This window comes from Giraffa tippelskirchi, chromosome X (genome assembly GCF_054371585.1).
Source record: "Giraffa tippelskirchi isolate mGirTip1 chromosome X, T2T-mGirTip1v1.2.pri, whole genome shotgun sequence".
NCBI classification, from domain to species: domain Eukaryota; kingdom Metazoa; phylum Chordata; class Mammalia; order Artiodactyla; family Giraffidae; genus Giraffa; species Giraffa tippelskirchi.
In genome coordinates, this window is record NC_137289.1 from 112,515,510 (window position 1) to 112,659,688 (window position 144,179).

The 144,179-nt window shown below is 40.7% G+C and overlaps 1 protein-coding gene and 1 pseudogene across 38 annotated transcripts; both read left to right on the top strand.

Moving 5' to 3' along the window:
* Window positions 1–2,010: 2,010 nt before the first annotated feature.
* LOC145536231 (X-linked retinitis pigmentosa GTPase regulator-like) lies at window positions 2,011–81,772 on the top strand. Of its 38 annotated transcripts, none has more exons than XM_081565145.1 (18): window positions 2,011–2,191; window positions 4,220–4,349; window positions 4,775–4,867; window positions 6,783–6,845; window positions 8,310–8,468; window positions 9,812–9,961; window positions 12,827–12,985; window positions 17,871–18,026; window positions 22,805–22,929; window positions 25,419–25,604; window positions 26,528–26,699; window positions 31,411–31,508; window positions 31,901–31,963; window positions 34,244–35,203; window positions 47,234–47,368; window positions 48,798–48,855; window positions 50,120–50,208; window positions 81,612–81,772. In XM_081565145.1, the coding sequence occupies exons 1-18, from the start codon at window positions 2,177–2,179 to the stop codon at window positions 81,630–81,632; spliced, it is 2,832 nt and encodes a 943-aa protein (XP_081421271.1). In that variant the 5' UTR covers window positions 2,011–2,176; the 3' UTR covers window positions 81,633–81,772. The 38 variants fall into 38 exon arrangements, with proteins under 38 accessions (XP_081421271.1, XP_081421269.1, XP_081421270.1 ...); XM_081565143.1 differs by having other exon boundaries at window positions 4,220–4,345; XM_081565144.1 differs by having other exon boundaries at window positions 4,220–4,345; window positions 26,531–26,699.
* Window positions 81,773–93,010: 11,238 nt separating this feature from the next.
* Window positions 93,011–98,253, top strand: LOC145535729 (prostaglandin E synthase 3 pseudogene; annotated as a pseudogene).
* The last annotated feature ends 45,926 nt before the right edge of the window (window positions 98,254–144,179 follow it).

The window sequence follows — 144,179 nt, forward strand, 5'->3', positions numbered from 1 at the left end:
AGTGGCTTCCCATTGTCCTCAGGATACAATCTCAGATTTGCAACAGGCCCAAGATCCTGCCACTTTGCCATGGGCCAGTGTCACCTCTTTGAGCTCCTGGAAAGAGCCAAGCTCCTTATACATCTTTGTAGCTGATTTACTCTTTGCTCCGCAGCTCTCTCACCCCTCCCAGCTTCTCCTGCCTCAGTTCTTAGATTCAATGTCCTTTCCTCAGATAAGTTTTTCTTAACCTCTTACTCCAGGTCAGTGTTCCTGGTTTAAACACTTTCTTAGTAACCCCTACTTTGCTTTGTAAGTAAACAATTATTTGTATATTGAATAGTTTAATCTCCCCTCCTAATCTACAAACTTTAGAAAACTCAGGCAAACTCCCTGAGAAAGTCAGTACTCACTGTAGTACACACAGGAATTCCAGGATCCTTGAATCCAACTTTGTCTGATTTTAGAGCTCATGCCTAAAAGTTGAGAATTAGGCTTTATTTGGTGGACAAACCTGAGGACTTAAGCCCAGAAGACAGCCTCTCAGCTCTGAGGGACTATTCCAAAGAGGTAAGGGAGGAGCCAGGATTATATAGGAGTTTTATAACAAAAACCAGATAGTCAAAAGTTTACTGTTAGATAGCTCAAATTAATGTGTGCGTGTGCTTAATCCCTCAGTCATGTCCGACTCTCTGCAGCCCCATGGACTGTAACCCACCAGGCTCCTCTGTCCATGGGATTCTCCAGGCAAGAATGCTGGAGCAGGTTCCCATTTCCTCCTCCAGGGGATCTTCCCAACCCAGGGATCGAACCTGCACATTGGCAGGTGGATTCTTTACCACTAGAGCCAACCTGGGAAACCCAAGTTTGCCAATTTAGCTCTTTTCTATGTTTGGGTAGATGCATGAGTCTGTGCTCAGGGAAATGATTCCTTTGGTATGCACCTTAGCTCTCTAGGGCTAATATCCTGTTCTTTCCCGTCCTAAGGCCCCTTAGGGTGCACCTTTGGGGGTGGCTGCAGTGGGGGAGGGCTTAGCTCTGGGCAGCTCCTTTGTCGCCATCCTAAATTCCCTCAGGGCTCACCACTGGGGGCTCTGGTAAGTGCCTGACAGCTTGATGGCCATCCTTTTTTGTTAATATGACTGGCAACATTTCTCCTTCACAGGAGAAACTGGAGAAAAATGTTAACATCTCTGGCTAATACTAGAACAGTGGTGTCTAGTGTGGGTGAATTTCTTTGTGCAAGTTCAAGTCAGTTGTAGATTTCAGGAAACCTCAGCTTTCTGTGTGTGTGGGGGGGTGGTGGGGGTTGGGTGAGGTGTTCAGCTTACCAGCAGGACTAGCCAAACTGGACCCCAGTTCTCCCACCGTATAAACATCTCTAAACGGGGGTAACATTAACCAGCTTGCAGGGCTGTGGTAGGACTGATTCATCGAATACGTATTTAATGAGCATCTGGTATATACCAGGTTTGGGGTTAGATGCTGCTGCTGCTGCTAAGTCGCTTTAGTGGTGTCCGACTCTGTGCGACCCCACAGATGGCAGTCCACCAGGCTCCCCCGTCCCTGGGATTATCCAGGCAAGAACACTGGAGTGGGTTGCCATTTCCTTCTCCAGGGGGTTAGATGATGGGGATACAAATATGATTTAGGATGTTGGGCAGAGTGCCTATCTCATTTAGCTAGACATGGTCACAGGTAGTAACACAACTGTGTGTTGACATCTGCCTGTGTCACGTAGCTTGAGACGGGGTGTGACATTTGTGACGCTGGTCACTATCCGGACGCGGGCCTAGAGGACCTGGGTCTCCACCAACGTCAGTGCTCACTCTCCAGGACATTACCGCGCGGCGCGACCACACCTCCGCTCCGGCCACCAGAGGGCGCGCGGCCTCTACCTTAACAGTCCGCTGCTTCTGCGCCTGCGCCGCGCTGGCTGCCCACCCTCCACTCCCCTCCCCCCGGCGCCCACTCCGCCTCGCGCCGGAACGCCCCGCCCCCGTTGCCCCTAGCGGCCGTTTGTTGACTTCCGGGAACGCGGGCGTCGCGGATCCCGGAGTGTCGCCATGGGGGCCCAAGGGGCTCCCGGCGCCCGCCTCGGAGCTGAGGCACTGCCTTAGGCCCAGCCGAGTCGACCCCGCCGACTTTCTGGCCGAGGAGCAGGCTTTCCATAGTGCCATTACCATGGGGGAACCCGATGAGATGGTGCCCGGTGAGTGGCTCCCGCGGCGGTGGCGGCGGGCCGGCAGGGAGGGTCAGCGGGCGGGCGGACGGCCAGGCCCCGCCTCTGGGCCGGCCCCGTCGGGGAACAGGCCTGGGCCGCGGCCACCCGACTAAGCTCGGAGTCTGGCCGCGCCCCTGCGGTTGACCGAGAGGAGAAAGAAAGGAGGGACAGGAGAGGGACTGCGGGGAAAGGGGGTGCCGGTCTTTCTTTTTAATTCTTTTAAAATAAGTTTTCGACGCGTTTCTCGAAGGCAAGGGCAGTTTTCACCTCCCTATGACCTTCCCAAAGTACTTCCTTTGAGGTCCTCAGAACCCGGTTGTGTGTTGAACGCAGTAAAGAGTGGCCGACCGGGGGACGTGCGGTAAAAGAGGATGGGGAACCGAGTTGGAGAAAGGAGGGAGCCATTAGCGAGTGGTTTTTTGAGACTTTACCCCTGAGCTCCAGAAATAATCTTTGGCGTTGTGACCGGGTACCACGTAGGTTCTGTGTAACAGAAATAGACGTTTCATGAAGCAGTACTTATTCTAGCCACTTGGGATGTGCTCAGATCTTTCCTGTAATACTTTGATTGTTCTAAATGGTCATTATGACCCACTAAGTTGATTTGCTGACCCACTCCTCATAACTCAGTTGGTAAAGAATCCGCCTGCAATGCAGGAGACTCCGGTTGGATTCCTGGGCTCGGGAAGATCTGGAGAAGGGATAGGCTCCCTACTCTAGTATTCTTGGGCCTCCCTTGTGGCTGAGCTGGTGAAGAATCCGCCCGCAATGCAGGAGACCTGGATTCGATTCTTGGGTTGGGAAGATGCCCTGGAGAAGGGAAAGGCTACCCACTCCAGTGTTCTGGCTTGGAGAATTCCATGGACTGTATAGTCCATAGGGTCGGCAAACAGTTGGACACCACTGAGCGACTTTCACTTGCACGGGTCACGACCAACAGTTTGAAAACAACACTAGAGCAGAATCGTTGTGTTTCTGCCAGGCCCTTGGGTTCAAACGTGATTCAGTTTCTGCCTTGAGTTCACAAGGTAGTGAGAGACACAAGAAACTAAACAAAATGACAGTATCAATTGACAGAAGATGCCACCAGGCCAGCACAGAGCCACTGGCCCCCTGGCTTGGGGTGAGGGTAGCTGGGGCAAGGCTTCTTGGGGAGCCAGAGCAGGACAAAACAGTTGTAATTATTCATTCTATTAAAAACTCAGGGCCCGTTCTAGAACCTGGCCTCCTAAATCTATCGTTATCACTTTGAACTCGCACACCTCACAATTGTTCTCAAAAGGTTTTTCCACAGTGGCAAGTCTCTTGAGCATGAGTATTTATTATTAATACTTAGGTTTGCTATGTCTTTCTTTCTGATACCTGTGTAGTTTTTTTGTGTGTAGTCATCCTCCTTGAGGTTTCCTCAAAAGCTGAATCTGGTCTCGTGTGTGTGTGTTTAGATAGTGTCTGTGTGTTTAGATATTAAACACACAGCTTTGGGATCTCATAGAAGTTTTTGGTCTCTCTCCAAAATGGTACTGGAGTAAACCAGTTTGTGACTACTCCTCTTATCAGGTAGTATTTAATGACTTCATTTAAGAATGTCCAAATCTCAACATCCTGCGTCCTCACGATGTTCCTGGTGAAACTCAATGCTGTCCTGTTTCTGTGTGTGGAGAAAAGCCTTCAGTCAGAGGCTGGACTATGCGACGTTCACCAGTGTGAGTGGGGCATTGAGGGTATCAGCTTATTTCCAAGCAGTGGACGGTCCACCTCATGGCAGCAGGACTCTTAGTCATTGTGACAGTATATTTCTTACTTTATACCAGTAAACAGATAATACATAATTGATTTATTAGATCTTATACATAAAACTAGAATGAAGTCTGAGGAGTAAGACTGAGTTAAGTTGGAAGAAGGAGGGTGTAGGCCGTGTGGAGCAGATAAAGTACTGGAAAAATCTTTTAGTTAACAGGCAACATAATAAAACTTGTGTAATCAAAACTCTCATATATATGTCTCATTTATTTGTAGATTCGGGTGCTGTGTTTGCATTTGGAAAAACTAAATTTGCTGAAAATATTCCCAGCAAATTCTGGTTTAAAAATGATATACCTATATCTCTTTCATGTGGAGATGAACATAGCGCTGTTATTACAGGTTAGTATTAAAATCTTAAATGAAGATAGTAACACTTAGGGAATTCTACGTATCATAGATGTGTTGTTTGAAACAAGTTGAAGAGATACAGAAAGTGAATTTTTGTTTTTGTTTTTTTACTTTGCCAGAGAATTCTTGACAAATTGATTTGTCAGGGAAGACTTTTAAGTTCCCTTAGTATAGTGACACGTGATTTTCTATGCATATTGCTTTCTTAGAATAAATCTATTTGAATATATTCATAACATCAAAAAACTGTTACTGTACAATCTTAGAAACTCTTCACAACTAACAGAATATAGCTATAGGTAGATGGGCAAGGTAACCTGTAAAACCGGTGACATTGTTTAAGTACAGCTTTTTTATTGTTTATGATGACTTCATTATGTTGAAGATGCTTCAGTTTATTATTTGTTTCTTTCCCACCAGGAAATAATAAGCTTTTCACGTTTGGCAGTAACAACTGGGGACAGTTAGGATTAGGATCAAAAGCCACTGTGAACAAGCCAACATGTGTCAAAGGTTTGGGGTCTTTTCTTCTTTATCACTTTAAATACTTAAATATATAAAGTACTTTTCTGTTGATTGTGTAATTCTTTAATATAAATAATAAAGCCTTTAGTTCTTTATTCACTGAGATTTATTTGAATATTATTGGCATTTAACTTTATTTTTCATGTGATATTCAGAACTACTTCGATATGTTAGGATTTAAAAATCACATTGATTTTAAACCCAGAGCCCACGAAGGAAATAATGATTTTATAGTACTGTGTACTTGAACATCGTTTTTTTTTTTTTTTGCCTGTTTTGTAAACCTACTTAAATATTACTGTTATTGTATATACAGAGAACAAACAATATGATAGGATTTTGAGCTCTGTCTCTCTTGTTAGAGTTGTGAACATCATGGTTCTATGTAGTTGTGGGTTTTAGGAAACACACTTTACCCTGCTCTATGTAGTTAGCAGATATGCTGAAGAAAACATCAGGCCTAGGAGTTGATTAGCACTAGTGTTCTTACAAGAACAACAGGACAAAATGTTTCAAATCAGGATTGTCCCAGAAAATATAATACCTTTACAAAGCTTTCTCGCCATTATGTGCAAAAGCTTCTGTTTGGTTCTAACCCATGAATGTCAGCTTTACTTGAATGGTGATAGAGACTCCTTGGGATATGACAGGAGCAGGATTCTTTATCTTTGTGGCCAGATTTTTACTTTGAGCTCAGAATTTCAGTGTAATTTATCATATCTATGCTTCCGTGGTGGCTTAGATGGTAAAGAATCTGCCTGCAATGCAGGAGCCCCAGGTTCAGTCCCTGGATCAGGAAGATCCCCTGGAGAAGGGAATGGCAACCCATTCCAGTATTCCTGCCTGGAGAATTCCATGGACAGAGGAGCCTGGCAGGTTCCATGGGGTTGCAAAGAGTCGGACACGACTGGGTGACCAACACACACATACACACACGTGCTATTTGTAGATATTGTTGTGGAACTTTTGAAGTATTCCACTTAGTCAAAAAGTATTTATTGAGCACAGGCTACTAAAACCCGTACGTTTACTTACAGTGCCTCCTATGCTTACTGTTCAAAATCTAATGAAAGTGAACGTGTTAGTCGCTCAGTTGTGTCCAACTCTTTGTGAGCCCATGGACTGTAGCCCAGCAGGCTCTTCTGTCCATGGGATTCTCCAGGCAAGATGACTGGCGTGAGTTGCCATTTCCTTCTCCAGGGGATCTTCCCAACCAGGGAGCAAACCCGGGTCTCCTGCATTGAAGGCAGATTCTTTACCATCTGAGCCACCAGGGAAGTCCAATATCTAATAGACAAGCTAACAAGATTGTCTAAACTATGAGATCTTTGAGCCAGGGACTCGTGTCTTAGTGATATTTGCAGCCCCTATGCTGAGCACTTAGGAGATGTTCTGTAAATGTATTTAATATGTAAATGAATGAATGAAGAACTTTACCGTAGGTGTATGACTAAACAACAACAACAAATGCCTGTGAATGTTGAACTTAGTGTTTTGTTGTGTGAGACAGAAAGTAAACTTGATGATGGTAATGCCAGATTAGGGAATAGATCAGGTTGGAGAAAAGGCAGCATAACAATGCGGTGGATCTCAGCACATACTAATTGCTTGTGGAGTTTTAAATAATATATAGATGCCTAGGTCCTACCTCAGACCTACTGACTCAGATTCTCCAGGGGTCAGGCTAAGCTATCTGTATTTTTTTTTTTCAGAACACCATTGGTTATTATGATGCACAACTACCTCCAAAAACTTTTGATTTATTAGTTATGGAAATCAACTTAGAAGTCAGACAGGCCTGGGTTTAAATCTGTTCTACAACTTGCTCATGATTTGACCTGGACTATTTATCATTTCCATACAATCATAAAATATCTTACTTGTCATATTTTTGTATTTTTAGCTCTAAAACCGGAAAAAGTGAAATTTGTTGCTTGCGGAAGGAACCACACCCTAGTTTTAACAGGTATAGTATTCAGTCTGTGGGCTTCCCTGGTGACTCAGCTGGTAAAGAATCCGACTGCAATGCAGGAGATCTGGGTTTGATCCCTGGGTTGGGAAGATCCCCTGGAGAAGGGAAGGGCTACCCACTCCAGTGTTCTGGTCTGGAGAATTTCATGGACTGTATAGTCCATGGGGTCACAAAGAGTCGGACACAGCTGAGCAACTTTCACTTCACTTCATCCAATCTGTATGACTTCCTGTCCAATCTGAGGACCGAGGTCTCACTCCAGTAACATTTGTGACTTTGTAAAATTAATAGAAATGGTACCTTGGCAACAGTAAGATTAGGATTTTTTAAAAATGTAAATGGATAGTACATTTGTTTGCCTATGAAAATGTGCAGATAAATGTTAAGTGGATGAAGAAAAAGCTTCTTTTCTTGGATGATATCAAGGGGCAGCATCTCCTTACCTGTGTGCACACCTTCAGGGGCCACTTGCTCCTGATCTTGCTCTTCGCACTTCTTTTCAGAGGGTGAGTGGAAGCCCTCCCTAAAAGGCTTTTGATGTGAGTTAGCACAATTCCAATCAAAATCCAAACAGGCCATGTGTGTGTGTGGAAATTCACAAGGTTATTCTAAAGTTTATATGGAAAAGCCAAGGAACTTGAATAGTCAAAACAGTTTTGAAAAGATCAGAATGGAGGACTAACACTACCTGATTTTAAGACCTACTGTAAAGCTACAGTGGGGCTTCCCTGGTGGCTCCGATGGTAAGGAATCTGCCTGCAGTGTGGGAGACCCAGGTTCAGTCCCTGGGTTGGGAAGATCCCCTGGAGAAGGGCATGGCAACCCACTCCAGTATTCTTGCCTGGAGAATTCCGTGGACAGTGGAGCCTGGTGGGCTACAGTCCACGGGGTCACAGAGAGTCAGACACAGCTAAGCGACTAACACACAAAACTACAATGATCACGACAGTGTGCTGTTAGTAAGTAGATAGACAAAGATTAATGGAGTGGAGTCCAGCGATAAAGCCACATGTTTATGCTCAACTGATATTTGACAAAGGTGCCAAGGCAATTCCGTGAGGAAAGGTAGTCTTCCAACAAATCCTGCTGGAGCAATTAGATATCCAGGACCTGACCACCCAGCAGTCTTTCCCACCTCCGCTCTCCACACACAGCTTCTTCTGTCTTCAGGCTGCTCGCACTGCTTCAGCCCCACCTCACCTCTCTGCCCTCACTCAGTACTTTCCCTTTGCTAAAGTGTCTTTTTTTTATTATTATTATTATTATTTTATTTTCATAGAAAAGTAGAGCCTTGCTTGTTTTGCTGTATTTTTGACACCAAAAGGAAACTGTTCACCAAATTGTAGGATAATGCCAGCTTTCAACTTTCTTTGCTGATAATAGTGAGACTAGTATACACTGGACTGTCTCCTAAAGATGGCGACTGTGGTATACTGATGTTCTCTTTTCCGTGTGTAGGAGAAGGCAAAGTATATGCCACCGGAGGAAATAATGAAGGGCAGCTTGGACTTGGCGATACTGATGAAAGAAGTGCCTTCCATCTGGTTGATTTCTTTACATCCCAGCATAAGATTAAACAACTGTCTGCTGGGTCTAACACTTCAGCTGCACTGACTGGTAAGACTCTTTTTCCATTTCAAACTGGGACAGAGCCCTTTTTTCTCAGACCAGGATATACAAAAATCAGTAAACTGAAGACAGCAATCCTGTTTCATTTTCTTTCATTGCCCATGTGTTTTCAGAAGACATTTAAAATAGAACTGAAAATCACGACAAATATTACTTAATGCTTACATACATGTAGAAGGTAATTGTTAAGTAACTTCTAAGCTGTACTACCCATCTGTTTCTTTAGATATTCTTAAATAGTACCTTCGTTGCATGTTTTGAAAGTTCTATTTCAGCTTTAGTGAAGTTGCTGTCAGAAACATCCCAGAAATCTGCAGGATATATGTTACTAAACTACAGTTTGTAATGGTCGTTGTGTCGCTCTGCCCTGCCTATCAAAAGCCCATATGAGAAATTTCTTTAAAATTTGGAGCCGAGATTGACATGTCTCACTGAAGAAGCTGCCGGTGTACTTCTCTGTTCCAGTCTAGAGAGAGAGGTGTGTGAGGTGTGCTATCGGTCTGGCCGGCAGGAGAGCCAGAGTCGGATCTGCAGTTCCATCCCTTCAGTTCTCTGACCCACACAGTTGGCATTGAGACCTCCTCCTTTTGGTTCTTATTTTCATATTTCCTTTTATTTGCTTTATCATTAGACACTTCAGATTTTAAAACTTTTCATTAAAAGGTACAAGTAAGTAAGTCTTGATCATTCTTTTCCAGAATATTTCTCTTAGTTTTTTTTTTCTCCCTGACAACACAACCTTTATGAGAAAGCACAGAAGTTAGCCTGGTTTTGAGATGTTAGGTATGCTAATGCATCTCCTAGTCTCTGAAGTTAGATGATGTATTTTCCACTGTAAAAAAAAAAGTTAGCAAAATAAATTTATTTAATTTTTTTCTTCCTCTAAAGCATCATTCCTACAGTGTTCTCGGTCCCAGTCCTTCTGACCCGAGGCTTGTCTGGGAGATGTCTAGTGTGACTCATGCTGGCATTCAGTTCAGTTACAGGTAGACTGCTTGAAAGGAGGGAACCATCTTCTGTTTAGAGACTTTAAAATAAGGAAAGGTTATTATAGGAAAGGACATTCTGTCTTTGCTATCGAGGTAGAAATATGGGCGTGACTAAAGTGATATACTTTAGGTTATTGTCTATCCTTTATCATTATAGAAACATTTCATAATAGAAATAGTACTATTAAGTAGTTCCCTGGTATAACTATCTTTAGTACTTTTCTTTCAAGATACATCATTTTTCTAAATTAAAAAATAAATGTTCTGTTGGGAATATAATAACTTGCCATCCCTGCTACCTCTTCAAATGTTTTTTTTTTCCTCTTCATGTTTTATCTATAGAGGATGGCGAGCTTTTCATGTGGGGTGACAATTCCGAAGGGCAAATTGGTTTACAAAATATAACTAATATATGTGTCCCACATCAAGTGATGGTTGGAAAACCTATCTCCTGGATCTCTTGCGGATATTACCATTCAGCTTTTGTAACAAGTAAGACAGAACAGTTGAATTTCTTATGTTATCTCCCATGTCTAAGTTATTACTAAATTAATCATACAATGACATAACATTCTACATTTCTATAGAACTACGGCCATGGTACTCCATGTAATGAAATTATTTTGGTCTGTTTTAGGTCCCAGTGTTTCTTCATTTTCATAATGAGTATTTATAATTTCAAACTATCTGACATGTTAACTGATTTTAATGAATTAGGTCTATTAGGAAAACAAATTTTATATATAAAAAACCCTTCTAAATGTTGGTTCTCAAATTCCTTTGGCATTAAAAACAAGACCTATGAGCCTCTTTTCTCTGGATCTGCTTGGTTCTGTACTTTGACCTACTCTGATCTTGTCCTGATAATTTGCTTTTATCATTTCCGCACATAAGTCATAGATGTTCATTGTAAGAATAGGGTTGAAGATTTGATGGAAAAGGAGGAGAGTTCAGTATGGGATATGCTTTCCTTCAGTGGAACTTTTCTCGGGATCCCCAGTTTCTCCTTTTCCTGGCCTCATTGGCAACCTTCTCTACCTTAATTAAAATATTTTAAATGCTGGACTCTATTATAGCCTACATCTACTCTAGTAGTAACAGCAAAAGTATGATCTTGGTTTTCCATCCTATTTATGGTTTTTCTAACAATAAAAACACCTAGCAGAAAACAGTTTTATGGACCCTCTTAGATATCTCTCTAAGTATTTGTTATACATTTACTTCTTATTCTGTGTACCTCAGATTCAGGTTTAGAAAATGCTTATTGTCCCATCTTAGTGCCCCCCTGTTTACCAATGACTTGGTAGTAGTTTGGTTCTAAGAAAGGGCAAACTCTGACTTGGCTAGTTTTGTTCACTACTGTGTCAGTTTGTGTCTGGAAGAAACTGACAAGCAATAAATCTTGTTGATGAGGAGGTAAGGGAATGAATGATAAATTGTTTTCCTTGGGCCAATAACACATACCAACTTATTTCCAACTTTAGGGCTCCTGGGGTTGGTATAGTCTGTGCTCACTTTGTTTACGAAACGAAAAATAGAAAAAAAACACATGGAAAAACAAATAAAGCGTTGTCTTAGATTTAGGCCTTAATAAAATTGCCAGTATCAGTTTTTATTTACTACTGCTTTAGCCAGTTGAGAAACAAGTGCAATTAATCGTTTTAACTGATAGGCATTACATTGAATTTTTTTGTTTTGTTTTCTGTTTCATGCCTTTAAAAAAAATAGCTATATTGATGTATAGTTCACATAGCATGCAATTCATCCATTGAAGGTGTGGGGAGCAGCAGGAATTTACAGACAGTTATAGAAAGAGACTTGTCTGGACTTAGAAATTCCTTTCATATGAGAAGCAAGAAGCATGGGGAAAGGGGGGAGGAAGTGTGCTGACTTACTGAGCACTTCCATGCTGAGTACTTCAGAAAAAAATGTGGTACAGAAAACTTCACTTTTGTGCAAATCAATCTAGAAAATGAGTTTGGCTGTGTTTGCAGTATTTGACCAAGTTTTAAGTGGCACCTACCTCGTGTGTTAGATGTCACACAACTTCCCTATGTTCTGATGTGCTAGAAGGGCTCTGTCTTCAACAGCTGGTTATACTCATGGCTAAGATTTAGTACAGCAAAGGAAAGATCTGTATCCTTCAGAGAGGTCCCGTATGCACTTCCCAGTCCTTCCTCTTCCAGGGCCACACGAGATGTGTTTTCTCTTTGGCACTGAACGACAGGGATGTGTATGTGATGTCTCTGCCCAGGGAAGCCCTGTTCTATTCTCAGGGTCTGAGGCTTTTCTATGGGTGGCTGGTCATGTAGGCACATCCTACTAGCCACTCATCATGGCACCTGCAACTCAGGCCCTTCAACAGTGAAACCAGGTGTGCATCATCAGTGTTGATGTTTGTGCAGAGCAAGGCTTTCTTAGCTTCTGGCTAAGCTGGCATAATTAATTTCTCCAGGTGTGCATAACAGAATCACCAATCACCAGCTCAAAGAACACTCCCAAGGGCCGCATTCCCAGGGGTTAGTCAGCAGTCAGTCGTGGTGTGGTTCTCTTGGAAACATGCGAGTAATACAACCAGACGTGCTGTGTTACCTCTTCTACATGAGTGTTGTAGAAGCTTACGATTAGATTATGTATTTACCACAGTTTTTAAATTCCTGCTCTATAGGACTCACTTCAGTTCATAGAAACGAACAAAACAGTCCCTGATTTCATGAAGCTCATAGTATAGTGTGCTAAGTGTGATAACAGAAGCAAATCAATAGTATTGGTATGGACAAGGCAGCAATTAAATGACGTGAGTTCCTTAGTAAGAGCGTTTGTCTGGAAAAAGTGCCATCTGAGTAAAACCTGCCATCCTTAGGCTCACTCACCATATTTGCTTCACATGTAAATGAGTGTTCTACAGAAAGTGTCATGAAAAGCAATTATTTATGCAATAAGTATTCTATTTAATGTACTAGACACACTGCTAGGTTCTTGCAAATACCATAGTGAGCAAGACAAAATCCATGTCCTTTTGGGGGTTTAATGTCTAGTCATTTTGCTTTATTAAAAGTCGGTGGAAGAAGTAAGATCATCTTGTCTATGTATTGTGAAACAGATAAAATAATTTTCTGGTTGTTACTGGTAGTGATAGTTATGAATTCTTCATGAAGATTTTGGGTTAGAATAATCAAGAGGAAGGGAAAATCTACCTTTATTCCTTACTATTCAGTACAAGTATCTCAAGAAAGGTCAGATTTATTAAGTTGATATTTTCTAAATTTTTTATCAAACGTAAGAACATGTACCAAAAAGACCAGTATTTTGTTCATGTCTCTGTCATCATCGATCCCTCTTTTTTTCCTTCAATAGCTGAGGGAGAACTGTACACCTTTGGAGAACCGGAGAGTGGGAAGCTAGGTCTTCCCGAAAAACTCCTGGTCAATCACAAAGTACCCCAGCTGGTGCCTGGAATTTCTGAGAAGGTGATCCAAGTTGCTTGTGGTGGAGGACACACAGTCGTTCTTACAGGTACGGGTGCGACTCCATTCCCTGCTTTCTGTTGTGCCTAAGGAAAACCTTTTTTAACATTCGCTTCTTTTTATTGTGGTAAGAACACTTAACATCTGATCCACCACCTTAACAGAATTTTAAGTGTGTAATACAGTAATGTTATCTATAGGCGCAATCTGGTATGACAGGTCTGTAGAACTTTCACCTTTGCATAGCTGAAATCCATTTATTAGCAGCTCCCCTCTCCACCACTCTAGTCCGTGGCAACTACCATTCAAGTCTCTGCTCCAGTGAGTTTGTATGTTTCAGATACTTCACGTAAGTTGACTTTGCATCTTTTTCCATTAAGATCTCTACCTTTTGTTCCTATAGTTAGGAAACGTTTCTGGCCTATGGAAGATACTGTTAAGTAGGAAAAAAATGAATCTTGTTGACTCGTTTTTGCTTACATAATTGACATTTTCATGACCTTTACAACTTTAATGGCAGGAAATAAATTTTGTAGCTCATTTTCAAGAACACATTGTTTTCCTCATGTATATGTATTACATATTTATTTAAAATTGACATTAATTTCTCTAAAATACTTTATTTTGAAGAAATAATAATAATACCTTGTTAATAATCTTTTCTACTTGTCATTGGTAATTCTTTTCTTTGATATTCACAACATCTAACTTGGTGGTTTCTTTGTGATTTTTATGTCTGTTATAGTAATTCGTTAAAGGGGTTAAGATTTTAAATTACAGATAAAAATACAGAATAAGAACCTTAATGATAATGTCTCTTCTGGCTTCTGAATTTTGTTTTTGGTATGACATGTGACTCCTTAGGATGCTAGTCAATATAATTAAAATATACTACCTATTAATATGCTTACATTGATACTCCCAGATTTGTTCAGCATTAGGTTTATTTTAGATGAGTAGTAGAGAGGTAATGCGGTTAGGTAGTGAATGATTAGGATAGTTTTTAGTCAAAAGAAGCAATTTTTGAAGTCTCCACTTAATCTTCAGTAACCCAAAGCTAGAAGTGTTCTAGACAAATTTTTAAATAATATCCAATTCTTAGATGATAATGCTTAAATGTTGCAAGGTGATTCAGTAGTATATTATCTTTAGATTTTCCTTTCTTACATCACTTTTCCTTGACTTCCTATTCTAGTCCTAGTCATGCTTATAAAGCTGTGGTTTCCCAGAATTGCAGTTTCCAGATGGAATATTTTCAAAGTGAGAAATATTTTTTTCCAGGTCTTCCACTCTAAATTTGGAAATAATTCTGAAGTTTAAGATTTTTTTTAAACTTCTGCTGATAAAATGAATTTTTATATAATTTCTGAAAGATTTATTCTAGGAATTAAACTTTAATCTTTATTACTTATCTGAAAATTTATTTTTTAGGCAGAAATGCAATTTATTGTGTCATATATTTTTGCTGGTTTATACAAAGATTATAGAAAGAATTAATTTATTAGGTGATTGAACGTTATTCTGAAGGGCGCAATGTTGACTATATAATACTGTGTCATTAAACCATATAGTATAAAATATTTTCATATAAAATATTTTCAAGGTAATCTTTTAATTATACTTAAAAATTTAAAAGTGCACATAAGTGCACATAAGTGTGATATTTTCTTATAGTGTAATAGACATTTAGCTTTCTATGAACTTTGTTTTGAAGTTAAAAACCATCTTGGCAGAAACTGATTGTCTTCTCCAGATTTTTGGAGACTTTCGAATCTCACAGACCAGTCAAGTTTTTATAATTTTAAGTTTTTTATTTTGTAAGAGAATATGAGGACCTACAGAAGATTGCCAACTTCCAGTTTGTATTTGGCTAAATATGGACATTGCAAGAAAAATGCAATCTGTTTTCACCATTATATCATAAAATAAGGGTCATTTTCAAAACAAAAATTTAAAAGCTCTTAATTTTATAATAAAAGACATCCCCTTAAGTCGTATAAACTTATCTGTATGGAAAATTCACTACTTTGCCTATTTTTAAAAATTTATCCATGGACCTTTGAAGGCTTTATTATGAGCCAGTCCTGGTGTTCTGAAGCAGTATGGATAGAAACATTAAATATTTAGTCCTAATTGATAAAGAAATGGACCTAAAGAGTGTATGATCATCAGTTTGAGTAAGTACTAAGTTAAATACCTAAGAGTTATCGAATACTTTGCAGGACCATAAAGCCAAGATAGCTAATCATCTATTCTAAATGGTTCCCTTAACTAAAAGAAAGGGCTTGGGTTAGATGATTCTCTGGGGGCCCTCCCCAGCTTTGTTTTTTCTTGTGTCTGTAATTCTGATCTTAAAGTCTATTTAGGTATTGCTCAATAAAATACTTTAAAGATAATTTTAATTAGTTCATTGTTGATAAATTTATTTAAAACTTGATATTTTGATATGACTATGATAGATTACACAATACAGCTACTGGTTGTAGCGATAGTCAGGGAAATGATGGACTGCTGTTGAGAAAGTATCAGACTGGAACTGGGACAAACTAAGTGAGACTGAGTGATCCATGTCATTTTGTATGTCATCCACAGCAGTTATCAGAAGACAAGAAAGGCTTGGTTATTAGATTGGGTCCACAATGAAGTCTGGGCCCCAAAGAAAATAAGAACTTACCTTCTCCCGATTATATTTAGACAAACTTAAGATCTCTACAGGGCTATACAAGTATCTAGTTGTGAAATGAAATGTATTCTGTGAAATTAGAGTAATATTTATCTGAAGCCAACTAATCAAATCTGTTTTCCTAAGATGGTATTATTTATTAACATTGAATTACATTGTTAAAAATGTTACAAAGGTGGGATGACTAAAAATTATATTGATTTTTGTATATAATGTCCTTAGGCAAGAGTCTTCAGGCATTTAAAAATAATAGAAACTATTGTCATTGCTAATCATTCCAGCACACAAGGGAACAGAATGAGGACAAAACTTTTGTAACTTGATTCAGGCCGCCTGAACGGCCTAATCTCACAGGCTGCTGTCAGACGGCCCAAGAAACTTGGAGTAATTGTTGGCCAGCTCGAGATAGACAGTTTTTTCACTTACCCAACATCCTCCTATTAAGCTGAACATTCAGAATTGGAGATATGCTGTGTGATTATTAGTTTTACTAGAGATAGTGTTTTTTTACACTAAAAATAAAGGCTGGATGGCATCACCGACTCGATGGACATGGGTTTGGGTAGACTCCAGGAGTTGGTGATGGACAGGGAGGCCTGGCGTGCTGCGGTCCATGGGGTCGCAAAGAGTCGGACACAACTGAGCAATTGAACTGAACTGAACTGAAAGGTCTGTTTGCTGTTGCCTCAGTGTGGCTTCATATCCTTGACACACTGTGTTGTCTTTAACAAATAATATCTTTCTGTCTTATTCATGAAGGAAACATTAGAAAGAAAAATGTAAAACTATGTGACAATAGTTATGTGTTCATCAGTATCTTGTGTTGTCACAATAAGGTGAGTTGATTAGATAATTACTTTTGAGAAAAATGTCCTTTTACGACTGACTGTCCCATTGTGTTTTTAAACCTTCCTGTATGTTTTCTCATTTAATCTTTGCAGCAGCTCTTTTAGATAGGGATTATAGCATTAGGGAATTTAAGTAGCTTGTCTGCTTGCCACAGCTAGTAGTAATGAAGGTTTGGGCTTCTACGTGAATCTGAAGCTCTGGCTCCTATAACTGCAGCAGGAGAGGCAATGTGTTGCACTGCGGAGAGGCACACAAATGCAGTAGACACTGTGCTTCCTGAGGCAGGGGCCCGGAAGCATTGTGTGTCTAAAAGGACACTTACATCACCACTTGTTTATCCTGTTCTTGTGCTTTTCCATTTCTCAAGACTATATGAGCTCTAAATTATTGGAGTTCATTTGGAATCACTTCAAAACTACTAATATCGCATAGGATGGATAAACAGCAAGGTCGTATTTTATATTCAGTATCCTATAATAAACCATAATGGAAAATAATATGAAAAGAATATATGTATATGTATAATTGAGTCACTTTGCTGTATAGCAGTAATTAGCACAACATTGTAAATCAACTATACTTCAATAAAATTTTTTTTAATTTAAATAATATAGAGGAAAGGCTTTTCCCCTCCTCTGGTTATTATTGCACTTCCTGATAAATGAGCTTTGTGCTGTGCTGTGCTGTGCTTAGTAGCTCAGTTGTGTCCAAGTCTTTGCAACCCCATGGAGTGTAGCCCACCAGGCTTCTCTGTCCATGGGGATTTTCCAGGCAAGAATACTGGAGTGGGTGGTGATGCCCTCCTCCAGGGGATCTTCCCAACCCAGGAATCAAACCAGGGTCTCCTGCATTACAGGTGGATTCTTTACCAGCTGAGCTACCAGGGAAGAACTAAATGAGCTTTACTTGTGAATAAATGTAGCATATCTGCTGTAAGTTTTAATTCTCATGCAAATTCTCCTCTGAGATTACTTTCTAAAATAGGTTATTCCATTAAACTACTGTTAAAAGTAAGGACTTTTTCTGTGGGAAACACTATTGGTTTATTTAAGTCAGTGAAAGGAATTAGCTTAATGACAATTGGTGCTTTTTGACTGAGTGGGAATTATAGGGACTTTTTCGGTTTCTCTGACTTTTGTGTATTTAGCAGTTCCTTCTATCATTCTATGTAAGAGATAGAATTAGGCCCATGACATAATTGTTACAACTGTGTGCCTTGTCATTTTTCTCATCCTTTATCGAATGTATAGGTAAGTATTAGGTATTCTTACATGAGTGTTTCTTTGAGAGACCCTTAACATACTTTATAGAAGAGGGAATATCACCATTTTTCCAGATATAATGACGACAGTATCTGTATCTCTGAAATCCTTTTCTTGTATTTTTTCCTCTCCCCTTTCAGAGAAAGCCGTGTACACCTTTGGGCTGGGACAGTTTGGCCAACTGGGTCTTGGCACTTTCACTTTTGAAACTTCAGACCCCAAAGTCATTGAGAGTGTTAAGAATAAGAAAATAAGTCATGTTTGCTGTGGAGAAAATCACACAGCTCTGATAACAGGTACAGATCAAAGTTCTGTTAATATACTTAATGGAACTGGGTATATTTTATTACAAAATAAATAGTATATAGAATGAATGTATCTAACTCAAGCAAAGGAATTAATAAGTGAGAAAAGGTAATTCCTTGTTTAATATGCCAACGTATAAAGTTGTAAACTCCTTTCTCATATTTTAGTTCAGTTTAAAATCAGTGTAAATGATCCAAAGGTTTAGAGCCTGAAAATACGTCGGTTCTCTCAGAGGTGAGACCATAGTGTTATACTTTGGCAGAAAGCTGGAGTCGTTTTGAAACTGTTGATTTGAAGGCTCTGAACTCTGCTCTGCCAAGGGGAAAAATCTCCTAAGAAGGAACTTATTTTATTTTATTTTATTTTTAAATAAATTTATTTATTTTAGTTGGGGGCTAATTACTTTACAATATTGTAGTAGTTTTTGCCATACATTGACATGAATCAGCCATGGGTTTACATGTGTTCCCCTTCCTGGACCCCCCACCCACCTCCCTCCCCATCCCATCCCTCTGGGTCATCCCATTGCCCCGGCCCTGAGCATTTGTCTCATGCATCGAACATGGAATGGTGTTCTGTTTCACATATGATAATATACATGTTTCAGTGCTATTCTCCCAGAACGTCCCACCCTCACCTTCTCCCTCAGAGTCCATAAGACTGTTCTATGCATCTGTGTCTCTTATTCTGTCTCGTATATAGGGTTATCGTTACCTTCTTTCAAATTCCATATATATGCATTAGTATACTGTATTGGTGTTTTTCTTTCTGGCTTACTTCACTCTGTACAATGGGTTCCAGTTTCATCCATCTCAATAGAACCGATTCAAATGTATTTTTTTAATGGCTGAGTAATATTCCATTGTGTATATGTACCACAGCTTCCTCATCCATTCGTCTGCTGATGGACATCTAGGTTGCTTCCATGTCCTGGCTATTGTAAACAGTGCTGCGATGAACATTGGGGTACACGTGTCTCTTTCAATTCTGGTTTCCTCGGTGTGTATGCCCAGCAGTGGGATTGCTGGGTCATATGGCAGTTCTATTCCCAGTTTTTGAAGGAATCTCCACACTGTTCTCCATAGTGGCTGTACTAGTTTGCATTCCCACCAACAGTGTAAGAGGGTTCCCTTTTCTCCACACCCTCTCCAGCATTTATTGCTTGTAGACTTTTGGATAGCAGCCATTCTGACTGGTGTGAAATGGTACCTCATTGTGCTTTTGATTTGCATTTCTCTAATAATGAGTGATGTTGAGCATCTTTTCATGTGTTTGTTAGCCATCGGTATGTCTTCTTTGGAAAAATGTCTGTTTAGTTCTTTGGCCCATTTTTTGATTGGGTCGTTTATTTTTCTGGAATTCAGCTGCAGGAGTTGCTTGTGCAATCTATAGATTCAATGCAATCCCTATCAAGCTACCAATGGTATTTTTCACAGAACTAGAACAAATCATTTCACAATTTGTTTGGAAATATAAGAAACCTCGAATAGCCAAAGCAATCTTGAGAAAGAAGAATGGAACTGGAGGAATCAACCTGCCTGACTTCAGGCTCTACTACAAAGCCACAGTCATCAAGACAGTATGGTACTGGCACAAAGATAGAAATATAGATCAATGGAACAAAATAGAAAGCCCAGAGATAAACCCACGCACCTATGGACACCTTATCTTCGACAAAGGAGGCAAGAATATACAGTGGAGAAAAGACAATCTCTTTAACAAGTGGTGCTGGGAAAACTGGTCAACCACTTCTAAAAGAATGAAACTAAAACACTTCCTAACACCATACACAAAAATAAACTCAAAATGGATTAAAGATCTAAACGTAAGACCAGAAACTATAAAACTCCTAGAGGAAAACATAGGCAAAACACTCTCCGACATAAATCACAGCAGGATCCTCCATGACCCACCTCCCAGAATATTGGAAATAAAAGCAAAAATAAACAAATGGGACCTAATTAAAATTAAAAGCTTTTGCACAACAAAGGAAACTATAAGCAAGGTGAAAAGACAGCCTTCAGAATGGGAGAAAATAATAGCAAATGAAGCAACAGAAGGAACTTATTTTAAAACATTCTCCGTGTTCAATCTGACAGAACCATTCAGGCTGAGTAAATTCTTGGAATGCTTCTGCCACTAGGAGGTGTTTTCAGGAGTAACTTTCATACTTTCTCCAAGGTGCTAGCAGTGCTCGCTCTTCTGCTCTGTGAAAGGAAAGGAAAGTGAAAGGAAAAGTCGCTCAGTCGTGTCCCACTCTTTGCGACCCCATGGACTGTACAGTGCATGGAATTCTCCAGGCCAGAATACTGGAGTGCGTAGCCTTTCCCTTCTCCAGGGGATCTTCCCAGCCCAGGGATCAAACCCAGGTCTCTCTCATTGCAGGCAGCGTCTTTACCAGCTGAGCCACAAGGTGCTCTGTAGTTTCTCCTTTTATCTGGGAAGATGCTGCTTTGGGCCTATTTCTCAACCTCCAAAAGTAGGTGCTGCCATGTAGGACTCAGTAAGGGTGTTTCCCTAAAATGACTGACTCACCCATAGATAATTAATACACTGCACAGTTTTAATTGCTTTGGAACAAAAGGCTCTGTAATTTTTGTTTTTGCCATATGACCCAGCAATCCCACTGCTGGGCATACACACTGAGGAAACCAGAATTGAAAGAGACACGTGTACCCCAGCGTTCATCACAGCACTGTTTATAATAGCCAGGAGACGGAAGCAGCCTAGATGCCCGTCAACAGCCGAATGGATAAGGAAGCTGTGGTACATATACACAATGGAATATTACTCAGGCATTCAAAAGAATACATTCGAATCAGTTCTAATGAGGTGGATGAAACTGGAGCCTATTATACAGAGTGAAGTAAGCCAGAAAGAAAAACACCAATAGAGTATACTAACACATATATATGGTATTTAGTTAATTGGTAAAGATAACCCTGTATGCGAGACATCAAAAGAGACACAGATAAATAGAACAGTATTATGGACTCTATGGGAGAGGGCAAGGGCGGGAGGATATGGGAGAATGGCATTGAAGCATGTAAATTATCATATGTGAAAAGAATCACCAGTCCAGGTACCATGCAGGATACAGGGTGCTCGGGGCTGGTGCACCGGGATGACCCGGAGGGATGGGATGGGGAGGGAGGTGGGAGGGGGGTTCTGGAAGTGGAAAACATGTACACCCATGGTGGATTCATGTCAATGTATGGCAAAACAAATACAATATTGTAAAGTTAAAAAAGAGATAAATAATCTAATTAAAAAAAACCCATTCATTTAGGATATTGGTGTTCTTAATATCTGCCTTAGAATCCACCTGCAATGCAGGAGACCCCAGTTCGATTCCTGGGTTAGGAAGATCCCCTGGAGAAGGTATAGGCTACCCACTCCAGTGTTCTTGGGCTTCCCTGGTGGCTCAGATGGTAAAGCATCCACCTGCAATGCAGGAGACCTGGGTTCGATCCCTGGGTTGGGAAGATCCCCTGGAGACGGGAAAGGCTACCCACTCCAGTATTCTGGCCTGGAGAATTCCACGGACTGTATAGTCCACGGGGTCACAAAGAGTTGGACACGAGTGAGCGACTTTCATTTGTTCTTAATATAAAGTTCAAAAATGCTTAATATGAGCTAATAAGATACTCTGCGGTGTGGCTCCTTCTTACCTCTTCAGACTCATCTCATACCACTCTCCCCTTTGTGCTTCAGACACATTGATTGCCTCTCGGCTTCTTGACTGTGTTATGCTTTCTCTGCTTGATACGTACTGCTGGCTTCTGCCTGAAAAATTCTTTGCTCCCTCCTTCTTGTAGCTAAACCCAAATCCTTTCAGCTTCAGTTTGAAAGCCTTTCCTAATCACTGGATTAGAGGGAGAGCCCCTCCTCTGTACCTGTACTGGCACCATTTCCTTTAATTCTGCTTCCATGGCGCTTATCTCACTTGAGATGGAGAGTATGAAGGAAAGGCTTGAGGAGTGAAGGTTCAGACTAGCTGCTATGGCCACAGACAAAAAGATTACCTGGCGAGGTGACAAAATTACTCATCATTATGTTGGGTCCGGCTGTACAGGGGACCCCCCACCAATATTGGTATCCCCAACAAGCAGCATGGTTGGTTTATGGCATTTCTTTCTGGAGCTATCCACAACCCTGAAACAGAAGTAAGAGAGAGAATTGCTCCAGTTGAGTGGTGTTTCGGTCTCCCCAGGGGACACATGGCAATATGGGAGATATTTTTGATTGTCACAGTTGCAGAGGCCGGGTATTGAATGGACATTTAGTAGATAGAAGCCACGGATATTGCTGAACATTCCACAAGGCACAGGACAAACCCATACATTTGGGAATTATCCAACCTCAAATGTCTGTAGTGCCAGAGTTGATAAACCCTCATCTAATCAATGACCTAAGGGAAAAAGAAAATAAATTGGGATGTAGAAGGTCAGACTACAAAAATCTTCTCTTTGAGAAGGTGGTATTTATCGTGAGAGCTCATGCTGGATTGCTGCTGCTCCATACAACACCTCACAGGACTGGGTCTCAACTTCACAAGCCACCAAGGACTTAGTGATTTATTCTCGCGATAGCTATTGCCTAATGTTATGTGTGGACAACAGAAACCATAGAGAGTGTGGAAACATCAATGGACCAAATTCAATGCAGAATATGAGGGGAAAATTGCAATGTCAGTTAATATATTTGCTGTTTACACATAGATCCATCAAAGTAACACTTTCATAATTCTCTCTTTTTTTCATTTTAGAATCAGGCCTTTTGTATACTTTTGGAGATGGTCAACATGGAAAACTAGGACTTGGAATGGAGAATTTTACCAATCAGTTCGTTCCCACTTTGTGTTCTAATTTTTTGAAGTATATAGTACATTTGGTAAGGGCTTCACATTTCCCTGTTTACATGTTCATATTCCTATATTTGATTCTTTTGGGATTTCATAGAAAATGAGTCCTTTTACATTTAGATGAAATAGTATCATGGCTCTATCTCGTGAATACACTTGTGTCCTAATGGCCAAATGTCAGACATCACAACACTCTGAAAATCTGTCCTTTTCCTAATGTTTCTCCTCACTCACAGTGGTCATCTGTAAATGTTTGTTGGATCAGATACCATTCAGACCCTCAGATCCTGCTGATAATAAGTGACGAGTTTTGAAAATCCTTTTATTGAGCTAAGTGGTATTTGGATTAAGTGTTGTTTCAGTATTGTCCGCATCAGGCACCATATCTCTGTTGTTTCTAACACCTGCCAATTAAGAACTAGAGATGAAAATTTTGTTTAGTCAGTGATGATAATAAGGGCTTCTCAGGTGGCACAGTGGTAAAGAATCCACCTGCAATGCAGGAGATGCAAGAGACCTGAGTTCGATCCCTGAGTCAGGAATATCCCCTGAAAGAGGAAATGGCAACCCACTTCAGTATTTTTGCCTAGAAAATCCCACAGACAGAGGAGCCTGGCAGGCTACAGTCCATGGGGTTGCAAAGAGTTGGACACGACTGAGCAACTGAGTGCACACACACCCCAGACACACGCACATGCACACACACACTGATGATAATATTGTTGCAGGATGGGGGCCCCCTTCTAGGGCTCGAAACTCCGCTCTTGTCTAACACCCTGAAACGAATTGTCCAAGGAGACACATGTGCTGACAAAGCAAGATATTTTATTGGGAGAGGGTGCCCAGGCGGAGAGCAGTAGGGTAAGGGAACCCAGGAGAACTGCTCTGCCACATGGCTTGCAGTCTCGGGTTTTATGGTGATGGGATTAGTTTCCAGGTTGTCTTGAGCCAATCATTCTGACTCAGAGTCCTTCCTGGTGGTGCACACCTTGTTCAGCCAAGCTGGATGCCAGCGAGAAGGATTCTGGGAGGTGGTCAGACATGTGGTGTCTTCTTTTGACCTTTCCCGAACTCTTCTGGTTGGTGGTGGCTTATTAGTTCCGTGTTCCTTAGCAGGACCTCCTGTCGTAAAACAACTCATGCAAATGGTTACTGTGGTGCCTGGCCAGGGTGGGCAGTTTCAGTCAGTGGGCTTCCCCTAACAATATCACTTGGAATTTGTTCTCCAAAGGCTCAGAGCCTCATACTATGAAACACTTCCCATTCCTTGACTTGACACCTATTTGATGAATACCTGCTTGGTACAAGATACTGGACTGAGGATGAGAAATAGAGAGCATGCAATGATAAACACTGAGACCAGATTCCCACTCGCTGAGCTTATAATCTTGTGTGTGTGTGTGTGTGTGTGTGTGTGTGTGTGTGTGTGTGTGTGTTGGTTGCTCAGTTGTGTCCGACTCTTTGCAACCCCATGGACTGTAGTCCACCAGGCTCCTCTGTCCATGGGACTCTCTAGGCAAGAATACTGGTGTGGGTTGCCATTCCCTTCTCCAGGGGATCTTCCCGACCCAGGGATCGAATCCGGGTCTCCTGCATTTCAGACAGATTCTTTACAATCTAGCCACCAGGGAAGCCCCTGTATAATCTTATGAGGAAGATAATTTTTTTTTAAATGCTATACATAAAACAGATCAATTTTAACTTTGGAAATATTATGAAGGAAAGGTTCAGAGTATGCTGTTCTATGCTGCAATGTAGAACTCGATGAAGATACCAGAAGTCTCTATATTGTAAACACTACACAATGTTTTTTTTAAGCATTTTATTGAAAATTACTTATTTCTTAAAGTGCTTAAGATGTTGATTACGTTTTTCATTCTTTCACCATTGTGCATGCTTGCATTTTCCTCTTGGGACTTTAAAGCATTAAACTTAAGAAACCTTCATGTAAAGAGAAAGGCTTGAAGACATGTTTATCCCAAGAGACTGATGTATTCTTGGGTCCCTTATTTCTTTTTTTATTTATTAATTTATTTACTTTAATTGAGGGTAATTGCTTTACAAGGTTGTGATGGTTTTTACCACACATTGACATGACCCATGGGTCCCTTATTTTTAAGTAGAACTTCTCTTGATTTTTTCAAGTTGTTAGTGTTGCTCCCAGATTAAAATAGCATTTTCTAAATTGTAAAGAGAAATATAATGTGCCAGATAGTTTTTTGTCTGTACTATATATTCAGTTGAAAGTAAAATGATGTATTAAATTTGGTCTAATTTTCAGTAATAGTGTTTAAAGAATATATATTGTAATTCATGTGTTGTGTGTGTGTGTGTGTATGTGTGTGTGTGTGTGTGTGTGTGTGTGTGTGTGTATGGAGGGAGAGAGGGAGAAAGAAGATTGAATTATTCAGTCTAGGAAGTCTACTGCTAAGTTAACGTTTTGTAGCTAAAAGCTGTTAAAAACCCATTTGTGTTTGAAGCCAATGTCGATTAATTTATCCATGAATTTATGCTGCAGGTTGCTTGTGGTGGATGTCACATGCTAGTTTTTGCCACTCCACGACTTGGTATGGCAGAAGACGTTGAGTCATATGAAATAAATGATTCTTGCTTACCTTCAGCTATATCTGTGCCCATCAGTGATCTGCCTTTAGAAAACATACTGCAGAGATCTTTATCAGCACGTGTGCGCCGTAGAGAGAGGGTATGTTTGTGACCTGTTCTATGTAATAAACACTGTCTAGTGCTGCAAAGGAAACTGGAAGAAAACAAATTTCTTTTCTTTTTAAACCAAAGAAGGGTCTTCTTAGATAAATTCACTCTATCAAATTATTAGAATTAATGGCTTACAAACTTTTAAAGAAAACTCAGAATTAAACTTTTAAACAAACAAATTAGAAAATTGAAATGATCATAGATAACCTTTGTAGACAGTGGTACTGCTAAATTGTTGTCTCAGCCATATGTGAATTGACTTCTACTTTGCTTTTGTCTTTTAAAGCTAATACCTCATGAGCATGAAAGGTTATATATTATAAATAGTGAAAGGTGGAAAACAAAAAATAAGGACTTTGGGTTGAGAGAGGGAATGTTCTTTCTCTATTAAATTTAGGGATTCTCATTCTGTGCTTTAAAATGATCATTACAATAACACTTATATTTTAAAAAGTAAAATCCCAAGTAATTTTTAAAGGACACATTCCTTTTTTAATAAAAATTACTTTAAATTCCCAAATGTATGCCTTTAGAGGTAAAAAGTTACATTTGGCTTTTTCTTATGAAAAAGTATATATGGAAAAATTAAGAAATATCCTGTAAGTATTGTGTAATTGGTTTGTGTTTTCCGGGTAACTGTTTTTGTCAGGGAAGACAGAGAAAACACACATACACTTTTCCCCATCTTGTGAAAAACATACCTCCAGATTGACGATTTAGAGCAACTTAGACCCAGAGGCAACAAAACAAGACATTTTTGAGCCCTTGGGAATTATTAACGAGTGAACATTGTAGGACGTTGGCCAATTTGAAGTCTCTCTCTTCAATAGTTTTTGCAACCTCAGGGTAGTTTACATCAATATCAAATATATAACATCATCTAACAGTTTATTTAACCTGTTTGCTTTAAAGGAGAAATCCCCAGACTCTATTCGAATGACGGGAACACTACCTCCAGTTGAAGGGACTTCCCCACAACCCGTTAGTTTTTTGTCTTACTTAGTTAATTTCTGTACGTCTGCAAGTAATCTGCTAGAGAAAACGATGCCTCAAAATGAGAACGCTATGCCCCCAGTGGAACCAGGTAACATTTGATACTCTGCTTGCTCTCAGAAGAAATGTACCATTTATTCCTACTGTTTTCATGTTCATCTTCAGATGTTTTCTCCACTTAAATTGTTTTCTTCCTAGTTAGAGACTGACATCTCATTTGAACTCAAATCCAGAAATACTCTGACTAATAGAAAGCATCTCTGGTGAGCTTAAAAATCCCATGTGATGACAGCAGCATATCTTTTTAGAGCAGTGTATAACATACATGTCACCTTCTCCTACATTATCACCTTTCAACCCAGAAGCAACCCAAAATAGGTGGGAGTCCGATTCTTCATTTTTATGTATGAAACAAACAATGCTTGAAGAGATTGAGTGACTTGCCCAAGGTTACTCAGTTTTATAAATGAAATGAACAGGATTGGCATACAGGTCTTCTGGCCCTATGTCAAGTTGAGTATTTAGGCAATATAGCATCACGGTTAGGAGTATGAGATGTAGAGTCCATTTGATCTGGGAGCAGATGCCAGCTCCAACATTTATTAACTATATGTATCTTCGGAATGTGTTTATGTTGCCGCATGGCATGTGCTCAGATGATAGGGACAGGGCAGGAAGCCAGGACTAGCAAACCAGAGTAAGCAGTAGATTTGGAATTAAGAAGATAATCTGGGCATCTGGGATTAAAAACAATGGGCCAGATCATTTTAATATCTTTGGGCTCAGGAACCTACAGAAAAGGTTGAGGTAACAAAGGATCAGGAACTCTGGCAAGAACTGTGGACCGTGGGAATGGAATATTCCCTACATCTAGGACCTTGATAAGGAGCAGGGCTTCTTACATCTCACCAAACTTTTGTGTTTCCTTTGGAGATAAGACTCACTGGTAGTCTTCAGCCCCGTACATGGGAAAAGTAGATTCTGGCAACAGTGTGTGCAAGGAAAAGAGAAGTTGATGGTTTGGGGCAAGCTCTTTGCCACTTGCAGAGATTAGTATGTGAAGATAGAATTTTTTAGTTAGAGTAAAAGGAAAAGCCATCCCTTATCTTCTTGTGACTGTTTACTAAAACAAACTTAATAACAAGTATTTTGAAAGTTGTATCCCTGGAGGAGGAAATGGCAACCCACTCCAGTATTCTTGCCTACAAAATTCCATGGACAGAGGAGCCTGACAGTCTACAGTCCTTGGGGTCACATTGAGTCAGACACGACTGACTGAGCACACACCCAACATATAATGTGACTTTTTCTAAATTATTTGCAGACTTCAGTGTTTCATGTGGAGATAAGGAGGTTAGGGAAGACACGGATGAGAAGGTGACATTTAAGCTAAAACAAAGAATACGAAAATAACCATACAAAGAGAGAGGATGTGTCTATTCCAGGCAAAGAAAATAATGTAGTTAAAAAGGTTTGGAGGCAGTCTATAGGAAAAGGAAAGAAGATCATTGGGGTTGAAGAGAAAGTGAGTGAAGGAAAATCAGGAGTGAAGGAAAAGACGGGACAAGATGATGTTGGAAAAAGAGACAGCAAAAAAATGTTCACGGTTTTATAGGCCATGAGAGGCCTAAGTGATTTGAGTGTTTTTCTTAAGTGTGATCGAAAGTCATTAAAGGATTTTGAACAGTGGAGTAATGTGCTCCAATCCCATTTATGTTTTACAATGATCATTTTTGCCTACATGTGGATGCAGGGATACCAGACTAGAGGTGGGAAGAAAACTTCAGAGCCTTTTGCAAGAGATGATGGTGTACAGACCTAAGATGTTGACAGTGGACAGAGAAGGGAGCCCACGGGAAATGCATTTTAGACATAGAACCAGGTGAACTTGTTAATAAATGATACATAGCTGTGTAGGCAGGAGGATGGTTGAGTGCTTTGAAAGAAAAAAGTGAAAAACTGTGTTTGAGATCCCTGTGAGGCATCCAAGCAGAAATATCAAGCAGGCTGTTGAACATGAAAGCATAACATTCAGAATAGAGGTCTGGACAAGAAATAGAAATTTGGAAACCATCAACATGGAGATGGTATTTATAATTCATGGAAGTTGGTGAAATCACTATAGAGAGTAGAGCAGGAAGAAAAGAGGGCTCAGCATTTTGCCTGGAGACTGTCTGACGCTTAGAGGGTTAGGAGAGGGAGGACCAGCAAAGCCACTTTTCTCAACCTTATCAGCCAGTAGGGCAGGAGGAGGGAAATGAGGAGAGAGTAGGGTCACAAATTCAAAGTACTGCTCAAAGCTCAAGAAAAAGGAGTGCAAAGAAGCATCCCGTGGATCTGGCATCATGGACATTTTTGGTGATCCCGACAAGAGTAGTTCCAGGGAAAGATCAGGACAGAAGGCAGAGTGTTCAAAATTGAGGCATGAAGGGGAAACGAGGAAGTGAAGGGGCGATAAAGTGTGTAGATAGGTCTTTAGCCTATTTTGTTCATGAAAGGGAGCAGAGAAATGGGCCTGCTAGAGGGAGCTAGAGGGAGATGTGGAGGGAGTGGGAGATATGAGAGCGTGTTTGTATGCTAATGGACATGAACCAGTAGTTCCAGAGAGATTGGCAGCACATGAGAGAGAGTGTAACCAAAGGTGCAAAGCTCTTGAGAATACAGGAGGGGCTGGCATACAGAACAGTCTTGTGAAGAGGAAAGACACATCCTACATTTTAACAGGAAAATCTAGGGAAATGTGTACGTTTGTTGGTGAGAAGATAAAACAGATCAGGTCTGATGACTTCGGTTTTCTCAGTCAAGCATAAGGCGAAGACCATGAGCTTAAACAATATACTATTTTCTAAACTTCCTCTCTGCCACCTCCAGTCTGTCTTGGTTCATCCTTTTCTATGTTAATCTCCTTCTGGTGCCGTTTAGTTTCCATCTGCTCCAGTGTCTTCAGAGGATCCCTAATATTTTTTTTTAATAAGTCGAAATTTCCCATGTAACTCCCACCTGCTTTTCCAGCTTCATCTCTCAGTAGCCTTTTTCTTAAAACCATTCATTTATTTATTGTCTGTGGCTACTTTCACAGTGGCAGAGTTTGAGTTTAGGACAGAGATCATATGGCCACAAAACCTAAAACGTTGGCTGTGTGGCCTTTTACAGAAAAAGTTTACTGAGCCCTGATGTTGATCAAACTGAAGCTCTTCACAGTCAGACTGAGTGGAAAACCTATAAAGTCCAGGCAGACTTGAGATTGACACTTGACAAAAGAGTCACTGAACCTTAATGTATTCATTTGTGAAATGGAGCTATAACACTTACCTCTCTTACTATCGTGGAGTTAACCTGACATGTATAAAAGCCTTTGTTGCAAGCACATGGTAAGCTTTCAGGGCAGCGGTTGCACAGCTTCTGTTAGCACTAGACTTATTTTCTTCCCCATTTACCTCCATCCCTACCTCTCAGAATTCTACTCATCCATCATTCCCTGTTAACTCCTTAGTGAAAAATTTCCTGATCTCCCACATTTGGATGGGATTTCTCATTCTCCTATATCACATATTTTGTATTCCCTTCTAGACTATAAGTTCGTTAAGATTTAGCAGTTAAGTTGATATCCCCTACCTAATACCTCACATGGAGTGAAGACAAACTGATTATTTATTCATTGGAGTTGAACGAGTTTATAAGGGAGAGCGCACTGTGGACTGCCATTTTCAGTGAAGGCTTCATTAAGGAGCTCCTCTCAAATAAGTATATATGTGCTAAACGGGGGTATAGTAATTGAGAAAAATGTAAGGTCAAATGAAGCTTGTAACTTCTCATTATGTGCTTTATGATATAATAATCTTATGGTTTTCTGTGCAAGTTTCTAGGTCTTTATACTATTTTTCTGTTGCTACATAAGCAATGACCCTAAAACGTAGGCTAAAACAACAAACATTTACTATCTCGCACAGCTTCTAAGGGTCAAGAATCCAGGACCAGTCTAGCTGAGTGATTCTGGTTCAGGATGTTTCATGCTCCTCTCGCAAGCTCACTCACGTGGCTGTTGGCAGGAGGCTGGACTTCTTCATCACATGGGCTTCTCCTTGGGTACACTCACAGCATGGCTTCCCCCAGAGCAAGTGATCCGAGAGAGAGAGAGAGAGAGAGAGAGAGAGAGAGAGGAGTGAGACATAAGCCACAGTAACATCAAATTGATCTGCTTATTTTATTGGCCATACAGACCAACCTGGTAAAATGTAGAAGGGAACTACACAAGTGTATGCATAGCAGGAGGGTATAAGTTGATGGGGATCTTTTGGGCACTGGCCATCATATTACTTTTATACCTGGGTAGTATTTACCCCAAAGGAATAATGTTTCTCTGTTCATACGAATGAAACGGTTGTTATCTTATCAGTGTCAGGGTCTTTAAATTTTCAGAAAGATTTTAAAACCTGCTATCACTGTGAATGAATTCTGTTCAGTTCCCTTTATATGAGGTTAAAGGACCTTTGAAAGTGAAAGAAAGTGAAAGTCACTCAGTTGTGTCCGACTCTTTGCGACCCCATGGACTGACTATACAGTCCATGGAATTCTCCAGGCCAGAATACCAGAGTGGGTAGCCTATCCCTTCTCCAGCAGATCTTCCAGACCCAGGAATCGAACCAGGGTCTCCTGTATTGCAAGCGGATTCTTTATCAACTGACCTATTAGTAAAATTATAACTGTACTTTTATATTGCAGAATAATTTCTGTTTATTGTCTAGTTGTCTTTCACTTTTCTGTTGAAATCTGGTTCTATCTTTTCTCTGTTAATCATTCAGATTATTTTCAACATAAAATGACCAAAGAGAAAGAGACAGATAGCCTTTCATCAGAGGATTCAGAAAGCCTTGAAGAAACTGCTGATGTCTTAAATATGGTACTGGTTTTCCTCTTTGTGCAATATAGATACAAATTTGAGTTTTAGTTCCTCATGTATTTGTATGTGTATGTCTGTGTATATGTGTACGTCCTAAGCCATTCTATACATAGAAAGAAGCTTTTTGTTTTTGTCTTGGTTTCATTCATTATTTTAAACTCAGATTTAGCGAAGTATAGATTAAGTACAGTAAAATTAATTTCAGCCCTCACATTATTAGTATGCGATTGAAAGTTGGTTATATGATTGTCTGAACTGTTTTGTATTAATTTTATTTATATGTATTTTAAATCAACATATGATATATAAATATATAATCATATGTATAAGTATATAATCAGTTATATAGTCTTTATTTTTTTAGAACATATTTTTTTTTAAATTTATTTCAGACACACATGTTGTACCTGAATTCCAATGAAAAACTAAAATTATCACCAGTTCAAAAGCAAAAGGTATGATACAGAGAGTTATTTTCACTATGGTGGGAAGAACAGTTTAAATTGTTTATATTTTTCTTGAAAGGTTTCTGGAAAGAACTCAAGAAAGGTAAGTATTCACTTACTTTAGGATGTAAAAGATGGGGATACAATATGTATAGTCTCCATTTGGGCTTATTCTGTTGGTGTGTATTTTCTGTGATACAACAAGACTGGCAGAATTTCACTGCTGAAATTTGCTCTTTGGAGTCCTTAATAAGTGACAATATCCATACTTTGTTACCGTCAAGGCAAAGGATATGTATTACAGTTCTTAAGTGTTGGAAGACGCTACAGTTGTTTATGAGTGCCTCTCACGCTTTGTTTGAATGTGACTTTGGGTGAGTTACCTTGCTGACCTTACAGGATGATATTAACCTCTTTTCCAGTTCTAAAGTTTTGTGGGTTTTAGTTAAAATATTTGATAATTGCTTTTACAATGTTTGGAATAGGCTTTAATTTATCAAGGAATTGGTAGCACAAAAACAAGATTAAACATTTGGAAGTTAGTCAGAAACCATGCATGAGTGATAGAGACTTTTAATGAATAACAAATGAAGAGAAGAGGAGGGAATATTCTGGGTTTTCACAACCCTGGAAAGATAAAAGCCTGTCCTGAAATCATTTGCTTTTTCTGGCTTGAAGGACCAGTGAGGTGAAATGATGAAGGGTTCAGGATTAGAAACATAAATTGGAGAAATGCAAATTGAAGGACAGAGGCTACAGAAAGCATTTCATTTCTATTTCTAGTACCTTTGCCACATTGTTAAACTAGAAATTCTTAAAATCACAGTCACTGAAATGCAAGAGAATCTGGGTAAATTATAAACATTTAGTGCCAATCCTCATTACTCATATCTGTATCTTACTGAGAGGCATATTGAGTAACAGCATTCTTTTTGAATATGGGAGAGCTTTTTTCCTAACACAGTTGTCGAAGCTCAGTGACTAACTGATTTGTTGGCTTGACTGTACTTCCAAGCAGACATCTTTTGTGTGTCTTTCCTTCCTCTTAGACTCTGGGCTCTGCCTCTTTTGTGCTGCTTTATTGTGCTAAGGAAATAAAGGCACGTGCATTTAGAATTGGCAGCTGGGCCTCTGTCTTAGGGCTATTGAAAGAATTCTGACGTTTCAAAGAAGAGACCTAGAACAAACAGAAAAGGAAAGCACTTTCTTTTAAACTAATATATATTTTATATTTCACATAGTCCTTTTATGTAGAGGCCCTAGGAAGCCTAGTTTAGTGAACAATAAAGATTTATTATCGTATTTCTGTATATTTTTAACTTGTGCTGTTTTAATAATTTGTTTAGCAAAAAATGACCTCTTCCTAGGTCTAGCACTCTTCACAATTTATAAAACTTGACTTAGTGAGCTTTTACTATCTAGAGACTCAAATTCATCGACTCTTTCAGTCCATTAGCTTTATAGAATTTAGATCAGCAATTTGATTTGCCTTATTTTGTCCAGCAAGAAATTAATTTCATATTCTTAATGTATCATTAAAACCTCAACGGTTCTTTATATAAGTTTTTATACAAGTTTATAAAATTTTAATAAAATTTTATATTTTCCCTTAAGTATTTTTCTCATAGTTTTTTTATGTATGCAAATTATTATAATTAAAGAATATATAAATAAAAGGAAGAGGGTCAAAAATTTGAAAACTCAAAAGATTTTGTTTAGAAAAGAAAAATATATTCATTATTATGTAGTGTATTGATAAAAACATTTCAGATTTTTTCTTCTAGAAATAAGCTTTTTCTTATTTCAAGTTTTTTAAAAATTCATATTTTCATTTTGTTTCTGTCATTTTGAGAATTTTGTGGAATCAAAGGACCAATCAAAATTTGACAAAACAATAGGGAAAGTAGGAAAGTGTGCATTTTAAACAGTATTTTTAAAAATCAGTCTGGAAACATATTTAAGAATTGATTGAGATTAAAAAAAGGGGCAGAGAATAAATATTGGTGCTGTGAGTAATGGCAAAGTTAAGGTGGTGGTAAATTTGAAAGTTAAACACAGATTCATGTTACTGAATCAAAATTAGATGCTCCATAGACAGAGAATGGCATAAATTATCCCCCTCCAAAAAAAAAGAAAAACCAAAATCTGAGGAAAATGTCTGGTAAAACTGGGCATTTTAATTCTCCAAGTGAAATTTATGATAATGGAAAATCTTGGCAGTATTTTGTAATAGATAAGTTACCTTTATCAACTAATAGTAGTATGACAATTACTTCAAACAATTTACAGAAACGAGAAATAATTGAGAAACCGAAGCAGCATACAACTGATCCTGAAAGTGATAATAGTGATGAATATGAAAATGAAGAGATATCCCCAAAAGTGACAGAAGGGAGAGTATATAAACAACATTTGGCACAAGGAATGTACGTGATGCCAGCAGCTTTATCTATGGAAACATTTTCAGATGAGGACATAGGTAATGACTCAGACCAGCAAAGTCGTCAGACCAGTCAGACCAGCACCAGTGCAAAGCATTTGCAAAAAGGGACCTTTAGACATGAAAATAAGCATGGTGTCTATCCACTTAATAGTGAGGAAATAGAAAAGGAAAGTGATGAAGGACAAAGTCAGAAGGATTCAGAAGGAGAAGTAGTCTCTGAAATGGAAACTGATCTGGTGAAAATGACCGATCTGAAGGATATAAGAAAAACTGAAGAGAATAGAAAAAATATTGATACATTTTTTGACTTATCAATTAGAGACATGCATACTGAGGATGAAGAAGATAAAGATTTTGTTAAAGAAAGTAAAGGGAACAAGCAAGATATGATCTTTGACAGTGAACAAGGATCTATAGAAGAGGAAGAGGGTTATTTGGGAGGAGAAACTGCAAGTCAGCAAAGTATAGCTGATGGTTTCGAGCAGCCTGAGTCAATAGAATTTAGCAATGGTGAGAAAGAGGATGATGAAGTGGAAGTGGAAAGTGATCAACATTTGTGGTATAGCAGAAAATATATTGAACAAGGATATGAAGAGGCCAGGCAGAGGATGTTCAAAATCATGGCAGTCTCATATGAGTTTAGGTGTGGTCCCTTATCAAGGATCCCAGAGGAACAGGAAGGAGAAGATGATTCAGAAACGAGTGGAGTAGAGGAGCAAGAGATAGAGGCAAATGAGGAGAAGTGTGGAGAAAAAGAGGAGGAGGAAGCAGAGCTCCTGTCAGATGACCTTACAGACAGAGCTGAGGTGAGTGAAGGCAAGGGAAAGCTGGGGGGAGAGGCAGAGCACGCGCCTGAAGGTGGAGGTGAGGGAATCAGGAAGGAAGGTAATTCAGGAGTGGAACAGAGAAGTAGAACAGGAAGTGAGGAAGGAGAAGAGGGGGAAGACATGGGAGAGGGAGTAATGGAGAGCCTGGGTAAGGGAGAGAAAGACCTGGAGGAGGAGGAACAAGAGCAAAAGGAGAGGGAACAGGGCTACCAGGAGGCAAGAAGCACAGGGAGGAAAGCAGCAGAAGAGAGGGAGCAAGGAGGCGGGGAGGGAGAGGAGGAGGTAGGTGAGGGAGGAGAGGAAGAAGAGAAAGACAAGCAGAAAGAAGAAGGGAAAGAGAAAGAGGAGGAAGAGCAGGAGGGGAAGGGGGAGGAGTTAGAAGAGGGGAGACTGCAGGAAGGAGAGGAAGGAGAGGGGAACGGAGATGAGGAGGGGCAGGAAGGAGTGGGGGGAGGGGAGGAAGGAGATAGGGAGGGAGAGGAGGAAGGAGAGGGGGAGGAGGAAGGGGAGGGGGAGGAGGAAGGGGATGGGGAGGGAGAGGAGGTAAGGGATGGGGAGGAACAGGAAGCAGAAGGGGGAGAGGAGGAAGGAGATGGGGAGGGAGAGGAGGAAGGAGATAGGGAGGGGCAGGAAGGAGAGGAGAAAGGGGAGGGGGAGGAGGAAGGGGAGGAGGAGGGAGAGGAGGTAAGGGATGGGGAGGAACAGGAAGCAGAAGGGGGAGAGGAGGAAGGAGATTGGGAGGAACAGGAAGGAGAGGGGGGAGAGGAGGAAGGAGATGGGGAGGGAGAGGAAGAAGGGGATGAGGAGAAAGGGGAGGGGGAGGAGGAAGGGGATGGGGAGGGAGAGGAGGTAAGGGATGGTGAGGAACAGGAAGGAGAGGCGGGAGAGGAGGAAGGGGATAGGGAGGGAGAGGAGGAAGGGGATGAGGAGAAACAGGAAGGAGAGGGGGGAGAGGAGGAAGGAGATGGGGAGGGAGAGGAAGAAGGGGATGAGGAGGAACAGGAAGGAGAGGGGGGAGAGGAGGAAGGAGATGGGGAGGGGGAGGAGGAAGGAAATGGGGAGGAGCAGGAAGGAGAGAAGGGAGAGGAGGAAGAGGATGGGGAGGGAGAGGAGGAAGGGGATGGGGAGGAGCAGGAAGGAGAGGAGGGAGAGGAGGAAGGGGATGGGGAGGGAGAGGAGGAAGGGGATGGGGAGGGAGAGGAGGAAGGGGATGGGGAGGGAGAGGAGGAAGGGGATGGGGAGGACCAGGAAGGAGAGGGGGGAGAGGAGGAAGGGGATGGGGAGGAGCAGGAAGGAGAGGGGGGAGAGGAGGAAGGGGATGGGGAGGGAGAGGAGGAAGGAGATGGGGAGGAACAGGAAGGAGAGGGGGGAGAGGAGGAAGGAGATGGGGAGGGAGAGGAGGAAGGGGATGGGGAGGAGTGGGAAGGAGAGGAAGAAGGGGGAGGGGATGAGGGAGAGGAAGAAGGGGAAGAAGAGTTAGAAGAGGGAGAAGGAGAGGAGGAGGGAGAGGCGGAAGGAGAGGAGAGGGAAGGAGAGGAAGAGGAGGGAGAAGAGGAGGAAGGAGAGAAAGAGGGGGAGGGGCTGGGACTAGAGGGAGAGGGAGAAGAGGAGGGGGAAGAAGGGGTGGAGGAAGAAGGAGAGGAGGAGAGAGAGAGGGAAGGCAAGGAAAGGGAAGAGAAGAAGGGGGCAGTGGGGAAGAGAAAAGAGAAAGAGAAAGGGAGAGAAGAGGAGAAGGAAGAAGATGAGAACGATGAGGAAGAGAAGGGAAAGTGCCAGGAGACAGGCAATGAAGAAAGTGGAAGGCAGGGAAGAAAGGGTGGGGGAAGGGAATCCAAAGTGAGCAAAATCAGAGGATCTGGGAAATGTGACAAAGATAGAACACATCCAAAAAAGTTTACTGCTAACAGGGAGGGAAAGGGGGAAGGGCATGAAGTACAGAGGTTCAAAATGCCAGTGCAGTCAAAACAACTTTTAGAAAATGGGCCACCAGGTTCCAAAAAATTTTGGAATAATGTATTACCACATTATTTGGAATTGAAGTAACAGATTTTAAATTTGACCCGATTATGTCCAGCCAAACAATGTTAACATCTTATGCATAATAGGCACTCTTTCTATTACATTGATTTTGTGTCATGGTTACTTTACATGTGGTACAGTATAAACTCATAAAGAGAACTTGAGGCACTGGTAAATTTTGGCTTCTCTGAAAGTAATATTTTGGTGTCCCCCCAAATTATAAATATATAGCTAAAAATATCAAAAGGTCATAGCATATAGTTAATATTCTAATTCCTCACTAAAGACAGTGTTAGGAAGGAGTATATTATAAAAGTATTGTTTGTGTATATAAGTAAGTCCCTTTAAAAATGGCACAGATCTTTAAGGGTTATAAAAATGTCTAATCTCTTATAATTATCTATGTTAGCATAGTTTTTTTCAGTCTGTGACTACAGTTGGCCCACCATATAGAATAATTTTATAAGAATGGGTGTTATTTTAAAGCTAAATGAGGAATTCACATTTTTTTTAAAAGTAGTGCTTTTTACCTTTAATGTGTCCCTTTTGCAACAATCTACAAAGTGACAGCTGGGTTCAGAGTTCAGACTCTAAGGTCTCTTTTAGTTACTGTTTGGTAAATGAGAGAATATATAATGAAATGAAAATGAACATAGATTCTAGAAGTATGAAAATCTTTTAAGTGGTTACTGGCCAGGCAAAGCTACTCACTGGGCTTCAGTTTCCTTATCTGTAAAATAGAATGGGTTAGATGGTATGATAATTAAAGCCCTTTGTAACTCTTAGATTCTTTCATTCTAACATGTTTGTTATTTGCTTAAGAAAATTTTTAAGGAAGAAAAATCATGCTTTACAATTAATCCAGTTTTCTATAAAATGTTATTTACTCTTAAATAATGACAGCTTTAATATCTTTTGTCTTCTGTAATTCTGTATTTCCATCTCCTATAATTTCTGAGCTTTCACTGTACTGTCAGACCTTCGCTCCCAGTACTGCCATTCCCAATGTCTATTACTTACCTTCAATGTATTCCTCATTCAGTATTCTGTAATTCTCTGTTTGCTGTTTGTCGGAATGTTTCAAGTAAAATAAAAATTAAATGTACCCAGCCAGTAGTTGTTTGTGAAAAGAGAAACTTTTAGATATTGAATTTTAGAGAGGCTAGATTTCCACTAGAGTAATTCCATTGTATATAATGCAGCCAGTTTGTTTGTTTCTTCATAGCTTTCCTTCCCCAGCCCCTTCAATATCTTAGACATGATGGATTTCTTTCTTTTTTTTTTTTTTTTTTTAATAAATTTATTTATTTTACTTGGGGGCTAATTACTTTACAATATTGTAATAGTTTTTGCCATACATTGACAAGAATCAGCCATGGGTTTACATGTGTTCCCCTTCCCGAACCCCCCACCCACCTCCCTCCCCCTCCCATCCCTCTGGATCATCCCACTGCCCCGGCCCCGAGCCCTTGTCACATGCATCGAACATGGAATGGTGCTCTGTTTCACATATGACAATACACATGTCTCAATGCCATTCTCCCAGAACGACCCACCCTCACCTTCTCCCTCAGAGTCCATAAAATTGATTTCTTATACTTGCCTTTTATCAAGGAGGATTGTGATGGTAGACATCCTGTGAATTTTGTGTAGTTGATTTCTTTACACGTTTGATTTTCCATGAGGAGAAAGACTCAGATAGAAAGTGGAAACATTCCTAAAGGTAGTTGTCAATCTTCTTTTAGCTGTGAGACTCTGTGGTAACTTCCACTAACTAACCCAATATGTGGGTTTGGCATTGCAGTGTTCTACCACACTGGTGTTAGAATTGAATTAATACCTAGATTAAAATGTGTGTGTTGTGTTGATTCTAGTGCCAAACGTGGTTGTTTTAGGAGTAGACTTAGGGTTAAATAGGATGGATGACAGAAGTGGAGTTCATAGAGGAAAAATCTCCAAGGAGATGAGAAACTCTTAAGCTCAAGTTACAGTGGTAAAGGTCTGATATTCATCTTCCACTCACGAGATAATCAGCCCTCAATACTGAAATGATGCTCTTAAAATATGTCCCTCTCAGTATTTGAACCAGTTGAGATAACCATTTGTAAACAGCATTTCTTACCCTTTTCTTCACCTTTCTCTAGCGAAAAATGAACAAAAAAATTGTGCTCTTTTAGAAGTAGTCATTCATGCAGGCCTAGGGCTCTGGTTAAAAGAGCATTGGCCTAGTCATCTTCAGACCTGAATTAATACTTGGCCAAGTAGATTGGAGTAACTAGTTCCCTCTTGATTGTCCACATCTGCTGGTTGATCAGGCTTTTACTGTACTTTATCAGTGATCATTTCTGAGGCAAGTGTGAGTTGTGTATGTAGAATCCATTGAATTACAGTTTCAAATGAGGACTCGGGCAGAAAAATAAGGTAAGATACAAAGGAGGACCACAGAAACTTCTGCCACTGTGGACCAGCAGCACTCCAGGTGAGTGTAATTGAAATGTTCTCTATTATTTCACTATAGAAATCATTGATTTCTGTACTGTGTTTCTATTACTGTATACATGTAGCTTAAAAATAAAATGCTACCATGGAGGAAGGTGCTGTAATTCCGTCCTTTCCTTCTTTCCATTGTGAAAGTTAAATGTGATATTATATGCCCCGTAACTGACACATCACTTATATTTGATGCGTATTATTCAGTCAACAAATATTTATGTACCAAGCACCAAAAAGAGGACAGAAGCTACCCCAAATCAGGTGGATCTCAAGAAGTGAGGGCTGCTCTCAGTTAACTTCCTGTGGCCCTCCAACCTATCAGGGACTTTAGGTAGGTATAGATGTCTTGAAAGAACACCAGGGAGAAAGAGTTCCTATAACTCTGCCTGAGCTGTTGCTTAACAGTGCCCTTGTATTTGCCGATACCACTGTGTTCTTGGGCAGATAGTTTTGTCTGCCCAATGATAAAAATAAGATTTGAAGATGAATCTCTGGCTTGCCTGCATTAAATCCCTTAATTAATAAGAAGAACGTGGTTTTTATACTCTAAGCTATTTCTACAGTTTGACCAGAAAATTTATCAGCAGAATAGAGTGCTTCAAGTGTGGCACTTCAGCCGCCACCGAGAAAGACAAGGCAAGGGCTTCCCGGGAGTGATAGTGAAATGGGAGATGAGTCATGAAAAGTAAAACCTATCCGGGCAAAGAGTGGGCTGGGCGATGGAAGCCAGGAGGATGTTCAGTGTGACTGCAGCCTAGAGTACCCTCGGACTGGGTAGAGAGGCATGAGACCTTCTGTGTTTCTAAAAGATATTAAACAGGAGTAAAGTTGATCACACTTGGGCTTTTGTGGCATCCTTCTGTCAACAGGCTGGAGGGTGGAATAGAAGGGGAGAGGACCAGAGTCAGCGATAGCAGTCAGAAGGCAGTTACAGTTGAACAGGCAGAGACTGAAGTGGGGCTGGACTAGGACAGTAGGATGGAGAGTTGGAAACGAGAGATTTAGGGATAGAATTGGAGGGCTTAGTAAAGAAACGGAGCTTGGAGGGAGGGAAAAGGCCAAGCTTTTCCTGTTTATGGCTTGGAGAATTGGGAAGAAAGACTGCCATGTGTGGAGGCTGAGAACTGAGGAGTAGGGGCACATTGAGGAGACTGCTTGGGGCTTTTTCATCCAGGAGATGTTCAATAGACAAATCCACATCTGGGTCTGGCACTCAGGGAAGATGCTAAGTATCACCAGCTTATGCATGTAGTTAAAACTGGATTTGAATGAGAGGCAGCATTCAGAATGTGAAAAGAAAAGAGAACTGCAGAGAGAATTCAGGGAAACATGAGTAGCTAAGGGCAGGTTGAGAAAGGGAAGTCTGAGAAGGAGTGAGGGTGAGAACACTTTCTAGGACATAGGGGTCCCCAAAGCCAAGGAAAAAGGAGCAGTGGAGGGCCACAGGGCTGGGGCAGAACCCACGTTGCATTAAAGAGTGAACTCCAAGAAGTCTGCCTTGCAGAGACATAGAATCATAACTAGATTTTGAGAAATAAATATCAAAGAGCTCTCCTGGCATATTTCTCAATTTAAGAAGGGAGATGTATATTCCAGAGACTTTGGAGCTCTGGGGTGAAAAATTCTCAATTTTTATTTGCTATTATTATATATGATGATACATAAGAATAGGATATTACTGATGTGAGCTTATCAACAAAAAAGTCTGCAGTGCTTTAAATATCAGTAAGAGTATTTTAAAAGCAAAACAAAGAAACAACTCTGAGGGCAGCCATTACAGTCTGCAAATTATTTGGGCAGAGTTGGTTCAGAGCATGGGCTCTATAGTCCAATAGGCCTGAGTTCCTGTCCCAGCCCTTACTGATTAGCTGAGTGGACACCTGGAAAAGTTTTTTTTTTTTTTTTTAACCTTTCTGAGTTTTACTTCCTTCTTTTAGTAAAGGAAGGAGGGTCTTTGAATAGTTAAGTTAGTTAACATATGGCACATGTTAGGGATACTCAGCAAATGCTAATCTGTATCACTCTAATTATCCTCTCTGATCACATCAGGTTAGGTACAATGCTGTCATCACGGATCTCCAAGTCACTGGCCGATGTGCATGAGTTTAGTTTCATGTACCTGTAAACCTTACTTTTACTTAAATACAACATAGCAACCCCTCAAAAATTAGCTTATGGAGGTAGATCCATGGGAATGAAATAGATTACAATAATGATAACCCTTAACTATGGGGTGGAGTGAAACTCCTGTTACACACCATACATGAGTCAAATGCCGCCCCTCAGCATTTGAACCGTGATGAAAGGCTGATGGCATTCATATGGTTAGCCTCAGCCTAAAATTTTAGATATTAGTGCTGTCAAGGGACCAGAGTCCCCTCTGTATCCTAATTTTTTTTATCAAATAGTTAAAAAATAAGACACACAAATTACAACCATGGATCATGTGTTTGTTTAAGATAAAGAGGAAGAGAAATCTTCTAAGGAAAAACAGGGGGAAATAATAAAGTAAAGCTGAGAACAAGAATAAGACTACATTCCTTTTTTCAGGCCTCTTTTCAGAGTCTTACTGTAATGTATTTGCTGCTGAAAATACAGGATTAGCAATGAAGTAACAGATTGGCACATAGAAAGAAGGGGAAGATTAGAGATTATGGTGTCATTAGAAGCAAAGAATTGGGGAGTCACAACTGGCAGCCTGTGGGTGCACTCCAGCCTGTAGATTTGATTGGTATACATGGTGATTTTATAAACATTTGAATCAGATGCCAACATTGAAATATCAGATTTTACATTGAAAACACTGTTTTGTGGGCTTCTCTTGGGAAACCTGAGTGTGTAAGAGTATCATGCCCGGTGGCAACACAGGCCTATAGCCCAGTGGAGGCCTCCCTGACAGACCTTCCCTCTCTTGCTCTGGCTGCCAGGCACCTGGCAGGGAATAAAGGGATGTGTGTACAAGAGGGTGGAACAGAGAATCGTACACTTTAAATGAACTACTTTCTATTGATAAGATCTGGGGCATGGCAAAAAGTGTCCAAGCTTCTTGTTTTGTGACAATCCTCCATGCACACTTGGGATTCTATCTTCCTTTTTATAGAAAGGACTTCATAAAATCACTTCTGTTTACATACAAATACTTATTTGCTCATGTTATTTTCTCTGTAAACAGTCTTTTTCATCTTGATAGAGACCCTCCTAGATAGGTGTTGATAAATGTCATTTTTCCATTTTATAGACAGACATTAAGTAGGTGCCTTGCTCAGGCCAAGAGTGGTGGAGCAAGGCTTAGAAAAGAGTGTTTAGATCTTTGTATTTAGTGCTCTTCCCACTCTGCACTCCAGCCTCAGTTATTTCTAGTGTAGTTGAAACATGCACTTATATGTCAGCTCTTCCTGTCCTAAAAAAAAATACCTTGAAACTGAGATTTTAAAATATGCACTTTCCCACCTGATAACGTAGGTATAAAGTTCTATGCTGTATATTATTTTGTTGTTTAGAAAATATTTTCTATCCTCTGCGACACTGAGGCAAGTCATGAATCCAGAATTGTAGAGCAAAATTTTACATGTTATACTCTTTTTTTAACTTAAAAAAACTCTTTTGAAATTAATACATAGGCAAGTATATATCTCATGCATATATAGTTCAATGTATTTTCTACAAACTGCACACACCTATATAGTCAGCATGCAGATCAGGGAAAAGCAGTGTCAGCTCCCTAGAAGCACCTCTTCAATCCCCTCCCATCTGCCACCCCTTCCAGGGTGGCCACTTGGCCAACTTCTGATTGCAATCTCTAGTTTTTAAAGCATACAATATATTCATTTCTTAAGGACACTGAAACCTTTTGAGAAACATTTGGTTTCTTAGTATTTCCCCTAAGAAATGTAAAAACTATTGCCCTGGTCTAGACCAAAGACTGCAGGTACCCTTGCTGTGTCTGACCAATGAAACAAGGGTTCTTTTGTGGGAGCCAGGCCCAGTCACTTCTTCCCTGGGGTCCTAGCACAAAGATGATTTCCCCTGAGTACTCCAGAGTACCTCTTTACATCTAATGTGGTTCTAGTGACAAGAATGTATTTAAACTTTATCCTTTCTTTTTATAAAATGACAGTATTCTACCAATCTCTCCTAAATTGTTTCAGTTTGAAGGTAAGTGCTGTATGTGACTTAAAGTAGTTGTCCAGATGTGTAGAGATTAATTTTAAATGTGCTTAATTAAGTGCAAAATGCTACAATTGATGATGTGATTTCTATCGCAAATGCATTTTCTAAGAGCTTTCTCCAACTTAGAAAATGATATAGTTCCAACAGTTCTTCATTGTTATAGATTTACATAAAGTTAATGAGTAAAATTGTATTGGGTTGGCCCAAAAGTTCCTTTGGTTTTTAAGGTATAAATAAAAGACACATTTTTCATTTTCACCAAGAACTTTACTGAACAACATGTTCACCGTTTTCTTCCACTACCTTCTGCCATTTTCCAGGCAACTTAATAATTCCATCTTCCCCAAGTTTTGTATCTTTTTGAGCAAAAAAAAACTGTTCTAGGTGCCTTTTTATAGTTTTTTAGGGAATTGAAATTAAAGAGAATTTTGTAAAGACCAAAAGGGTATCTGAAGGTGCAGTGTCTGGTGAATACAGTGGATGAATCAGAACTTCCCAGCCAAGCTGAACAGTTCTCGTGTGGTCATCAAAGAAATATGTGGTCTTCCACTATCCTGATGGAAGATTATGCGTTCTGTGTTGACTGATTCCAGACGCTTTTTGTAGAGTACTGCTTTCAGTTGGTCTAATTGAGAGCAGTACTTGTTGGAATTAATCATTCAGTTTTCCGGAAGGAGCTCATAATAGAGGGCTCCCTTCCAATCCCACCACATACACAGCATCACTTTCTTTGGATGAAAATCAGCCTTTGGTGTGGTTGGTGGTCTCTTCCATTCCACATTATTGTACAGTATCCACTTTTAATTGCTTACAATTTGTTTTAAAAACGGAATGTTTTTCTTTTTCATTGAGAACTGGATGCAGAAATATAGTCAAGAAGGTTTTTTTCCCCCATTTATGTGCAACCCAAACATCAAAGCGATGAACATAACCAAATGGGTGCAAGTGATTTTCAACACTTGATTTGATTATTTTGAGTATGTCAGCTATCTCTTGCATGGTATAACATTGATTGTTTTCAATGTTTCCATTTGATCACTATCAACTTCAACTGGTCTGCCTGACTGGGGAGCATCATCCAGCAAGAAATCTCCAGCATGAAACTTCACAAACCACTTTTGACACATTCGGTCAATCACTTCTCCATACACTTCTCCATACCTTCTCCATACACTGCACAAATCTTTTTTTTTTTTACATTTTTGGTGTATTTTTACCTTTCTTGAAATAATACAGCATAATATGTTGCTTTTTTCTTCCATCTTCAATATCAAAATGGCTACACAAAAATTCACCCATTTTGATAAGTTTTTTTAATGTATGCTGATATGACAGCCATCACAATGCAATCTAACAAAATTGTTTTGCATGAAATTAAAGACAACAAAGTGCTACTAGAGCCATCTTATGGAAAAAAAAAAAAGAACCTTTTGGCCAACACAATAGTTTATTATAAAAAAAAAGCAAGATGTCTTGCTTCTAAAATTGGTAAAACTCCGTGTTTCTTTTCATAATAGCATGATATCCTATGGTTACATTAATACCTTAGTAGACTAGCACAGTTACAATTGACCCAGGTCCTAGATTGTCCAAACTGGCCAAGAAATGAGGACTTCGATGGGATACAGCTCACTGCCCCTCCCTCTGGGAGATAAGTAGGCAGAGTCTGAAGTTCTCTGTCTCAAGAGCTCTGTTCCTTTCTCGGTGGCCTTCAGATAATGTACATTTATGAACACATCTACTTATCAGACCTAAGTCTTAACTCTAGTAATCTTGTTTCCCATTCTCTTCCAAGGTAAAGTGATCTCTGATTATTTTATTTACTGTCATGTGCATTTGGCTAGCCATAATATATAAGTCACTTAGAGGGGAAAGCATGCAGAAGGAAAAGAAAGCTTTAGGAGTCCTTGGTAAAGGGTAGCTACCTTGTCATGAACCCTACCCAACCTAAACATGTAGCACATCCTTCAGTGTAACTCTCTACCCTGTTGCCTTCTCCTGTATTCCCCTCCTGAGTGCACTACCTCATGACCTTGATTAACCGAAATTAAGCCCTCCCACAGTAACTTCTGAAACTCTTTCTTACAATCTCAAGGCTTCACTTCTGGATTGCTTGTCCTCCGTGGGAGTGCTATCAGGCCATACCCTTAGTGCTACTGGCCTGAGGATGCCACTTATATGTGTTACTGAGGTGTGAAATACATTCTTTCCCTAGCCTGAACTCTCACAATTTATATTTTTTGCCAGGAAAAAAAAAGGTAAGTTAATTATTAGAGACATTCTTTTCTAACCACCCAATAAAGATTCTGTTGGGTGTCAGGCTTCTCCTTAGCCAAATAGCCACTAGGAAGGTGACCATGAGCAGCTAGTTACAGTGTTGAAGGGATATAAAGGACCTATATGGTCTCAGGCAAATATGGCTAAGGTGGACTTTGTAAAAACATTCTTCAAAGGAGTGAATGGCACAGATTACTTACTGTGTCACCTGTTTTAGGGGCCATTGTGCCTTTAGTGAAGTGCACAAATGAAAAGCGTAGGTAAAAATGTCCGATAAAGAGTCAAGTCTCTTAATGACAATAAATAAGCAGTTTTCCACCCAAAACATGAAATGGCAAAAATATATAATCAACGTAGAATAAAGGGTAAAACTAATATTTTCTGCCTTTAACAAGCATTACAGGATTTATTATCAGTCTACCAAATCCATAGACAGGCTATTTTATAATTTGGATTAACTGGACAGGAGCCAGATGGACAAAGTTCTGCCTCTGTTTGGTTTTCCATCTGCTTCAAATAACCAAGAGCAAACCACTTAAACTGTCTATGTCTCTTTATCTTTTTCATAGAATGTAAGTAATTATAGTTACCTCTCTCTTGGATACTGGTGAATTGTACTTCTGAAGTGATTTTAAATCCCTATGTTTTGGGAAATGAACATAGTATGTACCTATGATTATGTTAGAATGCTACAGTAGCTAGAAAGCTTTTGAACTTCTCTAATATTTAAAAGCATTCTTTTGAGACAGCCGAGAAAGCATTTTATTTCTCCATTTTAACCTTACCGTAGGTATGGAAAAGAACTTTGGGAACCCTAGTCATTGCAAATGTTGAAATAGAGTAACTAACATGTATAAAATCCTTGGTGATACAGTAACTTGATATGGGGCATGGATTATTCAGTATTTCACTTCTTTGACTTTCATATTTGAATTCATAGTCTATGTGTTCTTTGAAATGGTATAAATTATTTATGACAGCAATATCACATCTCTTATTTTTTTAAAAAAGAAAATTTTGACTCTTCTTTGATTATCAATTTTGTCACAGCATCACAAACTTTCTGAAAATGAAGACCTGGTTGAGGAAAGTGACGAATATACAGAAGGCAAGAAGAAAGATACAGGAGACAATAAAAGTGTCCCTAAAGATGATCACAGTGACACTGACAACTCAGTTAAAAAGGTATTGACAGCTGTTGAAAATGTATGATGATATGTGCTCAAATCCTGAGATCCTGCTCAAGAAAAAGCTTATAGGTCTCCTGGTCTCTGCAGAGGGCAGATTCCAACTTCCATGGAGAACAGAAATACTTCCGTGAATGACTTTGTTCATGTGCTGCAGGACAAAACTTAGGCAGATTTATGAATCAGGCAGCCTTTTTTTCCCTCGAGCATTCTTTCCATACTTCTTGGTAGCATTCCGTTCTTCAGATGAGTGAAAGTAAATTAATGTGGGCCAGTATAGTACACTCTTGAGAATTATCCAGGAGATTGAGCACCAGGTCCTTGAAATGATAAAATTACAACGTTAGCAGCCCAGTACTAGTGGCAGAAATGGGATGTGTATGTGCACACATACACGTGTCTTTTTACATGGCCATGGACAAATGAAAGTTGTTCACAGCAGTGTTTGAGGTTGTGATTGGTTCTGCACAGATGTGGTCTGGGAGAAAGTACTTATAGGAGGAATGGGAGGAGGCCTCTGTGAGGAAAAGAAAGTCATCCTGAAAGTGGAGCTGGAGATGCCGAAACCATCTCTTCCAATTGGCAGATTTCCCTGAGTGACCCTGCTAGGAGACAGGTGGTAGGTTTGAAATCATTCATTTTCTAGCACTACTCTGGATTCATTTCAGAGGTAAGGAACTCAGAAACCCAAACCGAATGATACTGTATTGATTCATTTTCATTTCATTTTTTAGATCGGTTGCAAAGAGCTCTGAGTTAATCATGCCATCTCATTAATGAAACACTACCATCACTTGTCTGTGTGAGGCTCTTCTCTCTTTATTTAAATTGATTCCCTTTGAGCCCCACACTCCCCTTTTCCTTAACATAGACAACCATTACAACCTGCTTTCCTTTTATTTGAATGTGTACTTGTAAAACATGTATTATTTTGTAGGTATGTATTTTTAACTTAGGAATGGTATTGTGCTCTAGAGATCATTCTCTCCCTTACTTCCTTCTTTTTCCAAGACTCCTTTCACTGAGGGAAAAATACATTCTAGCAGTTATTGTTTTCTTTCAGAATAAGGGGGAAATTCTCTTTTATAAGGAATATTTATGAGGTCCAGTTATGGTGGTCCCTGAAATTATTTAGCATAGAATTCATTAAACTCCAATTTGACATTATAAAATGTTGAGCTAATTCATATACCAATCAACGTTCCTGAATCTTCTTTGAGTAGAATTCTTGAATATACAGTTCTTGTTAATCATACAGTTTTATGCTAGTGAAGGACATTAGCAATTGTGTAAGGCAAGAGTCCAGCAAAGAGAAGTAATTGTCACATGTTTATGTTATTAGCTGGAAACCGACTCTAGAACTCTGCTTAAAACCAAGACTAGGCTTTCTAGCCCAGCACAAATGTTTTTTATTATATTGTTTCTAGGATGAAAAAGCCAACCGAGAGGAACGAGCCATTCATGAATACAATGAAAATCCAAAAGGTGTGAGCATATTGACTTTGAAAGCATACTTTTAAGAAGGCTAGATGCATAGCATACTACGTTCATATGTACTTACAGTTATATATGCATATATGTGCTGTACCTAAGCACGTAGCTTACATACATGTATTCTATTGCACACTTTTTATTGTCACATGACCCTCATAAGCTATGAAATATGTGGCACAGTATTACGTGTTCTCATTGATCACCACCGTAGCTTCTTTACATGGAAATATTCCCATCGCTCATGGCTGCTCATGTGTCAGTGTTAAGTGATTTAGAACAGCCTTTTTACTGCTTGTTTTTTTCAATCAGTACTATGAAGTTGGGCATTTGTCCCAGATCCCCATTTATATGTCTAGTGAGCACTGCCAGACCCTGTCACCAATGTCCATGCTGGCCTAGAGCCACAGCAGGCCATCCAGTTATTTCCCCCAGAGCCTAGACCTGAGTCTTTGATGGTACCACAGGCATTTCAGAGGAATCCTTTCCCAAGCCTTGCTGCTGGTGTCAGAGAACAGGTGCCACAGAACAAAAGAGACTGTGACCGCCCTTGAGACCTGCAGTTTCTACACCCAAACCATTGGTGTTTTTGCTCTATGAGCCCTATATTATTTTCCACACCATAACATCAGAGTGCCTCCATAGTAGTGCATATCTCATCTGAATTTAAGCAAAAGAAGGAATAATTCCCCTAACACATTTTTCCTTCTAACTTTTGCAGAAAGATAGTAAGTTTTAGACTATTGTAAGCAAAATGTTAAAATATTTGTCATCACTAAGTATTCTACACCCTATAACCTAAAATGTTAAAAAGAAATTAAATTTAAGATTTAGGCTGTTGATGATATAAAATTACAAGAATGCACGTGCTTCATGAGTATACCTGCAAGATCATTATTCAGCTAGGTAACATACGGATTAATTTGAAACACCAAAAGATATAGCATGTCCATTTGGGTACAGATAATTTCATTGCAACTAAGTTTATTATTTTAAAAGGTACTTTATATTTTACAGAAGTCTTCCCTAACATTTACAGTTATCTTTGCTATATTTGGGTCCTGATCATCTAAACATTTACAGCATCAGTTAGGTCATTCTGATAATTTTGCCTTAACTTTTCAAGAAATATGCAGTTGTCTGCTCCTCTTTAGTATTACCCCATAATTCATGGTTGATAGCATTTCACAGAAAGCAGCAGGACTTTTGTTTTTCTCATTAGTTAGAAAAAAACATTTCATAATATATCCTATCGTAGGAAATATGTGTGATCGTGCAAAGAGTAGTTCTTCAGAAATCCCAAAAGATAGTGAATCAACACCAACTAAAGACATAAAAAAATCGAAGGTAAGTGAAATGAATTTTTCATTTAGTGTTAAGGCCAAAGTATTGAATTGCTTCTTCTACTTTCATATAATGATCCACGTAATTTAACTCCCTTAATATGAGTTTTGGTGGCCCAAGGACATGTGATGAACTCCAGGTGATGTTTCACATTTTTAACGTGCCTATTTACTTATTGGACGTTAGATTATGATTCAAGTTGCTCTGCAAAAATGTAATAGCATGTTCCTTTCAATCACCCCATGCATACTGATTTATCATACAGGAAAAGATATGTTAAAGAACTCTATTGCTTAATTATAAGAGTATAATACCCTGAGAGTCTAGAAGAGAGTAAGGCTAAGTAAGACAAGAAATAGGATGGATAAAAAAGTTGATGATTGTTCTTAGAAGACAACATGCTACTTCAGTGTCTCCTGACTGATACTTGTTTTGGAGTTTTTACAAGTCTGATAGATACGTTTCTTCTTCTTGAAAGTAAATTAGTCTTTCCACTTGAAGAAGAACTTTATTTAATCAAGAGACCACATTTCCAGGTCGAAGTGTTAGAAGGAAACATGGCAAACAAGAAAAATGAAAAGCTTTGTTAAATTCTTATTCAACCTTAGGTCTCAGCTTAAATGTCATTTCTACAGAGGCCTTTTGTGACCAACAGCACTTATGTAAATTATGTCTCATTATTATTCTCTTACATAGCACCCTTTTTCTTATACTTCTTACTGTTTGTCACAGTTTGCAATTACACAGTCATTTGTATGTTTGTTTACTTTATGTCTCTATCTCCCCACTGGCCTTCAGCTCCGTGGGGACAGAAGCTATTTTCTGTTTTGCTTTCTAGTAGCACACATCACAGTTCCTGGTATATGGCAAATGCTCAGTAAATACGTTTGGTTGACAATGAATTGTAAAATGTAAGGGGATAAGAAAAAGGAAAGAATGAAGGTAAAGCCAGGAGCCATCCTTAAGGTAGTAAACAGTCGTCTTTTGCCATCTTTGTGGGTAATATGCCACTCTGAAATATCTTTCAGAATTACTTCAGAGATGTGAACAGTTATTTTAGCCCGAATATCCATATTGTTATCTTTTACTAAAAATTTCTTCATGACCATTTTTATCTTTCTAAAAGTATCTTACAAGTTTGGGTTACTGTACCTAAAGATGTCTTTGACCTGGCTCAAAGGACACTTCAGAATTGTTATCCTTTTTAGAATCATAATGAGCATTGCTAGAACACTGCATCGGGATTTAGGAACTTTCTAGATTCTCTGTCTTGTAGAACAGAACATTTAACAGATACTCTACCACTACACTTCGTAGCTTTCCTGTGAAAACTTTTTTCAATTTTAAGGAGCTCAAGGAGAGAGTCTGGCAAAGAAAATCAAATATGAGGGAGAAGGATGAAAAGTAAAGGAGTCAGGAGACATGAGAACTCAAGGAGAGGAAAAGTGAAACAAAGCAGCAGAAAAAAAAAAAAACAAAACTGAAACACACCTCTGACCAAATGAAAATGCTTATAGGTGGTTGAGTTTAGGGAACGTTTTAGGCTCTCCGGTCTTCAGCATTGTCCACAGAAGGAACACTGTGTGGCAGGCACCTGTAACAGCAGCCAAGTAGGGAGCCCCGCCAGCCCGCACGACAAAGGTGAGGCCGGGCCAGGATACAGAGTGCCAGGCTGACGAATTCACGCTCAAACTTTGATTCTGCTTAATTTCTCATTTATACCTAATGGAAAAATATAATTCAGTAAGTACTCATATCCTTGGTTAAAGAAAAGAAACAAAAAGTAATGAAAATTATATTTTTAAAAGTCAAGCAGTAATAAATATATTTCTAACTTAAAGAATAGGCTGTTATTCTATATATTTTAAAAAGGAAATAGATGATTTGGATGAGATTTTTTTCCAATCCTTCCCACACGATATATTTTAATTTACAATGTCTCTAACCTATTTATACTATCTGAGCCAAACAAATCAAACTGTTTTTAAAACTCAGGAAATAAATGATGCATTAACTCATATCAAAATAATTATGTGTTTGAAATTTTACATCCGTTCCCTTAATTAGACAGCCACTCCAAAGATAATCTGCAAAACAAAAAAGAAAAGAAATAATTACACTCTTGGTATCTGCAAGTCAGAATTCATCATTGAATTTTGTTTTGATGATTTTAAATGTTTCAGATAGCCGGGTTAGGACCCATGATTTTAATTGGTGGCAGAGGTTTTTGATGATTGTTATATCTGGAAATTGCCAAATACTGCTTTTCCAAACTGTAGCAAATTTGGATCCACAGTTAGCCACTAAGAAAAATGTGTTATTGGCTGAATTTCCACCTAAGTAAGCTAATGAAAAAAGCAGGAAGCTTCTTAGCCATTAATAATAATTTCTTCCCATCATGAAATTAGTTTATTCATGTATTTATTTAGCATATATTTACTGGAAGTCTCTTATGTGCCAGGCACAAGGCTGAAAGCTGCAGATATACAGAAGTTAAAAAACCACTGCTGTCCCTCAGAACTTAGCTAGAACGTGGCAGATTCCTGGATAGTTCCCCATACCAGTGCACAGTCAATTGATTTATTATTCATTGTCATGACCATAAATACAAGAAGCTGAGATGAGAATTTCTCCACCCAAAATTATGTATGTGGGGTCTTACCTTTCCTAATGGCTTCCTTTTCTCTGATACTTTGCTTTATTTACCATGGCAGCACAACTCAGCACGTTTGCCCCAAGTATACAGCTTCACTGTGTTGTGAAGAAAATCTTAGGTCAATTACACTTACAGTTTCCTGCTGCTATCAGTTTTCTCAGGCTTAATACATGAGAGGATCTCCTTCATACCCACCCAATAATTACTCCCGTGCTTTTTAAAAATAGCTTTATTTAGATATAATTGACCTAAAATGAACTATGCATTTTTGAAGTATGTAGTATGATTAATTTTAACATAATATACACCTGTGAAAGCATAATCACAATCAAGAGCATGAACAGTGCCTTTATGAGGAGACGGTTCTTTGTGCCTCTTTGTCATCTCTGTCTACACCCCACATCCCCCTGCCATAGTCAGCAAATCACTGATAACTGTTTTGAGATTCATCCATGCATGTATCAGTAGTTCATTCCTTTATATTGCTGAGTGGTGTTCCATTTTGAGTTAATTTCTTATTGCGGTAAAGGTGTGGATCGAAGTTCTCTTTTTTTGCATATGGACAATTGTTCTAGCATCATCTGTTGAGAAAAAGAAGCCTATCCCTTCTCTACTGAATTGCCTTCATACCTTTGTCAGAAAGCAATTGATTTTTTATGTGTGAACCGATTTCTGGACTCTGTATTCTGTTCCTTTGATCTGTTCATCTTGTGCCAGTACCACGCTGTCCGAATGACTATAGCTTTAATGTAAGTCTCTAAATCAGAAAGTTAGTCCTCCAGTTTTGTGCCTTTTCAGACATATTTTGGCTATTGTAGACCTTTTACACTTAAAAATGTGAATTTTTACAATCAGTTTGTCAATGACTAAAAAAAAAAAATGCCTGCTCAGATTTTGATTTGAAATTATTTTTGAATCTATAGACAAATTTGAGGAGAATTAATATTTTAACAATGTTAAGTCTCCTAATTCATGAACATGACATTTCTCTTAATGAGAAATTTCAAATTTCCTTTTGCAATATTTTGTTGAATTTTTCTTAACATGGAAGTTGAGGTCACTGATTTGAGACCTTTCTTCTTTTCTCTTTTAGGCTTTTTGTGCTGTAAATTTCCCCTGAAGTACTTGATATGTTGTGTTTTCATTTTTATCCAGTTTGAAATACTTTCTGAGTTCCCTTTTGATTTCTTCTTTGACTCATGGTTTATTTAATTTCTATGTATTTAGGAATTTTTCTGGGTTTCCCAGGTGGTGCTAGTGGTAAAGAACCTGCCTGCTAATGCAGGAGGCATAAGTGACTCAGGTTCAATCCCTGGGTGGAGAAGATCCCCTGGAGGAGGAAATGGCAACTCACTCCAGTGTTCTTGACCGGAGAATCCCATGCACCGAGGAGCCTGGTGGGCTACAGTCTATGGGGTCACAAAGAGTTGGACACGACTGAAGTGTCTCAGCAAGGCACGGGATTTTTCTAGTCATCTTTTTGTCATTAATTTCTAATTACATTGTGACTGGGGAAATCCTTAGTATGAATTGATTCCCTCTAAATTTACTGAGACATATTTTATCACCCAGAATCAGGTTTATCTTGGTAATTGCTCATTTGAGAAGAAGGTTGAGAAAAATACTGTTGTTGGGAGGAGTGTTCTATCAATGGCAATTAGGTCAAGTGGTCAATAGTGTCGTTCAAGTTTCTTTCCTTCCTGACTTTCTGTCTACTTGTTCTATTGTTGAAAGAAAAGTATTAAAATCCCTTACTGTAGTTGTGGATTGGTCTAGTTTTCCTTGTGCTTCTATTAATTTTTGCTTGATGTATCTTAAAGCTGTTATTTGGTTGTATTCTATATAATGTTTAGAATTGTTACATCCTCTGAATTGACTCCTTCATCATCATGAAATGACTTTCTTTATCCCTGATAATATTCTTTGCTCTAAAATCTACTTGATCTGATATTATATAGCCACTTTATAGCTTTCTTTGAATTAGAGTTATCTTTTAACAATCTTGACTTTTAAACCATTTGTGATTTAACATTTGAAGTACATTTGCTTTAGGCAACATGTAGGTGGGTCTTGCTTTTTTATTTAATCTGAAAATCTCTGCCTTTTAATTGGAGCATTTAGACCCCAGTGGCACTAGTAGTAAAGAACCCACCTGCCAATGCAGGAGACTTAAGAAGTGGTAAAGAACCCACTTGCCAGTGCAGTAGACGTAAGAGATGCTGGTTTGATCTCTGGTTCGAGAAGATCCCCTGGAAGAGGGCATGACAACCCATTCCAGTATTCTTGCCTGGAGAATCCCACTGGACAGAGGAGCCTGGAGGGCTGCAGTCCATAGGGTAGCAATGAGTCAGACATGACTGAAGCAACTTAGCACACATGCACATAGATGGGTCCTGCTTTTTTATCTTATCTAACAATCTCTGCCTTTTAATTGGAGTATTTAGACCATTTATATTTAATCTTTATTTAATATTTCATCTGATTATTGATGCCATTAGGTTTAAGTCTATTTTCTTACCATTGGTAGTATTTTTCTTTGTCCCTAAAAAAAAATGCTACTTTATCAGGTATATCTTTTTTCATTCTTATATTTTTATTTGTAGTTTAGATGTGTCTCTTGTAAATGCCTATAAGCTGGATTCTGACTTTAAAAATGTTAACATGTATAGTACTTAAAATCTAATGCTAATGAATGCTCCTTTTCCCCAAACATTACCAGGATCTTAGAAGAGTTTTCTATCACCCCCTTCTTCCCATTTTACATACTGGGGCTTCCCTTGTAGCTCAGTTGGTAAAGAATCTGCCTGCAGTGCAGGAGACCCGGGTTTGATTCCTGGTTTGGGAAGATACCCTGGGGAAGGAAATGGCAACCCACTCCGGTATCCTTGCCTGGAAAATCTCATGGACAGAGGAGCCTGGTGGGCTGCAGTCCATGGGATCGCAAAGAATAATATTTTAATGTTTTAACCTCATCAATCAAATAACGTTATTGTTATACCACTTTCTTTATTCACCACTCCTTTTCACATCTCACATGTCCTTTCTGTAATGTTGTTTTTATACTTCCTGAAGAAAGCTTTTGGAAGTTACCATCATAAATTTCTTTCTGTAGTTAACTTTCTCAGTTTCTTTCACTTGAAAATTAATGGTAGTATGGCTGGTTGACAGTTACTTTCTTTTAGTATCTGTTCCCATTGTTGCTATTAACACATTTGCTTGATATAGTTGCTGATAATTTCACATATACTCTGTCATTTCTCTCTGGCTGGTTTTTACATTGTCTTTGATGTGCTTCATTTCACTATACGATGCCTAGATGTGAGGGTTTTTTTTTACTTGAACTTTCTTCTAATTCATCATGACTCTTGAATCTGAAAATTCATGTCATTCATCATTTTAAGAAAATTCTCATCCATTATATTTTTGAGTATTTCCTCTCTCCTCTTTGCAAGTCAAATATAATAAAACTTTTCATTCTGTTATCTGTGTCTTTTAAATATTACTTTAATATCTTCTGTATCTAAGTGATATTTGGGGAATTTCAGGGCTTGTCTTTTTCATAGTATCTTTTCATCTAAAGACTAATCTGCTATTTACCCTCCCCTATTGAGTTTTAATTTCAGTTATCTTTCACATTTTTGAAGTGAAATATTCTATTTCGACTCTTTTTCAAATCTATCTGATATTGTAAAAACTAGTACCTTGTTTTATGTTTGTGTTTTTTATTATAGTCCTTTAAGTAATGTAAGCATACTTATTTTATATTCTGTATGTAGTTATTCCAATGTCAGACATCCTCCAGAGTCTAAATCTGTTTGTTGCTTTGGCTCACTTGCCAGTGGTGTCTTGTTTCCTTCTGTAGTTTGAAATTTGGATTGTGAGTTCGTGTTTAACCAGGACTTTTTGTAGAAATGCTTTAAAGCTTAGATTAGGGTAAGTCGATCCATAGAGAATTTGTGTAGAATTCTGTTAGCTCCCCTTGTTGTTACTGTTCCAGGACCGTTTTCAGTTAATGTCTCAGTTAATGGTTTCCCGTGATTACTGTACATGTGAACCCCAAACTCACATTAGGAAAACACTGTTAAGCTGAGAGAGATGTTCTTTTGTTATCTTCCAATATTTGTAGATAGACTTACATTAAAGGCCTAGTCCTTCGAGGGCCCCCACTTTACACAGGAGTCTCAGTTCTAGTTCTCCACATTGTGTGAGATCAAATAATTAAAATCCAAGAGTAATGAGATCAATAAATACCATTTCAATACTCAACTTATCTCTGAGGCTTCCTGCTCCCTCTTCATTTTTTGGCCCAGGGGAATTTCCCTTCATTTTTATGTGAGCTTGCCTACACATTATAAAATGATATTTTGTATACTTCTTCAGCATTTCTTAGTTATTTTGTAGTGGCAGAATTTTTCAAGATGTGTATTCCTACACAATAACAGGAACAGAGGTTGTCACATTTTAGTTCGTAGACTCTTTTTCTAGACTCTTGACTTTTTGGGTTAGAACTTGTCATTCTCATTCCTCCATTCTTTAAGACTAAAGGTAAGCTATTATTATTTGCTGTTGATCAGTCACTCAGTCATGTCTGACTCTGCGACCCCATGGACTGCAGCACACCAGGCTTCCCTGTCCTTCACCATCTCCCAGAGTTTGCTCCAACTCATGTCCATTGAGTCAGTGATGCCATCCAACCATCTCATCCTCTGTTTCCGCCTTCTCCTCCTGCCCTCAATCTTTCCCAGCATCAGGGTCTTTCCCAGTGAGTCAGCTCTTTGCAACAGGTGGTGAAAGTATTGGAGCTTCAGCTTCAAGCATCAGTCCTAAAATGAATATTCAGGGTTGATTTCCTTTAGGATTGACTGGTTTGATGTCCTTGCTGTCCAAGGGAGTCTTCCCCAGCACCACCGTTTAAAAGCATCAATTCTTTGGCACTCAGCCTTCTTTATGGCCTAGAAACAGTGATAGACTTTATTTTCTTGGGCTCCAAAATCACTGCGGACGATGACTGTAGCTATGAAATCAAAAGACGCTTGCTCCTTTGAAGAAAAGCTATGACAAACCTAGACAGTGTGATAAAAAGCAGAGGCATCACTTTGCCGACAAAGGTCTGTATAGTCAAAGCTATGATTTTTCCAGTAGTCATGTAGAGATGTGAGATTTGGACCATAAAGAAGGCTGAGCAGTTATTTTTAGCACCATTTTAATTTCTGAAAGAGCCAGATCTTCAGGTGCTTTTTTGATTTTGGCATCATGTCAAAACCATTATTTGGATTGCCATTCTTTAGGAATCCTGTTTTCTCCGGCTAAATCCGCAAAGACCTTGAATCATTTGGCACTTTTCAGTTATCATCTTCCTTGATGTGTCTTGCATGTGCCTTGATGGCCACTCTCTTCCTGGTATTCTCCTCCTCTGATTTCTGAGATCCTTCTTTATCCTGATTTTGTTCCTAGAAAACTCAGTTCCCAGTGCTGGCTCCTCTTCCTCTGCTTCCCTTTACACTAGGCATTTCCTCCATTTCTTTTCTTCTTCTGTCTCTTCTGCCCACTCGAGTCCCTGGGTTATGAGGTCTACTTTCATCTCTTCAGCTATAATCTGCATTCTGCCTGTCTGTAGCCTCGGCCCTGCCTGGGCAGCAGGTCCATGTGTTGAACTGCCTACTCAGACCCCTGGGGCTCCCGCTCATTTGGCAGCACTACCATTTTGCCAGAAATTCTGATCTATAGGAACAGAGAGGTATGTCCTCCTGTAGAATATCTCGGTTTTCATCTTTTTTCCTCTTACAACAAAACAAAGTAAAATTAGTTCTTTGAAGAAAAATGACATATAACAAATAGCAAATATCAATACTACTGATAGTATTGAAGTGTAAGCCCCGAAAGGTCTTGTTTTAGGGAAGAATCATGATAGCAATTGGTAAAAGAAAAAAGGCTGGCGGATGCTGAGAATGTACCACTGTGGTGCCTCGTAAAAATGTGCTGAAATAGTATTAAGACTTATTGAAAATTATACCCTCTAAATACTATTAAGTAACTGTTTGATTTACTGAAGTGAATTTTCTGCGTGTGTTTTTTCCCCTAGATTTTCTTCTTTAAAAGAATGTCATTGACGAGTCAGAAAATTATGCAGATTAATAATAACACACTCCCAGAGATAAAACCAATAGGAGACCAAACAGCTTTTAAAAACAATAAGAAAGATGCCAGCCAGAACCACATGGGGCAAAATCATGAGGATACCTCACCCCCCAATATGAAGAGAAGGTCAAAATATTGTATAATACTTTGAATATATGTTTATGTGTTCATGGTCACCAAGCACATTGTAATTTATACTTGAAAAACTTTTTGAGTTCTGAAAGAAAGTTTCTGATAATAAACTTTTAAAGATATAACTTAATAATATGTTTTATATGGTTTGAATAATATGACCAGTTTTGATGTTTAAATATTGACAGTTTTGACAAGCAATTTCAGAATATGTTTATCTCAAGCTCTCCTTCAAGTGTTGTGGCCTTAACTGTTCAGTGTTGCGATATAAAATATATTTTTATATGTGAAAGTTAAATGATAATATTTCATAGTTTTGCTAAACAACTTTATTATAATTTCATAAGACAATATTTGCAACCTCATGACACTGTAACAGTTTTGAATGTATTTGCAATTTTCAAAAACTGAGTCAAAGTTGTTTTGAATGAACATATTTTAATAAACTACATCTGGTCAGTTCCACAGTTTAAATGGATGAATATGAATATAATTTGGGGGTACTTGGAGCTATCAGTATACAAAACGGGCACAACTATTAATTTTAAAATATTGAAAGACATAAAATGCATTTACCTTTAAGTAAAGAAAATAGAGCAACTGTGTAAACAGGACATCTTTGTGGAGAAACTGTTGAGGTTTGACATGAAACACTGCAGATTATGTCGTGTGATCTGTACTGTTTGACCATGCCACAGATCACCAACCTAGGAGAACCAGACACAGCCCAGCCGGCTCATTCCAGCTGTCTCTAGCACTGACAGTGGTAACTAGGGTTGGCTCCGCCACAAGGAATAGGAAGGGTAAAGCTGCTAAGTCAGGTCGAATAGAAACATTGCTTTCCTCTGCTCACAGATGCTACTTTGAGCAACTCAAAAAAAATTGAGAAACTGCCTTTTTTCCCATTCCAGCTTCTGAGTAAAACATTTTCTCATTCAATCACAGCGACCATTGCTCCATTTGAACAAATAAACTCCGTCTTTGTGTTTCATGCACAAGGGCTAAAAGGATGTTAGTCTAGAATAGACCTGATTTTGAAACCTTGCAAAACAGCCTCATACTACATTTAGTAGAATTCTAATATTATTAAAGGTAAATTTAATAAAAAATGTTTGCTATCGCCACTATAGTACAGTATTGTAAGACTACTTTGCCAAAAATATAAACTATAGAAACCAAGTGGAAGCGAAACTCACAAATACTACTAAGACATGCCAAGTGTGATAGGCAAGATATCCTAAAATGGCACCTGAGGTTCCCACCTGCTGGTATATGTGCCCTGAATGATCCCTTCCCCTTGAGTATAGGGGGGAAACAGTGAATATGATGAGATAGCACTCCATTGCTTATGTTATATTATGTGGAGAAGGTGAAATATTTTGCAGATGTAATTAAAATTCCTAATCAGTTAACTTTAAGCAGAAGAGAGAGAAACCTAGGTGGGCCTGACCTAATCAAATTAGCCCTTTCAAAAAAGCTCTAGGTATCAGAGTTGGAGAAAGTCACAGCAGTTCAAAGAAGTAGAGATGATCTCTGTTGGCCTTGAAAAAGCAGTCTTGTGTGTGTGTGTGTGTGTGTGTGTGTGTGTGTGTGTGAAAGTCGCTCAGTTGTGTTTGACTCTTTGTGACTCCATGAACTGTAGCCTGCCAGGCTCCTCTGTCCATGGAATTCTTCAGGCCAGAATACTGGAGTGAGTAGCTGTTCCCTTCTCCAGGGGATCTTCCCAACCCAGGGATCGAATCCAGGTCTCCCTCATTGCAGGCTAATTCTTTACTGTCTGAGCCACCAGGGAAGCCCTGAAGAAGCAAACTACCTATAGAGAGAGTCATGTTGCAGAGTGAGACGCCTCTAGGATCTGAAGGTCCTATGTATTCTATAACTGCAAGGCACTGAATTCTTCCAACAACCAAGTGAGCCTGAAAGAGGAATTTAATCCTTATATTAGACCATAGCCCTGGCTGATCCTGATTGCAACTTTGTGAGGCCCTGAACAGAGGACCAAGCTAAGTAATGCCCAAGCTCCTGACCTATGAAAACTACAAGATAAGAAATATATGTTGTTTTAATCCACTAAGTTTATGGTAAATTGTTATGCAGCAGAAAGCCAATATCACTTTTATTCTGGGAAAGGGCCTCAAATTAGAAAGTTGGAAAGTCTTCATCTCGGGAGTGTACGAATATTTTATTAAATTGAACAGAAAATGCATTTAAACCAGGGATTGCATAACTGAAGTATTTTCAGAGGCTAAACAGATGATCATATTGGAGCTGCTGCCAATCTGTTCTAGCTGGTAATTGCTATTTCTCAATACTGGACCCTGTATTGCCAGACTCTCAACTGCTTTCAAAAGAAGCTGGAAATGTGGTTTTTTTTTTTTTAATTTATTTATTTTTAAATTGAGGGATGATTGCTTTACAGAATTTGTTGGTTTCTGCCAAACATCTACATAAATCAGCCATAGGTGTACATATGTCTTCTCCCTCTCGAACCTCCTTCCACCTCCCACCCCATCCCACTCCTCTAGGTTGTTACAGAGCCCCTGTTTGAGTTCCTTGAGTCATACAGCAAATTCCCATTGATCTCTTTTCCATATGGTAATGTAAGTTTCCATGTTACTCTCCCCATACATCTCACCCTGGAAATGCGGGGTTTTATAGAGGCAACTCATTCGTGTGCATGTCCATGCATGCATGCATGTGTATATAAACAGGGAGAGCCAAATCGTAGCTGCAGGCCTAATTTTGGCCACAAAGGACAAATTGTCACCTCAGTTTTAAACAAAGTACATTATTTTGGCAAGAGAATTTTGTTTACAAGGGAAAATATGTTGAAATAATTAATTAGGTCCTGGATTTATCTCAATTGTAATCTTCCCTTGTTTGGCCTCTGGAAATGAGAGTTGAAGAATTACTTAGAAAAGTGATCATTTGGCTAAGAAGGTAATTTTTTGTTGCATACAAATGCATACTAAGCCTTCTTGGGAGTGTGGGGAGTTGAGGGAGAATGATGGAATATTATTGTCTTGAATATAATGAAGTGAGATATTTCTCCTGGAAGAATCTACATTAAAGTTAAAAGACAACAAACAGGCTTAATAGTAAGCAGTTCCTCCAACAATTGTGATGGATGGCTACTTTGGCATAGTGTTAATACACAAATCCTAGTCACTGAAACGTCAGGAAATATCCTAACCCTAAAAGTATTTACAAAAGCTATAGCAGGAAGTCTTTCTGACCAGGCCAAGCCATATTCTCAAATAGTTCCATTTGCTTTTATTTTCATCTGATATGTATAAATATGTATGTTACGATAGATGAGCTGTTTTAAAGGTAAGGTTATCAGTGGATTAGAGAGCTATATCTAAATTTAAATGATGGTACTATTTTTATTTTAAGAAAACTTGTCTGATTTAGTGATAAATATCTATCCCAAGGTGAAAAAAAGTTTTATATTCTAGAAAAGCTTTTGAAATTTATCAGAAGTAATCTTCGCAAGTAATTACTTAGAATTAGTCAAAATATTAGCACAGGACTTCTAAAATTTTACAGAATTTTCCCTATGAGCTTTTTTGTTATAACAAAAGTTTTCTTTTATAATTTGTCTATCAATTGCTTAAAATCATTAAAATTCTGTACATAGGAATATTTGAGTTCATATTTTTAGATAGCTTATAATTTCCAACTTGGCATCAGATTTATATTAACTCCTTAATTGGTATAATTGTTTAACTTACTGTATATAGTAATTAAGAATTAACAAAAGTTATATAAAAGTGTAAACTAATTTGGGAAAACTTTTTAAATGGAATTGAAGCTTTCCTATTTGAATTGAATATTGATTTACAGAAGTATGTTAGTTTCAGGTCTGCATCAAAGTGATTCAGCTATATATATGTGTGTGTGTGTGTGTATGTGTGTATTTTAAATTATTTTCCAATATAGGTTACTACAGCATATTGACTATAGTTCTCTGTGCTGTATAGTAAATCCTTGTTGCTTCATCAGTAGTTTGTATCTCTTAATCCCATACTCCTAACTTATCCCTCCCTTCTTCTCTTTCCCTTTTGGTATAACCATAAGTTTGTCTTCAAGGTCCATGAGTCTGTTTCTCTTTTGTATATAGGTTCATTTGTACTATTTTTTAGATTCCATGTATTGTTTAGTCGCTAAGTTATGTCCGACTATGTAACCCCATGGACTGTAGCCCACCAGGCTCCTCTGTCCATGGGATTTTCTAGGCAAGAATACTGGAGTGGGTTGCCATTTCCTTCTCCAGGGGATCTTCCTGACCCAGGGATCAAACGTGTGTCTCCTGCAGTGGCAGGCATCAGAAGGCAGATTCTTTACCTCTGAGCTCCCCCATATAGAATTTGTCTTTCTCTGTCTGACTTCATTTTAGTGTGATACTCTTTTAGGTTCATCCATGTTGCTGCAGTGGTATCTTTCATTATTTTTTATGGCTGAGTAATACATATATATGTATTATTGCCCCTGGAGAAGGAAATGTTGACCCGCTCCAGTATTCTTGCTTGGGAAATCCCATGGACAGAGGAGCCTGGCGTGCCATAGTTCATGGGGTCACAAACAACTGGACACGACTGAAGCGACTTTGCACACACACGCGGTTTTCTGTTGGCAATAATCATCGGACCTGGGAGTATTAAGAGGGATCCTTAAGGATTTTCACTAGAGGTAATAGCAAACAGTGCTGCTCCCATCTCCCCTGCTGTACTCAGGGATCTATGAATACTGGCTACGGGAGAAACAACATCATATATTTGATGGCAACTCAAAGCATATACAGCATCCAGGATGACCTTGCCCAGCCCTGCAAGGTGTTGCCTCTTAGCTGTGCATCAAGTACATCTTCAAGAGGCCACACCACTTTAACCAAGCTGCTTCTGGATGGTAGGGAACATGGTAAGATCAGTAAATTCCATGACCCCGAGTCCATTGCCACATTTCACTTGCCGGGAAGTGCGTTCCTTGATTGGAGGCAGTGCTCTGTGCAGCACCATGATGGTGGGTAAGATATTCCATAAGACCATGGATGGGAATTGGGGCAGAAGCACGTGAACAGAGAAGGAAAATCCACATCCTGTATCTCAACTCAAGTCACCAGATGGAAGTGAAAGTAAAGTGTTAGCTGCTCAGACCTGTCTGACTCTGTGACCCCATGGACTGCAGCCTGCCAGGCTCCTCTGGCCAAGAAATTTCCCAGGCAAGGATACCGGAGTGGGTTGCCATTTCCTCCTCCAGGGGATCTTCCCAACCTAGGGATCAAACCTGTGTTCCCCGCCTTGGCAGGTGGATTCTTTACCATCTGAGGCACCACCAGGTAGACTTCTTAAAACCCTGCCTACTAAGAGGATCCCCCTCAGTGCTGTTGTTCAGGGCTGTAAGCAAGTTGGGTGGTAACACTGCCACTCTCCACTTTGGTGCTGCCTACCTGCTGTGCAGAACTCTCTGAGGTTTTTCTTCCTCAGTTAACTGGCCAGAGAGCTCGTTGCATCAGGCCAGAGATGTGGGTTGGAAGAGTGAAGTTAATGAAGCAGAAATAGGGACATGGATTTAGGGGCCACTTCTTTTTTCTTTCTGTTTTTTGGTTGCACTGGGTCTTTGTTGCTGTGTGTGGGCTTTCTCTAGTTGCAGCGAGTGGGGTGTTCTCATTGATGTGGCTTCTCTTGTTTTGGAGCACAGGCTGTAGGCACATGGGCTTCAGCAGTTGTGGCGCATGGGCTCAGCTGCTGTATGGCATGTAGAATCTTCCTGGAGAAGGGATAAAACCCATGTCCCCTGCCTTGCCAGGTGAGTTGTTTATCTACTGTACCACCAGGGAAGTCCTTGAGGCCTTTTCTTAATGCAACTTATGCCTTTCAGGCCCACACAAGCCTGATTACATATGAATCACTTCCATTTGATGATAGAGTGCCACAGTGAATACCCTACTGTATGGCTTGGCCAGTTGGACAACACTAGTTCATGATGAGCAGTTCAAGTTACACAGTAACTTGGTGGTCCACAGATAAGCATTTCATCAACCAAAAGTTGATTCTGAAAAGGAGAGTAATTACCACTAAGGAGGGCAGGGATTTGGCCACAAAGTTTTAAGGGTCAGGTCTTGCTTCATCTAGAGGGGCTTGCCGAAGACATCACACTGCATCTCTTTCAGCCGCTGACACGTGGAACACCAGTAGTCACATGGGTCACATGGCCCAAGTGACAGAGCAGCTTACACAGTGGCCCAGACATATGACGGGGTCTCCTCTTGTCCTGTGTGTGTGCATGCTCAGGTGCTCAGTTGTGCCCAGCTCTTTGCAACCCCATGGACTGCAGCCTGCCAGGTTCCTCTGGCCATGAGATTTCCCAGGCAAGAATACCAGAGTGGGTTGCCATTTCCTCTTCCAGGGGATCCTCCCAACTCAGGGTTTGAACCTGCATCTCCTGTGTCTCTCTGCATTGGTAGGCGGGTTCTTTTCCACTGTGCCAACTGGGAAGCCCTCTCTTGTTCTGAGCCCCACTCAAAACTAGCATGTCTTAGGTCACATTCCGGAGAAGGCAGTGGCACCCCACTCCAGTACTCTTGCCTGGAAAATCCCATGGACGGAGGAGCCTGGTGCGCTGCTGTCTATGGGGTCGCACAGAGTCGGACACGACTGAAGCGACTTAGCAGCAGCAGCAGCAGCAAGCCCCTGGTTGGCTAGCCTGAGGCCTGTGCTGACCCCTCTAATTCCAGGGGCCTTGGACTCAAGTTCTGTTGACCCAGCGTGATTCATGGGACCACACCTATGACCGTGATTTGGAGAGTCTATGGTCAGTAGATCCCTCCAGAACCACACAAGGAGTTCCCCAAATGATATTTTTTTCTGGGACTTCATCATTGAGTCATTCTTAGAGTTGAAATAAGGCTCTGGAAAAGTCAGGTAGGCCTCTTCAAGTAGTCCCTTTCCCTGGAGAAGCCTCTGAGCATATTTCAGAAGGATTACTCATCCCTTCTCTCTGCCAGAGCAGGAGGGGGACTTTTTTGGCCCTTCCCCATGAAAAACCTGGTGGGGTTCCTGAAGTTAAAGCCTATGGCAGTGTGGGAATCTCTGCTATGACGTCACCCCCAGCAGTTTCTCACTCTCCCATTAGTCTGCACTCAGCCCTCAGCCATTTTTCTAAATTGCCATTACGACATACCTAACCAGTGTACGGGAGAAGGCAATGGCACCCCACTCCAGTACTCTTGCCTGGAAAATCCTATGGAAAGAGGAGCCTGGTAGGCTGCAGTCCATGGGGTCGTTAAGAGTTGGACACAACTGAGCGACTTCACTTTCACTTTTCACTTTCATGCATTGGAGAAGGAAATGGCAACCCACTCCAGTGTTCTTGCCTGGAGAATCCCAGCGACAGGGGGTGCTGGTGGGCTGCCGTCTGTGGGGTCGCACAGAGTTGGACATGACTGAAGCGACTTAGCAGCAGCAGCAGCAACCACTGTATGACTCCAGCGTGTCTTCTGCTCCAGGTAAGCAGATCTTGGCTGTGACTGTCTGGATCTGCCTGTGTTTCTAGATGGGTGGTGATTTGCCTGAAAACTCAGTTCTTTGTTGACTCCAAGAAAAGTCATGAATTTTTGTTTACCCAGTTTTCTCTTGTTGTCATGACAGGAATAATAACTTCCAAGCCTGACCAAAGGCATTAATTTCATATTTGAATCTTTGCATTCTTATATTTCTCAATTTTCTGTATGTGTGCTCAGTCGTTTCAGTCATGTCCGACTCTTTGTGACCCCATGGACTGCAGCCCACCAGGCTCCCCTGTCCATGGTGGTTCTCCAGGCAAGAATACTGGAGTGGGTTGCCATGCCCTCCTCCTTGGGATCTTCCCGACCCAGGAATCGAAACCAGGTTGCAGTGCGCCTGCAACCCCCATTGCAGGTGGGTCCTTTACCAATTGAGCCACCAGGGAAGCCTGTATGACCCCCTACTCCTACTATATAAGAGTATTCTTCTTGAATCTTTTGCTGAATACACCAAATAGTTTCTAAAACTGCCTTTCCTTTTTTTGGTAGCTGATTATTTTCGTAAATGAGATGTTTTCCTTTGAATCGTTAAGAGTCAAAATATTCCTTTTCCCTTATGCTGCAGAAATTTTCATCCCTTAGAGCTTGTATTGTATCACTCTGAATATTTATTCTAGAAAGAGAAGAAATCTCTTTAAGCCAGGGGGTTGTAAACAGACTGCCTGTAGCTTTTTTTGATCTTGACCTTGAGCACTCTTATGTTAACCCTCTCAGATCTAGATTTGTAGCAGGTATCAGAGAGCAATGGTACCAGCCAAACTCGCCCTACCCTTCTGGCATTCATTTAGCACGATTCCAATAGACTGCAGTCGCATCTCCTTGTCCTTCGAGTCTTGAGTTCTCAGAAACCTGGAGTCTAGTGTGGTCTGTAGTTTGTATAAGTGCAGGATGGAAACAATTAAACCCACTATAACTGTGCTACTCAAAGTGTGGTCCCTAATGCCACTCTCTGACTTATTCCCATTTTATTTTTCTAGGGAGTTATATTCATTGATTTTATAAAAGCCTTGATCAATGATGGATTGGGAATTTTTTAAAATTTATTTTATGTGAGTATAGTTGATTTGCAGTGTTATGTTAGTTTCAGGTGTACAGCAGAGTGACTCAGTAATACATATATATGCATTCCTTTTCATGTTCTTTTTCTGTTAATGGTTTATCAGGGGATATTGAATATAGTTCCCTGTGCTATACAGGACCTTGTTGTTTATTCATCCTATATGTAATAGTTTGCCTCTGCTAATCCCAATCTTGGATTGAGAATTTTGGAAAAACAGTCCTTCACCACAGCTAGTTTCCAGGTGGCTAGTGCGTAAGGAATCTGCCTGCAATGCAGGAGACCTGGGTTTGATCCCTGGGTCAGGAAGATGCCCTAGAGAAGAGCATGGCAACCCACTTCAGTATTCTTGCCTGGAGAATTCCATGGACAGAGGAGCCTGGTGGGCTACAGTCCATGGGTCGCAAGTAGTCGGACACAACTGAAGCGACTTAGCACGCACGCATGCACAGCTAGTCTGAGAAGCACTGTCTTAAGTCTCATCCCTCCTGAGTGTCTCCTTGACTTTGATTCCACTCCCATTTCCTAAGGTACAGTGAGCCAACAATGTTCCCCTTAAGCTTCAGGTCTTTTACTCTGGAAGGATGTGTGAAGAGAAGGACTGGGTTGTGAGGGTGGGGGATAAGGAGGTGTGGGAAGACGGCAGAGGCTCACAAGGGAAGGGCCTTGACTGACATGCTCAGAAAAGCTCTCTCCTGCGGTAGGTAGGGGGCTGCCAGATTCTGCTTCAGTGGCATCTCTGAGTCTACAAGTTCAAGGAAGAGAGTGGCGGGTCGGGGAATCCTGCGACTCCTTTTCCTTCTTTCTCCACTGTGGGTCATTCTGCTCTAACTCAGGGGACAAGGCTGTGCTGTTTAATCCAGCCTCCTCCACACTGTAATCGGTGAAAAGACACCTCTTCCCACCCCCCACCCCCTGTGTGGGGCGTAGGCTGTGTTCCCTTCTCCTCACTTTCAGCACTTTGCCCAGCAATCAGGAATGCTTCCGAGGATAGAACAGGCTCTGTCAGCAGCTCTGTCAGCAGCGCCCTGAGGTGCCTGGCAAGGCTGTCATAGCCTGTAGGCAACTAAGTGTGGTAGGTACTGCTGAGAGGCCACGTTTCCTGTATTCTGAGTCTGTGTGGTTGAATTTTGAGATCTCATGTAGGGCATCATATTTATCTTTATTAACTTCTTATTTATTTATGACTGTGCTGGGTCTTCTTTGCTGCACGTGGGGTTGCTCTAGTTGCAGTGAGCGAGGGCTGCTTCTTCGTTGCAGAGAGCAGGCTTCTCATTGCGGTGGCCTCTCTCCTTGTGGAGCACAGGCTCTAGAGCACAGACTTCAGTAGTCGTGGCTCTCGGGCTTAGCCGCTCAGGGCTTATGAGATCTTCCCGGAGGGATAGAACCCGTGTTCCCTGCATTGGCAGGTGGATTTTTATCCACTGTGCCCCTAGGGAGGTCCTATCATTATTTTTTAGTGTTCAGAGTCAATACAGCATTCTTGCTTATTAGAGATGCTTGGAACCTATTTCTTACCTATCTCTGTGCCTCATGCCAACAGTGCCTTTTCCCAACTCGTTAGTAGCTATGACCAGCAGGACAGGACGAGATCAGAGCTCTGTGGCACTCCCTGGGTGACTTCTCCTCCTATTTGCATCCATTCATGACCCGCTCTGCTAGGTTCAGTTGCTTGACAGATTATGAATCTACCTAACCATCCTATTGTCTAACGAGACCCTGTGAAGAGGATGGATAATTTCTCCTACGCTTCCCTCTTCCCTCATCCCTTCTGCCAGAGAGTCCTGTATATAATAATTATAAATAGTAATACTAGTTATTGTAATTATTATTATAAATCTGGTTGGAGTTTGTTCGAAGGCAATGTCACCCCACTCCAGTACTCTTGCCTGGAAAATCCCATGGACGGAGGATCCTGGTAGGCTAAAGTCCATGTGGTCGCTAAGAGGCAGACACGACTGAGCGACTTGACTTTCACTTTTCCCTTTCATGCACAGAAGTAAATGGCAACCCACTCCAGTATTCTTGCCTGGAGAATCCCAGGGACGGCAGAGCCTGGTGGGCTGCCATCTATGGGGTCGCACAGAGTTGGACACGACTGAAGCGACTTAGCAGCAGCAGCAGCAGCAAAGAAAGCAGCTCTTAACAGTGTGGTGTTGCTTGTTATCAGCCAGATTCAGGTGCTAGGCGAGAGCCAGGTGTTCCTTGTCCACTCAGTAATAAAATGCATGCTGGGTTTTGTGAGCAGAGCTTGTCTCAGAGGTGATATAGGAAAGGAAGGCCACCGTCAGACTAACCTGGGCCTGGAATTTTGGGGTACCCATAAACCTTTGCTCATGAGCCTCCAACAGGGGTTCTTGATCGGGGCTAGTTTTTGTGCTAGAAGATACCCGACAGCTCCTGGAGACATGCGTTGATTGTCACAACAGAAACAAATTGAGGGCCTGCTGCTTGTTCTCAGGGGCACAGAGGCCAGGGATGCAACTGAAACATCCTTCAGTACACAGAGCAGGCACCCTCCCCAACCAAGAATGGTCCAGCCGCAAATGTCAATAGTGCTTGGGCTGAGAATCCTTGACTTAGAATTTATCCCGTTCTAAAACCTGCACTACTGGAGCATGGGGGCAAGGGGATGATCCATCTGCTCAAAGGCCAGGCCACATCCCTGAAGATTCTAGTTTCACTGGTCTGGCTGGGGTGGAGCCCAGATAGGGTATTTCCATGAAGCTCCCCTAAGGTTTCTCTCCTGGGTGGACAGGATTGAGAACCACTCCCTGGAGAGTCTGGTGAGATGGAGGCCCAGGAAGAGCCTGACCACCTTCATTGTCTTGTGATCAGAGGGTTACTGAAGGGTTGTCCGCTCGGTGAGGAGGCAGCAGCAATGGAGAAACGCCCAGGAGATGGAGAGAAGGCTCCCAGGCACCAGAGAGGATAAGATGGAAGTTCAAGGCAGAGTCTTTTGTGAGAACTGGGGAAAGAGCAAGCCATCTAGATTAAAAAAACTGAAACCCTTCTGGATGGATATTCCCAGGGCCCTTCGTCTAGCTAACAGACCAGACTGCTGAGGCGAGGAGAAAGCTGCCTTTCCGCAATGAACATGGCCTCTGCCATGGTACAGGGCTCAGTGGCCCCAGAGGTTGCTGGATGTTGGCGCCCTTGCCCCTTCCTCCAGGACCTTCGCTCAATGTGCAGGGCACAACTGAAGCAGCAGCCCTAGCTGGAATCTGTCTTAGCTAAGATCTTCTGGCAGGAAAGGGGGGAGGTCCCTGCCTTAGGTGTTTACAGAAAAAGAGAGAGAGAGAGAGAAAGCCTAGAAGAAGAAACCAGATCCGTCCTGCAGGCAGCCAAGAAACCCTATCCTGACGCCAGCCCACAGGGTGGAGGCTCCAGGCTGATCGTGGTGTCCTAGGGGTACGAACAATCCAGGAAATGGGGAACTCTTATTGCAAGAAACTACAACAGCTGGATTCCCAGGCTGTGGGTGAGACGGGGAACTTTCTGGGCCTTGTGCCCGCCCATTAGCCAACCTTGGAAAGAGTACCTCAAGCCTCACCCCAAACCGCAGTGCAGCCCGCACGCACCCGGGCAGCCCTTGATTTATTCCTTCGCTAAAGAGAAACCAAAAAGCCATAGCACGGACGTTGGCGCCGGCGCAACCACACACCTAAGTTCAATCTCCGCTCTGTCCGTAACCGTGAACACCTGCGGGTTTCTAAGCGGCGTTTCTTTTCGGAGAGGGTGGGCATAATAACAGCAAACTTGAGGCGTGATCGGGAGGGTCAAATCCGCGAACTTGGCCATGATCACCCGCCGCGGTTGTCTCTTCTCTTTGCCTGCGACTCACGCAGCTCTCTGCATAGATGACATGGAGCTAGGGGCCCCGCATCTGGGAGGGGATCGAGCAACCGGTGTGTGCACTTGGAGTGAAAGGGCACAAACTGGGAAACCCAGAGATACTTTGGGATAGTTCGGTTTACTAGGGCACGCCCCTGGCGCGCTCCGGCACCCCGGAGAGGGGTCGGAGGTGTCAGCCCCGCTCCAGAAGAAGCGCTGGCACAAAAGGAAGGGGTGGGTCGGAGCCCCAGCCGCGCCAGCGCTCCGGGGAGGCGGAGGAAGGAGGGTTGGCCGGGGGCGGGAGGGAGGGAGGGAGACAGGCGAGAGGAGGAGTTTTCAAGTTCTGCCTCCGCCGCTCCGCGGCGCAGTCTCGGTCCGGTCGATCTCCTCCCGCCTCCGGGACGCGCGCCGCGCAGCTGAGATGGGGAGCCCCTCACTCCGGCCCGCGCTGCTGCTGCTCTTGCCGCTGCTGCTACAAGTCCCGCCGAGCCGCGGCTTCCCAGGTAGGGCCGGCGGCGGGCCAGCCTCCCCAGCGGGGTGCCGGGGACCACCCCCATCCCCGGCTTGGCCGGCGGGTGGTGCGAGGCGCCCTTTGTTTGCGCCGACTTCGTTTTTCGCCCCCCCGGGATGGGGGGACGCGGAGTGGGGCTAGCGTCCGGGCATCGGGAGGGGAGAGCCGATTGTCAGCCGGTCGCCGGGAGCCGACGGACCCTCTGCGCCCGGAGTTCCAGGGGGTCAATCAAACCCACGTAGGCGCTAGAGGCGACCAAGAGACGTTTGGCCGCGGGCTACTTTCTTACCTCCAGGAGTTGCCTCTCCTGCGGTTGCTGGCGGCTGGGACCCAGGGGGCTGACAGCTTGTGCTGGAAGGAGCACCTACCCCCTCCCACTCGAGGTCCCAGGCCATCCCCTGGGGCTGCAGGGCAGGAGTCGCCCTAGAAGGACTCTAGTGGACGGCGCGGGCGGGGCCTCTCCCGCATTCCGCCCCCCCACCCCTGCTGGGGATTCCGAGAAAGTCTGCACCGCTGGGAGAGAGGTGCCAGCTGAGAGTGGTGACATGTGGCAAGCGCTTGGTTAGCACGTGGGCTTTGCTAGACAGGGGGTGGGGCTTCTGGTTTCTGGAAGGCGTGGTCTGTAGCATCTAAGGGGACCCAGGTGTTTGTTAGGGCTCTCCTGGTGTTGACAAAACCTTCTTTGGAAATGCCCTTTTAAAAAATGCAGCCAAGTCCCTCATCCGAGAGGCTTAAGATAACAAAGAGCTTCAGGGGAGCTGGGAAACACGGATGCATCCGTGTCGCCCTGGAAAGAAGAAATCCATGGGCGCATTTTAACTTAGTGTTAATGGGAAAGTGGGTGATGTGGACTATGGGGTCGGCAGATATCTGGCTTTACTTTCAGTACTGTGGGCAGTTTAAATTTGGGGTCTGAAAAGCGAACCTACAGAGTTGTGGGTGAAGGTTGGAGGGGGAGGGTTCCCAGGTAGCATGCTGGGGAGATGTAAGGCTGGCTGCTGGACATTCCCTGCACATCCACTAATGAGTGAATGAATCCAACGTGTGAAGTGATAATCAGGAACTTTTGTTTCCAGCTGACTCTTTTTTGTAGGAACTGATTCAGGGCAAAGTGGAAAGGAGACTTTATCCTCTGTGCCAGGCAAGTGCCATTCCCCTGTCCCCCAGGTGGAATCATTCCCACCCACCCCCAAAGCGGGAATCAGGTTACTGTGAAACTAGAGGGGAGGGAGAAGCCCGCACTGGACAGGCAGCAGGGGGAGAAGTTGAGAAGTTAGAGGTGGCTTTTCCTGCTGAATTGGGAGGCATCTCTAAGCCGCCCGTGCATCTGGTGGAGCCTTTCTTAGGCAAGTGGCCTCTTTCCTTTTTCCATCTGACCTTCCTCCCCTCTCTCACCCTGCCCTCTGCTCTCCTTCCTTCTACCGCATAGCTTGCTGCCAGAGCCCAGCCACCCACAGAGTCATGGGTTTCCAGCTTGGGCGCTCACTACTTTTGGGAACTGGCCCTGGTTGGCCCGGCTCCTTCCTCCAGTGCCAGCCTGCAGGCTGCCCCCAACTTGGCACATCCCAATGGGATCTTTCAGGAAATGTGCTCTGCTGGGGCTGATGATTCCAAAGGAGCAGATTTCAGTCCAAGCCAGAGGTTTTGGAAGTCTGGGGAGGGGAGACTCTCTAGGCCTGTGGGTCCCAAGGCAAGTCCTGTCAGCCAAGTTCACCGTAAGTCCTGAGTGACAGATTTTGAAGATCATTTCAGAGGCAGTCTCTTAGCAAGTGTACGTTGTGTCTCTGGTAAGAGGCCTGGAATCAGGAATCTCTGAAAGAGGGAGATGGGGATTGAGAAGGCCCATCAGCACTTCTCCCCCTATTGTATAAACATCTGAGATTTAATAGGGAAACTGTCAGAGAGAGAGAAAATCATTCCCAGTCCCACTCCTAGAAGGTCTCTGGAGTTCTTCCATCTTTGAATTTGATGCAGCTTTTCTGGCTCTCTGATTTACTCTTTGTAGCCTACCAAGATGCAGTGTCTATAGAAACCCACATGAAGTATATGGAAAGTTCATAGCTAAGTTGTCTATGTTGGATTGTGTTTGTATGTCTGTAAGATAGGATTTCTTACTCTGTTCTTTGTTTTTGCTTTTATTGATGTGCAATTGACATATAACATTAGTTTTGGGTGTACAGCATAGTGATTTGATATTTGTACACACTGCACAATGGTGACCACAGTAAGTCTAGTTACCATGCATCACTGTACATAGTTACAAGATTTTTTTTCTTGTGATGAGAACTGTTAAGATCTACTCTCAATACAGTATTATTAATGATAGTCCTTCCCTGGTGACTCAGATGGCAAAGAATCTGCCTGCAAGGCAGGAGACCCAGGTTTGATCCCTGGGTTGGGAAGATCCCCTGGAGAAGGAAATGACAACCCACTCCAGTATTCTTTCCTGGAGAATCCCATGGACAGAGGAGCCTGGTGGGCTACAGTCCATGGAGTCTCAAGAGTCGGACGCAACTTAGCAACTGAACGCATATGGTAGTTGTACTTTTAGTTTTTTGAGGAACCTCCATGCTGTTTTTCCATAGTGGCTGCCCCAGTTTATTTTCTCACCAATAGCACATAAGGATTCCCTTTTCTCCACATCCTTGCGAACACTTGGTGCTTCTTGTCTTTTGGAGAATAGCCATTCTGACAGGTATCTCTTTGTGGTTTTGCTTTGCATTTCCATTTTATTCTGTTTGTAATGAACTCTTGAAACCTCATTTACATCTGAGATTTTTGAGGTTCATTGTACCTCCTTTTTGCAAGCAAGGCTGAAGATAGAGAAAAAGCGCTGTGGCCACTAAGAAAGGCTCCATGAATCTGATGCTTGGTGAAAACTGGTAAAGTGTGTGGTTTCACCAGCCAGGAAAACCAAGTGAGGATGGCTGAAAGCCAAACCAGACCTCACCAGCCAGAGCAGTCTTTTCAAATGCTGCATTTGGAGATAAGTATTAGGAGCTGAACACCTGGCTCAGGATATACAATTAAAGTCTCATTGGGAGCGGGTTAGGGTAGAAATTTCTATCTGGGTTTAAAACATGTAATCAGCTGATAGAACTCCTCTGCATTCAAAAGGAGAATGCTAGTGAGAAATGGCATATTTTCTGCCCTAACAGTAAACATGGATGTCACAGCCATGAGTGATTGCAGCCCTCCAGTGTGAGCTGGTGGGAAACTCAGGAAAGAAAAGAATTCCTGCCATCTTGACTGCAGCCATTCCCTACAGTGAGCCCTGAGAAAACCCAGGATGTAAAAACACTGGGTACTGGCCCCAGACAGCTGAGGTGCATATCAAAGGAATGATTTCAGTGAGCCCAGACTTGCATCTTCCCATAGATAGAAAAGCACTGAATTTCTAACGTGGGTTATCTAGTTTTAATTAATGATAATCTTTTGATGTTCAGACTACCTGCCCTTTGGTGTTTTTAATATTTATTTTCATTTATTTATATGCCCTGTGAGAACTCTTAGTTGCAGCATGCAGGATCACAGTTCCCTTACCAGGGATGAAACCTGAGCCACCTACTCAGGTTGGAAGCAGGGACTCTTAGCCACTGGACCACCTGGGAAGTCCCTACCTGCTCTTTCTTGCAAAACTTCTACATAACCTGGCCCCTCCCCTCACCTCCTCAGAGCATTTCTCTCAGGGTTACTGGAGATGGTATCTCCCGGCTTGAAATCCTAAAAATTCGCACCGAATAAAACATAACTCTCAGGTTGTGAATATTTTTTAAGTGGACACTGGGAAAAGCAGGACCTTTTCATCTGGCATTTTCTTATTGATAACACTTTCAGTACAGTATCCTGCTGCTGCTGCTGTTCAGTTGCTAAGTCATGTCTGATTCTTTTGCATCTCCATATACTGTAGCCCACCAGGCTCCTCTGTCCACGGAATTCTCCAGGCAAGGATGCTGGAGTGGGTTGCCACTTCCGTCTCCAGGGGGATCTTCCCAACCCAGGGATTGAACCCATGTCTCCTGCATTGTAGGTGTATTCTTTACCACTGAACCACTGGGAATGAGAATGCCTAGTTTTGGGTTTGAGTGAACAATCCAAAGAAACCAATGAACAGAAGAGCTGCTTTGCTGTGCCAGGGAGACTGCTTTCTTGTGGGTGATGATGCAAACCATCCTTATATCTCCTTTTAGCTCATTATAAAGACTTGTCTCATGGTGTAACCTAGAGGGCTCCTTTCTCTAGGCAAACATCTACCACTTTTCAAATGACACCAGAGTTGAGCTTGTCATCTTAAGTTGAATGTGTGGTTTAACAATACATGTGGTTTATCCCTGACACCCCTGGAGGCAGGGTCAAGGCTCACTGTGGGAGTTATGTGTGCAGGTGAAGGCAAATGGAGAAAACTTAGAACCTAGAGTAGAAAAGTCCAGTTTCTGGCAGTTGGCCCTGAACTTGTTTGTGTAGCCATCCTTTTAGATGTGTGATAAGGCTTTGGGGTGTGAGGACTTGCAGTAGTGTGAAAGGTGGTGCTAGTGGTAAAGAACCCGCCTGCCAGTGCAGAAGACATGAGATACGGGTTCAATCCCTGGGTTGGGAAGATCCAATGGCAACGCACTCCAGTATTCTTGCCTGGAGAATCCCATGGACAGAGGAGCCTGGCGGTCTATGATTCATAAGGTTGCAAAGAGTCAGACACAACTGAAGCCATTCAGCATGAAATTAATCATACGTATTGGATCCCACAGTCCACCATTTTTTGTCTTTAAGAGTTATCCTGTATATATATATATATATAAGTATATATACATATTTAAACATTTTACATAATGATATGCTCAATGAACAAAACATGAAAAAAAAAGGGTGGAAATTTTCACTCTAATTCTACTGCTCCAACATGGAAGTTTATGGTGTATTCTTTGAGCCCCCTTTCCCATTTCTCCCATTTCTTTCTTTTCTCCCTCTTCTCTCTCCCTCTCTTCCTTTTAAAAAATGGCAAAATATTTGAAATATAAGCAAAGTATTCACCATCTATATTCAACTGATGTTAGTATTTTCCCACATTTACTTCAGATATTTTATAAGAACTGAGACATTAGCGGCTCCTCATGTATGCATTTTGCTTCCTTCTCCTTCCTCCCTGCCCAGAGGAAGCCATTAATATAAAGTTGCTGTATATCTTTCCAATCCATTTTACTGCATATCTCTAGAAAACATATTGTATTATATTCTGCATTTAAAATTTTTGTATACTTAATCTTATGCTGTATTTATCATGCAACTTGCTTTTTTTTTTTTTTTTACCATACATTGTTTTGAGATTTCATCTTGTTTTATGTAGCTCAAGTTCACTCATTTGAACTTCTACAGCTTCTTATCGTATGAATAATACACCTCCATTTATTTCTAGAAATGGTTGTATACATCTGTTTTTACTAATGGCAATGCTGCAAGGAACATTCTAGCACATGGCTACTCCTGTCTTATGCCAAAATTCCTGAGGCGTATGTCTAGAAATGGAAGGGCTGATTTGAAGGATAGTTTCAAATGAAGTGCAAAGTTTTTCCAGCCTACTTGTACAATTGTATTTCTACCAATGGAACTTAAAGAGTGTCTGTTTCATGACAGCCTTGACAGTTAAATTGTTGCCAATCTCCTGAGTATAAATTGGTATCTTGATGTATATTATCCTGAATACCAGTGAGCCTGAAGATTTTTTTATATTAACATTCTATGGTATTTGCTTCAAATTCAGGTCATTTTCTGTTCTACAAAACTTCTAATCATTTTTGTCATTTGTTCCCGTTGGACTATCTTCTTTATATATCCTGGATAATAATTCTGCATTATATACATTCCAAATATTTTTTCCGAGACTGGGTCTTGTCTTTAAACTTTATTTATGTGTCTTTTATTGCACAGGAGTTTTGTATTTTTGTGTAGTGAAATGTAGCCATATTTTTCTTTATGGGTTATGGTTTGTGAGTTTTGTTTGATAGCTTTTCCTACCTCATGTTTATGCAGATATTCCTCCTTTTCCTCAAATTTGGGGCTTTCAAATTTAGGTCTATAAACTGTCTGGAAATTATTTTTTGGTTTGGCGTAAGATAGGATTCTAACTTAGTTTTTGTTTTTCCTTGTATATGATTTATACATATACAAAGCTAATTAACTAGCTAATTAATCTCAGCATATTTATTGACCTTTCCCCCACTTTATCATATTACAAATTTGACATATGTATGTGTCATATAACAAATTTAACATATGTATGTGACATATAGAATATGTGACATTCTATATGATATATATATATAGAATATATAATGTCATTATATATATATAATACATAATACATATGTGTATGCTAAGTCACCTCAGTTCTGTCTGAGTCTGTGCAACCCTATGGACTGTAGTCCACCAGGCTCCTCTGTCCATGGGGATTCTCCAGGCAAGAATACTGGAAAGGGTTGCTGTGCCCTCCTCCAGGGGATTTTCCTGACCATGGATCAAACCTGCAGGCAGATTCTTTACCACTAGCCCCACCTGGAAAGCCGTGTGTGTGTGTGTGTGTGTGTATTCAGTTTCATACTTCATCCTGTATATAGTTTGCAGTATCTGCTTTCCTGGTTAGTTATATTTCACACATATTTTCCAGACTTGATTAGTGGCTATAAAATAGTTTGTTGATATAAGATAATTTGCCCATGCCCCTATTGTTAGATGTTTAATTTTTCACTGTGTTAAACAACATGTGATGACTCTTAGAATGCCACTGTCCTGGTAAAGTGGAGCTGTGCACCCTAGGTGCCCTATCTCTCCAGTAGGTCTCAGTCCCGTCCCATCTCTACGGAGAGTCCCTTCTTTGAGTTAACACATCTCCAGTTGATTCTCGGTGAGTGTTTCTGTGATGGTCACGGAGATGCATTGATCAGATGTGCCTTCAAAAGGACTGATTGTCTCAGCTGGGGGTAATGCTGTTCTCAGACACCCGTCACCTTTTGGTCCCTTAAGAGCTTGCCTCAGCTGTTGGGAGTGCTTCACCGAAGTTCATGTCCTCGAGGTGGGCCATAGCCCATGGCTGATGGAAATAGGGATAGAAAGCTACAGCCATTTTAGTCCAACATCAGAAGCTGTCAGGCTTCCCCAGTGGCTCAGCGGTAAAGAAACCACCTGCAATGCGGGAGCCACAGGAGACGTGGGTTCGATCCCTGGGTTGGGAAGAGCCCCTGGAGAAGGAAATGGCAACCACTCCCGTATTCTTGCCTGAAGAATCCCATGGACAGAGGAGCCTGGCGGGCTACAGTCCATGGAGTCACAAAGAGTTGGACACGGCTGAAGCGACTTAGCACGCGTGTATGCACAGAAGCTGTCACTGGACTGACTTTAAAGCTTGACTTCTCCCTCTCTCCAAACATATTTTCTTCTTGTCCCTTTCAAAGGTGTGGATCCCTAATAAACACTGTGTGTACTAAACTCCATCTTGTAAGGTATTATACCTCCCAAAGAGCCCAACCTGTGGCAATTGTCTTCTCTGCTTAGAGCCAGGAATCAGTCCAGATCCTCTTACTGCCTGGATAGATTATATGGAGGCCAGGGTGACTTGGAAAGAGGGAACTGCTCCTGATATGAGACATATCTTGCAACGCTGAGAAATATGCCATATGGAGTTGGAGAATTCACAAGTTCTGGAGGACTTCCAGTTCAACTCTGATTCTGGGGGAAGGGGGCAGGGTAGGAGGGGAGGGACAGTAATTTCTTAAAAGCTTCTGATCCGTTCAAAACATATTTTGGAAACTACACTTCTTTGCATTAAGTGAATAATAAATAACATTTATTTTCCATGATGAAAGTAACATATGTTTATAATGGAACATTTAGAAGAGAAGAAAGAAGAGCATCCAGTGATCAGACTCTTTTCCATGCATTGTTTATTTTGACTTTGTTTTACATTATTATAAATCATATCATTTATATAATTTTGTTACAGCACATTTTTCACTTAATATTATAAACCTAAGCCTTTTCTATTTTAACCCTTTATAAACATTTTAATGACTACATTATATTATATCCAGTGAATGTACTTTGGTTTATTTAACCATAACATTGACTGTTTGGTCAGTTTATAGTCTCTTTCTATTTTAAATGATGTTGCAAAGAAATCTTTGTACATTCTTTTAATTTTTTAAAATTGGAGTATAGTTGATTTACAGTGTTGTGTTAGATTCAAGTATACAACAAATGCAAATTCTTTTTCTATATTTAATATTCTTTTTGGGGGATAGATTCCCAGAAGGGGAATCACTGGATCAAGGGATTTGAATATAGGCTTCTAATTCATGTTGCTAGATTGCTTTCCTGAAGAGTTTCATGTTCATTTTTTGATATGGAATAAGGAACAGTTTATGTAATTTTATACCTGTCTAGGTGGTCAGAGACCAGGTAAAGAAACCTGAAGCAGAACTTGGCTTCTCTAGTTGGGAAAGTCCTTTCCAAATGGTCTGGCCTTCATCACTTTTAATTTCTACTCACCATCTCTCATCCAGGATACAAGTAGAGCAGGACCATTACTCGATTCTCTTGTCCTGTTTGGAGCTTTGAATAAACTCATAAAGGAGAATGTTCTTACCTGTGATGGTTGCAGTCCCTGCTGGTAAATGTATGATCAAGATGTTGCTAATTCAACAGTCAGTGATCAGAAGAGAAAGGCTAGAGGGAGAGATCTCTAAATTCAAGATTATTGCTTTGAAGTTTGGGGCCTGGTGCTGCTCTAAAGGTTAAGAATCACCATTCACTGGAGTTCAACAGTTAACATTTGAATAATGATTCAGTTCCAACTTCCAAATGAGTTTAAATTTTTAAATTAAACACAGACTTTCTCTCTAAGGTTGTGGTTTTCAAGGGTAGTAGGACTCATCAAGAAATTTGACTTTAGCCATGCCTGGGTGAGCGGTTTCGAACAAACATCCATATCATCAATTTCAGCAGTCATTTCCTACAAATAGACTAAGGCAGCTTTGAACTTCTTTTGTCATTAAGACATTTGATTTGCCTCCTTATCCTCCACCCCAGTTCGTTTCACAAGATGGACTTCTTTTCAGGTACCATAAACACCCAGTTCTACCAGGTTTTCTTTGACTAAAGGAGAAACTCTGGGCTGTGCCTGAGTCACACACATTTTACTGCGTCTCTGCTGGCATGAGATTCATATTCATTGGCCTCTTCTCAGAGTGAAGTTGACTTTCTCTCAATCCCGAGTCCAAAATTCCAGTGGACACACGGTGATTCCCAAACCATTGGAGGCTCATCTTGACGGGCTCTGGCAATCTCAGTCCAGCCGGGTTCACTCTGAGCGGTCCCCTGTCCCTTTGTGAATGGCCACAGAAGCTTTCATTCTTGCCCTGCGTTCTAATAGCCCCTCTTGCATGGACTGTGCCAAAGCAGTGCTTCAAAATATTCACCCATATCGTGTGGCTTTTCTTGCTGCAGTTTCTGTTCTTTTTTATTGTAGAGTCTGGAGATTCACTGCTAGAAGATGATGAAGTCGTGTATTCAGATGCTAAATATAAAGGTGAATCCTTTGCTTACGTGCTAATGAAGACCTGCTGATGCCAGGAGAACTTTCCCTTTTGCCCTGCAGAACCGATTATAATAAAGTGACCAGACAACGCATTTTCACTTGTAATTGCCTGTCCAGAAAGGAAAATGTTTAAAAAGTAACATGCATATGCTCCCATTTGAAAGAAAATACAGAAAAAAACAAATGAAAGAAAACTAAAAGCATTTGAAAAATCTCTGAAGTGATGCCCTTCAGCACTCCAATGGTCATTTTATTCTCATCAATTTCTTTACTATCCTTACTTCTGCAACGCCAAGCTCTACTGATGAAAGTGAAAATCAAGCCATGAGTTCTACCTAATTCATACATTACAGCCAGACTCATCCTGAGTAAACCTTCCAAGGTCAAATCTGGACCCAGTGCTGCTAATGTACTGAAATGAATGGGGAATGAGAAAACTTGATTTTCGTAAGCTCATTTCATTGTGCTCTTTCTGAGTGTGGCTTGGCTCCTGAAATGATGAGTAAAGTGTGTTGACCAATGAAACCTGAATGATAAAGAATTCCATCTCTACACATTTTCAGCAATCTACCCCTTCCAGCAGGTATAAAAAGCCTAATCAAGAACCTTCTATGCAGGCTCAGGTAAGTATGTCCATAAATATTTTCTACTGGTGAGTTGTTTCTCTGAACTTAAGGAGTCTTGAGAAAAGTGAAGGTAAATTTAGATTATTCCTTGCTGAATCCAGTTCCTTTTACATTTGAGAAATAATTTGAATAAAATTGCTTAGTAAAGTTCCATCATGGCTTTTTGTCCAGGAAATTTGTCTGTATTTAGGCAAGAGCACAACCTTTCTAATATAATGACTGGTACCTATGTCCAGGTGTGTTTCCCACCATATTCCATGTTTACTTATGACCTGTGACTACAAACACTCCTTCCTATCCATAGCTCCTGTATTATTGCCTCAGGAATTAACCAATCAAGCAAAGCACAGTCTTGTTAATGAGTTGTTTGGAGTAAGGTGGTTTTCCTATTCCTAACACTTCTTAATTGATAGAGAGTTTAAAAAAAAAATCTTCCTAAAACACATGTGTGTCCATGTGACCCTTCACATGTACAGGAGGCATTGTATAGTGCCCCTGGATCATTGTTCCCAGTGTTCACCCCCCCTTCACAGCATTGGACCTACAGAAGGTAGACCAGATGGCCAAAATATATGCGTGCCCTAGAGCTCAGCTAGAATGTTTAAGAACATATACTTCTTAGGGAATTGTTTCATTGTTATTTTTAAATTTTAAAACTGAGAGGCAAACCATTATTTACCAGGGGATTAGTTGTAGATCCTCAGGCCCCTACACAGTGTCTGGCACAGAGTATGTACTCAGTGTTTTTTGAATTAAATTTATGATATAAAGCATAATTTATAAAAGAAAGAAGATGTGAAATGTAACCAACACTTAATGTGGCAAGCCTTGCTTTTGATTCTTTTACTTGGAATGCCATTCTGTCTTCACACTAATGGAGGGGAGGAGGAAGACATGTAGAGATATGTTGTTGTTACTTATTTACAGATGAAGGAACCGCAGATTAGAGAGGGGAGGTGACTTGCCCAGACTCGCACAGCTAGCAAACATTATGCTTGGGTCTAAACTCCAGATGTTTTAGCTCAACATCCAGAGTTTACTAGTGGTTCCTCCTTAGTCTGCTACATGATACTGCTTACCCCCAGGAACTCCACAATGGCCCAGGGAGATGAAAAGCTTTCCAGAAGAATCAATTTAGGTTTCTTCCTAAATAAACTGTCTTAATTGAAGAGCATAAGAGCTTCCTTTCTGTAAATCTCTATTGTAAACATTTTGCTAGTTCAGTTTTTCAAACATTTATTTTTAAAATTATTTTTAAAAATTAATTTTTATTGGAGCATAGTTAATTTATGATGTTGATTTGTTTTCCACTGTACAGCAAAGTGAATCATTTAATACACTCATAACTCATGGTATTTGCATGCACTTCAAATTCAAGTCACTCAGTGACTGTCACTGCAGGACTGTTAAAATGTCAAAATACCTTCCAAAGATTTGTCTTGGGAAGTAATCCAAAAGAAATTCCTTTTGAAAAAAAAAAAAAAAAAAACAAGGTTCTTTCCCCCTCATGTTGACAACAGCACAGCTTTGGATAGGTAGCCAGCACTGTTTTTGAGCTGTGTGAAGGCTCAGAATATCTTAATTTAAAAAAAAAGAAAACTGCTAATGGCCTGGTTGTACTGAAATATGTGAATTTGTGGTACATGTATATGCCCATCATTCTGTAATGTACCTGCTAGCCTTAAATATTTGTCCTGGGCACAGTTGTGGAAAAGATAACCGTAATATGTGTGCTAAGCGCTGTGGGTCTGCCACCTGACATTAGTTTACTCTCAGACCCTGTACTTCCTAACCTCGCATCAAAGTCCAGAGGTTGGAAGATGTGAGTGTTTTCAACGTTCGAGCGAAAAACAAGTAGAGAATTGGATGCCCTTCCAAGTCATAAATCTGTGCAATTGTGATTGGGACCCATAATGTAAAAAGGATTTGCCTTTAAGCTGGAAGGATTACGAGAGACTACCCAAAGTTATCAGTCAGAAGGAGTAAGGAGGTAGGCGTGGGTGTGAGACGGGTAGGAGGGCAGAGAGGCAGAATTTGAATTTGAATCATACAACTGCAAAGCTAGATGGGACTTTCTTTCAGACATTTTCAAACTGGTATAACATTTGATCAGAATAAAAATAAACATTGTATTGGGTTGCCCCAAAAATTCATTCAGGTTTTTCTGTACCATCTTAGGGAAAACCCCAAATGACCGTTTTGTCCAATGCAATAGATGGGACTTCTAAAATAATTTCATCAGATTCTTTACTTGTGTAGCCTAGGAACCTGAGTCCCTGAAAAGTGTTTTGAATTACTAGGAGATGATAGAGTTAGATAACATGAGCCCAGTGCTCTTGGCTTTGCCCAGTATCCACCGTACACTGCTAGCTCACTGTTTTCATCACCTCCCTCTGGGTCTCCCATATTCCTTCTTTCCTCATCACCCTTCTGCCCCGATGGGGATTTCATTTGCTCTCTCTGGAGCCCAGTTCTCAGTCCAGGATTTCAGTTTGGCCTGTGAGATGGTGACAAAAGGGCAGTGAAGGGGACCAGTTGGCAGGAGAAGAGGCTGGAACTAGAGACACACAGAAGCGTTGCAGTCCAGAAGGAGAACTTAGAGGAAGTGAGGTTGTGGGGGAGTTAGGGAAAGGGGGCGGGGAAAAGAGGACAAAGACAAAGAGGTAAGGCCACAGATGACTTTAAGATCTCACACTGTGGAAGTCCTTTGTGGACTACAAAGTGCTTCTTTGAGCTTTAAAACACTAAGTGCATTTTGGAGTTTCCTTGTGGGTGGCCTTACAGTTGGAAAAGAAAGGCAGAAAGAGAGAGGGAGGGAGAAATACATCATTTCTAGTAGCCATAGAAGCCAATAGGTTCCAAGTCTTGGAGTAGTAAGCATCTATGGATTTTTTTCAGAATTTATCGTAAGGACTTTTCATTATAGAAGAAATATCCACAGCTTGGCAGTACTAAGCAAACATACCCCCAAAGCCTTCTTACCTGTGATCTTGAAATCTCTTAACTTCGTGGCTTACCAGGAGCCATTGCCAAAGAAAGAACTAAAACATTTAAAATCGGTTCAAAAATTCTTTTATACGTAGAAGAAAATACTGGAGATAGTCTGCAGTTTTGTACTTCACTTCAGGGTCAGATTTTTCTCATTTTAAAATGTTAGCACATACAGACTGGATGTCTAAACCCCAGAGGAAGGAAACTTCATTCCAGAAAGGGCTGGAGGCCTGGTGTAAGCTCCTGCAAGTCTGTATCCACGTGGTCAAACTTAATCAGCTCTAGACTAAACCTGGGACAACACTTCTCCCCAGGAAGTCCAGGAAATACTGCTTGAGTCTTGACCTTAGCACCCATTTGCAGCTGTCTGCAAAGCATTATATGGTGAAAATATTAGCCAAAGGTGATGTCCTAGCACATAAGTTTAAAAAAAAAGGAAAACAGTCTATGCACGAGACCTGGGCAGGAAGCACTGTTGGTTTTCATGGTTGAGAAGCAGCCAAAAACACAAGTCAAACAGGGAGTTTCCTGCGTGGCCACATGATGGCGCACAAACCTCACTCACTGACAGCTCAGGTGCTGGGGGAAAGTGAGCGTGGCAGCCGCAGGGAGGGAACACCTGTTCAGGGTGTGGAGAGCCTGACAGACTTGAGGGAGCTCGTCTCTGGTCCCCATTGATGTGTAGTGGGCAGTGTGGGAACTTTCCAGGAGCTAGTCTTGTCCTGCTAATTTTATGGCTCTCAGCGAGCACCTACTAAAGGCCCAGGGAGAGGTTCTAAAGTATGTGTCGCCCTAAGCTGTACTCTGGGCAACTATGAGACCGAAATCAAAACACCCTGGAACTTTGCCATTGGAGAAGGGTGTCATCTCTTACCTAAAGGGGGCTTAACTGCAGACATCTGAAAAGGGAGGTTGCTTCCCAATGGGGAGTCACTGTTCTGTGACTTTAAGCCCAAGTTATATGCTGTGGCAAAACCCTGGAAATTGTTGCTATATCCACACTCATTAAGATGGGATTACATGTTTTTACAGTGACTATGATACGACCTTGGAAAAAAATCTAAATTGATCAATTATTAACTACCTGCCGCCATGTATGGATGGTTGGGGTTAGACTTCACAATGGTAACAGCTGTTAGGAACCACTTACCTAACATTCAGGTGATACTATTTAACTGGAGGATCATCCCATCCATTTCAATACTATTACATAAAGAACACCTACCTTTATCTCCAAATAAAAAGGAGAATGACTTGCGATTGTGTTGCGAGTGCTTGGGTATGGTGGTTCCAAACAATAGTAAATATAGGGAGTTTTGCATAAGATTCTCTTTTTCTAAGTATTAACTTATTACTATGTAAAGTCCACTAGTGCAGAGGTTGTGGGCACTGTTGACATTTTGAGCCAGAGAATTCTTTCTTGGGAAGGGCTGTCCTGTGCCTTACAGTATGTTTAGCAGCACCTGTGGCCTCTACCAACGAGATGGCCAGTAGCACCCTACTTCCAGCTGTGACCAAAATATGTCTGCAGACATGGCCAAATACTGGGGGAGGGGAGAGGCAAAATTGTTTGCTGCTGAAAACCACTGCTTTAGAGGAACATCTCAGAGAGGGAGAGTGATTATAGATAGAAGAGGAGGCCAAATAAAACAAGATCTTTTTTTGTTTTTCTTTTTATTTATTTTCATTGGAGGCTAATTACTTTACAATATTGTGGTGGGTTTTGCCATACATTCACATGAATCAGCCATGGGTGTACATGTGTTCCCCATCCTGAACCCCCCTCCCACCTCCCTCCCCATCCCATCCCTCAGGGTCATCCCAGTGCACCAGCCCTGAGCGCCCTGTCTCATGCATCGAACCTGGACTGGCGATCTATTTCACATACTATAATATACATGTTTCAATGCTATTCTCTCAAATCATCCCACCCTCACTTTCTCCCACAGAGTCCAAAAGTCTATTCTTTACATCTGTGTCTCTTTTGCTGTCTCACATATAGGGTCATCGTTACCATCTTTCTAAAGTAAGTCAGAAAGATAAACACCAATACAGTATATTAACACATATATAAGATCTCTCTTTCATAACTGTAAGTACATCGATCTCTTGATGCTAGTGGTCTACCACCGTTTTAAGCTCAAATGTCTTCTAGTCCTAAATCTGAGGTATGGGAAGAGAAGTGCTGCTGCTGCTGCTGCTAAGTCGCTTCAGTCGTGTCCGACTCTGTGCGACCCCATAGATGGCAGCCCATCAGGCTCCGCCGCCCCTGGGATTCTCCAGGCAAGAATACTGGATTGGATTGCCATTTCCTTCTCCAGTGCATGAAAGGGAAAAGTGAAAGTGAAGTCGCTCAGTCGTGTCCGACTCTTAGCGACCCCATGGACTGTAGCCTACCAGGCTCCTCCATCCATGGGATTTTCTAGGCAAGAGTACTGGAGTGGGGTGCCATTGCCTTCTCCGTGGGAAGAGAAGTAGTCACATGAAAATGATTCAAAGAAAACAGGAAGGAAAAGATTCTGCCTAATCTTTTGTCCATCTTCCACTGAAAAGAACACCAAGATCATCCCTCTTGTTCATTACCTGACATAATCCCAGAAGTTTTGACAAATATTTGAGTACCTACCACATGGCAGAGAAAGATACATTTATCAACTGCATTTACTGAATAGACAAATCACTCTTATAGACAGTATTTTCTTCATAAATTCTCATTTGGTGAAAAATTCTTAAATATGATACTAAAAGCACAAGCAACAAAAAATAGGTAGATTGGACTTTATCAAAATAAAAAAACCCTTTGTATGTCAAGGGACACCACCAAGAAAGTGAATAAACAACCCATAGAATCAGGGAGACCTGGCGTGCTGCAAGCCATGGGGTCACAAAGAATCGGACATGACTGGGCAACTGAACAACAGCAGAAAATATTTGCAAATGATGTATCTGATAAGGGACTTGAATCAAGAATATATGAAGGACACATACAACATATACAACAATGTTTAAAAAATAACTGAAATAAAAATTGGGCAAAAGACATGAACAGACATTTCTTAAAGGGAGATATACAAATGACCAATAAGCACATAAAAAGATGCTGGATATCACTGCTCATCAAGGAAATTCAAATCAAAACCACAATGAGATATCTACTAGCATGGCTAGAATTTTAAAAGTCAGATAATAACAAATGTTGGCAAGAAAGTGGAGAAATACTTTAAATCACAGTACTCATACACTGCTGGAAGGAACGTCGAATGGTGCAGTCACTTTGGTAAACAGTCTGGCAGGTCTTCAAATGATTAATCAGAGTTACCATATGACCCAGCAAATCCACTCCTAGGTCTATACCCAAGAGAAACGAAGACACATGTTCACACAAACACTTGCACATAAATGTTTATAGCACTGTGACTCATAATAGCCACAAGATAGAAACAACGCAAATGTCTATCAGTGGACAAATGAATGAACAAAATGTGACACAGTGTATAAGCATGCAGTGGAGTATTATTTGGCCATTAAAAGGAATAAACATGAATGAGAACATTATGCTAAGCAAAAGAAGCCATTCACAAAAGACCACATACTATATGATTTCATTTAGATGAAATGTCCAGAAAAGGGAAATCTATACAAAAAGTAAATTAGTGACTGCTTAGGGTAGTGAGGGTTATTGAGAGCAGAAAAGAGAATGATAGCTAAAAGGTATGGGGTTTCTTTTTCAGGTAATGAAATGTTCTAAAATTGACTGGGGTGATGGTTACACATATCTGTAAATATACTAAAACCCACTAATTTGTACACTTTAGGGGTGAAGTATGTGAATTAGATCTCAATATAGCTGTTGTTTTTCTTTTTCTTGCCATTTAAGGTATAATGGAAAACACAGCATTTGTACCATGGTTTATTCACGAAAATGTCTTATTTAAAAATACCCTTGCATCTGGAGAGCTCTCATTCGTTGGTTGTGAAGTATGAAGTGATTATTGAATGCTATTTGAACTGTTAAATTCGTCAGGTAAACATTTAAGAGACTACAGAAATCTTGAAAGTAGAAAAAAAAATGAAAATGCAGGCATCAAGGAACTTCAGAGGGCATAAAATGTTGTGCTTAAGATGTATTAGGGTGCATTAAGTAACTGGATTCAGGAGGTTGAGGAGGGGAGGGAGTAAACAAGAGTTAAAAAGCTCCCATGAAAAGCCTTCCTCTAGAAGGCTCCCTTCTTTACCAGCAAGCAGAGATGCTGGAAGATTTTTCAGGAAGCTAAAAATAATTACCCATATGATTTACTCCAGGAACAAATAGGATGTCAAGTAAGTAAGAAGGGCCAAACACAAAGAGATATAATGAAACAAACAAAAAAGCTAAACCAGTTCCCAGGAAAGCTTACTGGGAAGTTTCAGCAACCAGCATGCATTCTTGCTTTTTCCAAGAACATAATATAGGATCTGGGCAGAGCTCACCATTCCACTACTGAAATTTCAGCCTAAATTCCATTCCTGTGGTTGCCTGTGTGATATACTAGTTAATCTATCTTATCTCATTGCAGACTTCTTGGTATGTCTGATCCCCAGAGTCCACAGTTTCCCGACTTGAAGAATCGCCAATGACAAGGAATGTCCGTGGGGGGGCGGGGGGCGCATTAGGAATTTTTTTCATCCTTAACAAATCTCAGTTCCTGCCTTGGTCATTACAAACAGCCTGTTTCACCATCAGGCCGAGTCTGAGTACCTCATAAAGCACTGTGCCTCTCTTTCAAACCAAAATTAGGGCTAATTGGGGGGCGGGGGAAAAGGCAAAGAGAAAAACCACCAAAGACGGGGATTGGCTTTTTCTGCAGAGCCTCAGGTTTCAAAATGACTGCCTTGAAAGCTGAAGTGACCCAGATTATTGGGGGGTGGGTAGTGACATTCATTCTCCTGTAGGGTGGCTGTGGCTTGGTTCAGGAAAGGAAAACTTGGGGAGAAGGGAGTCATCTACACGGAAAGAGAAATAACGGGGAATGGTCTTTAGGTACCACGTACTTCAAATGAATCACTGCAGTGTCAGCCCTGCACTGATTCCACGAATTGCCAAATAGGATGAGGTAAGGCACAAGCCTGGAGTCCGCTCCCCGCCCCCCACTCCTCCTCCAGCGCGCAGAGGCTTCTGCTGAGGGGTTGACGTCACCCTTCTGCATTGAGGTCAAGGACCGATAGCAGCACCAGTTAAGATGGGGAGTAGAGTTGGGGCGCTACTGCCCTCACCAAGTGGTGGGGGTCCTCCCCCGGGGCTCTGCGGAATGGGTTCACACAACGACAGAAAGATGAGTGTAAGGGTGCAGGCGAGTGGGCAAAAGGTCCTAAGACCTGGGTCTCCGAGAAAGCGCAAAGATGCCCCTGGTTTATATAAGACCCTCTTCCCTTCGTGCGTTTCGGCGCGGCGGCGGCGCCCACCCCCTATCAGTGCGCTTAGGGGGGCCTTTGATCTCCCTTGCCCAGCCAAGCAGCTCACGGCTCCCGTCGCCTGCCTCTCGCAGCCCCGCGGGGTCGGGAATAACCGGGAATCTGGGATCAAACCCTGCGCTCTCGCGCCTGCTCCCAGCCGGCCACAGGTTAGCTCCAAGAGGCGCCGCGAACGGGCTGGTAAGGGAGGGTGGGGAGGGGGATCCAGAGAGGAAAACAGCTGAATAAAACCGCAACTTTCCCCAGAGGCTGACCCTAACCCGCGAGCTCAAAAGAATAAGTCAATGCATGAAAATATTTTGGAAAGGTCGACAACCTGCAGTCATCGCCACCACGCAGCCCCTTGCAACCTACACAGGGCGGGGTGCAGGGTCCGAGCAGCCCCAAGGCTGCACCCTGCCATCCTGCAGCCCCAGCTCTGCGCTTATCTCTGTAAGAAGGGGACCGAGATTTGATGTTTGCTTTGATTTTTTTCCTCCCCCTTCCCTTCCCGGAGCATCACTACACTGACTGATGGACGGCAGCGCAGCCGCTGGTCCGGCTTGGCCACTCACCCAGAAGACGAAGGAGTAGATGATGAGGAGGGTTTTGAGACAGGTTTATCACAGGTTTAGTCTCCATTCTCCTCGATGCCATATTACAGAGCTCCGGCGGCGGCGGCGGCGGCGGCTGGAGGCGGGCGGGCGCGCGGGAGGGGGGCGGGGGCGGGGCGGGGCAGGGGCGCGTGCGGCTAGAGGCCCCGTGCGCGCGTGCACGCGAGACTGCGCGCGTGCTTGAGCGCGCACCCGGCAGAGCGCCCACTTAAGCAGGCGGAAACTGCGCATGCGGAGGAGGCCGTTTGCCCGCGCGAGTCCGCACAGGTTCAGCCAGCCAGCCCAGGGGTGGGGCAGGGCCCCCGGGAGTGAGTAGGAGAGTTTCTGCTTTGTACGCAGGAGGGCTTTCCATTTGCAGGACTGTCTGCACCTGGTTTATTGCCATCCCCGGAAAGCAGATTTCTACATTTGGACGACCCACCAGGCCATCTGAGATGGAAGTGGCCCGGTAGTCGTGTCCTTGGAACAAGCTGGCCTTGTCTGTGCCAGTAACAGACTGTGACAGGTGGCCGGAGATACAGCTGGAGGGATGGTTAGGAACACGGGAGCTCAGACAGACACCCCCAATCCTTGCCACCACAGGCGCTCCATGCTTTCTTGACATTTTGAAATGATGAAACCGAATGACAAGGTTCTATATGAAAGTACCATTCATTCTTCACATAAAATGTATAACAGGAAAAAAAAAAAAACGTTTCAAGGCCCTGAGACTCATTTTCCCCACCCTAACAAGTACAGACCAGCTCACACTCAGGAAAGAACTGTTTTAAGGTCAAAAAATAAGGTTGGAAAACAATTCAGAAGTTCCTCAAAACGTTAAACACAGAGTTACCATATGACCTGGTGGTTCAGCTGCCAAGAGAAATGAAAACATGTCCACACAAACGCCTGCCCATGAATGTTCACAGCACCCCAATGTCCATCACTTGTGAATAGATGAACATAATGTAGCACATCCATACAATGGAAAATTATTTGGTCACACACACACAAAATACAATGAAGAACTGATATTTGCTGTAATATGTTTGAGCCTTGAAAATATGCTAACTGAAAGAAGCCAGACACAAAAGACCACATACTGAATGTTCCATTTATAGGCAATGTCCAGAATAGACAGATCCATAGAGACAGAAATAGATTAGTAGTTGCAGGGGAGCAACAGGAATGAGGAGTGACTGTTGATGAGTAGGGGGTTTCTTTGGGGAGTGACAAAAATGCTCTGAAATTAGATTGTGGTGATGACTGCATAATTTTGTGAATATACTAAAAACCACTGAATTGGACACTGTAAAACGGTGAATTTTATAGCACATGAATTATATCCCAATAAAAAAGCAATGTACACTCCACCCGGATTTCCTGTGGCTGGTTTGCAGAGGAACACACAGTACAGATTCTGTGGGAGATTTCGCTGGATTCCTAAGAGACTGCAGTCAAAACAGTGACACCATCAAAGGCTAACTTAATTGTGGATGATGCTAAGGATGCCTTTTGTGAAAGAATGAAAAACAAAGTCAATAAAGCTCGAAGAAAGCCTGCCAAGGTCAGTTGCAGGAGTAATTATTACCACCAGTGGGTTCTACATGGTCCCAGGTCAGTGAGGTCATTGTATAAACAGGACACAAATATGAGGAAGAGGAGAACTTGCTTAAGGTAATGACCAACCATGACAGAGAGGTAAGTGGGCATTGAGGGGAGTGGAGAGGAATATGGGTGCAGGTAGAAAAAAAGATTAAGGACAGATTGGCAATGTTTCTCTAATAAAGGAAGAGCTTGCAGAGTGATTTTCTACTCTGGTTGCTTATTTGCATCACCTGGAGAACTTAAACACTAACAACAAAGCCTTGACTGTCTGTGCCCAATCCCAGGTGGCCTGAATCATTTGATTTGGAGTGAGGGCGTGGCAGTTTTCAAAGTTTTTCAGGTGGTCCTAATGGGAATCAAGAGCTCATACCACAACATGCTCAAACCCACCCTCAGAAAGGCGCTTTCACCTCCACTTTCACAGTCCCTGGGCAGCACAAGAAAAGGATACTGAAGACTTCAAACCCAGTGAGTATCCTTATCCAAAAAGATCTTTCCCGTGCATAATTACTCTGTAAAGGGGTCAAAACCCTCAGTTTTCAACCCAACTGGGACAACGCTGAGCATCATAGATAATTTTATGAGTTAATATACGATATTCACATATGGCGCCCAAGAACTCAACTAAGTCACCATTTCACGGTTTGTCTGAAGCTTTTTGGGGTCAAGATTCTTGAAATCTTGGGCTATTCTAGCAAAAAATAATTTATTTAAATGTAAAGATAAATACTGAGTATTCAGTAATGTAGTTAATGGGTAAATCACCATAGTTCATAACTAGAGCCTTGCTACTCAAAATGTGGTCTGTGATATAATAGGGTGACAAACATTCCAGTTTTCCTAGGACTGAAGGGTTTCCTTTAACTCTGGATTTTTATTGGTAAAACCCAGACTGCTGCTGCTGCTCCTCCTAAGTCGCTTCAGTCGTGGCCGACTCTGTGCGACCCCATAGACGGAAGCCCACCAGGCTCCCCCATCCCTGGGATTCTCCAGGCAAGAACACTAGAGTGGGTTGCCATTTCCTTCTCCAATGCATGAAAGTGAAAAGTGAAAGTGAAGTCGCTCAGTCGTGTCCGACTCTTCGCGACCCCATGAATGGAAAATCCTCCGTCCGTGGGATTTTCCAGGCAAGAGTACTGGAGTGGGGTGCCATTGCCTTCTCCCCACTAGAAGCTAGGAAGTGGCAAACAAGGATTCTACTTGGTCTCAGAGGAAGCCTGGCCCTCCTGACAGTTTGATTTCAGACTTCTGGCCTTCAGAACTGGGAGACAATAAATTTTCTGCAATTATTTTAATTGTACTTTGTTACCACAGCCACAGGAAACTAATCCATGTCGAAGATTCACTGATCTCGTTCCTCAAAATATGACCACAGCTACCATATCATGTAGCAGATCACTGCTAGGTATATACCCCCAAGAATTGAAAGCAGGGATTCTAACAAAAACCTGTACTTGAGTGTTCACAGCAGCACTAGTCACATTAATTGAAGGATGGAGACAACCTAAACAAATGTCCATCAACTAAGGAATGGATAAACAAGATGTGATAAATCCATACAATGGAATATTATTCAGTCATAAAAAGGAATGAAGTACTGACACATGCTACCATATGAATGAATCTTGGAAACTATACTGAGTGAAGGAAGCCACACAAATACCACATATTGTACTCATTTTTGTGAACTGTCCAGAACCGGCAAATCCATAGAGACAGAAAGCAGATTAATGGTCTCCCAGGGGCTGGGGCAGGAGGGAATGGGAAGTGACTGCTTAATAGTCCAGTGTTTCCTCCTGAGATGATGAAAAAGTTCTGGAGCTAGAGAGTGATGATGACAACATTGTGAATATCCTTAATGCCACTGAGTTGTATACTTTTCAATGGTTAACATGGTAAATTTTATGCTATGTATATTTTGTCACACATGCAAATAACATATAACCACAGCAAGTCCAAAGGTCCTGTGGTCTGCTCCATTTGAAGAACTGAGAGAAGGTCAGCAAGGCTCAATAGCAGGGGCAAAGATGGTGTACAGGAGGCTGGAGAGAGGCCAGCCCATCCAGGTCCTGTTAGATGATAATAAGAATTTTAATATTTTGCTTAAAAACAAGGGGAGCTTTTGATTTGTATTTGTCTTAAATGGAGCAAGTACTTCAAGGAAAACCAGAAGCACCAAAGCACCTGCCTGGTCCCTGCTCCTACTGTCACCCCCAATGTGTTGTTCCCACAGCAACCAGAGTGATCTTGTTCAAACACAAAGCACATCATGTCACTCTCTCACTTAAAGCCCTCCAGTGGCTTCCCGTCATTGCCCAAAGAATCAAATTCCAACTCTTTACCCTGACTTAGAAAGCATGTGTGAGCTGACTCCAACTTCATCTCCCACGGCTCCCCCTTTACCCCTGTGCTTCAGCTGCTCTGCCTTCTTCTGGCCCTTCAATCAGACTTCATTTCACCTGAAAGCCTTCACAGTGGCTGGTCCTCTCTTTAGAATGCTTTGCCCCTTAAACTCTGAATAGCTGGTCCCTCCCTTCCTGTCGTTTAGATCTCAGTATAGATGTCACCTCCTTGGAAAGGCCATTTCAGATGGAAATAGCCACCCAGTCAAAAATAGCCATCTAGTCGCTATATGTTCCAATTCTCTGCATCACACTTACCTAACATTTTCTTATTTGTGCACTTCTTTTGTTGTCTGCCTCTCCCACTAAGCTCCACCAAGCAGGTAATTTTGTCTGTCTTATTCACTGCCATATCCCCAATACCTAGATACAGTAGCAATTCATAAAACGTACTGAGTGGTACGTAGTAACCACTCAATCGACAATTGCTGACTGATAGAAGCAGGATGTGGTGTGTGAAATAGACGTTGAAGTAAGAAGAGCCCATGCCATAGAGCCCAGAAACCTCAACTATCGACCCCGTGTGCTGCAAATACTGAGACCACACACCCTAGGGCCTGTGAACCTCAACAAGAGAAGCCACTGCAGCGAGAGGCCCATGCACTACAACTAGAGAAAAGCCTGCACAGCAATGAAGACCTAGCACAGCCTAGATAAATAAAGAAAATTATGTACAAAACAGAAACAAGAAAAGAGGAGGTAACTGCAATAACCTGATTGGGAGTTGATCAGGGCTGGGGCTTGGGAAGTGGCCTGGGGCTGGGGCAGTGCATCTCAACTCTGGCTGTATTAAAATTCACTGAGGAGAAAACCTCCACTTCCAGGCCACTGGAGAGGCCCGCCCACCCATTAGCCAGTCCCCCTGCCCCGTTCACGATACAGCCTGCTTCTGCAAAGTGCTACGATCAAAGGGACTATGTCTTCACTGAATTTTGTGTTGAAGACAGTCAAGATGTTAATGTAAATTTTGAGAATGCCAAACTTACATTCAGTTGTCTTGGAGGAATTGATCATTTTAAACATTTACATGAAATTGATCTTCTTCACTGTATTGATTCAAATGATTCCAAGCATAAAAGAATGGACAGATTAATTTAATATTGTTTATGAAAAGGAGAATCTGGCCAGTCATGACCAAGGTTAACAAAAGAGAGGCCAAAGCTTAATTGGCTTAATGTGAACTTCACACACAGGAGGTGATGGAGTTCCAGTTGAGCTATTTCAAATCCTCAAAGATGATGCTGTGAAAGTGTTGCACTCGATATGCCAGCAAATCTGGAAAACTCAGCAGTGGCCACAGGACTGGAAAATGTCAGTTTTCATTACAATTGCAAAGAAAGGCAATGCCAAAGAATGCTCAAACTACCGCACAATCGCACTCATTTCACACGCTAGGAAAGTAATGCTCAAAATTCTCCAAGCCAGGCTTCAGCAATACTTGCACTGTGAACTTCCAGATGTTCAAGCTGGTTTTAGAAAAGGCAGAGGAACCAGAGATCAAATTGCAAACATCCATTGGATCATCGAAAAAGCAAGAGAGTTCCAGAAAAACATCTATTTCTGCTTTATTGACTATGCCAAAGCCTTTGACTGTGTGGATCACAATGAACTGTGGAAAATTCTGAAAGAGATGGGAATACCAGACCACCTGACCTGTCTCTTGAGAAACCTGTGTGAAGGTCAGGAAGCAACAGTTAGAACTGGACATGGAACAACAGACTGGTTCCAAATCGGAAAAGGAGTATGTCAAGGCTGTATATTTTCACCCTGCTTATTTAACTTATATGCAGAGTGCATCATGAGAAATGCTAGGCTGGAAGAAACACAAGCTGGAATCAAGATTGCCGGGAGAAATATCAATAACCTCAGATATGCGGATGACACCATCCTTATGGCAGAAAGTGAAGAAGAACTAAAGAGCCTCTTGATGAAAGTGAAAGAGGAGAGTGAAAAAGTTGGCTTAAAGCTCAATGTTCAGAAAACTAAGACCATGGCATCTGGTCCCATCACTTTATGGGAAGTAGACAGGGAAACAGTGGAAACAGTGTCAGAATTTTTTTTTTTTGGGGGGGTGCTCCAAAATCACTGCTGATGGTGACTGCAGCCATGAAATTAAAAGATGCTTACTCCTTGGGGGGAAGGTTATGACCAACCTAGATAGCATGTTTAAAAGCAGAGACGTTACTCTGCCAACAAAGGTCCGTCTAGTCAAGGCTATGGTTTTTCCAGTAGTCATGTATGGGTGTGAGAGTTGGACAGTGAAGAAAGCTGAGTGCCGAAGTATTGATGCTTTTGAACTCTGGTGTTGGAGAAGACTCTTGAGAGTCACTTGGACTGCGAGGAGATCCAACCAGTCCATCCTAAAGGAGATCAGTCTTGAGTATTCATTGGAAGGACTGATGTTGAAGCTGAAACTCCAATACTTTGGCCACCTCATGCGAAGAGCTGACTCATTTGAAAAGACCCTGATGCTGGGAAGGATTGGGGGCAGGAGGAGAAGGGGATGACAGAGATGAGATGGTTGGATGGCATCACCGACTCGATGGACATGGGTTTGGGTAAACTCTGGGAGTTGGTGATGGACAGGGAGGCCTGGCGTGCTGCGATTCATGGGGTTACAAAGAGTCAGACACGACTGAGCGACTGAACTGAACTTCAATACTTGGAAAGACTGTGAAGATGATTCGGTTGCAGACATGTGTAATTTTGATCATTTCTCTGAGATGATGAACAACATGGGTGTGATGAGAATGTAGATTTACCAGAAGTAGATGGAGCAGGTGATGATTCACAAGACAGTGATGAAGAAAAAAATGCCAGATCTGGAGTAAGGAATGTTGTCATCACTGGATTTTGAGAAAGAAAAATAACTTCTCTGCAAGATTCTGTAATTGAGAGAATTCCTGAGTTGATAGCTCTAAAGGCAGATGCTATATTTGCCTCCTATAACCCATTTTTCAACCTGCTTGCTTTTTTAAAGGCTTCATTAAGGGTTCATATGCAACATTGTATTGGGCAATTTTGGGGCTTCCCTGGTGACTGAGTTGGTGAAGCCTCTGCCTACAATGCAGGAGACCTGGGTTCGATCCCTGGAGCAGGAAGATCCCCTGGAGGAGGGTGTGGGAACCCACTCCAGTATTCTTGCCTGGAGAATCCCATGGACAGAGGCTCCTGGCAGCAGTCTATGAGGTCACAAGAGTCAGACACAACTGAGTGAGTAAACCACCACCACCATTTTTTCCATGATGCTGTTGAGGTCCTAGGCAGTTGATAAAGCAGTTGTGATAAATAAAAACATTTCACCAAAGTCTCCTTTACTTCACAACCTAGATACTGACATGATAGGAAGCACTTAGCTTAGGGAAAGGAACTAAATTTTAGATTTTAGAGCATGAACTCAAAGTGGCTGAAACAATTGGTTGATACTTTAAACTGCTGCTGCTGCTGCTGCTAAGTTGCGTCAGTCGTGTCTGACTCTGTGCAACCCCACAGACGGCAGCCCACTAGGCTCCTCTGTCCCTGGGATTCTCCAGGCAAGAATACTGGAGTGGGTTGCCATTTCCCTCTCTGGTACTTTAAACTAGTTACATGTTGTTCCTCTGGTATATCTTTCAGAATTATTTCACCAAAGTTTTATTTTTCAAAAAATTTGCTTCACATTATTGTACATAAGTGATCATTTGTCAGTGTTCCAGATGTATCTTGGCTAAAACTAGTGAATGCTGTAACTTAGATGGTTTTGAAGCCTATACGTTTGGTATTGCTTGATCCTTAAACCTCTACATTTCTTAGCACAGATGATGAAGAAAGGCTGTACATTGTTGTTTGAGAGTCTGTACATTTAGACCAAATTTGTATTTGCACTGTCATTATGACAAATGAGTGGGAAAAAATGTTAATGCACTATTGGATTTTTTTCATTCCTTTCTTTCTTTTTTCCATTCAGCTTGTACCTGGGCTGAAAACCTTAATATATGTTCATGGCAGTGGGGAATTTTTAAAAAATGTCTACATTCTTTCTAATAAACTGTTGGAAGACTTCTTGGCTATCCTTTCAAGTGTCTGGTTTACTGTAATTTCATGTATTGCCATTTACTAGAATGGAGTTTTTATTTTTACTTGAGGAAGAATTTGGGAATATTTCTCTGTTTGAAAAAGAAAAGCTTGCTGTAATATCACAGAAAACCTTTTAAAAAGTGGATCTGTAATAGAAAATTGTAGATACACTTTGCAAAAGTTGGAAAAGAAAGTGTGATTTGAATGAAATAAAACTAAATGTGTTGTCCTTCTCTAAAAATTCACTGGGAAGCTTTCAGACTTGTGGATACCTGGTCTCCATCCCCCAGAGATTCTGATTAGCTCAGTCTTTGGTGGAGCCCCAGCAATCATTATTTTTTTAAAGCTCCCTATATGTTCTAGCTGGGATTGAAACCACTGGGACAGGTAAAAGAAGTTGTTCAGAAATAGAATAGACAGCCCTCAAGACTAAGAGGCTTTGGGTAAAGAAGGAAAAGGAGGAATTGAATATGACTGACTTCTAGTGTGAGTAAACTTGGAGGACGGCTTTTAAAATACTATATGATCTCAATAAATGGTACATCCAAACAAGGGGCTTGTTTACGGTTGTTAGCAGGTATGTAGATGGAGAACTTTTTTAGTTGCAAAGGGACATTTTTGTTAGAATATTAAGGAAAAATATAAAAGTAGAAAAATATGTATGTACTATGATCTGAAACAGGTAAGAACATATAGAAAAGAAATTGGAAGAAAATAGGCATAAAATTTTCACACTGGTAGCTCTGGGGCTGGGGGTTAGAGGTGATTTTATTTCCTATGTTTTGTATTTACTTCCTTTCCCCAAATTTCTAAATGATCATATATAACAATTATCATAAAAAGGATATTTTTTTTTTTTTAATAAATTTATTTATTTTACTTGGGGGCTAATTACTTTACAATATTGTAATAGTTTTTGCCATACATTGACAAGAATCAGCCATGGGTTTACATGTGTTCCCCTTCCCGAACCCCCCACCCACCTCCCTCCCCCTCCCATCCCTCTGGATCATCCCACTGCCCCGGCCCCGAGCCCTTGTCACATGCATCGAACATGGAATGGTGCTCTGTTTCACATATGACAATACACATGTCTCAATGCCATTCTCCCAGAAAAGGATATTTTTATAAAGGAAGCCCTCTACATAAAAGGTTAAAGTATTAAAATTTTTAGGGCTTAGAGGGGGGAAACCTTAACTGTTTTGAGAATTTGCTGAAGTGAATTTTGAACATTTGTCCATTCATCCAAATTTCTGTATTTATTAGTATATCTGTGTGTTTCCAGGAGCTCCCACCTGAACACCACAAATGACTTTTACCCTGGGATTCAGAAATGTCTACAGGACAGAGGCTGGACCTGCTAAAGGTATGTCTGCGAAAGTCACTCAGGAAAACACTCAACCAAAGAGAGGAGAGAACTAAGGTTTGTACATTTAGTCCAAGGAGCTTTAATGTGAGCATCAAAGGGTTGTTCTGAGGACAGCTCAATATATATTATACATGGAATGTCCTTTGTATTTCCTCATTGGGAATTTACCCCTGAGCTTTGGGGGAAAGCAGATGTTCCAAAAATAAAAAAATAAAAACTAGATAAAAAATTTTCATAGAGATATCGAGAGCACAAAGTTTTACAGCCAGTATAGCCTGCTTAACAAAAAATTGCAGGGACAAAGGGTACTGTTCTCATTTCCACAGAATGACAGCCAGATGTCTCAAAACATGGGGTAGAAACGTAAGAGACTCAGACGACTTCCCCAAGCAACACAAGCTAAAAAGAAGGAAAAGGCCCATGCTACTTTGTAACAGGACTACATTTGTGAAACTGTACTGGCAGGTCTAAGTAATAGCTAGGAAGACCAGACTTGTAAATACAAGTGCCATCTCCCTTTCCACTGGGGACTTCCTGAAAATATTGGGATGAATTTGAGAGGGGTTGAAGTGCTTCAGTTTTTTTGTTTGTTTTGGTCTTGGCAATGCATTCAACATATATTTATAAGATTGCTAATTGCCAAATTCATTATTGGAATAGTGAAAGATGGAGAACAATACGGCTCTTCATCTGTAGTGTTTTGCCATTTAGTCATTCATTCTACACAATTTTGAAACATCTGCTATTTGCCAGGTGCTTGTCTATTGGAAAAGACCCTGATGCTGGGAAAGATTGAGGGCAGGAGGAGAAGGGGACGACAGAGGACGAGATGGTTGGATGGCGTCACCGACTCAATGGACATGGGTTTGGGTGGACTCCGGGAGTTGGTGATGGACAGGGAGGCCTGGCGTGCTGCAGTTCATGGGGTCGCAAAGAGTCGGACATGACTGAGCAACTGAACTGAGCTGTCTAAGTATTAGAGATTCAGCAATCAAACCAAACCAGGTTCCTGTCCTCAGGGAGCTTGTACTCTACTGAGGAAAATGAACAATAACATGAATTTTAGCACATCCATCCTATAGAATGCTATGATATGCTTTTTATATATTACATATATTTAACTGTATTAAAACAAAAAGTTCATCAAAATATAATGCATAATATATAATCTTTTACTTACAAAGGCAATTTATAGAAGAGAATTGTAACCTGTGACTATAATACTAAAATGTATTAGAGTGTTCATAGGAAAAACTCAAGATGAAATATACCTGATAAATCTTTGAATGCTATTAGGATGGAATTTCACCCCTGAAAATGCTTGTTTGATTTTTTTACAAGCAGTATGACATTTATGATAAAAATAAGTTAGTAAAATGAAACACTGTGTACAGAGGCTAAACCTTAGAAATGCTGTTTGCAACATTGCCATTGGGATTTTATGTTTATATTGTGACTATTGGGCATAGAGAAATGCAGCTAAAGCTTTTGCATATGGGAATGCAATGTGAAGGAAATAATTTTGGAGGTAAACTATGTGATGATAGCTCCACATGGACAGAACTCTGGTGTTCATCCTGTCTCGAAGACATAAATCTACCCTTGGAGGGACAGAGCAGAGCTACTCTGAGCCATTCTGTTTTATGTATCATTTGTTTATTGCTGAGCTCAAGGAGGATACATCCCTTCTTAAATGCCTTTCTTAGAAATTAAATATCATTGTCCATTGGGCTCAGAAATTATCCCATTGATGACTTTGCTTTCCACATTTATGTTGTATTTCCAAAGAAATAATCTAAATATCCAGCAATGGGGGATTTGTTAAATGAATGATATTATTGTACAGTCACTTTTCACTTGAGTCTCAGCTATACTTTTGACGCTCTTCTCTGTATCATGGGTGGTTAGAAACCAGTAAACTCCATTTTGCAGGGTCCCTTTCAGCTTGCATCCCGTTAGGCTTGCTACTGGGAGGCACTGGTGGGGAGACCATAAGGTGGAAAAGAGAATAACCTTTTAGTCTGTCTCGAAGGGTCCTCTAGAGGCAGCAACAATGACTACAGGCAACTATTTGTTCCCAAAACATCTGTGGCACTTTTAACAGATTCATAACTTTATAGATGCCTAGATTTCTACTCAGTGATAGCAGTACCTCTCACAGATCAATATTAAGTGCCACAAGTGCCATCGCCCACATATGGGCTCCAGCCCCAGGGATGGTGGCAGCTTTCAGGTTTCCTAGGTAAGACACACTGTCATCAGTCATTTGCAAAACTAGCCAGAACTCTTTCTCTCCCTGTTTCCATGCCCTTGTGCAATGTGACTTTGCAACTTCCACGTACAAAGCAGAATCTGTTTCTCTACTCTTCGAATCTGGGTTGGCCTTGTTCCTTGCTTAGAATAGTAGAAGGCAGAGAAAAAGGCCCTGTGGTAGTCCCAAGCCTAGGCCCCAAAAGGACCCTCTGGCTTCTGCTCTTTCTCTTGGAGCCCCTTGACTGCTGTGGAACAAGCACACGCTGGCCTGCCAGAGAATGACAAACCATGTGGGTCTGAGTCTAGCCAGTCACCTTGTGCCAGCTGAAATCCCCGAACATGTAAAGGAGCCCAGCCAAGATCATCAAAGCCTGCCCACAGCCAACCATAGATGCATGAGAGCCCTCAACTGAGACTACAGTGCTGAGATGAAACCCAGCCTAAATTGTTAGCCACAGAATTTTTCTTAAATTCTGGTTTTACACAAGTAAGTTTGAGTAGTTTGTCACACAGTGATAGCTCACTAAGACACACCTTTCTCCTTGTTTCTTCTTCAGCACTTTTTATAACTTTATAGCAAAATACTAGCATTAAGTCTGTTTCTGTATTAAATGTATAGAGTGGTTTCTGTTTGCCTGCTGGATACTGACTGTTAAAATGCTATGTGCATAGAATGGAATTCTGTGCAGTCATCAGAGTAATGTTCAAGTAGAATATGTTGACACAGGAAAATTCCTGTAGGATGTTTTTAAGTGAAAATATGAAATTATAAAAAGTACATATAGTATGATGCTAATTTAAAGATAACATACCACATATTAATAGTGATAATTATTACCTCATGTGATCTGATATCTGATCACTTTGTGATTTCTTTCCCTTTACTCTTACATTTTCTGCATTTACCAAATGTTGTATAAAAGCATGTATTTCCTTTATAATTAGAAAATTTTTTCATTTTAATTTCCACTATTGAAATATAGTTGATTTGCAATGTGTTAATTTCTGCTGTATAGCAAAGTGATTCAGTTATATATATATACATGTGTGTATATATATATATATATATATATATATGTGTATATATATATATATATATGTGTATATATATATATATATATATATACGTGTATATATATATATATATATATATACGTGTATATATATATATATATATATATATATATACTTTCTTTTTCCTATTCTTTTCCATTATGGTTTATCACAGGATATTGAATATAGTTCCCTGTGCTATACAACAGGACCTTGCTGTTTATCCATCTAAATCTACTAGTTTGCATCTGCTAATCCCAAACTTCCACTGCATCCCCCATCCCTTGACAAGTCTGTTCTCTATGTATGTAAGACTGTTTCTGTTTCATAAATAGATTCATTTGTGTCCTATTTCAAAGTCCACATATAAGTGACATCATATGGTATTTGTCTTTCTCTTTCTGATTTGCTTTGCTTAGTATAAAAAGCAACTCTATTTTTAGTTTTTTGAGGAACCTCTGTACTGTTTTTCACGGTGGCTGCACCAATTTACATTCCTACCAAGAGTGTGAGAGGGTTCCCTTTTCTCCATAGCCTCTCCAGTGTTGGTTATTTGTAGACCTTTTAAAAAATTTTTAATTGAAGTATACTTGATATACAATATTGTGTTAATTTGCTCTCTACAGCAAACTAACTCAGTTATGCACATATATACATTCTTTTTTATATTTTTTTCCATTATGATTTAGCACAGGATACTCCATATAGTTCCCTGTGCTATGGATTAGGACCTTCTTGTTTATCCATTGTAAATGTAATAGTTTGTATCTACCAATCCCAAACTCTCAGGCCATCCCTCTCCCACTCCCCCTGCACCAGCAACCACAAGTCTCTGCTCTGTCTGTGAGTCTCCTTCTGTTTTTGTAGACAGGTTCATTTGTGCCATATTTTAGATTCCACATAGAAATGATATCATGATATTTGTCTTTCTCTTTCTGACTTACTTCGCTTAGTATGATAATCTCTAGTTGCATCCACATTGCTGCAAATGGCATTATTTCATTCTTTTGATGGTTCAGTATTCCATTATATATATGTACCATATCTTCTTTACCCATTCCTCTGTCAGTGGACATTTAGGTTGTTTCCTTGTCTTGGCTATTGTTAATAGTGATGCTATGAACATAGGGGTGCATTTCAAATTGTAGTTTTGTCTGGGTAGATTCCCATGATTGGGATTGCTGGGTGATATGCAACTGTATTTTTAGTTTTATGAGTCACTGTTTTCCACAGTGACTGTACCAATTTACATCCCCACCAACAGTGTAGGAGGGTTCTTTTTTCTCCACACCCTCTCCAGCATTTGTTATTTGTAGATTTTTTAATGATGACCATTCTGACTGGTGTGAGGCCATACCTCATGGCACTTGATTTGCATTTCTCTAATAATTAGCAATGTTGAGCATCTTTTCATGTGCCTGTTGGCTATCTGTATGTTTTCTTCGAAGAAACATCTATTTAGGTCTTCTGTCCAGAAATAATCTTAAATTGTTAATTTTTAAGGACATCTAGATTGATATTTGGTTTGGGGGAGCCATGGTGTTTTATGTAACTCTCTAGCAATATATACAAAATGACTTTTAAAAACTAGGTGGCAGGAGAACAGTGTTTTATATCTGCTAACAGTATCCCAAGCTAGGTTGCAGTCACTGTTATTGCCCTGTAATTTCTCATCACACAGTAGCAAATGAATTGGAACATAAACAATTTTTGTTTCTTCTTTTTAAATCCTTCAAGTCACCTGACAACAAAGCAGCTGCTGAAATATCTTCCTGACATGTATCCTCTACATGTGTCCAGCTCTAGATAATTCACTCAGCAGGTGTATAAATCTTTGCTCACTGATAATCTTTTATTAAAAGGATGCTATGCTTCTATACTGACTTCGCTACCTATGATAAATGCTGTATTTATCCTGTGCCATGAAAGATATAATTGATGGAGACACGGCTCAGAGGAATTCAGCCAAAAAGATAATAGTTCCAGTATCCAGATTCTGTGCAGTGTTTTTTTGTTTGTTTGTTTTTACCATTTTAGTAATTTATATCATAACATTTATTGACCATATTTTTAAAATCCAGAGATTGATTACTGTTCACTGACTTCAGTAGGAATATCCTCTACATAATGGTGACTAATGTGTTTTAGTTAGATTCATTTATTAGAGGAGTATCTTTGTACTTTAATAAAACAATACATAAAAATGAGTATGTTGAAATTCCTTCTATCTAGTTACAGGGAAATATACTCTAGACATTCAAGCATGCAGATGTTACATAACCCAGGCCAGAGCCCCATCTGGTCTAAGTGGCTAAATTTAAGATGAAGACTGGGCCAGCATGGCTGAAACAGAGCAGAATATTGAGCTGATTATCAACGACTAACTTCTAAATTCAGTCAATATACATGACCTTGATCCTAAACTTCCTTTTGTTAGAACTGTCCCCATCAGTGAGCTGATGGCTGCCAATGAGTGTAGTATATCGTGATCATCATTACAAGTATTTATTGATCAACCACTGGCATCAGGATTTGAACCCAGTCTCACTTAGGAGCCTGCACTCTTGACAACAGGTTTTGAAGTCAGACTGCCTGGGTTTCCTCCTGGCCTCTGCCACTTACCAGTCTTCACATCTGTAAAATGGGACTATCAATAGTTACTAGCTTATTTGGAATAGTTATGGCATAGTGGGTGTTCAGTAAATGTTAGTTGTCATTGTAATAACACTGTGCAGTCTCCTAGTTACAAAAGTTGTGATCTAAAAGAGACCTCAAAGATGATTAAGTTCGCTAGTTTTCAACTGCAGGTCACAACTTGTTAGTGAATTGTGAAATCAATTTAAGGGCTCACTTCCAGCACTTCATAAACCAAATAAGAGTATAATCAAATAGAAATTATCAAAGTGCATTGCGTGTAGTAAGAGTAAGTGTTGTTTCATGCAACATTTGTTTTGGAGAGAGAGCAGACATGATTGATCCCTGCTCACATCACCTCAGGTCTCTTGCTGGTTCTGTCCATCCTCCAGTGCCTTTGTGCTTCTCTCCTAAAGAATCTTCCCTGTAGTTTTTCATAAAACTTCCCTTCAGCTACTGGAAACACCATAGCCTAATATATTTGTATTGTTTATCTGTTGCCGCATAGCAAATTTTTCAAAAACCTAGTGACTTAAAATGACAGCATTTGTTATGTTACACGATTTCTGAGGGTCAGGAATCCGGAAGTAACTTATCTGGGTGATTCTGGCTCAGGGAGTTTCGTAAGATTTAAGTAAATTTGATAGCTAGGGCTGCAGGATCTGCCTTCAGATTCACTCCCATGCTTGTTGGCAGGCCTCAGTTCCTTGCTGGCTGTCACCTGAAGGCCTCAGGTCCTTGTTATTAAGAGTCCATGCCATGGGCCTCTTTATAGGATTGCTCATAAAATGACACCTTGCTTCCCCCAGAGACAGGGAAGAGAGAGACCGAGACGGAGGCCACAGTCTTTCATATTTTAATCTGAGAAGTGACATACCATTACTTCTGCTGTATTTCATTGGTTGCAGTGACCAACCATGGAACAGCATAGGTGGAAACTACACAAAGGTGTGAATTGTACAAGGCAGAGATCATTGGAGGCCATCTTTGAGGACTGGCTACCATAGGTACCATGAGCTTCAGTTCCTGGGAGGTTACATCCTGCTGAGGTGGCCTGTAACCAGCTCTCTTGGCTCAGGGCGAGTCAGTCTTGAGTTTATTTTATGCTTCAGAGCTCCCCATGAGAATAGGCTGGGGCTGAGACTTCACCTGAAATCGGACCCTTGGTTGATTTCTGCACCTTTCTTGCTCTACCTCGTCTATTCCCATACCACTTTCTCCAGAAAGCATCTTTGATTAATCACTCACACTCAAATCCTTATCTCAAGGTGTGATTCTGGGAAACCATGGTGTATGTGTGTGTGTATGTGTGTTTGCAGAATGGGTCAATATAAAACATTTCTTACTGTAAGTCATGGTCAAAAATGTTGAAATTTTTGAAGTTTGATCTATAGCCATTCCTTCATTTTACAACTGAGTCAACTATAGCCCAAGCAGGTAAAGTCACAACCCAGTATTACCCAACCCTTAGCAGTTAGATGAGTACTTAGTTTTATTTATTCCTGTACTTAGCCCTCTGGCTATAAAATCACTTCCATTGGATTGAACTTCAACTCTGCCACTTGATAATTGTGTGACATAAGACAGTTCAGTCTTTCTGGGCTTTAGTCCCCTGATCTGCAACGTGAGAGTAATAACAGCTCTGAGTCGTAAAAAAGGTTGGATCAAAATGAAATCAAATTCAGGCTTCACAATTCACTGGCTTTTTCCCTGCAGTTTTTTTTTTTTTTTTGTGATGAAATACACATAACAATGTACCACCTTAACCATTTTAAGTATAGTTCATGAGCATGTGGGCGTGCTCAACTCTTTACAACCCCATGGACTGTAGGCCACCAGGCTCCTCTGCCCACGGGCTTTTCCAGGCAAGAATACTAGAGTGGGTTGCCGTTTCCTTTCCCAGGAGATCTTCCAAACCCAGGGATCGAACTCACATCTCCTGCATTGGCAGGTGGATTCTTTACTGCTGAGCCACATGGGAAGCCCTCAGTGGTATTAGGCACATTCATATTGTTGTGCAACCATCACCACCATCCATCTAAAGAACTCTACAGCTTTGCAAAAATAAAACCCGATGCCCATTAAACAATAGTTCCCCATCTCCCTCCCTACCTAGCCCCTCGGAATCACCATTCTACTTCCCATCTCTAAGATTTACCACTCATTGGCTTTTTGACCTTGAGCAAATAATGCATTTTCATTCCCCTTATCTTGAATGAAAAGAAACTAATACTTTCTAGTGTACGTGCATGTTAAGTCGCTTCAGTCATGGCTGATTCTTTGCGATCCTATGGACTGTAGCCAGCCAGGCTCCTCTGTCCATGGGATTCTCCAGGCAAGAATACTAGAGTAGGTTGCCATGCCCTTCTCCAGGGGATCTTCCCAACCCAGGGATCAAACTCACGTCTATTACATATCCTGCATTGACAGGCAGGTTCTTTACCCCTAGCGCTACCTGGGAACCTAGGGAGGTCCCATTCTAGGGTACGCTATGCTATGCTAAGTCGCTTCAGTCGTGTCCGACTCTGTGCGACCCCATAGACGGCAGCTCACCAGGCTCCGCCGTCCCTAGGATTCTCCAGGCAAGAATACTGGAGTGGGTTGCCATTTCTTTCTCCAGTGCATGAAAGGGAAAAGTGAAAGTGAAGTCACTCAGTCGTGTCCGACTCTTAGCGACCCCATGGACTGTAGCCTACCAGGCTCCTCCGTCCATGGGATTTTCCAGGCAAGAGTACTGGAGTGGGGTGCCATTGCCTTCTCTGCATTCTAGGGTACAGTTTATCAAAATACCTGGTTTATATAATCAACAGCGGGCTTCCCTGTTGGCTCAGATGGGAAAGAATCCACTTGCAATTCGAGAGACCTGGTTTCGATCCCTGGGTTGGGAAGATCCCCTGAAGGAGGGTATGGCAACCCACTCCAGTATTCTTGCTTGGAGAATCCCATGGACAGAGGAGCCTGGCGGGCTACAGTCCACAGGGTCGCAAAGAGCCAGACATGACTGAGTGACTAAGCACACATATAATCAACAGCAGCTGGAATTACTGTCATGTACATGGAAGTGCTTTGTAAACTATAAAGCACCATAAAAATGTGAGCCATTGTGGTTATTGTTTTAGCACTACAGATTAATAGGACCTTATTATTATTAGCACCTGCTGGTTCATATAGGGTTATATATCAAAGCATTATGAATTTTTGATTAACCTCATGTCATTATTTTAAAATTAATAGTACCACCAACCTTGTTTCTATGTTTTTCCTCTGAAAAAAATCGGTTTTTCCTTATGGGAAAATTATCAAAAGATCTTTTTCTAAATGAGTGATTTAATATTTTAAGTAATTTTTAGGTATGTGGAAAAACATAAAAGGATAAATTATAAATAAGTGAGGGGTTTTAGTTCATTGTATGTCACAATCTGGTAATATTTCTGACAGTAAGAGAGAATTTGATGATGTTTAGCCTCCAGGGACATTTCTTTGAGGAGAGAAGTGTAATGACTTTATAGTCTGTATTAACATGAGTCTGTATCTCCGTTTGGAGCCGGTACCACTCTGTCTTGATGGATCAAATATTTCAAAATTTTAAGGAGAAACAGTTCAATGGATCATGTAAACAGATATTTTATCAGAAACCAGACGAAAGGATGTTTTAAAATATAATAACTTGAAGCCTATATTTAGAAAAGAACCTATTTTCACTTGGGTTAGCCTCTCTGTAGATTAGAAGAATAAATTTGCCTACACAGGGAAAAAATAAAGCCTGATTCTGGCCGAGAGACTGTAAAACTAGTTTTTATTTTAACTTTTTTTAGTTAAAAAAACAACTGAGTTCATTAAAAACTATGGCCTTCTCTGTAAAGAAGTAAGCACTCCTGTACTTTCTTGTGGAAAATAGTATATCTTTTATGAAAGGCAATTTGGCAGTATTCATCAAAATTCCATATATAGTTTGGACCCAGGAATTCTTCTGGGCATGTACATGTGTGCACATATGTGTCATTTATTCTGTCAAGTGTTTCTTTTGTAGTTGAATAGATTATATAGATAATACAGGATCTCTAAGCAGACCTAGGGAGACTTAGAAAATTTTTGCAGGCATCAAAGTGAACATTTACTTACCATATGTGTGCACACACATATATAAGAAAGTTTATGTGCGAGGTTGTTCATTATAGTGTTTATTTTTTTAATTTTGTAATAGATGAAAATTTGGAAGCCACCCAATGTCTGTCAATTTAGGATTGGTTTAAGAAATTATGATACACCCACACGGTAAAATGCTATGCCATTATGAAAAGACTGAGGTTGCTTTTTATGTGTTGATGTACTACAAATTCTGAAATATATCATTAAGTAAAAATGTCAAGATGCAGTGCAGTACATATACTAACTTTTATGTAAAAAGGGGAGAAATATTAATATTTATGTTCAAACACTGGTAGGATAAACAAGCAAACAGAATACTCACTTTCTCAAAAGTAGAGATAACATGCATCTGTTCAGTCCTCCCCTCTGTATAAGGAAATGTACCAATAATTGAAAAAATGGTTTCTCAGCATTTGAACTTGTCTCTGAGAGGGTCAGACATCAGTCTCCCAAACCCAGAGGCAAGTGTGAAGCCAAGTGGGCCCCTCAAAGCATTTATATCTTCAAAAACGATGATGTGCTAAGGATTGAAAAATGTTGTTTTTGTTCCATCCTCTTTGCAAGTCCTCAGGCACAGGAATGTATTTGGAATATACTGGTTTTTCTCCTCCTTTGGGGACTCAGCCGAAACTGAGGCAGAGTTTCATTTTTATATCTTCTTATGCAATTTTACTCTTCACTAGCAGAACACAGAATCGAGCTTATCAGTAGTAACTCCTAATATTTTCTTGCACAACTCAACACTTGGGTTATCTGTTACCTTATTTAATAAACCACAATTGAACAATTATTCTTGTCCCTATATTCCCTGCCTCACCTAGCACAGGGCCTCATTTAACAGATGCTCAGTAAATGTTTGCTGAATTAAGCCACCTGTTTTATTTTACATTGATAAAATCACCCACATGCAGATAAAATGTTAAAATGACTTGCTTTTTGGTTATGAAATTAAAATCCAGAACTATGACCTTCCTTTTGAAATACAAATTGCTTATCTCATAAAACCCTTTGTCTATCATTTTGCAAAATATGCTCTTGTACTTTGATTCCCAATCTCTAGATAATTGAGGCAAAACAGTATTCAATGCTACTGGAATTTAAACCAGTGGTAAAGACGTGTATTAAATGTGTTGATTTGTTTTATTTTTCCAGCATATATTTAGTCCTCTTGTATGTTGTTTCTTTTTCTCCTGATCCAAGTTGGTGGTCAGGATGCAATTTACAAGGTTTCTAAAGTAACTAAATTATTATCAGCTATTGGACAACTGCCTTTTCAATTTCAAACCTTAGAAAAAGAGCTCTACCAAAGTACAACTTCCAAGTGATATTTGTCTTTCTCTGTCAACTTATTTCACTTAGTATGATTATCTCTAGGTCCAACCATGTTGCTGCAAATGGCATTATTTCATTCTTTTTCATGGCTGAGTAGTATTCTATTGTATATATTGTATGTACCACAGCTTCTTTATCCACTCATCTGTCAATGGACATTTAGGTTGTTTCCATGTCTTGGCTACTGCGAATAGTGCTGCTGTGAACATAGGGATGCAGGCTGGATAGTCTTTCTATAGTTGGAGAATATGGTGATTTTAAAACCTACCTGCAAGTTTTTGATTCCTCTCTCCCATCAAAAGATAGAGTCTGTACTCCTGATTCTTGAACCTGGGTGAGCATTTGTAGTTATCTCAATGACTAGAATGTGGCAGAAATGATGCTGTGTGATTTTGGACCTACATTATAAAAGGCTATATCACTTCTACATAACTCTCTCTTTGGGAATGCTCACACCTGAAACCTAATCATCATGTTATAACCAAGCCCAAGCCCCATCATATCAAATACTAGCTTTCTAGGTATCACAGGGCTTCCCAGGTGGCTCAGATGGTAAAGTGTCTGCCCGCAATGTGGGAGACCCAGGTTCGATCCCTGGGTCGGGAAGATCCCCTGGAGAAGGAAATGGCAACCCACTCCAGTACTCTTGCCTGGAAAATTCTGTGGACAGAGGAGCCTAGTATGCTACAGTCCATGGGGCTGCAAAGAGTCAGACATGACTGAGCGACTTCACTTTCTTTCTTTCTGTCTTTAGGTATCACATTGATAAGAGAAAGCTGAGTATTTTGCTTAAAATACTACCTCATGGAGTCTGAGAGAGTCTCAGAGAAAGAAGACAATACATCTGGTGCTATCTTGAGAGTTGGCAGGTTGGCTTTAAACTGGATCTTTCCATACAGGGATTGATTCTGTTTGGGTAAGGATCTTAGGATTGGTAGCCACAAGCTGAGTATTTTGAGGTTAGAGGCTCAAAGACTCTTGGCATGTAAACTTGTCCACTGAAGAGTGGTAAGTCTTTCAGGAAGTTCCTATAAAGAACAGTGGTTTTATCTGCAACTTTTATCTTCCTGGGTAACAGGAAGTTAGGCTAACGATTACAATGGAATAGCAAAGTCAGTTGAATGTAGAAAGTAAGCTGTGTAGGGGTAAATAGTTTGGTTCTTTATGGAGAGGAGATGTGTAGCTGTCTGGCCAGTGCCCCAGGTAAAGTCAGAGCCTGAAAGCCATCATCAGTCAAGAGACTTGTAAGGGAGTGAGCCATCAGATGATTCTAGCCTGCAGTTACACTGAGTCAAACAGATCTTACCCACATTGCAGATTTGTGAGCAAAATAAATGTTGTTGCTTTAAACCACTGAATTTTAGGATGGTTTACACATACCCATACATAACCAGAATGAGGAAATTACCATATCTGAGTCCAATTTTTCCAACATAGGAGTAAACACTCAATTTACAGACCCATTTGCATCTAGGATATAGAGACAGGACCTAGACCCCCTCAATCAGAGGCACCCATGTGAGACATCTGTTTAGAAGTGAGAAATCTGTTGCTTCCATTTCTTCTGGAGACATGTCTAGCCTCTAGTGGTGGCAACAGCAGTAGTTTCTTGGTGGTTGCAAAACTGAGTTCCTGCCACAGATCTGGCATCAGGAAAGCAGCAATGAGGGTTTCCTCTAGGGATCAGTGGCAGTAGTTTACCAAGTCCGCTTTGAGTTATAGTTGCAAGTTCTTTTCCTGGACAATTCTGCAGCCCTCCAAGCAACTGGGAGAACTGTGGATGAGTGACTTTTCTGCTTAATAATAAACTTGATCAAGAAAATGGTACAAGAAATGGTCACAGGCAAAGGATCCTCAGGAAAGTAGGGGGAAATCTCAGGTTGATTATCTCTTTTCGTTTTTGCTGATGTCTCTGAAAACCTGACCGGTACTGAGTCAGCCCAAGGCATGCATCAATCAAATAGCTAATTAAATTATTTCCTGTTCTCACTAGGGATAACATGCTCATTTGGGGTAGGGTTCTAATGTATGCGGAGGCAGTTGTCATAGGATAATATGCAAAGCTTAAGAAATACAAAATTTGTGGTGGAAGGTAGTTGCTTCTACCTGAACGTCACAGTTTAAAATAAGATGAGAGCTCATATCAAAGAAAAGGCAGAAATTTGTGGAATTTCTATGATTTTATTCAAAGAATCTCTTACCACTTGTAGCCACTGGGCTGAGATAGCTAAAACAAAACTCAAATTTTGATTCTCAGGCTGTTGTATAAAAACATTCATTTACCAGATATTTTACATAAAAGGTAGATTTCATTGAGAGAGAATGGGATCCCAAGAATGGCAATGGAGGGACTTCCCTGGAAGTCCAGTGGTTAGGACTTTGCCTTCCAATGCAGAGGGTGAGGGTTCGATACCTGGTCGGGGAGCTAAGATCCTATATGCCTCGCAGCCAAAAAACCAGAATATAAAACAGAAGCAATATTGTAACAAATTCAATAAAGACTTTAAAAATGGTCCACATTAAAAAAAACAAAACAAAACAAAACAACTCTAAAAAAGAATTGGAATGGAATCAGGTGGGACTCAGGTAACTCAGTACTTGAAACCCCATAGAGTTTTCTTTCCTCTCCTGGTTGATGAGGCTGTTCATTCCTTGAAGAGACTGTAACAGCCTTGGGAGAGTGTTTGAAAAGGAGAGAAAATTCCTTATGACATCTTAGCCCACTCATTCTGACTATTGCCACATCTAAACTAGAATCAAGTCGCGACAGGCTGCAGTTGGCAAATTGCAAATTTACTAATGTATATTGGCAGAAATCGAAATAGATTCACTGAGTGCTATACTAAGGAAAGCAGAACAACACACTAGATCAGGCTGAATTCATTATTTAAGAAGCACTTATGAGGAGATTCTGATTTCATTGTGCCACCTTAAGATGCTGGAAGGGAATTCAATGGTTTGTTCAGCTGGACTCAATTAAGGTGCCTGGAGTACTTGCCTGGAGAATTCCATGAACAGAGGAGCCAGGCAGGCTGCAGTCCATAGGGTTGCAAAGAGTCAGACATGACTGAAGTGACTTAGCACACACGCACAAGCAAAGGAAGCTGAGATGCTAAAAGTTTCTTAGTATGATACAGATGAAGGAATCCAAAGACAGGAAGGTAGAAATTTTGTAGTGGATTACCTACATAACCTATTCACTCATACATTACCTATTCACTCATTCTTGGTACTTTACACTTAGAACTTCTGCCATATTTTCTTCCAGTAGTGTGCGAAGTGAACTGAACCATACAAACATAGGAAGTGAACCATATTCTCGGTTTAACATTCAATGTTAAATTTGAAAAATGATTAGCAAAAACCCAGGACTCATTTTTCTGACCCTTTTCAGAGACAAAGTAACTAACACATCCTTTCCAAGAACAGAATTCACACACTGAAGAAGTGTGCTTCATCAGTGAGTAGACAGCTAATGCCCACTGGTTTTGGAAGGTGGTGGGAAAAGTATTTGACACTGCTTTGCCCCTGGTGGCCACTAGGAGTACCAGTCAGTTGTGGTATGTGTTAAGCCATACCTTGCAAGGTACAGGAAGCTGGCAGGTCCCAGTCAGTGGGAAATTATAGGTTAGGTCAGTGATTCTCAACTAGGGGTGATTTTTGCCCACTAGAGGATATTTGGCAATGTCTATAGATATTTTGGGTTGCTGCAAATGGGAGGGTGCTACTGGCATCCGAGACCAAGGAGGCAGCTAAACATCCCATAGCATATAAGACAACCCCCACTTCCCCAACAAAGTATTCAGTTCAGTTCAGTTGCTCAGTTGTGTCTGACTCTTTGTGACCCCATGAATCGCAGCACGCCAGGCCTCCCTGTCCATCACCAACTCCCGGAGTTTACCCAAACCCATGTCCATCGAGTCGGTGATGCCATCCAGCCATCTCATCCTCTGTCGTCCCCTTCTCCTCCTGCCCCCAATCCTTCCCAGCATCAGGGTCTTTTCCAATGAGTCAACTCTTTGCATGAGGTGGCCAAAGTATTGGCGTTTCAGCTTCAACATCAATCCTTCCAATGAACACCCAGGGCTGATCTCCTTTAGGATGGAATGGTTGAATCCCCTTGCTGTCCAAGGGACTCTCAAGAGTCTTCTCCAACACCACAGTTCAAAAGCATCAATTCTTCAGTGCTCAGCTTTCTTCACCGTCCAACTCTCACATCCATACATGACTACCGGAAAAACCATAGCCTTGACTAGACGGACCTTTGTTGGCAAAGTAATGTCTCTGCTTTTTAATATGCTGTCTAGGTTGGTCACAACTTTCCTTCCAAGGAGTAAGCATCTTTTAATTTCATGGCTGCAATCACCATCTGCAGTGATTTTGGAGCCCAGAAAAATCAAGTCTGACACTGTTTCCACTGTTTTCCCATCTATTTCCCATGAAGTGATGGGACCAGATGCCATGATCTTAGTTTTCTGAATGTTGAGCTTTAAGCCAACTCTTTCACTCTCCTCTTTCACTTTCATCAAGAGGCTTTTTAGTTCCTCTTCACTTTCTGCCATAAGGGTGGTGTCATCTGCATATCTGAAGTTATTGATATTTCTCCCGGCAATCTTGATTCCAGCTTGTGCTTCTTTCAGCCCAGCGTTTCTCATGATGTACTCCGCATATAAGTTTAATAATCAGGGTGACAATATTATCCAGCCACAAATAGCAATAGTCTCAAGGTTGGGAAACTTGGGGTTAGGTATACGTAGAATATATATAAAGCAGAGACATTACTTTGCCAACAAAAATTCCATAGAGTCAAAGCTTTGGTTTTTCCGGTAGTCATGTATGGATGTGAGAGTTGAACCATAAAGAAGGCTGAGCGCCCAAGCACCAATGCTTTCGAACTATGGTGTTGGAGAAGACTCTTGAGAGGCCTTTGAACTGCAAAGAGATCAAACCAGTCAGTCCTAAAGGAAATCAATCCTAAATATTCATTGGAAGGATTAATGCTGAAGCTGAAGTGTCAATACTTTGGCCACCTAATGCGAAGAGCTGACTCACTGGAAAATACCCTGATGCTGGGAAAGATTGAAGGCAGGAGGAGAAGGGGACAGAGGATGAGATGGTTGGATGGCATCACTGACTCAATTGACATGAGTTTGAGCAAGCTCTGGGAGATGGTGAAGGACAAGGAAACCTGGTGTGCTGCAGTCCATGGGGGTCACAAAGAGTTGGACACCACTGAGGGACTGAACAACAACAAATACTTAAAATATGTACGGGAAATAGAAACTGACCAACTCTGTTGTGTTGTGTATAGAGATTGGCAAACGTTTTCTTTAGTGGGCCAGGTAGTAAATATTTTAGGCTTTGTGGATCACATAGTCTCTGTTTCAACCATAGACATTACTCATAAATGAAAGATAAAGTCTATGTTCCAATACAGCTTTATTTCACAAACAGGTTGTAAGCTGGATTTGGTCCACAGATACAGAGGAATAGCCTAAACATTACTGCAACAGTTGTTTTGTCCTTTATTTTATGATGCTGATCAACAGCTCTTTTGTTTAGTGATGCTTTTTATTTTGTAATAAATCCTTTCAGTTATAATAAGCTTTAAAAAATAAAGTATGTGATTATTAATGGCAAATGAACTATTGAATTTTCATTTCTCAAGAAAGTTGATCGTGGACATGTAAATTGCACAAAATTTTTGGAGACATTCACCATCTACCCTGGGAGCCAAAATAATCAATTATATAAAATCCTGAGACATAAATCTGTGAGGAATACATAGATATCTGTTTTGAAACTTAGTAATTTATTTAAGAAGCCTGAGCCTGAGGTCAGCAGTTTAACATGTACATCGTGTCAGAAGGTGTATTTATATACACACTGTGAAGCATGACTTTTAATTTAGATCACTCATTTACTAAATTAATGCCATTCATTTCTACTCCAAGTTTTCATGTGCACACATTAAAAGTGAAATGATAGATGCTACTGTGTTAACACCATTAGCAGAAAGAAGAACTGCAATAAAGAATTAAATGAGGTCAGTTTTATATCAGTAATATTGGAAATTTCAAATGGAAAATCTGGTAATCTCAATGCTGGTTTAATTTTATTTTTACTCAGTTCATGGAATCAAAGTGAAGTTTTTAGAAGTTCATTCTGTCAAAGGGGAAAATATGGCATTATTATTAATTCAATTGAAAATTCAGTTAAAAAGTTCAGCATTGACAACACAGTTCTTTTTTATGATACAGAATGAAAACAACACTTTGTGAAGCTCAGTGTCATGGCAAAAAGATTTTTACAAAGTGAAGATGGAGCAGAAGTGTACTTGGAACTGGTTGACATGCACGAATGACACACAACTGAGTCTAAAAAGCTATGATATTATAATCTTGAAAATTTAAAAGGCAGTTGTCAAAATTCACAAAGACTTTATACATGCACACATTAACTGAACTAAAAAACTATTGCAATTAAGTTCATACTGAATATAAAAATATTTTAGCATGGCTGTACATGGTTTTTCTCAAGCTGAGGAAAATTCATATAGGAAAGACTGGTAAAATTTTTTGAATTAAAATAAACTTTGGATATATTGCAGTTTTCAAACTGATATTTTGGCCTCTTTCCTTAGAAGGCTGTAGTGGGCAACAGTTCAGCTCAGTCATGTCCGACCCTTTGCGACCCCACGGACTACAGCATGCCAGGCCTCCCTGTCCATCACCAACTCCTGGAGATTGCTCAAACTCATGTCCATTGAGTCAGTGATGCCATCCAACCATCTCATCCTCTGTCATCCCCTTCTCCTCCCACCTTCAATCTTTCCCAGCATCAGGGTCTTTTCCAATGAGTCAGTTCATTGCATCAGGTGGCCAAAGTATTAGGGTTTCAGCATCAGTCCTTCCAGTGAATATTCAGGACTGATTTCCTTTAGGATGGACCGGTTGGATCTCCTTGCTGTCCAAGAGACTGTCAAGAGACTTCTCCAACACCACAGTTCAAAAGCATCAATTCTTAGGTGCTCAACTTTCTTTATAGTCCGGCTCTTACATCCATACATGACTACTGGAAAAACCATAGCTTTGACTAGATGGACCTTTGTTGGCAAAGTAATGTCTCTGCTTTTTAATTTGCTGTCTAGTTTGGTCATAACTTTTCTTCCAAGGAGCAAGCGTCTTTTAATTTCATGGCTGCAGTCACCATCTGCAGTAATTTTGGAGCCCCCCAAAATAAAGTCTGTCATTGTTTCCATTGCTCTGGTGGAGGCATGGGTCAGCGGCAGTAGCCTGCTGCAGGGTTGGGGGCACTGAGTGTATAGCAGTGCATGCATGGGACCTTTTGAAGGAGGTCGCCATTATCTTCATTACCTCCACCATAGTTTGACCCCAGGTAAATAACAGGGAAACACAGCCCCGCCCATCAACAGAAAATTGGATTAAAGATTTACTGAGCATGGCCCTGCCCATCAGAACAAGACCCAGTTTCCCCCTCAGTCAGTCTCTCCCATCAGGAAGCTTCCATAAGCCTCTTATCCTTCTCTATCAGAGGGCAGAGAGACTGAAAACCACAATCACAGAAAACTAAACAATCTGATCACATGGACCACAGCGTTGTCTAACTCAGTGAAACTATGAGCCATGCCATGTAGGGCCACCCAAGATGGACGGATCATGGTGGAGAGTTGACAAAACGTCGTCCAGTAGAGAAGGGAATGGCAAACCACTTCAGTATTCTTGCCTTGAGAATCCCATGAACAGTATGAAAAGGCAAAAAGATGGGACACTGAAAGATGAACTCCCCGGGTTGGTAGGTGCCCAATATGCTACTGGAGATCACTGGAGAGATAACTCCAGAAAGAATGAAGAGATGGAGCCAAAGCAACACCACCACCCAGTTGTGGATGTGACTGGTGATGGAGGTAAAGTCCGATGCTGTCAAGAGCAATATTGCATAGGAACCTGGAATGTTAAGTCCATGAATCAAGGCAAACTGGAAGTGGTCAAACAGGAGATGGCAAGAGTGAACATCGACATTTTAGGAATCAGTGAACTAAAATTGACTGGAATGGGTGAATTTAACTCAGATGACCATTATATCTACTACTGTGGGCAAGAATCCCTTAGAAGAAATGGAGTAGCCATCATAGTCAACAAAAGTGTCCGAAATGGAGTACTTGGGTGCAATCGCAAAAACGACAGAATGATCTCTATTCGTTTCCAAGGCAAACCATTCAATATCATGGTAATCCAAGACTATTCCCTGACCAGTAATGCTGAAGAAGCTGAAGCTGAACAGTTCTATGAAGATCTACAAGACCTTCTAGAACTAACACCCCCAAAATATGTCCTTTTCATTATAGGGGACTGGAATGGAAAAGCAGGAAGTCAAGAGACACCTGGAGTAACAGGCAGATTTGGCCTTGGAGTACAGAATGAAGCAGGGCAAAGGCTAATAGAGTTCTGCCAAGAGAATGCACTGGTCATAGCAAACACCCTCTTCCAACACACAAGAGAAGACTCTACACATGGACATCATGAGATGGCCAATACCAAGGTCAGATTGATTATATTGTTTGCAGCCAAAGATGGAGAAAGCTCTATACGGTCAGCAAAAACAAGACCAGGAGCTGACTGTGGCTCAGATCATGAACTCCTTATTGCCAAATTCAGACTTAAATTGAAGAAAGTAGGGAAAACCACTAGACCATTCAAGTAGTGGGCAACAGCAAAGTAATATTTCTATGGAAGTAAGACATTTATTCTGGTGACATGTACATGAACTGAAAATTAAATTTCTCTATATTTCTTTCTACTGATGACTAAAATGTGTATCTTACTAGTACAGTTGCTTTCCTGTGATTTGTGCAAGAAGTTGCTCTATTTTTTAACATTCATATGTGTAAAATATGTATCACAAAATAACACTCTTCAACATTGTTCTAGGTATCTTGCTAATCTCCATAGAAAGCACTTAGACTCTTAAGAAATACAGTAAGATACTGAACAGGTAAGTAATAAGAGAAATTAGTGGTCCCTCTCTGCTGCTCGGAGCTGTTGTTGAGATGAATTTAACAATGGGATCACTGAAAAGGTCATTAAGCTCTAAATACAGTCAATTAAGAACCTGCCAAGAAGGGAAATGGGACCTCTCCTGGCCCTTCACTACTCTGCCCTGTGTTCTCTCTGGTAGACATTTGTTGTTTTCAACACCCAGCATCCACCGCCACTTCCCAAGAGTTCCCCAGTTTTCTTTTGGGGAATATCTCTCCCTCATTAAGGTGGTCTTTGTTGTTGTTTAGTCGCTAAACTGTGTCCAACTCTTGGTGACCCCATGGACTCTAGCCCACCAGGTTCCCCTTTCCATGGGATTCCTAGGCAAGAATACTGGAATAGGTTGCCATTTCCTTCTCCAGGGGATCTTCCCAAGCCAGGGATTGAACCCTCATCTCCTGCATTGGCAGGTGGATTATTTAGCACTGAGCCACCATAGAAGCCCAAGGTTGTCTTGGTGTAATATAATTCCAGGTTTCTGCCTCACTGTTTGGAAACCAAAGGCATTTGCTCCTTCCTTGTCTTGCCTATTTTAACAGCCAGGATGGAGAAGTTGACCTGAGCTTGGCTAACATGATGTTGTCTCCTAAACTTGAATCTTGAAAAAATGATACACAAAAACAATTTGAGATCATGCACTGATTAGTCACTTCTTGCTTTGTGTCAGTGGCTATAGAATGCATGGCCTGTGTCTATAGTGACCCTGGTTTCTACAGACTCCCAAACCTGACTTCCCAACCTCTATCTTCAGTTAAGCACAGTTTGTGTGGGTTACTGGTCAGCAGAGAACTCTGACTGACACATCCTCCTTTAGCAATGCTTTTTCTTATATCCACTGCAAGTGAATTACTCTATAACCTGCCCACCCTGCTTGTCTGTGAGGAAGACATTTCTTCCTAAAGGTAATTTGCATGAAGGTGTTAAGGACTTAGTGTGTTACTCTTCCTAAGAGTCTCAGAATGGTGAAAGAATCTTTACGGAGAAGGCAGTAGACAAGCCTTGAAGGATAGACGTTCTGACATTTGATTTCCATAAGCCTATAGAATGAAATGCTACTGTTTATTGAATACTTTGCCATGTGTATGTCATTGTGTTAGGTAAGCACCTTGTAAACAATCCCCATGACAACACCTCCAAGAAGGTATTATTACACCTATTTTATACATGTGAAATGAAAGGCTTACAACAGTAAATGAATTTAAGGTCACCAGGTAATATTCGGGCTTCCCTGGTAGCTCAGTCAGTAAAGAATCTGCTTGCAGTGCAGGAGACCTGGGTTCAATCCTTGGGCCAGGAAGATCCCCTGGAGAAGGAAATGGCAACCACTCCAGTATTCTTGCCTAGAAAATCCCAAGGACAGAGGGGCCTGGAGGGCTACAGGCCATGAGATTGCAAGAGTCGAACATGGCTTAGCGACTAAACCACCACCACCAGGTAACATTTGGGGGAGCCAGAATTTGAATCTATGCTATTTGTTTAAGCCTCCTTTTACTCAGCCTAATGTTTTTGAGATTAACCCATTTTATTGGATCCATCCTAATTCATTCTTTTATTGCTCATTAACTGTATGAATATACCACGAGGTTTTTTGCTGATTCATTTTCCTGTCAGGTTATTTTGTTAATGGCTAGTCTGAAGAAAGGTGTTCTGAACATTCTTGTACAAGTCTTTCTATAGATGTACGCATTCCTTTCTTACAAGAAATATATATTTAGAAGTGGAATGGCTGGGTCATGAGGAAGGAATATACTGAATTTTATTAGAAACTAGGACGTACGATTTTACATTCTATCAGTAATGTTTCAGACTTTCAGCTCCACATATTCACCCACACTTGGTATTTTTGATCTTTTCCATTCTAGTGGGTATATAGTTTTATCTCTTTCCCCAATGATTAATAATGTTGAGGACCTTTTCAAATGCTTGTTGGCAATTTGTATACCTTTTGTGAAGTGCCTATTCAAGTCTTTTGTTCACTTTATTGTTGTTGGCTGACTATGAAAATCTGTGACACCATACTTGACTGACTACACAGAAAATCTGTGATTCTATATCCACATCAGAGAGCATAACCACCAACTCAGTGCCATTCACTGTTTACCCAAAAGTGACAAAGCTGAGCTTTGATATAGAGAAAAGTCATAGTTATAAAGATTATCTCACATTACATGTTCCTGCCTACGTATCAAGGCCACAGGTTTTCAACTGACAGTGGTAGGCCAACTTTAATGAGCAAAACTGCTTATTAAGCCAGTATTTTAACTGATATAGTTTCTAATTTTTTATGAGGCAATAACTTTGGAAAATCTGACTTTATTGTCTCTCTTAAGAAATTGGAAAATCTCAATATATTGGGATTTTACCCTCTTGGCAAATATCAGCTAAAACTGAGCAGTAGCTGCCCTCTTAGGTGATGCACATGCTTTCCAGTTTAGCACAGCCTCAGCACCATCCTCACTCGTCATCTTAGTCCCAAGTTGTTTCACTCACTTACAGTACCTATGTGGCCTCTGTAAGCATGGGTGAATTTTCATCCTGGTCTCAGAACCAGGCTCACCTCTTCTGAGCTACCAGTTTATTAATTCCTTAGGATTGTTGTGAACTAGATCACTTCCTGCATCTCCCTCTAAACTCTGTAAATGCACAGACGAACCTGTGACTCAGTTTCAAGAAACCTTATGCACTTTGTATATTTAACCTTATTCCAGATTTAATCTTTTCCCAAGCTTATCTTTCTTTAACTTCCCTGGTGGCTCAGATGGTAAAGTGTCTGCCTACAATGCAGGAAACCCGGGTTCAATCCCTGGGTCAGGAAGATCTCCTGGAGAAGGAAATGACAACCCACACCAGTATTCTTGCCTGGAAAATCCCTGGACAGAGGAGCCTGGTAGGCTACAGTCCATGGGATTGCAAAGAGTCGGACACGATTTAGTGACTTCGTGTTCACTTTCCTCAGCAACTTAAAATATCTTGTTGTAGAAAGTTTATTTAAATATTTTTTAAAGTGATGAATTCTGCCTCTGCATTGGTATTAGGGATGACTTCTAAGAAAATAAAACCAGCCATTAGCTATAGACCCCAAGTAACTCATTGTTCTGTCCATTTCAGAGAAGATGATCGAGAGGGAAGAAATGGTAGTGAAAAAAAAGTCTTCTCCCACCATATAACATGGGTATAAACAGGAGGGAACAAGAGTTCATGTACATCTGGCCAAATCATATTATAAAATATGTTATTATATCACTACATCACACCTATCGAATAGATAAAATTCAAAATAGGGTTAACACCAAATTCTAGTGAGGATGCAAAGGAACTGGATCACGCAAAAACTGCTGATGGAAATATATGATAGAGCCACTCTAGAAAAGAGTCCGACAGTCTCTTACAAAACTAAACATATGCTTACCATACAGCCCACCAGTTTCATTCTTGTATGTTCATCCCAGAGCAGTGAAAATGTATGTTCACATAAAAAAACTGTACATGGATGTTCAAGAACTATGATCTCCCCAAACATAATCTCCCCAATTGTTCTTTAATGAGTGAATGCTTAAAGAACTTAAAGTGACATCCATACCATGAAACACAACTTGGCTACAAAAAGGAACAAGCTAATGATATGCATAACAAGCTGGATGGATTTCTAGGGAATTATGCTGAGTGAAAAAAAGATAATCTCAAAAGTTTACATACTATATGGTTTCATTTATATAACATTCTTGAAATGACAAAAATCATAGAAATGGAGAACAGATTAATGGTTGCCAGGGATTGAGTGGGGTGGTGGGGTAGGAGGGAGATGGTTGTTGCTATGAAGGGGAGACGAGATCCCTGTGATGGAATTGTTCTGTATCTTGACTCTAATGAGTGTCACATGGAACTACACATGTGATAAAATTGTATGGAACTAAATACACACACACACATTATGTATAAAACCGGTGAAACTTGAAGAAAATCAGTCAGTTGCATCAATCTCACAGTATCACAGTTGTGATACTGTACTCTAGTTAGGGAAAATGTTACCACCATTGGGGTAAACTAGATGAAGAGTATTTGTGATCCCTCTGTATTATTCCTTAAAATTGCAGGCAAATCTACAATTACTTCAGGATAAAAAGTTTAAAACATACCATTATTTATATAAAAGTACTGATTAAAAGGGGCTTTTCTGGTGGCTCAGATGGTAAAGAGTCTGCCTGCAATGCAGGAGACGTGGGTTTAATCCCTGGGTCACAAAGATCCCCTGGAGAATGGCTACCCACTCCAGTATTCTTGCCTAAAGAATTCCATGCATAGAGGAGCCTGGTGTGCTACAGTCCATGGGGTTGCAAAGAGTCAGACATGACTGAGCTACTAACACTTCCACTTTTCACTGATCAAAAACTTAGCTTCAAGCTGATGGATCTGATATTCTAGCAAAAGGATTTAGGATATAATAATGTAATCATATCCCCTATCGGTCTGGCACAGAGCCTATTTTGGTTACTAAGGCTGTATAACAAATTATCCCCAATCATGGGTGGATTGAAATAATGACATTTATTTTGCCTCAAATCTGTAATTTGAGTGAGATTCATCTCTCTGCTCCATTTTGGCATCAATCTGGGGGATGATACTTGAAGACTAAGGGCTTCGCAGGTGGCTCAGTGGTAAAGAATCCACCTGCAGTGCAGGAAATGTGGGTTTGATCCCTGGGTCAGGAAGATCTCCTGGAGTAGGAAATAGCAATCTGCTCCAGTATTCTTGCCTGGGAAATGCCATGGACAGAGAAGCCTGGAGGGCTACACTCCATGGAGTTGCAAAGAATTGGACATGAATTAGCGACTAAACAAAAACAACAGACTCAGGAACATTAGTCAAGTAAAAACAGAATTTGCCCAAGACAAACTATTTTATTAAATTGTATTCTGGCATCTCTAAAGTAATGCTAATAATAATAATTAGCTTTATAAACAATTAAATACAAATTCTTAGGTTCTCAAAGATTTTTCTAACCTATTTTTGCTATGAAGAGTACACTTAATTCTCTTTCCTGGCTTTGAGAGGCTCCTCTGGGGATTGAAGCAATTGGCTGACTTATTAAAAAAAAAAAACACTTTCATTAGCTGCTTGCCAAAAAAATAGGTAAGTAAAAGTAATGGCGATAAAGCTTAAGTTAGTCTGTTTTTCTAATCACTAGAATAAAAATGATGGAAGGAATGGAGATTGCAAGTGTTGAACATACTGAGGTCATTAGTTTCCTGTAGCCTCTTAGCAAACTGTCTCCAGCAGGGATCGTTGGCCTGGACACTTACAGGTGGCCTTTCCGTGTAGCAACCCACTCTGGCATTCTTGACTGGAGAACTTCATGGACAGAGGAACCTGGCAGGCTACAGTCCATAGAGTCACAAAGAGTTGGACATGACGGAGCAACTAAACAACAACGATGGCTTTGCAATGTGTCAACTTGCCTAGGCTGAGCTACATATTTCTTTCCTTTACGTCTCTGATTATGGTGGACCACAAGAGAGATTCTGATATGAGACTTGGAGGGAGAAGAAAACAGCAGCCATTTTGTAGCTCACACATATTGTCACTCATTTGTTTTCTTACCTCATGGGAGTGAGACAGCAGCTGGGTTTTCCATTGCTCTACCTTCCCCCAGCTCCTCTTCCAGCTGCTTCCACTCCTTGGCTAGGTGTGTGGGGTTTAGCTCTGTGATGAAGGTTCCCAAGCTTCTACAAGACAGCCACTCTACCAAGGTCAGAGGCAACGGGTTTCAACCCATCCTTGTGGTCCTCAGCTGGTGCTTGTGGGTTCCAGCTCGTTCTTGCTTTTCCTCAGTTCATATCCATCTTCCCTTTCCCCACCCTCACTGCCTGCTCTGTGGGCTTTAAGCTCCAGCATCAGAAGCAAAGACAACATTCTTACAGAGACTGCTTAACTAGCTTCCACAATTGTGTAAGGTCAGATCCCTGTAACAAATCCCTTTGTGTGTGTAGTGGTTTTGCTTCTCTGATTGAACCCTATATGATACAGAATTTGCAATCAGAATTTTCCAGTTCAAACATGCAAGTTTCCATGAATTGTTCTTTTAAACAGTATGTGTGTGCTTAGTCACTCAGTCATGTCTGACTCTTTGTGACCCCATGGACTGCAGCCCACCAGGCTCCTCTGTCCATGGAATTCTCCAGACAAGAATACTGGAATGGTTTGCCATGCCCTCCTGCAGGGGATTTTCCCAACCCAGGGATCAAACCCAGATCTCCCGCATTGCAGGTGGATTCTTTACCGTCTGGGCCACCAGGGAAGCTTTAAATGGTATATTGAGGTGTAATTGACAAACATATTCATTTTTCACTCATCCAGCATTCAACAGATATTCTGTTGAGCCTCTTCTATGCCTCTATTCATCTAATCTTTTTATTTTCAACAAAGACTATTTCTTTAACAGTATGACTAAGTATAATTAAACTTTTGACGTTCTGGAAAGACCTGTTAAATAGATGAGAAAATAAATTCTTGTGAGAACTCAGATCTCCTTTTTTCTTTTTTGGTAGGAGAAAAGGTTACCAGAGAAAGAAATATTTATGGCTCATCAGCAATAATGTCGTTTATTTGGAGACTCTTACAGACAAAAAGGAATGTTGGGATTTCAAGCTGTAGGAGAGATGTTTTGGTCTTAGGGATCAGGGGAAGAACACTTCTTACATTGTATTGTTTAGCTTTCACATATGCTGTGTCTCAGGCACTACCTCCTGAGGAGCTCGAGGGAGAAAAACAGAGTAAGAGAACAAAGAGCCTCTTCATACACACAGTCCCCCTCACCCATGCCTGGGGTTGGATATTCTTTACTCTTCTGCTCTGAGGAAGGGGAATTGAGTTGATTAGGTAATTTGTACAAAGTGGTCTCCATCAAACAACCTCATGAGAGTCTTCCTGACAAGGTATACTTAGCTGCTTTTCAACTGCATAAATCACAATTTAAAATCTTTTTCACAGAGGGAAACATTACAGTGACTCATTTTTCCTTGAAGACGGATAAGCATCAGCTCATCCGTTTTTACAGAGCTCACATTTCTGTGTCAATACGTGCATTTTTAGAGTGCTCATATTTCTGTGTTGATATATCTATTTTGCAATTTAAATATTTCATTTTTATGACTGATATTAAAAGTACTGTAATGCCACTGGAGGTGTGAGACCCCTAGAATTTGGTTAATTATGAGTATACCTGGAAGTCAGTTCGTGATGCCTAAATTTTAAAAGATTCTGGAAGGGGAACACATGTACACCCGTGGTGGATTCATGTCAATGTATGGCAAAACAAATACAATATTGTAAAGTTAAAAAATAGATAAATTAGCCCCCAACTAAAATAAATAAATTAATTTTTTTAAAAAATGGATAAAATAAGAAAAACTAAAGCATATCACTTTGCCAGAAACTCATGAGTCTTCACACATCAGAGAATTCCAATAAAGAAAAGAACTATACCTTTGTTTTATCTAAATTAGACCAAAGAACTGTATAAATGCAAGTGCTACACAAGTGGGACACACTTGGATGACTGTCCCAGTTGTTAACATATTTAAAAACTTCCATATGGGTTAGTGAAGAGATGCTGTTCTGAGTTCCACAAGCTCCCCCTACCTACCACCCCAGTCACCTCTGTCCGCCCCCTCCGGAGCCCCAAACACCATTCGTTGATGCAGCAAATAAAGGGTTATCACCCACCACAGTAGGGTACCTTCAGGACTCAACGCCAACACTTGGGTGGGCTTTCAGTCTGGTGCCTGAAGTATGTACAGCTATGAAATATTTTTAATATCTCTCATGCACGCAAGATGGAATGGAGAGGGGGCTGACATCAACATTGGGAGCTTTCAGGTGGCTGCTGCTGCTGCTGCTAAGTTGCTTCAGTCGTGTCTGACTCTTCGCGACCCCATAGACGGCAGCCCACCAGGCTCCGCCATCCCTGGGATTCTCCAGGCAAGAACACTGGAGTGGGTTGCCATTTCCTTCTCCAAGGCATGAAAGTGAAAAGGGAAAGTGAAGTCGCTCAGTCATGTCTGACTCTCCGCGACCCCATGGACTGCAGCCTACTGGGCTCCTCTGTCCATGGGATTTTCCAGACAAGAGTACTGGAGTGGGTTGCCATTGCCTTCTCCGGATTTCAGGTGGGGTCCTTGCTTAACCTCTCTGAGCCTCAGTTTCCCCCATTTATGAAATGGGCGGTGTGACCAAGACTATAGGTAATGACCCTTTGAGTTCTATTCTGGGATTCTAAGATTTAGAAACATCTGAATGTTTTCCATTTTCATCTTAGAGGTCTGGGGTCTTGCAGGGGGAGAAGAATGGCTAAAAGGAGTTGGATAGCTTGTTCCAGAAGGCTGGCCTAGCAGTGGGAACGACACAGTGAACACTGGAAAAGATCCCTGAACAACCCTGCTGAGTAAACCATTTGCAATTCTGATTCTTAAACCTCTCAAAAAAATTCATACTGGAGCTAGAAAGTGCCCGGAAAACAGCAGGTAACATTACCAGAAAAACAGAAGGTCTATTTGAAGGCAAATGAAAAGATTTCTTACTCTTCTGCCTGGAAAGGCAAGCTGCAGTGGGAGATAGAGTCAAAAACTATACATTTCTGAGAAGTGGAGTGATGAACACCAGCTTATTCATCAAACCTATTCTAAGCAGCTCTTGAAGATTCAAAGGACTAAATTTAGAGGCCTCTCCCCTCTGTACCCATGATAGGAATGTAAAGTGGGAGTGATGAGTTTATGAAACGTGTCACTCCCAAGCAGTGCTATGAGCAATTTATATTGATTCAAACAGGATAGGTATTCTTTCATGGTAACAAATCTGTAACCTATGTAGAAACACTGATACTCAGGCTACATACAGCAAGTAAATTCTGACCTCTTCTAACCCAGTATGGCCACTGTCACACAGAGAATGTAGGCTCAAATGACACCGAGATAGGCTTCCAGAAGGACAATTCACTTCATCTTTTTTCCCTTTTTAAATTTTCACTATTTTGTTGTAATTGTTTTAGAGAAGTAATGAATGAGCACTTTCAAAAAGGATATGCAAACAGTTCAGAAGACTATGAAAAGTAAAGTAAAATTTTCTCCTGCTAACATCTTTCTCCTCACAAGTAATCACATGAATAGCTGTCTGTCCATTTCCCCTTGTTAAAATATACATATGTACATATACATATATATATATATAATGATAGTATGCATATATATATATAGATATATATATATATAGATATATATATATACACACATATATGTTGTTGGGTTGCTAAGTCGTGTCTGACTTTTTGTGACCCCATGGACTGCAGCACACCAGGCTACTCTGTCCTCCCCTATCTCCCAGAGTTTGCTCAGATTCATGTCCATTAAGTCAGTGATGCTATCCAACCATCTTATCTTTTGCCACTCCCTTCTTCCTTTGCCTTCAATCTTTCCCAGCATCAGGGTCTTTTCCAATGAGTCGGCTCTTCACATCGTGTAGCCAAAGAGTGTGTGTGTGTGTGCGCGCGCGCGTGCGTGTGTGTGTACAGTTTACTTTTAAAATATTTTGGGTACCTTTCTATATCAATACATAAAAACTTAACTTTTTATTGGCTGCATAATATTCCATTGTGTGAATAAACCATAGTTTATTTAACCTACTAACAAACAGGAAGTTTCCAGCCTTTGCCCCATTTACAATGTTACAATGAATATTTTTTATTCTCACATATATTTTATACCTTGGTTCACTTGTTTGTTAGGGTGTTTCTATACAATAACTTTCTGGAAAATATGCCACTACATTAAATTATATCACATGATAGTTTGATGAAATGGTCAAATTTCTCCTCCATCTTATGCTCTTACCAACTGTTTATGAGGTTTCCACATTTTTACTGCTGCTTCTCCCAGCTACACAGAAACGTATTCAGGGAAGTATATTCCTACTCTCCTAAGAGCACAGATGTTACGAGGCTAGCACAGTGATATAAATAAGCTTGGAGAGTTGGAGAAATGCCATATAACAATATCTCTATTGGCCAAATGGATAAAATCAAATCATGAAGAGTTTTTCCAATGAATTTCATTTCTAGCTTCCAAACAGGGGATTTGAGCAGAATTTTATTTTTTACTGTATATTTATTATGTATTTTATCCACAGAAGAGAGTATACCTTAGAAAGTATAAAAAGTGAACATCTATGTAGAATCTTCTTTCCTTACGTCAGTGAGAGATTGGGTTGAATAGAATAACGGCAGTTTTCATTTCCGTTTACCTGATCATGATGGAGATCACACAATCTCCCTTTTTGTATCCTCCTTTGCCTAATCCTCCCCGTGTGTGTATTCAGTAACACGTAAGCAATTAATAGACCTTGCTCATTTTAATTTTGTGATTATTTTAAAGTAATTTCAAGGAACATCATGGGTTTGTCTAAATTCCAAAGCTAAGGGGTTAAGGTGTGATACATCCCAGGATTATATGCATATTGCTAAGAAACACGGCCTTACATCCAACGAATAGATCCCTAGTTGTGAACTTTTCAGCATTAAAAAGCAGATGGGAATGTACATGATAGAGTGTGCCTGGAGGGAGACCTAGGTGAAGGTATGTGTGCGATGGGGAAGTGGGGCAGTGGTCCATATGCTTCTGAAATAGACCTGCTGTTCCCAGTTATGCAAATTGATGCAAAAAGGCCAGAGCTGGGAAGCTGGTGGATGCTAAGAAATAGCTCCTCTCTCTCCTCCCGCTTAGTCTGCAGCATATGGATGGAGAGGCTGTGATGGACAGAAAGAAGCCAGTTCTCCCTCTAGTCTACCCTAGCTGCATCTTACATCACAGAAACACAGGCCTTCCTGTGTCCCTTCAGGAACGTGTGATGGTCAGTGTTTCATTTTTGTTGAAATCTTTTAGGAAAGGTTTCTGATGGGAAATCTTTAATTATTAAAATCCAGCTACTACAACCATTTAAAATTATAATGCCTTGAATATCTGTGCTTTTTTAATTTGTTTCATTAATTTACTGGAAAGGCAGCCTCTAGGGACATGTTTACAAGGTAAGGAATATCAGAAAAATGCTGCTGATTCTCCTTGGATATTTCTAAGTCTGGATATATTCAAATATCTGAATAATTACTTGAGTCCTTTTAATTTAATTTTAGTATTTCTCAATATACAAATAAAATATGAAATACAATTTAAAAAAGAATGAAGATTTTTTTCAAGCAGGAATGTGGAGCCTAGGGTAGACATTTCAGCTGGCCTATAGATCCGGGCATTCATTTGCTACTCCCTGACACCTGGTTATTATTAGTATGGTAACACCTCCCACACCCTGTGACCATAGGCATTTACTGGCTTCATGTTGTTTTTTTATTTGAACACCATACAGCATGTTTTAAGCCCCAGTAGCCAGAGGTATTTGTTTGCAGAACTTAATTCCTGTATAAAATAAATAAATAAATAAAAATCACTTCCTCTTTTGCAAGTCTGCCAATTTGTGTTCTTCAAGGGGCAAGTATGTTAGTGCAAAAACCACAGTGATAAATAATCTCCCTGAATTTGAATTTTAAAATGAAGCCCTCCAGAGGTTTAGGTCAGAAAAAACCAGTGATAGCTTACTTTGCTGGACTCAAGTTCAATTTAAAATTCACAGGTTAATAAAGAAAATGTCTTCGTTTCTATTTTGGACTGAGAGAGAGAATATAATGATAAAAGCAAGACTTACCTTAGTAATTAGGGAGTCCCAATGGATCAGACTTGCTAATAGGAACCCAATTAAAACACATTTTTGAAGGATTTTGTTAGAACTTATAAACATCCCAGAGTTAGTTCTAGAATGTCAGCTTTTTTTCCCCCTTTTACATTTACAATTATGTTTTTATTGCAAGTTGCATACCAAGTAGGGCTAGGAGAAGCCTCTGTCTGTTAATCAATTTTGAGACAGTGCATAAGACTCTAGCACATCGAAGCCAGACAGGGAAACACAATTTCCTTGTAGCCCACATGTCAGGGCTTAGCCTTATATTAGAAAAGCTTGTCATTAATAAAGAATCTACTTTGCATCATTTGTGTCTGAAGATCAGAAATTGCTGTACTTAGTTCACAGCCTCACTGCCAATATACAGGCACCTGCCAGGTTGAGAGGGTACAGCCACCTGGGACAGCTTGGAACAGAGTGAGGAAAGCTTTTTCAATTTGCCAAGAAAGAAATTACTACATAAAATGAGCAAGGTGGGACCAAAAAATGAATGCCCCATCTACCCACCTACTGTTCTTGATCTAGAAATCATGCAGTCCTTCAGTTATTGTCAAGGAGTGTTGGGAAGAAAACCCATTTCACAAATCCATGTGGCTACAGAGATTGCTCAGTGGTTCTCATCACCCCCCACCCCCCGTGCCTCTGGGTTCCTGTGCACTGTTACATGGCTCAGTTGACTCTGATTCACCAGCACACGCTGCTGTAAAGCATCTTGATGTCCTCGTTGTAGATACATGAGGGTTTGAGAGCGATGGATCTGAGACAGAATGGCTGCCTTGGGCTCACTGCAGGTGTTACCACTCTTAGTTTTACCTCGGCTGCAAGTCAGAAGACTAGAATGGTAAAGTTTACACATTTCACCCACTGCACTGTCAGTCTGAGAATATAATGAAATGAGACTTTTGTTGACTCTACTCTTAGAATCCCAGGAGTCTTTCTGCAGGATCTTCATGATGTCAAAGCAACGAGTGTTCAAGTCAGTGATTAATCGGCCAAGCTGGTTGTCTTAGTTTTGCTTCCCCCAGAAGCAAACCTGAAGACAAGTGTCCAAATGCAAGCAGCTCATTTGGGGATGATTCCTGGGAAGACTGCTGAGTGAATGGGGGAGTGAGACAGGGAAGATAAGGAAAGCAATAAAGGGTGAATTTCCCAGCAAGATGGCACTATGGAATCCCCAAGGCAAACTGCAACAACTATAGAACCGGGGATTAGCACTCTATAACCCATGAGCCAAATCCAGCCTGGTTTTATACAGCCCATGAGCTCTGAATGGTTTGTTACACGTTTTAATGGTCACAAGCATCAAAAGAAGACCCATAAAATATTGTGAAATTCAAATTTCTGTGTCCATAAATAAAGTTTTAGTGGAACATAGCCATGCTCATTCATTTACGAATTGTTTATGACTGTTTTCACTCTACAAGAGCAGAGTTGAATAGCTGCCATAGAGGGGGCCTGTCTGGTGGCTCAGTGGTAAAGAATCTGCCCACCAAGGCAGGAGACACGGGTTCGATCCCTGATCCGGAAGGTCCCACATGCCATGGAACAGCTAAGCCCATGCACCACAACTATGGAGCCTGTGCTCTACAGCCCAGGAGCCACAACTGCTGAAGCCTGCACACCCTAGAGCCATGGTCCACAGCAAGAGAAGCTGCTGCAACAAGAAACCTGTGCGCCACAACTAGAGAGTAGCCCCCCACTCTCTGCAACTAGAGGAAAGCCCACGCAGCAATGAAGACGCAGCACAGCCAAAAATAAACATAAATACATAAAAAAAAATGTTAAAAAATAGTTGCAGTAGACACCATGTGGTGGCAAAGTCTAAAATGTATACTCTCTGGCCCTTTACAGAAGTGGTTTGCTACCCATGATGTAGAAAGCACCTCTGAGGTATCTCACTTCAGAGGCTTGAGAGCTGGCACCCTTACCCACCAAGTCCCACTGTCAGTGCACAGGGGCTGATCCTGGAGGGCTTTCATTTCCCAGCACCTATAGCCTGCCCTGCAGAACATCCAAGTATTCTGAATTCTGTGCTAGTTCATTCTCAACTCCAAATGACATAAGTACATAGTTTCCTAATTTTACAAATTCCTAGTGTTCTATATTCATGAGAAAACTCAGTTCCATTTTGAGCCCAAGAGCGCAGAATAAATTAAATGTTTCTACCTATGTTCCAATGGATTGAATTAAGCAGTCTATATAATCTAAGTTATATAGGAGATCATTAGGCTCAAAATATGTTGCCTTTGTGGAACAGAGCTGGGGGCATGAAGTGGTTTTCTCAATTGACAACAATTCATGCTAATGGGTAAGTTGGAGCTGAGAATACGTTTTTCTTCTATACATCCCCACCAAGTAGCTAGTTATTTCAGTTAGAATGGTATGAAAACCTAAATGGAGATTGTTATATATTTAACTCCATAATTAATATTTTGCTTGTAAATAACTGAAACTGATGAAATGTAAAAGGTAGAAGCATTGTCCAAGTTGTTGTAAAGCAAAACTTGCTCTTGCTAAGGTAAAACTTGGATTCTAGGCACCAAATTTACCAAGATTGTCCTGTATATACTCTGAAAAGGTGCTATAGATATATATAATGTAATAAATATAATGGGCTTCCCTTGTGGCTCAGCTGGTAAAGAATCCACCTGCAGTGTGGGAGACCTGGGTTTGATTCCTGGGTTGGAAATATCCCCTGGAGAAGGAAAAGGCTACCACTCCAGTATTCTAGCCTAGAGATTTCCATAGACTGTATAGCCCATAAGGTCACAAAGAGTCGGACACGACTGAGCGACTTTCATTTAGTTAATAAATATATAAATATGTCTATTCATATATAAAATGAAGCCTAAACATACCAATTTCATACAGCTTTATGCACTAACTTTTCATAGCCAATTCCATATAGCCTTATGCACTAATTTTCTTAGATGGTCAAACATCACCAAACTCTCTTTAAAAGTGACAATAGCAGCATGGCTTAAAATCCAAAATAAACCATTCAGAAAAGATTTTTTTATTAATTTATTTATTTTAGTTGGAGGCTAATTACTTTACAATATTGTAGTGGTTTTCGCCATACATTGACATGAATCAGCCATGGGTCTACATGTGTTCCCCATCCGGAATCCCCCTCCCACCTCCCTCCCCAGATTGAAATTGAAAACAAAAATCAACTTTTTTTGAGAAACTATTTCAAGTTCATCTCTGCTTACTAAAACTAAGCACAATTGTTTCCTCCAATAGAGTTGTTAAAGGGTGCAGAATTTTAGATGTTGTTTCTCTCCCAGCACACCAGTGTATTGTTGAAGAGGGAAAAGTCTATGTATCCATGCCCAGATTTGAAATTAGAACAAACTGTACACTTTAATGATCCTGTGCATGACCCTTTTATTTCTAGAGAACTCGAAGATTAAGTGCTGCCAGATTTCATCATGCCCGCATAAACCTCCCCCTGCTCATTGGAAGGTTAACCTCCTGTCTTGGGATTCTCCCAACTGACAGACAAGCCTTCAGTGCAAAGCTATCCTACTTTTCCTTTATTAGGAAGAGAATGTTTGGTGATGGCAGGATAAGAAAACACTGGTCTTAAATACAGTGGCCTGCTTCTATTTTTCTGGCTTGCTGTATTTATTTTTCCAAAGCCGGAAGACACTTTTCCCCCAAATTCCACTCATTCATTCAAGTGTTTATTCATTTGATAAATCTTCGAGTTCCAACAATATATCAGGCAATATCCCCTCAAGTCCCCCTGTCCCAACACCCCCAACTACCACACACGTATCCCTTTGACTCACCTCAGGTAAAGCTGATAGAAGGCTAGAGGAATGTATGTACTGCGCTGGGATCTTCCATGTTACCCCAGCTACCAGACCACATGACAGATTGCCACAACTTAAGATGGTATGGTGGGGACTGACTCCAGGATTGTGAAATTCTGGGTTGAATCCCTTGAAAGAACTCTTCAGGAAACCAAAGTGATTTCACCAGAAAGATTTACCTTCTGGACCCTAAAGGCTATTAGGCAGCTGAGCAGGTTTGGCTATCAAAAGAAATAAAAATTATTAAGCATGGCGAGGGGATCAGAGTTGCAGCAATGATTTAGGCAGCATAGTTGTGTTAACAAGATGGCTCTGGAAGTGAATGATATTTGCAGTTCATCTCTTTGCTTATAAAATCGGCTTTGTAATCAATATTAGAAGAATATTACCTATGTGTTCATTATGGTCATAACAATATCAATTCTGTTTCCTCTTTCCTTTAAATCACACCTAAATTTTTTCCTTACGGTTCTAACCTTAGGCCAGTGGATTTGAAAAAAGCAAACAAACTACCTATTCTTAACGCACCAGTATTAGGTCTTCCCCTCTTCTGCCAGCTCTTTTTCTTTTGAACAATAACTAGCCCCTTATTTCCATATTCTTGGAAGGGGTCCATTATATTAATATCATGCACTGAACCTCACTGATACTTGTGAGATTGTATATGCCTTGAATATTAAAATATTAGATTGCCTTTTTATTGCTTTTAATTATAAATATTGCTTGGGTTGTTATACAGCAGGAGTAGCAAACACTTGGAAAGCATGCTCTAATCCCTGCTTCCTGCACAGGGCGGGCATTGCTAATCAGATGTAGCCCTCTGAATGCAGCTTCAGAATATTTCCCAACACAAAGTTCAGGAAACCTCTATCAAGATGAAGTCTATTTGCCATTCTTGGTATATTAAGCTATGAATCCTGTTCTTTGGGGTTAATGTCAAGAAAATTACTTTTGAGATAAGTTTGAGCGAGTTTTTAATTTGGAAGGGATGAAAAGAAAGGAAGAGAAGAGCAAATAGAGCACTGTTCATATAAAGCAATGTTTTTCTGAGGAGAATGCTTATCGGATTTAATTTCCATTCCGGCAGATGAATTCTAACGTTTAAACAGAATCTCTTGGGTTTGAAGAAACCTCTCTTGGGTCATTTAGCTCATATCTCAGCACAACCAGAAGATAGATCTCATTATTTTTCTTAAATCCTGTCTTAAATATAAATGGGTGTCTAATGAGTCTTTAAGTAGTGATTTTACTACCTTCTTTGGATGCATGTGCCATAACTTCTGTATTCTAATAGCTTCCTAGCTTCTGTATTTTAATAGCTACTAATTCTTCTCTAATATTTATTTAAAAATTGTCCCATAGCATCACAAGTCCATTGCTGCATCCTCTATACTCATTATGCTTTTAACCCTTTAAGCTCATCCAGTGGCCAATCACAGCTGGCAGCTACTGAATAAGAAACATGAGCCATGGATCTTACGGATGGACTGGTCACCACAATCCCCTTGGACTTAACATTTGTTCATGACCAGTTCCCATTTTCGCACCCCACCTCCCCAAACTTGGAGGATAATTGGCAATCATGCATCCCGCCCTTTGGATTCAATTGTTGTTGTCAGTTGCTAAGTCAAGTTTGACTTATTGCAACCCTGTGGACTGCAGCACACCAGGCTCCTCTGTCCTCCACTCTTTCCCGGAGCTTACTCAAACTCATGTCCATTGAGTCTGTGATGCTATCTAACCATCTCATCCTCTGCCACCCCTTTCTCCTCCTGCTCTCAGTCTTTCCCAGCATCAGGGTCTTTTCCAAAGAGTCAGTTCTTCACATCAGGTGGCCAAAGTATGGGAGCTTCAGCTTCAGCATCAGTCCTTTCAATGAATATTCAGGGTTGATTTCCTTTAGGATTGACTGATTTGATCTCCCTGCAGTCCAAGCGACTCTCAAGAGTCTTCTCCAGCACCATAGTTTGAAAGCATCAATTCTTTGGTACTCAGCTTTCTTGATGGTCTGACTCTCACATCTTTATAGAAGTGAAGTTGCTCAGTTGTGTCCAACTCTTTGCGACCCCATGGACTGTAGACTATCAGGCTCCTCCATCCATGGGATTTTCCAGGCAAGAATACTGGAGTGGGCTGCCATTTCCTTCTTCAAGGGATCTTCCCAACCCAGGGATTGAACCCACGTCTCCCACACTGCAGACAGATGCTTTACCGTCTGAGCCATAGCTTGGATTTAATACTGTTACTTTGAGTCTTGGCCTTTTTCCCCTTACTTGTGCCTCCATTTCTGGGCTACTTCGTCCCAGAATCCCTGCAGTCATTCTCCCTGTTATTCAACCCTGATACTCACATAGGGGGTGATTCAGAGAAATTATTCCAGAGCTTCATTTAGAATGTTGACATTAAAGCATGATTATGTCTCGAGTGTGCATTCCCAGGTCTATTAATTAGGGTCCTTATCACCAATAGATGGAGTGGGACGTCATCTTTGTGGTATGATTTGAGTGAGTAGCCTCAATAATCAAAGCTATCTTCCCTACTCAGGAGAAGTGCTGGAAATTCAGTCACTGGACAGCTTTTCTCTTGATTAATCCTAAGGCAATCCAAGACTCTCTTTTAATGATGACCTAGGAGGATTCACCCATTAGGCCAAAAACCCTTGAGTATGAGTTGGGTCTTTTGTAACCCACTTTCTTCCCAAATAGGTGAGCGTAAGTAGTATAATGGAGTCTTTGGAAGGTGTGATGCTGAAAGGGGAGGAGAGGCAGAAATGCCATGTTGGAAAATCACCAAAGGAAAATTCTGCCTGCTTTACCACGTAGTTGTGGGCTAACCTGAAGTCAGCTCTCACACCAACACAAGTAAGATGTTTTCATTGTGTTTCCTTAAGGCTAGGTTTCAAATCAGTATCTCTCCTACTTATCCAGTGTTCTTTATTCATTAATCCTACCTTTGGTTGCCTGAGACTTCAAAGATTATCTTCATCCCATCTTATTACCAGGCCCTGGGAGGCCTTTCTACTTTTTCACTGTCTGTCAAATCTCAGCTTCCCCTCAAAGCCAAGATCATTACATACCCACCATAAAGCCTTCCCTGGAACTTCAAAGCTGACATGATATCTCCTTACTCTCAATTTATTTAGCAAAAATAACTCTAGGGAATGAAAATGAAGAGGAAGCAATCTATGTTCATTGAGTACTAACAATGGGCCAGGCACTATGCTAAGCACATCTTATAAGGTATCTTTTTTAAAAATTTGATTGAAGTATAGTTGATTTACAATCTTGTGTTAATTTCTGCTGTTCAGCAAAGTGACTCAGTTATACACATATATATTCTTTTTCATATTCTTTTCCATATTCTTTTCCATTATAGTTTATCACTGGATATTGAATATAGTTCCCTCTGCTATGCAGTAGGACCTTGTTGTTTGTCCATCCTATATGTACTAGTTTGCATCTTCATAAGGTATCTTAATATTCACAACAACCGTATCACATAGATGATATTATCTACATTATACAAGGGAAAACTGAAGTCATAAAGGGTCTGTAACTTTCCAAAATTTTGGAAACTGGGTCCCAAATCCATATCATTTCTCTGTCTGTCATTCCTATGGGAAGTTAAAACACATAGCTGGGTACTGATAGTTATTTGTGAGTAAATCCCTGTATATAATATTTGCTTTTACTTTACATTTTTGAAGTGTTAAAAAGTGAAAGGCATTAAGTACAATTAAGCAGAGAATTATAGAAACTCAAAGGGAAACTCACAGTGACTGCTATAACAAGAACTTACATTTTGTGGTAAAATTGTTCCCATCCTTCTGATTGCAGCTTTCCACAAGTGAGTTATAGGTGTGGAGATATATTGGTTCCCCATGGCCTTCAGGTTAGCTCAGTGCAACATAGAGGAACGAAAACCCCTCTGGCCAGGAGCACTCTCCTCTTCTTGTCCTAAAATGTCTTACAAATATTATCACTTTCTATGTGTGGTGTGATATATAAAGGTAGACAATTATTCTTCTAAAGAACTCTTCTTACTTTTTATTCTATACTGGAGTACAGTTGATTACAGTGTTGTGTTAGTTTCAGGTGTACAGCAAAGTGAGTCAGTCATACATATACGTACATCTGTTCTTTCTCAGATTCTTTTTTCATGTAGGTTATTACAGAGATTTAGAGTTCCCTGTGCTATACAGTAGGTCCTTACTGATTATTTTATATATAGTAGTGTGTATATGTTAGTCCCAAACTCCTAATCTATCCCTCCCTTTCATGTTTGGTAAGCATAGTTTGTTTTCAAAATGTGAGTCTGTTTCTGTTTTGTAAATAAGTTCATCTCTGCTGTATTTTAGATTCCACATATAAGTGATATCATATGATATTTGTCTTTCTCTGACTTAGTATAATCAACTGTAAGTCCATCCATGTTGCTGCAAATGGCATTATTTTGTTCTTTTTCTTATGGCTGAGTAATAGTCCATTGTATACCTGTACCACATTCATTATCCATTCCTCTGTCAATGGACATCTAGATTGTTTCCATGTCCTGGCTATTGTAAATAGTGCTACAATGAACATTGCGGTGCATGTATCGTTTTGAATTATGGTTTCCTCCAGGAGATTTCCTCTGTTTTTCTCTGAGCCTCAGGAGATCTCTTTCCTGGCCTTCCAGACAGAACTAGAGGGCTTTTCTCTGTCCCTGCCTAGTATCCATTCCTAGCTTTGGGCTTGCCTTGATTTTAGGCCAGGGATAGCAGAGAAAAAAGAAATGATAAACTCAGGACCAGTTTGGTAGTGCTTTGGATTCTGATATGTCTTCTTTCCCAATCCACAAGCAGTTTACTTTTCAGAGTCCTCAAATAGCTGCCCTATGCATTCTGTCCAGGTTTTACAGCTGCATTGAGTGAAATAGACAGGGCAAAGTTACCCCATTTTACTTGAAACCAGAACCTCCTATTTCTTTTATATCTTGCCACAAATATGTCTCTCTATTTATTCATAAAATCTCTCTTGTACTTTTATAACATTTTCTTTTTGGAAAATCCTCTTAACTCCTGAATAGCAATATTGCCTCAGGTAATGGAGAAGTAGATAAGGAGACTAGGATTCTTACTGAAGGAGTGTTCTCAGGAGAAACCTTTAAGGAAGGAAGGGGAAGAAGCAGGAAAAGCTGGAGAAGAAGCTAACCAAAGAAGTGGTTTCAGCAGAGGTCTAGCATCAGCCTTGATTCCATAGAGAGCTCTAGAGCAAAGATGGCACCAGAGTTGTCTCCCTTGAGGCAAAGGGGCTGGCCTTGTGCTCCTTAATACCAGTCACTCATTGGCTGTGTTGGTGGGTATATGACCTCTTAGGCATCTCTGAGGCTTCACTGATGACTCAGTAGTAAAGAATCCACCTGCCAATGCAGGAAACTCAAGAGATTCTGGTTCAACCCCTGGGTTGGGAAGATCTCATGGAGGAGGGCATGGCAACCCACTCCAGTATTCTTGGCCTGGAGAATCCCATGGACAGAGAGCCTGGCGAGCTACGGTCCATAGGGGTCACAAAGAGTCAGACATGACTGAATGACTAAGCAACAACAAGGCATCTCTGAGTGTGGTGGGTTCTGTCAGCAGAGAACACGTCTCCATAGAAGAGTGCAGCTGTAAGCCATTAGCAGCCAACATTCACAGCCGCTAAATATAAAATAAATAGAGCTGATCTTGGTTCTGAGGAAGATGGAGTCAGGAGCTGGGGGATGGGATAGAGTGGTAAAGGAACTCTGGGTGGGGCGTCAGCATCATTATTATAATGATTAATCATACATTTCAGTGGTGATCATCACTGAATGCCCGATTTCTTTCCAAAACATAGAGGACCACTAACTAGCCGTGGTGTTGCAAGAACCATGCCCAGGCTGAAATAATCAGCCTCTAGGGCCATGGTTATCAACATTTAGTGTGCATGAGAATCACTTAGAGAACTTGTTAATGATGCAGATTCCAGCAACAATGCCTATATTTGTATTCAGTAGATCTGCGAGAACGGCATCTTAACAAGGAACTCCATGATGCCCTCTGAGATTCTGAGTGGTCATACAACCCAACCTGTTTCAATGATGGCAAACATCACTCTGTCTTAATTTTGTCTCCCTCAATACATCTGAAGCTTCTAAGGGCAGATGTTAAACTTCAGTAGTTTTTCCTATAGCGATGTTCACAACCATATATATATATTTTTTTTTATATTGGATGTTTTTTAAAAGCCCTTTCAATTCACTCTTCCAGTGATCCCAGTAACCGCTTTATGAGAGCCTGAAATGAAGTGGTTATACCTATCTAGGGTGCAAAAACAATCTCAGAGCATGAACCATAGGAGTCACAGAATCCTAGAAGGCAATAGAGGCAGCTAGCATCATTGGCAGTGAATCATAACATTTTAAAAATAATCTTCAGGCAGTCCAGGAGTCTCAGAGGCTGACTGACACAAAATGCCCATCTCTGCCAAGTGCCCAGCACCAGGAATCAAAACATATGGCTGGGGTGGGCCTGGGAGAGAAGCATCTGTTTTTACAGTTGTAATTGTCCATACATATTCAGGTCAGCATCAATTATAGCATTTTTCACAGAAAGGACAGAATACTGATCAGTACCTAAGCCTTCCTAACAATACCAGCTTCATTTTGGATATCTCGACAGACTCTTAAATCAAAAATGAAATGAAACGATATTTCCAAAGGGCCATAATGCAACAAAAACTAATATGAGAAACCAATAGACTATCAAGCGTTCCTTTAATTCCTTTGTAAGACCTAGGCTGCATGCTGGGAGAGGAAAGGATTTATTAGGAAGATCTGCTTAATAAGATAAAGTATCTTTCCACAGAAAATCTTAAGAAAATAAGCAGTTATACTCTACTGCATTTTCACCCTTTATGATTTTATTATCTTATCAGACACACAGTACTGCACACTTAAATAGGGAAGTTATTTTTTTTCTATTCTTCAAGACCAGATGGAAGGTTTATCCGATTGTAGTTTAGGAAATCTGACATGTAAGGAAGCATGTTATGATTTTACGGACCATTAAAGGTATAACTATTTTAATGATAACTCAGATCAAAATGTCATTTATGGTCATGACAAATACATATTTTGGGATCTGTTATTCCCAAAGGAGGTATCATTGAGGCTGACCCTTGCCCTAGGGCATGCTTATAAATATACCAGCTTTACAAAATGGATGAAGCACCTCGTTGTTTATATTCCCTTAATGACTGACTCTTTGTCTGCTTCTGATGTATAGTGACACAAGCTTGTTGTTTGCTGACAAATCCTCCTAGGAGTCAATAGGTCAAAGGAAAGG

What these genes read in the sequence shown, in the direction of transcription:
- LOC145536231 (XM_081565129.1), top strand. Translation starts at nt 2,164, where the DNA reads ATGGGGGAACCCGATGAGATGGTGCCCG. An exon ending in CCATTCAGCTTTTGTAACAA is followed by an intron (nt 9,962 to 12,826) that starts GTAAGACAGAAC and finishes TTCCTTCAATAG; the next exon opens with CTGAGGGAGAACTGTACACC. An exon ending in AAGACATAAAAAAATCGAAG is followed by an intron (nt 50,209 to 58,943) that starts GTAAGTGAAATG and finishes TTTTTCCCCTAG; the next exon opens with ATTTTCTTCTTTAAAAGAAT.